Raw genomic sequence first — 144,179 nt, forward strand, 5'->3', positions numbered from 1 at the left:
GGAAACAGCATTTCTCCAGCCAGTCTTAGCCCTGGGACTAGTCAGGGGAGTGACCTTGGCCAACCACACTGCCTTTGTTGAAGGGGAGGAAAAAGTTTAAATTGCAGCCTTCCATTACACAGGCCCATTTTGCATGGGTGTTGTTTGTGTGATGTGCACATGCTGTGCTCACTGCTCCTTGCATCTTGGGATGCCTTGCTTGGATTATGTTAAACCTGGGATAGTTGGATCCTGTCTGGTGTTTGTCAACAGACTGGTGTGATTTGATTAATAGCTAGCTTTTCTTCCACCCTTTTCCACAGGCAGAATGCCTAGTAAGGGGAAACATTTGATCTCGGGGGTGGGGGGAGGCAGTTTTGGATAGATATTGTTTTTATTGTTGTTTTGTGCAGTTTAATATTTGGTTCGTTTTGATCCTCTGCCTTTCTTTTGCTTCTGAGGTGTTAACTTGCTTGTTTTTCATTGAATTTTTTTTGGGTGGAGGGGTAGTTGGCCTTTCTTGTTACTTCTGATTAGGGGGTTTATCTGTTTTCAACCTTTTTGTAGATGAACAGGTGATTTTGGGATAATGTTGCTTTTCTTAGGCTACTCTGCAAAGAGAGACTGCATGCTTTACCTACTACTCCCAACAAATACCTTGCAAGGAAATATAGTTTGCCTGCATTTTAAAAAATTCCTATTTCTCCACAATGTGACTGGCATAGCAGATGGGCACCTCATTAGATAGACATTCTGGAGGGACTGCTTTTGCTTGCAGTTGCTCAATTTGGCAACAGAAACAAACAGACAAACACTGCTCCACAAAATCAGTTGCACATTTTCATGTCTTGTTCTGGAATACAGAAAGGATGTTTTGGGATACCACACCCAGGGAAGTGTAAACTTTGCTCTATTCACTTGAAAATTGGGGGGAATCTTTAGGAGAGAGGGTGGACCAGATTCCCTCATATTTTGATGCCAGTTGGTGAAAAAAAATCCCCTCAGGAAAATCTGCCCTTTTTCACACATGGAAAACAATTTGTGCAGACATCGTTGTTGTTGTTGTTGTTATTGATATTGTTGTTATTCTTCTTCTTGTTATAATAATAATAATAATAATAATAATAATAATAATAATAATAATAATAATAATAATAATAATAATAATAATAATAATAATAATTCAATTTAGTATACTGCCCCATCCCTGGAGGGATTTGGGTGGTGTACAACATAATCGGCATAAAATATAAATAACAAGAGGAGCGAGTAGGTAACAACAATCCAATCTTAGTAAAAACAGAAAAGGAACCTGACAAGCCTTCATGGTGCAACATCTCTAAGCACATCTATACACCTTCTTTTCTTAAATTTTGATACAGAATTAAAACAATTTTTTTGGTTGCTCAACTCTTTCATAATGTGGACTCTTTGTTTACTGACCACCAGCAGAGGGTGCTAGAACTTTAGCCAAGGATGAAGTTTCATTCAGCTGGATTTATTTTCCACAGTCAAAATAATTCCTAAAACAGCTTGTTTGCGCCTGTTTATGTGCTACTCTTGATACAGATTATAATCTCATGTACCAGAAAGTAAATATGCATGGTATCATGCAGCTTGCAGGCCTGTGCATACATACTTGGGAATAAGTCCATTAATTTTGTAGTATGTAATTCTGAGTGAACAGACATCTCAGTTGCTGCTATGATCCAAACTGATATCTTATGTCAAATGTCAGCAACACCCCCAATGTATATACCTTGGGGCCTTAACTGTATGTCTTTGTTTAGGACTAATTTGTAAAATCCCAAACCAGTTTTCAAATTCCACAATAGATGAATTTCAAATAATAGGGTACTGGACTAGTTATTGCCAAAAGACCATTGGCATATTCAGCATTTCCTGTGGCTGCCAGGATATATGTGACTAGCATATATGAAATTGTTGCTGCATAAAGTTGAAATTAACTTCAAAGCACCTTTAAAGGCTTTTCTACTCCACCCTTCCTCCTAGGAATTTCAGGTAGCATGTTAGTTTTCCTCTGTCTTGTTCTCACAGCTGTCCTGTGAGGTAGGTTATGCTGAGAGAGACTGATTGGCCCAAAGTTACCAAGTGAGATTAATGGCTGGAGAATGAACCCCAGCCACATCACTAACCACTACAGTATGCTAGATCTCATGGTGGCCTATAGATATGTGACCTACAGTGCTGAGAGCCACAATGGGGAATGATAGAAATGGTTACTGCTCAAAGGATTCCAGTGGGTATCACCATGGGCTACTGACTGCCAGGCAGATGCGTAGCTCCAGAGGGGGGGGGACACACTGGGCACGCACCCCTGTGGGGATGTGGCGAGGGTGTGGCAGAGGCATTCCAGGGGCGTGGCATGGGCGGAGTATACACCAGTGCACTAGGCACTTCCCCCCCTTGCTACGCCTCTGCTGCCAGGAATGGCATTTGGGCCTGTACTGTGGTAATAACTAACTGGTGATAACTAAAGGATACTGTGGTGATGAATAAAGGATAAGTAACAGTTATCCTTTGTGAAGCTAGGCCTGCATCATTAGACAGTGAAGTTGCAGGGCCACATGGGTTATGGAGTCGGTTGAAAGGCTAAAAGGTACACCAAACCAAGCACCCGTTCCAGTATGAGAAAAATTGTTGCCCACTGGATAGGGTGGAGAATGGGAGAGTCCTGTCCTTTTAACAGAGGCTGAATGTATAGATAGGGTTGCCAACTCAACGCTGGGAAATTTCTGGAGATTTGGGGGAACAGCCAGGAAAGGGTGGAGTTTGGGGGGGGAGGGCCCTCAGCCATGTTCTCCAAGGGAACTGATCTCTTTGTAGTCTGGAGATTGGCTGTAATTCTATGAGATCTCTAGGCCCCCCCTGGGGGGTGGCAACCCTAGGACATGGGCAGTCAGAACATGAATAACATTAAATTACATGATCTGATCACTGCTTGCAGATCAAACTGCTATCAAGGGGGACAGCTAGAAGGACCAGTTTACAAGTTAGCATGCAAGCACCAGCCCTGATTTGCTATCTTGCTCTCCAGGTAAGGTAGATGGATTAATGAGAGTACGTGCAAACTGCAGTCTTGCCCTTGCAAATTTGCAGCTGATGTGGTTTGGGCCCCTACACAGAGTTTTGAGCTGGCTCATCCAGCCGTCCTGGATCCCCTGTCCTCGAGCTGCAATATTCCAAGCTAGGACTTTTACTGCCAGACTTTGGCAGTTCAGTAGTCATAAATTTTACAAAAGTGCAGGTTAGAACCCAAAGATTAATACCTTCAATGCGACAGAATAAAATGCACCCTCCTGCAAAGACAGCAAAACAAAACAGCTGCCCCAAACTCTGGAAAAGGCAGTACTGCTTTCTCTCCGAGTACTGAGCTGCTGTGTTGTCAGCTTCAGAAACAGAATTATATAATGCGGTTATAAAACCTCTAATTGCTGATCCAAGAGCCTTACGTGATCTGCACTGAAGTTCACATTTCCAAATCCAGTGAGATGCCGCTGCTTATTTTGTGACTGTCTTAAGGGATACGTTTGAGAAATGTGCTTTGTGCTGGAGAAAAACACAATATTGCTGTATGCAAACAACAATCAAGAGGGAATACTGTTGCTAGGTCTTGCTTTTTTTAACATGGCATTTAGCTCTTCTTGAAACCCGTGTAGAAAAACATGAAGTCTAGAGAAACATGAAGACTAACGCCAGACATCCATTAACCCTTCTGTGACCTGGATCAGGTAGTGGTCATCAGGAGCAAGTTTACAGGACGATTTTTTTATATCCCACCTTTCTTGCTGAGTGTGGCACATGTTTTTTAATAATCCGAACAACCCTGTGAAGTATGAGTGACAGCTGGGAAGCTTCATATTTACGAAGAGTTTGAATATAAGCCTCTGTATTCTGAGGGCAGTAGTCTAACTTCTCTGGCATTTTTTTCACCTCTGTTTCTTTCCTTATCAGTTTAACACTTTCATACCTGGTTTTAACAACAAACACATTTGTAACATTCGGTCACGTTTTCATTCCATCCTTCCTCCTCACTGTGTGACCCTGGGTCACCCACACACTTTCAGCTTAACTTTGCAGGGTTGTGGTGGGGATAAAATGTAGCAGGGAACCATGTACCCTGTCCCAGGCTCCTTGGAGTGAGGGAGAGATACACAGTAATTAAATCCATAGGAGGCTCAGATTAATCCCAGCTGAGCTTAGTGTCAGAATTTGAACTCAGAACTTGCAAGTTATGGTTCAAAATGCTAATGGCTGCATCTTACCGGCTTACATCCTCTCCTCTTCTTAGGTCAGTTCTAAAGTGGGATCTATGTCACTTCCCTTCTTTCTCAGCTTCCAGTTTTCATTTCGTGTTGCTGAATGGGAGAAAGTTAAATTCATGAACTTTAGAACTGTTTGTAAGCCAAGGCTTGGTGCCTGAGGGTTTTCGAGGCGAGCCCACACGCATGAAACAACAAGGTTTGACCTAGAAAATAAAAATAAAATTGACTAATAAGTGTCAGCCGTAAGACAGGCATGGTGAGGGGGAGGGAAAATCTTGAACTATATAAGGAACGCATGAATGAAAGTAGGTTAGATATGATCCTGCACTGTAACCTAGTGACCAAACAACCCAGAAGGCAGGCAGGGAAGAGGAATTATTAATGAAAATCAATACTGTGGCTGAAATTAGAACAGGGCTTAGACTTAGAAATCCCCCCAGTGTATTTTTCTGGAAAGGGAACAATTATAGAGATGTATTGAATAACCTGCCTTGCCCTAAATAGCCCAGGCTGAGGTTGCCCTAAATAGCCCAGGCCTCTTTATTAGAGGCATAATGGGTGGAAATGCGCAAATGGAGATTTTCATGGCATGGAGATAAATAGCATTATGTCAGGCAAATAACATCCCATTATGCATTTGTTAAAGGGACTGGACACTTTTTCTCCAGGCTGTTGGCAGCTCTAGGCCAGGTCAGCCTGATTTCGTTAAATTTCAGAATCAAGCAAGGTTGGCCTTCATTCATGCTTGGATGAGAGAACACTAAGGAAGTCCAGATCTCCATTTGATGATGTTTCCCACCACTGCTGAATAATCAGCACACATACTAATAGCCAAGTTGGCCAAATCTGTTGCCCTCAGAATACTTAAATAGGATAGGATACTTGGCCAAGTTGCCCTTAGGATACTTAAATCTGGTGACTGGAACTGTGAATGAACAAGGCAGATCTTTCTACAAACCTGAAAAACAGCCCAAGTTTGAAGAACTATCTGAAACCTTTTTTAAAAAATGTGGTGGGTGGTGGGGTTTAAAATCCTCAAAATGATAAAAGGAATCCCTGTGGCTTTAAGAAGCAATCCCTCAGTGGCTGTTGCTAGGCAGCCACAAAATTCTTGGCTTGGTTTCTCTGAGTAAAAGGCAGAGGGAAAGGAAAGTGTCCTCTTCAGGGCTGTTTTGGTCTTTGAGGGAGGACTCATTTGGGCCAGGCCCACTTGGCAGCAACCACTGGATGACTTGATACTATCTGACTTGTATGATTTACCCAGACATGACTGCTTGCTCCTGTTTAGTAACAGCCACCCTATGCTACCCAGTGTGGGTAGCAATTACAGCTTCAGAATAGGGCCTGGGAGACCCAGGTTCGAATCCCCACCTTGCTGTGGAAACTCACTGAGTGATTTGTGGCCAGTGACATACTTTCAGTCTTATCTATCTCACAGGGTTGTTGTGAAAAGAAGAAAGGACAATTGAATGATGTAAGCCACTTAGAGCTCCCAGTGGGGGAAAAAGGTGGGTTTTAAATTAAGTAAACAATAATAAATAAGAGGTTTGGGAATTGCTGCGAAAGAGGCCCAGTTAGTGTTGGTGCAGGGATGGAGAGCGTTCAGGATTTGTGAAGTCTAGGTTATGGAGGCCCTACAGAGTGAAAAGATCTAAATGAGTAGGAAGGTGGGGAAAGTTCATTTGAAAAGCTAAGAGGGAGAACATTCTGTGGCCCAGTAAACTTTAGATGTTCTAGTTATCAAAATCATTATTATTAGCAATCACAAATCTTATTAATCAAGAGAGAGAGAGAGAACAAAAGTTCTGGGGTCAGTCCACCAAGACCCAAGGCATGAGCTTTCCCCTCTTTTACTCTGCTACTTCCAGCTAAATGGAGTCTTGCATGTTTAAATGATCTGGGACAAAGCATGTCTGGAACAAAGTCAGTGGAGATCTTTGAGAATGGTTAAGAGTGGCAGGCTCTAATCTAGAGAATCAGGTTTGAGTCCGCACTACTCCTCCTGAAGCCTGCTGGGTGACATTGGGCTAGTCACAGTTCTTTCAGAACTCTCTCACCCCCACCTATCTCACAAGGTGTCTGTGGTGGGAGGGGAAGGGAAGGTGATTGTAAGCTGCTTTGAGTCTTCTTAAAGGCAGAGAAAGTGTGGCATAAAACCAACTCTTCTTCACCTGCCTACCTTACAAGGGTGTTGTAAAGATTTACAGAAGATATTGTATGAGAAATGTTTTGAACACTGAAAACATTGTATAATTTGTGGGTATTATTGCAGTTGTGATGTGTGCTTTCTTGCCTACCTGTTCTGTTCAGCACATGGGAAACAAAGCACTTCACAGAACTGTGTCAACCAGGACCCAGCTGCCCCAGAGGGAAATGGTTGCCCATTGTTCTTTGCAGTTGCACTCTTTGTTGCTGCACTGAATCATCAGTGTTATGCAATTCTAAATATTTTTCTTTCGTTTCTTGTTGGGAGCAAGAATAAAGGTGGGAGATCCTCATTTTAATTTCCATAAATGCCTAGATTGATAGACTTTGAATCCTGAAGTATCACTTCACAGCTCCCTGCTGAGCACATTTACCAGAACTCCAGGTGTTTCAGCACATACACAAATCTTGATGCCTGACACATTTATTGCGGTGCAAATAAGCTTAGCCAAGAGCCCCCTCGGTCAGATGCATTCCATTCTTCAGTCCTTTTCCATTCAACATATAGGAACTGTTACTATACATTTTTTTTAAAAAATATTAATTGTAGATTTTTAAGTCAGTGTCGTGATTTAGATAGGATGACTTGGTAAGGTTCCAATCCTGTCATTGTGAACCCTTTCGAAACAAAATCTTTCACTTGACTCTGTGGTAGATAACATTGCTTTTGTAATCTCTTTCTGTATTTTGAATTTCAGTGGCTCATAGCACTAATGTTTCATGGTCTCTTTGCTGTTGGTTTCTAACTATCCAAAAAGGCAGTCTTTGGCAAGTCTGGGTATTTCTCAAGCTGTATTATTTTGGAAGCGGTGGGGGGGGGGGGGGGTTTGTTTTCAGTTGGACTCTTTAACCTTTGGTTACCCATATTATGTAACTGGGCCACCTCTCCTCCCACTCTGTTGTCCTGTGACCCACTTTTGATTGTCTACTACGCAGTGATTTCATGCATTATGAAAGGTGTTATCTGTTCACTTACAAAGTAGCTTTCACTCTACTGACCCAGTTATTCTGAGTTGTGTTGACAACGTAAACTGAAGAGGGTGTTTAAAAACAAACAGCTGACAAGGAGTGAGTGTTGCAGCAGTGTTGACTGATGTTACTGATACTCCGAACATACATGTTGTTCCATAGATTCTGGAACTAGTTTGATCGAGCAGGCAAGAGTGCGGAGTTTACCTAGTTTCGAAGCCCTGTGAAACTTAGGGGAGGGTTTGGCTAGAGTCACTCCTTCTCAGTCATCATACATTACTGGGATGATCAAATGGCAAGAACCTGCATGTATACCACACCCCAAGTCCTCCGGTGAAAAAGAACTAGTCATAGACATGTGCTAGTGGTTACTGATAGCAGATGTTCCTACCTCACAGGGTGTTTGTTGTGAGAGGGGGAAGGGAAAGGAGATTGTCAGCCCCTTTGAGTTGCCTTACAGGAGAGAAAGGGGGCATACAAATCCTACTTTTCTTCTTCTTCTAGAATAGGGTTGCCAGGCCTATCTTCCTGTGGGTTCAATTTTGGGAGAAAGGCAGGATGAAGCTTAAGTCAACAGTATCTTGCAACATCACACCTCTCTGTATAGTCCAAATTATGTCACCTCATGGTGGAATACATTAGGTAAACATAATAGAGTTTCATGTGAATCCTAGAGCACCCCATGACATGGTGATGTTACTTCTGGTTATGCAACCAGATGTGATATCACAGCATCCCTAGGATGCCATTTCTCTCTGTCTCTCTCTGACGTACACACAACTATTCCCTTGAGAGGTGGCAGGGGCAGCCGCCGCCAAATAGCAACCTTATCCTAGAACAAAGAGTACAGTTCAAACCAACCAGACCAGACGAGTTGGGGTTGAACAACACCAGTGAGCAAGGAAGAGGTCACTACCAAACAAGGCCAGTGCTGAGTGTTTTCAATCAGTGCCAAGAACAAACTGGGCTTTTGATGGCTCAGGTCTTGTTAGCTTTGATCTGATTTGTGCACAGCAGAAAGATTGGAAGATAGGGGAACTGCATTAGCAATAAAGCTCAAATGAGGCTTGCTGCTTCAAGAAATACATACTAGAATAGGGAAGGAAGAGGAAGCATTCTAGCTGTCTTCTATCTAGGTGAGGATGGAGACAGCTTGCAGAGAACACATCTCACCCTCACGGCAGTTAGTCAAAGGAGGGTGGTGGTGGAAGAGAAGGATCCTTAAAAATACATTTGGAAAGTCAATTAGGGATCTAATTGCATCCCAACTGCCACATTGGCCAAGGGCTAGAAGAAAAGAGTTTTGCAAACCCGATAATGCCCAGTACTGACCTATCAAAGACTGATGAGTATTTGCTGATGTCAACAAATACAGCCCTCAGTTTGTAAAGCAAAAATACCACCACCACCATGGATTACATCTAGTTTCGAGAGTCAAAGTAAAACCATTTTATTAGCAAACCACCAGTTACACAAACTGTCAACCCAATAATGTTATTAGTATTACATACAAGTTTTACAAGACCATGAAATACATATACACTCCAATGAGACAAATGAAAAAAAAACTTCGGAAAATAAGTCAATTTCACAGAAAAGAGGTAGTGAACAATGATAAACGTTTTACTCAATTTCACTTCAAGTTCATTGTAGTGCAGAAGATTTTTTGGAAAAGGGATTTATACAACAAAGGGAATACGCAAACCTACAAAAAAGTTGGTTGTTTTGAGATGTCTTGGGGGTATATTGTATTTTTGACACTAGAAAAATCACATAAATAGAAGGAGCATCATACAACACATTCTTCAACAAATGGCCTTTTGATGTTCTGGCATTGCTGAAATTGGGTAACGCTGTTACCTAATTTTTGCTACAGCTCTGCTTTGTAAACCTTTTTCATTTCTCAAAAATAAAGCATTTTCTTTTTCATCTTCCAATAAAGATCTATGGCTAGGATTATAGGAAGTTTAAGAATGATAATCAGGTTCAGTATACAGGCACTTTGATCTGACAGTGTGTTCAGTGTTCACATACTATGAAAGCCTGTAAGTTAAACACAACACCAAACTCCACTTTAGTCCACAGGCCATATTTCCAATGAAATGAACTGGATTGTAGCCTAGGTTTCAAAGGTGTTGGAAAGACCTCCCCATTCACTGGAATAACTACATATTATGTCCGACTGACACCCAGTTCAAATTCATATGAATTAACTAAGTTCTGTTAGTCAATTAAATTTGCATAATGTTTGCATATCAATAAGATCAGTCACAATACAGAAAAAAGATCCTCTTTAGATGCACATATGTATCTTAAAACAAGTATTCAGATATATGGATTTGTACACTTCTGTGGGTGAGAAAGATGGAGAAGAGGAATGCCTCTTCTAAAATGTCATCTACAACAAGTAGTTTTGGAAATCCTTCCATTACCAGCATTTAAATATATTTAAAATCTCTTGTCAACTTTAGAAAAACCTTTTTAGTCTTATCCACTGAACCATTTGGGATGTAATATTTCATAAACTTTGTCTGATGTGTGTTTAATATTAAATATGCTTAAAATTCTTTCCTGGATTTGGAAAAAGTAGCTAAGTACTTCCTGCAGCTTGGAAAGTCAGAAGAGGTTTAACATAACTGAGATATCAGCTTTAAGGAGAAAGCACGGAACATGGACAGTTCACAGAAGAGAGACCCTTGTGTTTTTTACTTCCTTACTTCCACAGGAATTAAAAAGTGGAAAATTGTAGTGTTCACTTGGAACAGTTTAACTGAGGAAAAACCACAACTCTTCACACTTTTTTCCTCCTCAGCTATTTTGAAAGTCATGCCTAGCAGGGGGCAGGGAGGGCTGGTTGTTACTCTCCTCACAAAGGAATGACTGTATTTTTCAAATATTCACTTGTGCCAAGTTTTGCCATTATAGAAGTGGAAGTACTGCTGTTAGGAACACAAACCTCAGACCAAGTAAAACCTTTTGCAATGGTGACCTTGCTACTATAGAATTCCCTTTCCAACGAGGTCTACCATGTAGAAAGTCTTCAAGACAGCCCAGTAGCACCTTTCATCTGTTCTGAGCATCTTCAATGGTTAAAGGCAACTTTTAAATGTGCTCTTAATAATGATGTATTTTATTATATGGCTACTGTACAGTGTTGTATTATCATGAGAATTTTATTTGCCATTTTATCTCTAGGTAAACTTTCTCAGGCACTCTCTGTGGAAAAGCGGAACGGAGTGCTTACGAATAAACAGTGATAGATCTAACATAGAAAAGGGGTCTCTTCCCTTTTAAATTTCAACTCAGGGGAAAAGCGGGGAAGCTTCAGTTATTTTATTTGTGCCCTGCATTTCTGCACTCTTCTGAAAAAACACACTCCTGCCTTCATCCACTTTGGTTTTTCTAAACAGATATTAGATGGTGTTTATCTTGCACACAGTGCAGCTTCTGTATACATTTTCTTAAAATAATTCAAATTGCATAAACTTCAATACATTTCAGATTGTAATCTGGACTCTTCAGGGCAAATTTCAGGAAATGTGAAGACAGCACATCTATAAATAGTGTATGCATGTATGTGGACAGGTTTTGTAAAGCTGCATAACACAATCCTTTATTTGAAAGGGTTAAAAAGGCCAGATAAAAACATAATGAATCAATATACTTGATCACTATCTACTGCTTTTTTTAGCAGTAAAATGTTGTCTGCTTATGAGACAAATGTGACCAACAAGAGGTTCTCTTAAAATTTTCCACATTTCTACAGCAAATGTTTTGTTAACTCTTAGCATTGCAAATGAAAGAACAGAATTTTTATAGGGAAAGGGAGAACCCAAGACCTTATTAAATTCCTTCTGAATTTTCATTAAAGTCCAGAAATAATTTACAGCATTTCCTGGATCACAAAATAAACCAATGAAAAACCCCAACTTTTCACACAAAAACCCTTAGTCACATTATTCACACTTAAATAAAACAACATAATCTTGCAACAATTAGAACTCAAGACAAACAGGTTTAATGTAATCAACAAAAAATGCTTAAAACACATCAAATCCTCTTTTCGTTTGAAACTTCTCCATTGAAACATTGCATAAAACCCTGGGATTCTTGAGACTTTAACAGCGAGCCCCATCAGATCTAGCCAGTATTCCACATGAACTAAACATGTACGGTATGACACACACACCCATCCCAGCATCCTCTGCAATACACAGGAGTCTACATCAAAAACATGCATGTTCCTTGGCAGACAGGTTGTTGTGGAAAGGTGTCTCTGAAGTTAAAAAATCACCAGGTTGTTTTTTTTAAATTAAACTACCCAGGAATTCAGACTCCACTGGAGGTACAGAAGAAAAATACCAAGCTTTGGGGATAGGAATTTGTACCCTAAAGGTGGAAAAAAGTTAAAACTGGAGTGTGTAAGGAACAAAAATGCTTCATATACTAAACTTGGATGGGTGGAGGGATAAATAATACATTCCTACTAAGGCAATTAGAGCACTTTTTCAATGGCTTTAATTAAACTGCTTTAACAAGCATTTTCAATCTAATCGCTTTAATGTAAAGCTCTTAAAGCACAAACCCTGAAACCATTTTTGAATGGATACCTCCCACCCCGGAACACACACCCCAGGAATGACCAATGGTCCCCTGGCAGTGAATTAAGAATCATCTTTGGAACTTCCATAAAGCCAGATGCTGCTCCTTCTCTGCAAGGTTTCCTCTGTGACCCTAGTCAGGAAAACAAAATGCCCTCCCCCCCTTTCCCACACCCCATAATGAGTGAGCTTTAAAAGACTTTCAACTGACACTGCTTAAGGCTATTTAAAAATAATACACAATCCCATTGGGAATGAGCCCCTGGAGTTCTATGGAGGCAAAACCATCATGATAAATCATAGATTTTCACAGCAACTTCTTCCAAAATAAATACACACACTCTGAAACCTACCTAATCTTCACAGACACAGATGATCCAGTGGTGCACACACTTTGTACTACCTAAAGGTTTCCAACAGCCCTCTCCCAGAAACTAAGCTTCAGCTCCATCCCATCATCAGCCGAAACACAAAGAGGGGGGTGATCATATTACGCATGTAGAAAATTGCTCGGCAGTCCATAAAACACACTGGGTCTTCAATCAATCAAAACATAAACCAATTCACACAATTAGCAAAAGGGCAGTAATCAAGCCCCTTACTTGATGTCAACTTCAAAGCATCTATGGGGAAAAGAAACTCGCAATAGGTTTTTCCCATAACCAAACCATTACTTCCTAGCTGTGTTTTCTCCAGTGATAAATATGCTTGTGAACTAAAAACAATGAGCAAAACACCTTGTTAGGAAGCAGCAGAAAGGATTTTTCACCTTGAGCTGCAAAGGATCAGTTGTTTTTGTTTTATTTTTCTCAGTGGATGCAGAGTTTTTGGACTCTGGATTAAACACCATCCCTTTGTTTCCTGTTCATATCTGAAAGTGGTGATTTATGTGCTAGAACCGTGTTAGAAAGATGTAGGCATAGCAAGTATTCCCAATGAGGGTAACCTCTGTTTGGGTGGAACCAGTGCCACCCAAATGGCTGTATCCAACTGGAAGCAAAACTTAATCTGCATTGCGGCTAGAACTTCTTGGCTGCATCACTCATCACCTGCATGTAAACAGACAGAAACCAGCAGCAGTTCTAGAAATTTGCAAAGAAAAAGAGTGGATTCCACAGTATTCACAATCAGACACTTGGGTCAAGGCTTCCCAATCTGTGGCATGCATGGCACAATTTAGATAGGGAACATGGATCTGTTCCATGATGCAATTTAAAGTTGCATGCAGTCAGAATTCTGCAAGGAAGATATATTGTAAGATATGTATCAATTATGTCAAATTAGGGCATTTGACTATTTAGCTTGCATATTGCACTGTTTACTATACTCTGCTTTACATAAAGATGTTAGGGCAGTCAGTTGAGGAGCAGCGGTTGAGAACATTGTATGCTTCTGCATTAGAATACAGTCCCAAACAAACATGAAAATTATCATTAATTTTTAGGCATTATTTTGCACATTATTGAACGTGGTACTTTGATACAAGAGCATTTACGCCAAAAGATTTTACTTTCAAATGCCAGGAAGGGGGAGTGGGTGTCAGGTAGAAACTAGAACCCAAGTGGAGCACTCTACAGCAAAGAAGGTCTGGTGTACTTTGTTCTGTGCTGGAGGAATATACAATCTACTAACATCTTAATGTGAAACAGAGTATAGCTTGCATAATTTAGGTTTTGCTAAGCAACTATGCAAGGCTTTGAAGCCTCATCATCAATCACTCAAAATGTCAGTCGGTCTACCTTCTTGTCTTTCAGGATGACAGTCTGAAAAAATATTTTAGACCAAGAAGCTAGAAACTTGGTGTGTTTAACACAGATGCCAAAACACACACTTCAAAACCAGGTTTCTCAGGAGACTACATTTTGTTCCCATGAACCCATGGTTTTATATATGCCCCTAAGGGTTAGCTTTAGATTTCTGTTCATCAAAAAAAGGCTTGATATGAGAGTATCTGGCTCCAGACTACAACAATGTATATTGTTTTAATATTCATAATCTATCTGAAAGAAAAAGTTAGACTTCATGGCAGGTTGCCAGGAAATATCTGTGAACATTTAACACTGGAGATGTGTAGAAAAATGTTAGACTAGCTTAAGCAATAAAGAACAAAAATGATCAAAGTCAGTATTCCCAATTTCCCTATTTTACTTCCCTCCTCAAATTCAGTATAAAAAACACCACAAATTAGTATGCAGAATATATACACTTGATTACAATTTACACAAAAACACAAAAATCCTTAGTGCAAAAAATAAAGTTAATGAAACTCATGAATATTGTTATATATACACATATAAAAACTGAACCCTTTTGGAATAAGACATTTGCAATTATGCAGCAATATCATTAGTCTTTCTGCTTCATATTAAACCGGACTGATTACAAATGCAGCTATTCCCAAAACAAAATGGAAAATTAAGAAAACCTTGCAAGAGGTTTATGGCAAACAAGTTCCCTTCTGTCCACTTTCTCCCCTCCCACGCACACACAAAGACACATATGAACATTTAAGGAATTAGCTTAACAGTGCAGCAATTGAAGACCAAACTCACAAACATTATGGATTGCACATGGTAATTTGCTAAAGGCTCAGTATCAGTTTTTGCTGCGTTGACAAACTTGGAATAGAATTATTTCCTTCACCCAAACTCAGCCCTGTTTCAAATATTATTGCAGCGAAATACAGGGCTCTTTCCCAAACAGGGCGTAAAAATAGCACTTGCTTCAAATCTGAAGTAAGCCTCTAGTAGCTGAATCATCTTTGTCGTTACAAAAACAAAAGGTCTCTTTTCTGCATCTTCCCTTTCATGTGAAACAGTACTGAAGGTTAACAGCCAAGGCAGAGGCGAGGAGTAGCATTAGGGGCAGACTTTACCCCACAGCTATGAAGGCCCTGTGCTCTTTGGAGGGTCTCCTCCTGTGTTGTAGAAGTGATGCTCTCCGACCCTATCACTCAAGCTGGTGGAAGTGCTGGACAGCATCTTGGAGAAAGGTCCCTCTGGACTTGGCCCTGACCTAGGCTCAAGAGCCAATCGAATCCTCAGCGTGTGAAAATCGCTACAGTCCAGTATTGCAAGAGGATTCACAGCGCTCCTTGTGGCCTCAGCGGGATCTTGTGCGGGACATGAAGGTCAGGATTCGCCGGATACTGTCCAAGCGTTCTTTCAGGGACGTCATGGCAAGGAAGGGGAGCTGAGCTCTGCTCTCCAGGGGCAAGACAGCAAGGACCCACCAGCACCAGGCAGGACCATTGGGGTTGGCCTGAAAGAGAAGGAAGAGCCAGGGGTTATTCCAATATTTCAAACCCTGTCTTCTGCAAGGGGAAACTGGTTAGCTGAGCACGACATCAAAGATGATTGAAGAGCTATGCTATTTGTGCTAGGAGACCCTCAGTCTGTTCTCATGAGTCAGAATTTATTCTAAGTTTTCCGACCACTGCACAAGTAGTGTCCCTCCCACAATCTGTGAGCAATGCACGACAGGCAGGAAGAAAGGTAGGAAACAAGCCACAGAGAAAGAAACAGTATATTTTTCTCTGTCTGCAATGGCTTTTTTAATAAACAGCCTGGCTTCTTATTAAGCCCTGCACATTCCGTTGAACAAAATACGTCCACCAGAATGAACTTCCATTTACTCAAGGGATGTACAGAAATGCTGGTCTGTATTGGCCCGGGATAAAGAGTCAAAGAGATTAGATTTCACTTACACTGGACAAAAGAGGCTGAATTTCAAGAGCCCTGGAAGTCTGCAGTTAACACTGCCTGTGTGCCAACTGCTGCTCTCCCCAGTTAACAGGTGCTCAATCTCTACATTTCAGAATCAACATTACTTTTTTTCTACAGCTGTCAAATCACAGTTGACTTAGGGTGACCCCGTGGGATATTCAAGGCAAGAGATATTCAGAAGTGTTTTGACACTGCCTGCCTCTGCACATTGCCTGGACTTCTTTGGTGGTCTCCCATCCAAATGATAACCAGGGCCCAAGATTTGCTTCCAAGATCTGATGAGATTGTGCTAGCCATGTCGGCACTAAATGCCTTCTGCACTCTCTCTTCCCAAAGAGAAGTTTGCTCTATTCTAGGACTTCTAAGTACCATCACGGTGCACAAAACCACTATGAACTTGTTTACACAAGGTTTGCCAATGGGATCAAAGCAGATGTTACTTGCAGATGAGTGCAATTTTATGCCAGCTGCCCTTTTAGAGAAGGTGAACAGCTACTTCTAGATAAGTGACTCAGATCAGGAAGCACCATCTATGCAGTTCCCTGTTTCAGAGCTCCTCCCTGCTCTATCCAAGTAATGATTCCTCGTGGGTTTCCAATGCAACATTCCCCCTCATCTCAAACTGCTTTTATTTAATCTGGCATCAAAAATGGATCGAAGTGAGCTGAAATCCTGTTTCTGCACAAGAGTGATAATCCATACCTGGAGCTCCAAATCCTTAACAGGCATCGGACCAAAATGATTGAGGATACGACTCTTGAGTGCCAGCTTGAGAGAGTTAAACCACGTGTAGGCCTGGCTGTATACAGAATCATGGAGAACAATCAGCTCGGCATATTCTTCCCCCTGTACCTGGAGACAGCATAAAGTGGAAAAGCAGTTTTAGGTTGGGAATCTAAGGGAGAACCAATCACAATCACCCGAATCCAGAAGGCTGGATTCAGGGTATATGCCCTTCTAAACAAACCTACCACACAGGGTCATCATGAAGATAAAACAAGACAATGTATAGTATTCTGAAATCTTTGGAAAATGCTTATCTAGCTTCATGACAGGGCGGGGATTTGAACCTTGATCTTACTGATCCTAGTCCAACACTCTACCTATTTGCATTGCTCGAACAGGAAAAACTGTGGAATGGATTAATTTGGTGAACTGTAAAGCCATAACAGGGTACAAAAGTTTCCTCAGAATAGTTTGCTGAAGAGGAAGTCATACTGATTTTAATTTTAGGGACTTCACAGATGCATAATATATTGCACTCTTAACAGATAAGGTGATTTCACTGTTCATGGTATGATTGTTTCAATGACCATAATGGTTGCAATTGTACCAATGATTCATTTGTACTCTTAATATCAATGCAGTCCACCTACTTCATCTCAGTAAAATTAGGCCAGCATCCTGCACACTGCGATGGGGTGGGGTGGAGATGAAGGCCAAGCCCACAGACAGCTTGTGACTGATGCCAGATTCAAACCAGGAATCTCCCTGATCTCTGTCAGCGCTACACTGCACCAGCACGACTATCATTTAATTTTGGTCCAGAGTTTTAGCTCTGAATTCTAAGCTTTGGCTGACCAAATTGGCCCCCTTCCCACGGGCAATATCAAATAAACACTTACAGTTTGATCTTCGACGTACTCAATATCAGCTGTGTTGTACCCATCACGTTGGCTGTGCTGTATCACTTTGAACCTCCTCTTCCCGATACTGTCAACCACAGAGCGCCCGTCGGCAAAAAACTCCACGTTTCTTATCTCCAGCATACAGCCATAATCTGCAAATCTAGAACCAAGGGGAAAGCAACAGGTCTTGTTTCTAGCAGAAGTTCTTAAGCCAAAAGACAGAGTTATTCTGTCAAAGAAACACCTCACAGGGTCACTTATGGCTATCTATAAATCTGGATTACTTTTCTATGGCGGTCTGCTGGCTGCAAAGCCATGGCTTCTAAAAATACAACTTCAAGATCACCACGATAAATTAGTGAAGTTGAAACTCTAGTTCACCAAATGCTCCATATTTTCTTACAATTCTGCCCTAGAACTGCTACCCTGGGTGGGAATAAAGTGATTTTTTGAAGATTTTTAAAGATTCTTGACCTTTGCCTTAGCTACCTCTGGGGTCCCCCCCCCCCCATTCCCCAGCAGCAGGATTTCAGGGAGCATTTTGGATTGCTGAGGGAGAAGTCATGCTTTTTGTTCATGAAAATTGTAGGCAGGATCCAGTTCCATATTAAAAAAAAAGAAAGAAAACAGCATCCAAAACAGAGTGCTTAACCAAGAAATGACTGGGCAACACTTTAGCTCCAGTAGAAATTAGGTCCTAGATCTCACTGGAATCTTGGTTTATATACTCTGTATGTTGTACAGTCAATGCAAACTGCAAGATTCTTATCTAATTGTACTTAAATGAAAGCTTTTGTATGTAAAAAGTGGTTGTATGACTCAGTCTTCAAACTGTGTGCTTCATCTGTTACGCTCCCTTTTCTAAAGAAATGGTCTGAATGTATTTGTTTTCAACAACACCTACAACCTCCAGTGGGTGGGAAGCACGGCATACAGGGATTCGTAACTGGGAGGAAAAAAAATTAAGAGTACCAGCTTTTGTTGTGGGAAACAAGCATATTCAGGATGTTATCCTGATAATTACACTGAAGACTGTGAAATCGTGCTCAGCATTTAAAATCTACATCTTAAAAAGTCTCTGAGTGGATGGCATTGGACAAACTAAGCGTTGGCACATTTGAGGTATCTCGTACATAGCATCTGTCACAACACAATTTTAGCATCTGAAGTCTAGGTGACAACACTGTATGCATTTAAAGCCAAATCATTAAAAAATAATTCCTGAATGATGCACATAGTATTTTGCAACAAGGTATACTGACTGTGCAGCTCGAGCCCATAGTGTTAAAATCCCAGATGTAATGGGGCTATGCAAACAGATTTCATCAACCAAAAATGTAAGGCTCGTAGAGACCCAGGGAAGATTTAGAACCTCTTGGGATTCTGGCTGTCAAAGCGATGGAAGCTGATCTGAGGGGGAGACCTGAGGCAACAGCCAGCCAGCCACACTACTCCCAGGTCCTAGCGCTCTACTTGTTGTTGCACTCACCCTTTCACAGGGTCTCCAATACACATTCCAAATTGCTTGGTGCCAGTCTCCATGCATCTCCGGATCATCAGTCGATAACATGGCTCAAAGATGTGCAGCGGGCACGGGACAGTGGGATAGGCCATTGTACAAACGAATATGGGGACATTCTGATTCAAACTGGGGAACAAAATCACCATGTTATGCTCTGAATTCCACACAATTGCTTTTGCACATGCAGATAAAGGGAGGCGAGTGGCACCTCATGGCCTTTTGCCTCCAGAATTTACTACTTTCACAATGCCCATGTCTGCTCCTTAAAGGCACTTCATACATCTGTAGCCTACAAATGGTTATGCCACAGTAAATCCATTCATTTCTGAGGTGCTAGAAGACTCCGATTTTGGCTGCTGCTGCAGGTTGACATCTCTACTCTTCCAGAAATTCTTTTTGCTATCCTCATTAATAAAAGTCATTAACATAAGCAGCAGATGCAAAGCTCCCTTATCTTTCCAACACAGCATGCAATGCAAGAACAGCTCCTCTGCCTCCCTTTCTTCTGAGAGCAGGAGGTCTTTGCTGGCTTCAGGCACTTGAAACACAACTGAGGCTGAAAACTGAAAAGAGAACATCACTCGCCATGGCCCTATCCTAGCCACTTCCAATGCTGAATCTGTGGGCAAGCCAGTCCTGCAAACCTCTGCCTTTCCTGAACTATTAAAGGTTGATTATGTAATGACATACTCTTTCCTTATCTCTTGAAAAGGTCAATGAATTAAATAGCAGTGGAGTGTGTGTGTATGCATAGGAAGGAGTGGGGTGAAGGAAATACTCTCAAGGTAAGAACATACTTGGAAAGTTCAGCAATTTCCTCTTCATGAAGCTTTCTCCGTTCGGTCAATTCGTCAGGGAAGTATTTTGCAATTAACTCTTCCATCAGCACATTTTTACAGTGTTTCCTCATCGCCAAGCACTGAAGGACAAATGGGATTTCTCTCAGGCACAGTTTTGGCTATGGAAAGTGCTGCCCCAATTAAGAACAACTTCTGCTTTGTGCCCTGCTCTCCTAACTACTGGATCACAGAAAGGCCTTTGACTGAGTTTTGGTCCTTAGCCCCCACAGCCCAAGGCTGAGATGTGATGAGTCACTTGGGAGTCAACTGTTTGGGGGGAAGACAGGCCTGCCATTGCTGAATTCCTCCCTCACATTGCCAACCCCGACTTTGGCCACTGGATCAAACACAACAACTATAACAAACGGTGGGTCGTTCCTTGCTTTCTGAAAATACTGAAGGAGGAGAAAAACATCGTTTAGGCAACTTGCCAGTAACCTGTATGTTCTTCACAAAGGCCAAATAACTGACTCCATTTGAAGTTGGGAAAACCCTCGGGATCGATTACACTCAATGGCTGTTCCTTACCAAGCAGGAGTTTCCACCATTTGTCTTAGGAAAACCAAGTTTCTGGTTCTCACAGTAGTAAAAGATAACAAGCCTGTGTATAACTACTAGTGCAAAGGAGACAGCATGCCACTGCACTGGCACAAACAACACCTCTGTACACTGATGCAGGGTCACTTATGTTGGCGCCGGGGTGCAATATAGTCACGCTGCCTCAGTACTCCTCCAGGACAGGGGCCTGAGCCAAGGGGACGTTCCCAACTTCAGTTGGCTTCCTGATACCTTTTGGCCTGGGAATGCCCCTTTTGCTGGCAATACTATAAAGTGTGGCTGCATGGAATTGTTCCAGAGGCTATTGGGGATATCAGTCTCTTTTTTTGGCTTGCTATGCCACCACAAACCTCTTGGAAGTGGGCCAGGCTCTGCCATGCCTGGCTGCTGCTCAACCACTGCATCCCATAATGGATTTGGCTGACCACTATGCTGGCTTTTTTTCATGAAGAACAAAACTGGATTTGGAATGCTCACCAGTGTGAAGCCCCCCCAGCTCTTGTACGGGTAAGACAGGAAGCCAACTCTATTGCACCAATATTGCATTTATTTTCACATACCTCCCCCCTCAACCCAAGGCACATGTGGATGTCTGAAAAACAAACCAGCCCAAGCTTTACCTCTGAGAGCTCCTCCTTGCACAAGGGGCATTTGGGGTTGTGATCGAGGCATCTTTCAAGGCATTTCAGGCAGAAGGTGTGTCCACAGGGGGTGGTGATGGGTTCGTAGAAGAGCCTAGAACAGAGAAATTGGGGGGGGGGGGGGGTGACGCTATGTTGCAGCAAGAGTAATGGATAAAGTGGGAATTTCATTACCACTTTTATTTGGCAATAACCAACTGTCTCCTTTATGCGAATGGAGACATTTGAAACATTCCTCCAATGGGACAAAATATTAGCATTATAATTTGCATAGGATGGCCTTGGCATGCATTGTCAATTTAATTAGTCATCCAGTTATCTGCGCAGAAGCTGGTTCTAGACATACATGCTCATGTATGACCAAGAAGCAGAACCCTGGGCAGACCTGCCTTGATTAGTCCTCTTCAAAAGCCTGAATATCAGCATCTCAGTTTGGTACTGGTAGCAGGTTAGACTCCCTCCCCATTACACCCATGTACCTTTTCCCACATAAGTGATTGGCAATCATTCAGTTATTGAAGGAAAATAAGAGTTTGGTGCTGCAGTGAGAGAGGCCCCATGCTGATAGCTAACCCTTCATTGACGTACGAGTACAATGTGGTCCCCCCCCCCCCCCATATGCAGTTTGTTAATCTTGGAAAGCAGAAACAATGCAGTTGTGTGCATTCTAAACAGAGGCAATTACAGGCCACTGATTCATCCTGAGGGCACTTTCCTCCTCAGGTCACTCCCCAGTCTTTTTCATGTGTAAAGGCAGTCATGAAAGGGGTGATGCAATTCTACCATCATTCCATCTAGGGTTAACCTGAGCATTAGAAGGCCTGTCAGGAGGGGTAGGTGCTCCTGGCTTGGGAGTCCCGGGGCATTCCCTCCCTCAAGGTTGAGAACTGGATGTTAATTAGGAGTCATTTTTGAAAACCAGGCACGGTTGTGGTAAAAGGGTGGGAGGGGCGGGAGTCAAGAAGATTTATCTTCTTGAGGGTTAAAATTTGTAAAAAAAGAAAAGAAAAGATCTGTATAAGACAAGGGTGAAGAGCTAGCTGAAAATAATCTAGTTAATTTTCTCAGTAAAGCTGAAACACCTGGCAGGGAGAAGGAGGTTGGTTGAAGTGGGGAGTGAGTGGGGATGCTGCAGTTGGAGGAGTCTGCGTAGCAGTCGCAAAACCTGGAGAAGACTGCAGCTGTGGAGTTGTCAGTTGCAAAGGCAGCCAGGTGGCCATCTGTGCTCAGATACAACATGTAACCCTGTCTCTCAGCCACTGTCTTTGATAGGGCTTGATGTACACTGGGTGTGCATGCATACTGTGAAACTTAGTCTCTTCAGCTGTGCCACCCAAACCAAGATGCACAAGGTTGCAGGTTCTCCTGGCAGGCCAGAGGACAAGACTGCATATGTTCACAGAGAAAATTCAGGAGATGAAACTGATATATCTATTGCTAAGGAGATGGAACTGATACCTATTGCTAAAAAGAATTTGAAAGAAACACTCCTTGGTCGCCACAGGTATTCTGCAGGCGTTAGAGTTCACCATTCATTCACCAACTGGATGTAGGTCAGCTATATTTGTTACTTGGGCAGGCGAAAATAGGTTAATAGCAGCTTCTGCTAATTAGCTGGTAGGTCACTGGGTTATTGGTTCAAGGTTACCCGTCTGCAGGCATCTCTGCATTACATAACAGGCAACAACAGTAGCACAGGATTCTTTATATAGAATCAGATACCTGGTTTATTAAGGCCAGCATTGTTTACTTTGAATAGCAGCAGTTCTCCAGAACCTAGGGTAGATATGTTTCACATCACCTGTCACATGATCTTTTCATCTGAACAGGCAGTGAGTAAAACTTGGTACCTTCTGCTTGCGAAACAGAAGTTCTACCGCTGAACCACAGCTCCTTTCTCAATTAATATCAATAAGAACAGATGCCAGAAGTTAAGAGGTTTACGCACATGGCAAATCCATGCACAGATGTTTAGAGACACAGTCTTCTGCTTAATAAATCATCACAGCATTTGCATCTAGGCAAGCAGCAGATCTCAGATCCGCCCTCTTTCAGTTCTGTCCCTCCAAATTCCTCTTCCAGCCTTAACGGTAGCAACGGCACCTCTGTTAACCATTGCTAAAGATTACCATGGCTGCATTTTATACCAGGAACACATCATAGGTTTTCAGGCTGGGGAGTACTACATTTTTATTTGCCCACCTACAAAAAATAATGAATACCTCATGCACAGTGAACACTCCAGGTCAGAAGGGTCGACAAATCCAAACAGACCACAGTTCCCAGCTCTGGTTCCATTTTCATCATTTGGGTCTGTTGAAAAAGACAACACCACAGACAAGGTAAGTCACAGAACCAGAAAGAGTGAACATTGTTCCAAACACTGTCCACTGTTCTCAGGTATCTGAACTAACAACCACAGCCAATGGCTCCAGTTTCTCAACAAAAACGCCTATTTCATAATTTGGAAAAGTCAGATGCTTAATGCTAATATTTTAATGTCTTAGTTTATCTGCCAATGTCATATCCCAGCAGGCATTTAAGAGTAAATTTTCATGCTACAGGGGGGATGAGTAGCATTCTGCACTGTTCTATTTAAAACTTCAGGGGAAGGTTCATTGTTTTGTCCCCTCTTTTTTTAAAAAAGTTTCTTGCATGTAGTAAAATCTCCCTGTGATGAATTAATTGCATCATTAAATAATTGGATTAACAAATGAATTGGAATTATTTGATGGTTCTAATCTTTTTTTTCCTGTTCCGCAAGACAGTATGAACACTGAAACGCCAGACTTCCCCCTCCACCTGCAATCTGAAGTGGTACGGTCTACCACCTTGTTTTACACTTTGAAAACTAGCCCTTTTCTATTTTATTATGCTTTCTGTAAACAGTTCCACGTTTTCCTGAGCAAACTCAAGGCCGCAGAAGGGAACACTCAGCAACAGTAACCATGAGGGGCTACCTGAAGGCCCACAGAAAAATGTATTTTTGCAAAAACATTCTTGAAAGTGAGAGTTCCCCATTGCATTTTTAAATTCAGATATTCAGAGAGAAGAATTGGACTTATGCCTGAAAAAGAATTAAGTATCTTACCCCTTTTCATAATTTTGCTAGGCATATTGGCATCTGGTGGCTCCTCAGAGCAACGCTTCCTCTTTAAAAGTTGGCATTTCTCAGAAATAAGAAGGGCAGGCTCTGGCACTGTTGGAGGGCTGTCCTTGTCACCCGCAGTGTCTTTTTCGCTCTCTGACAATGGGGCGGATTTTCCCAAACTGCCACAGTCTACCTCTTTCGGATCCTCAGCAAGACGCTTGTTCTGTTCTACGCTGACCTGCATGAAAAAGACAGATATTCTTTCAAACCTGCAGGTCTTCAAAAAGGACATTCTTCACAACACTTTGTAAAAGTTGGAACAACTAATGTTCAGCTTGGTCTTAATAAGAGGCATCGCATAGCCACTGTTTTTTTTGTGCCATCATCGCTACATAATTTACACACTCACCCCCACACTCAGAATACAGTCTGACATTACAAGACCAAGAAGGAAAAGCCAGATGGAGCTGTGCACCCAGCAGGTTTCATGTGTAGGAGAAGGAAAATAAATCCAGTTCACCAGATAAAAGTCTGCTGTTGAAACGAAGGAGTGGGGAATCAAACCTGGTTCTCTAATGTATTGTCAAAGGCTTTCATGGCCGGATTCAACTGGTTGCTGTGGGTTTTCCAGGGTGTGTGGCTATGGTCTGGTAGATCTTGTTCCTAATGTTTCGCCTGCATCTGTGGCTGGCATCTTCAGAGGTGTATCACAGAGAGAAGTCTGTTACACATGAAAGCCCAGAAAACCCACAACAACCAACTGGTTCTCTAAATTAGAGTCCACTGCTCCCAACCACTACACCCCACTGGTGAAGGGATTCCCTGGAAATTCTGTCTCATTCATGACCCCCAATTAATGATTAGTGACTTGTTGCTCACAACACTGAATGCAGCCTGACTACCACACTATCTCCAGCTCTAACCATTATCATGACATATCCATAACCAAGCCAAAACAGGAACTTTATCATTACTGTTAATTACTAGTGCTGCTAGCTTCCAGGGCAGTCACTGCTAGCTTTGCGGATGGGTTGCCTTGATGTGGGCTTCCCTCCTGCACTTCTGAGTCAGATCTCAGGAATGAAGCAAAAGTCTGCTCCCGGTCACCCTAAGCACGTTGTGCAGGAAGAAATCCTTCATAGAACACCCAGCAATTCAGAAAAGTTTCACAAACAAGGTGAGGTGCTGAAGATATACCTGGTTTATACCTATTCAGGCTGCTGGTTGAAGCTTACACAGTTGAATGCTCCTCCATAAAAAGCAACTCCCCCCCCCAATCCCTCAAACAAACAAAACACCCTGCACACAGAAAGCTAGCATTCCAGGTTTATATACGTTCAGGCTGCTGGTTGGAGCTCACATTGTTAAATGATCCGCCATAAAAAGCAAGAACACCCCCACCATGAACACAGAAAGCTAGAATTCTAGGGAGAAAATAGGACTTGACCCCCTTCCCCCTGACATACTAGCTTTAGGTGTTCAGGAAACTGGAAGGAGGTTTTGAAGATCACTCAGTCATGCGAAACCCACCCCCCCCCTTTAAGGTGTCAGGCAGAAAACAGGCTTGACAGTTCTTTGCTGCTTGGGAGAACTTGGTTGTCGTTTCTGTATCACATTCAAACATATCGGACATTAAATTTTGAAAGATAGGTTACCAGAGAGAAGGAGTCACCCCATCAGATCCCAAGGGTAGGGATCTGTTCCCTTCTCATGCAGGGATGGAAAAATTTATAAGCAGAGTTGGGATCCAACCAGTTCTCACCACTTCTCTAGAAGTGGCTACTAATTTCTTCTGAGTGCCGAGAAGGGGTTACTAAAGCAACCTCCCTGCCCAATAGGGACTGGAGGCGTGTGTGTGCAGCGACGCCACTGTTCAAATCCCACTACCATCGGAACCTGTTATTAAAATTTTTGGATCCCACCACTGCCTATAAGCGCTATGGCACCAAAAAATGGACGACTTAACCTTTTGCCTCAAACTTTCTTGCTGACCAGGAATGCCCCCAAGAGGGCTTGGGGGGAGGGGTGGGGCGCAAGGAGAGAGAAAGATCTGACAGGTCCAACACAGGCCACCCAAGACAGACACTGGGGGACAGGCAAAGAATAACAAGGCTGTCTGTGGAAGAGCCATTGTTCAGTAGAAACACTAATGCTTCACACATCAGGACTCAGATTTGATCCCCAGCAGCTTCAGTTTGGAACGGGCTCTGCCTCTGAAGCTTTTGACAGCCACTGCACGTCACAATAGACAATGCTACCCACCCCACCCCAGGGATAATGGTTGGTCTTGGTACAAAGATTCCGCAAACTGAGTAGCAACAAATTTAATTTGTTCCAACACCAGCTTAGATTGTAAAGACACTGTTATGAATGGGCAGTTTAGAGGAAGAAGGGGAGAGGATATTTTCACAACACAGAATGGGGTATTTTTTAAAGACATCTCTCTTGTCCAGGATTTTAATAATGGACTTCGCATTAACACCCCTCACACCAAAGAGAACACGCTTCCCTAAGCAGGGCTCATAAAGCCATTCTCACAGTTCAAGAGATTCAAACAAAGCCTGCTCTGGAAACTCAAGTAACCACCCTTGATGAGACCAGAATCAAAATCTGTTCTGTAATTACTTGCAATATTCAAAGTCCTTCACAAACATTATCACAATAATCTTTACAATAATTCTTGCTGTATCCATTTGCATAATCCTCATATTGCAGATGGAAAGACTGAGGCTACCAAGTAAGTCTGTGGAAGATCAGGTTGAAAGCACCTTTCCAGATCCCAGCTCGTTCTCTTAACCACCATGACACACCCACCCCTTGTCCCCTCTTCAATCCCAAACCCTCTGCCAAGGTCTTCAGATCATACACTGTAATTGCCAGGAGACCTCACAGTCCTCTAAAGAACATCACAATTACTTTCACATGGAAAAAATTGTGATATGCACACATATAACAGGCTGCTCTTTCTCCACCCCACCCCCAACAAAAAGGAACAATGTGTCTGCCCCTCAAAAAAACCCCTGCACTTGAAATAAATTTGCTATTACGAACCACAGGTCAAAATATGAGCTTTACCTTGAGCAACCTCTGCAGACTGTGGCTGCTGCCTCCAGATCCTTTTGAATTTAAAAGGTTCGCGCCTGCCAGAATGGCCAATTGGCAGGGGCTGATGGGAATTGTAGTCCATAACATCTGGAGTGCCAAAGGTTCGCCACCACGGATCTAGAGTAACAGGACAACAACTGAGGGTATTGGGCAAACGTTCCTGAGCATCCCCCGGGATACACGAAAATAAACTAAGGAGAAGCTGCGTTATAAAACAAATAGGAATACTTCATTATTCAATTCTTCCCTTGCAATCTTGGGGGGAGGGGCTAGGGGTTCACAGATCAGTGATGGAGCACTTGCCAGGCACACACAGGATCCCCTGTCTTCAGCAGATCAAAAAAAAAACAACGTGAAAATCACTGGGCAGATGCTACCATCTGAAAACTATTAACTTCATGAATGCAATGTTGGTCTCAACCGCTTGGCAGGTCCCCAGGGTCACAGGCAAAGATCCTTTAAATGGAGATGGTGGAATGGAACCAAGGACCTTCTATGTGAAAATTGGATTCTCTTCCATTGAACTGTGGCCTCTCTCTTCATCTCCCAGCCTTGAAGTTGGCTGAAAAAGTCAAGATTCGTAACAAGGGAGCAGAGCTTGGGATCAGGGGACCAAACTGGAAGTCCACAGAGGCAGGACTGAACCACTGGCCCTTCCAAGGCCAACCCCTACTCTGCACCATCTCCCAAGTGACAACTTAGTGCTTTTCTTTCCCTCTGACCACTTTCACAAACTTTTCATGCTGGATTCATCTGCAGAATTGGTACCTCCTAGGTCAACTGGCATTAGTACTAGGCACTGGGCCATGATGAGTGCACCTGAAAGTTTGCATTTGGAAGGCCTCACAAAAGCACAGGTTCTGTCACCGGTGAACAGTTTTGTCAGTTCACTGTATTTTACACACAAAGTTGTGAAGTCCAGATGCTCATACAGTAATTCCGCTTACAAGAAGCTCATTTTTTATCCTAACAACCTCCTCCAAGCAATGCAGTTTTATATTTCTAGGGTTTTTGCAGGTTCTTGCTCAGGCACAACAGAAGAACCAACACAACATGATGAATGACATACCGATGGTACAAGAATCCATGTGACAACAAAGAGGGAAGAGGGAATACAGAACATGCCGGCAAATAAGAAAAGCATGTGTTTGTTAAGACACATTTATTTATTTTATTGGATTTATATCCCGTCCTATCCCCGTGGGGCTCATGTGCTCCAATCGCAGTGGCGGTGAACCTTTGGCACTCCAGATGTTATGGACTACAATTCCCATCAGCCTCTGACATCATGGCCAATTGGCCATGCTGGCAGGGGCTGATGGGAATTGTAGTCCATACCATCTGGAGTGCCAAAGGTTCGCCACCACGGTCCTATCGAATACATCACAAGGAATAGCCATTCCCCCCAAAAAACTTATATAAAAATTGAGCAACTTTTAAAAGTTGGTATAGGAGTTGGCAAAAGGAAGGTGGGAGAGGCCTGTTAGTGATGTCACAAGCACTAGTCAATAGGCATCCCCAACAGCCAGTTCTCCCTTGATATACTCTGACTCCTAGCAAAAACCTGCTGAGCCAGTTACTCAATGCTCACCCAGGACATATTTAAACGCAGTGATGATTATATCAAGTTATGTCTACCGTTTAAGATCTTTAATTGTGCTTGTGACCAGATCCAATCTCTAGAACATTTAAAAAAATATTTTCTTTGAAAAATAAAGAGGATGAAAATATAAAATGAAGACAACATTCACAAAACATGTGAAAACACAAAAAAGATAAACAGCTGGGGAACAAAAGACTTACAGAGCTGAACCTTTGAATACAGGAGTCTGACATGCAAACTGAACAGCTAAGAAGAAATTTACATCTATTTTTAAATTTGTGATACCCATTTTGCCTAAAAATTAGGATGCTGGATGCCATTCAGAGTGATGGCTGAAAAAGCGCAGCAACGCTAGGTAGACGATGTTACATTTACAGATCGGTCACAAGAGACAAAGAACTTACCCGCTGAGCCTCTGATTGGGCTGTTCTATTCCCGACATCCACATCAAGGCAAAACAAAAATTCGTATAAAGCTTCTTCGGTCTTCCCAAGGTTAGCTAGGGCTTGCCCTTTCCGTAAGTGACCCTACAAGAGGGAAGAAAGGGTTTATTTGCTATGCACTCCTACCAAATGTCAACACTTTGGGCTGAAGTAGAATTATTGGTAATAACGACACAGCAAGTGGCACATTCACATCTGAACATGGGAGACTGGGACTAAACTGTTACCCAGCTGGCTTTCAGTGGGCGGTCTTCGGAAAACAGCACTGTTCTCAGCCTAGGCTACCTTGCAGGATTATTACAAGCACCAAGTAGACAAAGTATATCAACTGGGTCATCCCAAGCAATGACCTTAGCAAAAAAATCTCTGCTTCTCTTAAAGAGGGAGTGGGTGCAAACTCTTTATAAACAAAAACATATCCAAAAATAAAACTCAATTCAACTGAATGAAACACCATGACAATGAGTCATTGGATATTAAGCTAAATACTATCATACTTCAAGTACGATGCTTTTAATTTTTCATTTGTTTTTTAAAGGTGGGATACTTTTATGCATATGGGTTACAGACAGTCCTGGATTTACCTATAGGCTTAACACCCTGAAGCCTTGGGTCTCAAAATCTAGGGGGCCTCCAGTGAAAGTGTATAATATTTTTGACAGTCACAGGCCTTTCTTTCACATGCTGTCATAATGCACTGTAGTCTCTAAACACCCCTTCAATAATTTTATTTGCACTCCATTTCAGAGTAATACTGTCTTAAGAGGATAACTCGACTCTAGAATTTTATTCCTATATTGATTTTGTCCTGTGAGGGGTCTCACAAAGTGGAATAGCCTAGGCCCTGTCTTTAGCTAAATCCAGCACTGGTTACAAGTGTGAGTTTAAAAGCCAACCTACATTTTAAGTACTTAAGGTCTGGGCTATTTGTTAGCCCAGTGGTGGCGAACCTTTGGCACTCCAGATGTTATGGGCTACAATTCCCATCAGCCCCTGCCAGCATGGCCAATTGACCATGCTGGCAGGGGCTGATGGGAATTGTAGTCCATAATATCTGGAGTGCCAAAGGTTCGCCACCACGGTGTTAGCCCCAGAACCCACAATGAGAGCTAGAGTGCTGTAGTAGTTAGTGTTGGACTAAGATCTGGGAGACCACTGAAGTTCAGTCTAACTATCCCACAGATGTGTCACTGGAAATGTAGCCTGGTCAAAATCTGAGTTTTCTGCACTCCCCACCCCCCATATGGGCAGCCACCCTGCCCCACCACAACCAAACTACTTTTTTTGCACCAGGGCTTGAAGTCAGTGTATGGACCTGGGGAGAAGGAGGAGGGGAGTGGGGGGGGGGGCGATATTCCATCCCCCACATGACTAAATGGCTGCAGCCTGGGGATATTTGACCCCATCTGCGGGGGTAGAAAGGCAGGGTATAAATAAAGTAAATACATTTCAAATGCCATTGCTTAGTCCTGAAATACAGACGACCATAGCCATAAACTCTGAAGCATGCTTTTGTATTTTATCGGAGAAACTCTTGTTGCTGCTGAATCATAACCACACCTCTGAGAACTCACCTTCAACCAGGATGGCTGGAGTCTGCAGGCCATTTCTGCATCATGCAAGGCTTCTTCGCAACATTTCAAAGCAGTATTAATCTGGGACCGGTTGCTATATAACAAATGATCATTGGGGGCTGTAAGTAATGGAAACAGTGACTCAGTACAACTATTAATTAAAACTATTGATGTATGCTTGTATCCTTCAGAGTCACCTCCTTACTCAAATGTCTTGGGAACATCCATTATTTAAGTTTAAAATTAGCTACTGCGCTCTCTCTGGGGAGCTGCCACTGAGAACCATTAGTCTTACACAAGCACTTCCAAGTTGTTGCATAAAACGCAGAGGGCAGTAACTCACTGAATGAGCTGCCAGATCACAGGAGCATCCTGTTCCTGGAAACCAGCAAAAAATATTCCAGGTTTTTCATAACTGCTCTGGGGTGGGGTGGGGGGTATAAATACGGGAACTTGACATTTAAAATTGGCTTCTGGTTTACACAAGCACAAAACCCAACCCACTCGAAAAATAGTTTTATGTGTAAGCATTACACAATACGAACTTTTCAGGGCTGTTTTCCTATGGCCAATTTAAAAACAGGTATATTCAAAAAGTTTATGAAACAAATCACCTCTAGCTAACCATGTCTGGGTGTACAATTCTCCCCTGGGTGATCACAAGTTTGTAGGAAACTAGCACCCTTGTTTTAGAATTGCTTTTTGCTTCTCTGGTTTTTAAAAATAGAAATCTAAGCAACTGGTAACTTCACAGGCAAGTTACATGGCAGAAACCAGGCAATCCATAATCCCACATTGCAAATGATGAATCAGTACAGGGTTATGAAACTAAATAATGAGATTTTAGAGAGTTCTATGCTTCTGTGCTGCCCCTTTCAGGTGAGTGGTATCAACACCTGTCTACAGTTAAAAGAAGAAAAATGCACAGACATTGTGAAAAGAACATTTCACAGATGCTTAAGAGAAACCAGGAATGTGGAACCATCAGTTTGTCAAATCAGGTAAAAGGCATTTCCCTTCTATACCCCCCCCCCCTCTTTGCAATCATCTCATAAATGCCCCAGGCTACTCTAAGTTACAGGATTTTCCCTTCCTCATTAAGAGAGAGGGACAACATCTCTCTTCACAGGCAAAATTCATCTCCAGAAATAAAAGCTATGCCCCCATCAAGCAAGTGACCAACAGTGAGTCACTGGCAGTCAGGCTACGCAAGATCAAGCCCTCTAGTAGGAATACTTTCAGAAACACAACCCTGTTTCTCTGTCACTTCCCTGGTTACACAACCGTCGGAGGGGGGAAGGGAGCTGAGTCCAGGCTATCACGCTTATGCAACAATACTGGTCTTCCTGAACTACTTCCACTTCGGACTAAACAGATAGATTTTTGTGAAAGTTAAAGAAAACGGGCACATGTTTCATAGGTGGGGAGGGGGTGGTATTTGATAGATTAGCCCCTTCGCTAGTTTGTTCACCTACTAAAAAACAAAAGGCAGGTGTGGCAGATACAATGGCTGGCTATCCATCTAAATCTGCTGGAAAGCAACAAAATGAACCTGGGGCTGGAAATCCATCAGGTTCATTCATCCGGTTAGCCTCCCCGCAACATGAATGTTTCTTTTGTCCCTACTAACCAAAGAAACAGCAATCTCACACTTCCAACAAGATTTCTGGGAGGGTAAGAGCTTTCCAGAGTCACAGCTCTCTTCTTCAGGTACAGCTACAACATATCTGAAGAAGTGATCTGTGACTTACAAAAACTCATACCCTGCCAGCAATTTTGTTAAGTCTTCAAGGTACTACCGGACTTTTGCTCTTTTCTGCTTCTACAGAAACACACAGCTACCCATCGTGATCTATTTTCAACATGCTTAGCTGACCAATGTGGTATAGACCAGGGGTAGGGAACCTGCGGCTCTCCAGATGTTCAGGAACTACAATTCCCATCAGCCTCTGTCAGCATGGCCAATTGAGCTGCAGGTTCCCTACCCCTGGTATAGACCATTAGGTACTACTACTCAGAAGGCATCTTTCCCCAGCTGTTCAGTATTATGTTGGGTGTTTAGATGCTGCCTTTCCAGAGCCTTGCTTGGGGTAGCTCAGAAGCAAAATCCATATAATAAAATCATAAGCTCTAGTTCTTATCTGCTGCAAAAAGATGCAGTACAGTTACTGACCAAGGTCAGAATTTGCTACACTTGGGACAAACTTTGCAGGAATACCTTGGGGCTCCTGAAAGATTAACGCTTTCATTCCTGCATGAACGTGAATTCACCCAACAAGATGCCACCAGGCTCTCGTTTGTTTGTGCTAGCGCCCTTTTAATTCAGTTGCCCAGCTGGCAAGCCCTAGCCCTCTCCTTTTTCTAAGCACAGAGAGGCAAAGTCTAATCTGCCAAGTTTCCGCATCTTAAAAAAGAAGTAGTACCGGTAGTTAACAAAAACAGCAACGCTATCTCTATGGGGCTGGGAAAGGCGTAAAAAGTTGCCAGTCTTCAAAAGTGCCGGTTCCTTTCTTTACCGAATGATTTCTATATAAGAGCAACGACTATACATCACGGAGACGAAGGTTCGCTGCAAGGAGTCGGGAAAGGAACCGAGTGCACGTGTGAACCGGCGAACCCGAAAGCCACGGGCTGCCCAAAGGTGGTCGCAGTTACCTAAGCTGACGGCCTCGTTGTACTTCTGCAGGGCGGCTTGCAGCTTCTTCTCCTTGTATAAGCGGGTCCCCTCGTGGCGGAGCTGCGCCGCCCGGGCTCGGCGAGGGAACCACTTGGCCAGCAAGTTGCTCAGGATGACGTTGACCCGCAGCCGCTGCTGCCCCCCGACGCCGCCCGGCCAGCACCAGCCGCACGCCGCCGCCCGCTCCAGGCACGGCTTGCAGAAGGTGTGCCCACACAGCAGTGACACCGGCTCGTGCAGGAAGCCCTGGCACTTGGCACAGCCGAACAGCTCCCAGCCCCGGCCGGGCGCCGGAGACCCGCCGCCCGCGCCGCGCACATTGCGCGCCAGGCAGGCCACCAGCGCGCCCAACTGCTCGGCCTGCAGCTGCCGGTGGCGGGAGGCCAGCCGGTAGAGCCGCAGCGCCTCGGGCAACTCCCCGCCGTGGGCCAGCGCGTCGGCCCGTCGGAGCAGTCCCTGCCACTCGGGCGGCCGCATCCTGAACGATGCAACAGCGATGCAGCGGGGCAAGACCGGCGCGCCTGGCAGAGGTAAAGGTAGAGGGGTATCTGGCTGCTGCTCCTGCTGTCTCCGCCGGCTCAGGGTCCCTGGAGAGCGCGGACGCCGTCCCAGCAGCCCGGACGCCTCCCGACCCCGCCGCCGCACCACGCCCTCTGCCCCATCCTCGTCCCGCCGGCCACGCGCCTCTCCTGGAACTACCGCGGCGCAGGGAAGCGTTATATAACAGCGGGCCACGTGGTCTCCCCCGCCGCCGCCGCTCATTGGACGGCGCCCGGCTGCTGCTTACAAAACCCAGAGAGTTTTGTAACGGGCTGTTGCAACTCCGCGGGGAGAAGGAAGGGGGCGCTCTTGGCGGGCCCCTCCCTGGCACCGAGGTTCGCGGGGTTGGGGCGGAAGACCCACCCGGTTAGTTGTGTGGCCAGTCTGTCTATTGGTTGGTGGTCTCTTCCTCCCATGCCATGTCCTCCTCATGGGGCGAGCGGGTGGCCACTGCGTGTCCAAAGCGCGAGTAGGGTGGGCGCTGGTCGTGGGTGAGCCCTGGGATAGGCGGAAGGTCGCCCTGGCTGCCTCCTGTACACCCAGCCCTGTTTTCAACTTCTTCCAGTGCATTCCCCATCCCCACTCCTGGGGGAACTTCTGTCTTTGGGGCTCCCCAGAACTAGCGAACTCTTGCACACCACTCGAACCCCTTTTGCATAACGGAGTTCACGGGGAGACCCCATTTGGGGGGAAACGAAGGCTGACCCCCGACTTTTGGAAATCGGGACTCGATCTCATTTGTACAGAGCCGCCTTGCCGTTTGCACAGCTGCGACTCGGCTTCTGCTTCTTGGTCACGCTGCAGGAGTGACTCCGTGTTTGGGCGACGCGGAATCTGGGGGCCTGGCCTGCAACCTCTGCACCTGGGCAGGTGCGGGGGAAGGTCACTTTTGGGATTTATTTGCGGGAAAGCGAGTTATCAATCTGTAGTCGACTTCCACCCTACCTGTAGAGCCTCAGAGTTACGCCGCCTGAAAGGGTGGCGTAATTCCATGCAGCTCAATAGGGGGTTTTCAGGCGGCTGGGTGTCTTTTTTCTTTTTGTCTATATCCCTGTTCTGCAGGAAAGCCCTCTGGAGGCGACACAGCTGTCCCCAGCTGCAGAGCCCTTCAGATTGGGCTGCCAGTGAATCATTTGGTACAGTGCAAGTCTATTGCCTTCATTGAACCCTCATGTATAGTTCAGTTTTGCATAGCTTGTGGAAAGCCAGGAGAGTTTCCTGACCACCTCATGCAGGCCTCCTGTAAGTAAATAAAACAATACATAATTATGTTAAACAATGAAACTGTTGTAATTGAAAAACCTAACAGCCGCTACCAGAAGCAGCCTAAAAAACTCTCATAGAAGCAGAGATGAGAGAACAAAAACTATGAGAACAGGAAAACCAGCCATACAGATTCAAGCAGCATTCAGCTACTAGCAGGCATATTCCACATGGTCGGATTTCAGCACCCCGCAGTCAAATTCTGAGCAGCGAATTCTGTGTGCGATCACTGATTGCTGTAACTGCAGAGAATGTTGTACCAAAGAGCGAGGAGCCCCGCTAACTTTCAAGATGATCTGCTCATATGAATGCCGTCTCTAGTTTTGCAGATCTGCTAATGAGGTTTTTGCCCTCAAACATTGTGCCTTATTGAATGCCCAGGAATGACCCATTTCATCAGGGTGCATTGTGGGGAAATTTCAGCTCGATTTGAGACTTGAAACTCAATTTCTCTCTGCTTTGTTTCCCTAACTTACCTGATACTTTGAAATAAAATATGGTAAATAAATATTGACACGGCTTCATATTCTACATTCCTATTTACTTACAGTGCAATCTTAGGATTGCATTATTAGTTACTCGGTTCATTTCTGGATTACTTTTTGACCAACATGCATTACGAAACAAATTACAATAAAATAAATCACAAATTATGAACATAGATTTTTAAAAATTAGCACAGTAATACAGATAAGATTTGATGGTCAAATGACTCTAAATAAACTAAACTGAACAAAAATAAGAAGTAAGAGAAAGGAACATATATCAAAGCCACCATTAAAAAAACAGATGAATAAAAAACAATATCTACAGCACCATCAATCATTCTGGTCCCAAGACTTTGCTCCAGAAAAGGCAAGTATTCAAACCAGAGGGGAAGATTTTCAAGGAAGGGGTCCACTTTCACCTCCTGGGGGAGAAAGTTTTACAAATGTGGGGGGGGGGGGAGGGGTGTCTGAAAGACTGCAGCTGGTCAAAACCTCACGCCATAGGAAAACAAATTCATTTATAATAATTGCTTTATGCCTAATAAAAGTTTTTGGATTGGATTGAATTGGAATAATAATTGCAACTCGTTATAAATATGCTGTATAGAATCCACTGTTGAGGATTTTATTTCAGTGGCTACTTTGAAAAAATAGCAATTTTTTTCAATAATGTATACATTCTCCCCAGCAAGGAAAAAAGGTAAACAGCTATTCTGATTAATGGTCTTATACCATAGTCAAAATAAAGCAATTATATAATATCTAACCCCACCACCCCGATAATAACTGCAAGACAGCAACACATGTGATACAGTCTCTATAAGCCTTGTACCAAGGGTATATAATTGTTGAAAGGGATGTACTTATAGCAACCCTCAAGAATTGTTGGTGGCAAAATATTTTATAACCAGTAATAGTTATTCTGTGGCAAGGTTTTATGTATAATGTTCCCTGTAAGTCTAGCATCTTTATCAAGGATTCCTGAAGGACTCCAGTCCTTTTGGAAACAAAAAGCCAAAGAACTGGCATGTTCCTTCAGAGCAAGATGTGAAATTCAGCACCCGCACCCTTCTGTTTCTTGGCCCTTTTTGCTGTTCTGAATTTTTCTTTTAGCTTCAGTACATCCTACCCTTGAGCTTCTCTGTTTCCTGGAACCAATTCTGAGTCCTTATCCTGCCCCTTCCAATATAAACACCATCCCTCCTTTGGCACAGGATATATGTGAAGTTTAAGTCCCAGCCAAACTAGCAACTTTCATTTTCCTTCCCACAGCTGTTTCAGAAACATTATGACTGGTTTATCAACTGAGAAGTTTGACTATTTGTTAACATTCCATGCCATAACATCACCTCCTCTAAAGACTTGATCATGACACTTGCAATATATTATAGTTAACTGCCCGATGTATGTATGCCTCATGTGTGTATACACAATGGCTTGCATCAAAATTGGCCTGTTTCTTTGAATGTAGGGTTATAGTTTGGTGAATCATGACTGAAATAACTAGGAGAGGCACTTTTTAAAGACTAATGGCCCCATCCAAAGATAGAGGGCTGAATCTGCTGTTGAGAGCAGCACTTCCCTGGCGAAGAGGCGAATCCGCTTGCCCACCGCCACTGTTGTCTTCCCTGGCAGTGAGATGTGATCTTGAACACTGTGCCTGCACCCGTGCCCCTGCTGTCACTAGCGTAGCAGGAGCCATCTGGGGTCATGGCCGGGGGTGGAGCCAACACTAGTTGGCTTCCTTATGGCCATTGTCCTTGTGTTGGCAGCTGGCGGCTGGCAGCTGGCGGCTGGGGCTTCAGACTTGCCACACCACTGAAAAGCCCCCTTGGGAGTGGAAGGTCGGTGGTGTAGTTGCTGTACTACATTATGTGCCCTGCCAATTGGATGGAGTTGCCCAGTTTACCTTTCAAAGCAAACTGCAGAAACATCACAGATTAAATACCTTATTGCTTGTCACGGTGGGAAACACCATTATGATGGAGAAATATTGAACGTAGCAACAGGTGTCCATGGATTGGAAGGAGTTGCTGGGAGGGAGACTGTTTATTTCTACCAAGATGAAAAAGGACGAAGCATTCTCAGTTGGTCAGTACAGTTCTTATATTGTGTGTGTGTGTGTGTGGGGGGGATATACTACTTCACACATAATTATAAATAAACATGTAAACATTCAAGGTTCAATGTAGGTCAGAACTCCACGAGGACCAAGAACATAAAAGAATTAGCTTGTGAATTCCTGGCAGTTATGGCAGGCTGAAACTCCAACTAAATAAGTCAGTTGTGGTTACTTGCTGGACCCTGTGTGGTTTAGGGGTGGAGTGTTGGGCTATGATCTGGGAGACCTGTGTTTGAATCTCCACTTTGCCATGGAAACTCACTCGATGACTTCTAGCCAGCTATGCACTCTTAGTCTAACATACCTCACATTGTTGTCATGTGGATAAAATGGAAGAGAGGAGAGTGAACGATGCAACCTGTTTGGCTCCAGTGGGAAGGACGGTGGGGTATCAGTGAAGTTAATAGCAAGATTGAGGCCTTTTGAAGGATGCTTTCTCTCTGTTTGTGGCTTACTGTCCATTACTGCACTTAACTAATGGCTTCTTGGGTAATCCTGTTTTTGTGGACAGAGTTAGAAGGATTCTACGGGCTGTGCAGATGCTTTGTATATGGATGAATCCTTCTTCAGTTTAATGAAAAGATCTCATCGAGCCATTAGTTGATGAGAAAACCTATTTGCTGCCTATCTGAACCAGCCAGCAGAGACAAGACAAATGGTCTGTGTTAGGCCTTTTGGAATGCTGAGGACAGGTGCCACAACAAAATGGCTGCCATGCGTAAAAGCCAATCACAAAATGGCTGCCATTAGGTCTTAATTCAATTACAACATATTGGGAGGTTCCACAAAAGGTTAAAAGATTTTAAACCAAGCATCCTCCTATGATGATGACAGCTCTTTCCAAATGGATGCTTCCTACAGGCACAAAGATGATGCCTTCTGGGCTCTTCTGAAGCACACCTTGCTCCATTGAAGTTGAGGAAAGCTGTCATTTTGTCCCCTTGTACTGGAAAAATTGGGGGTGCCAGAAGACACATTAATTGGGGTCACTGGTCTGTGTTCATGAAAGTAAGCCTTCTTATTTTCTAACTATATTGCTACCAGTTTTCTCTAACCCCTTTCTCCCAATGGACAGGAAGAGTCTTGTCACTTGGTGGTAGAGGTACTTATGGTGACTGCACAACTGCACAGAAACAAATTCAAGCTGAAAACATTAGCTGGGTGAATCATTACTACCACTGAGGCAAAGATACCATCAGAAAGGAAATATCCTTCAGAAACTAATTTTTTGCTGGCAGCTGACCCAGGAAGGAGTCTGTGAGGCCTCATTGGTGGTGGCCATTGGCTACTGTTCACACACATCATTCTGTTTCATCGTAGAAGTTCTCCATGGCTACCGACAGATTTTCAAATGATTAAGAACAGGTATTTTTATGCCACTGTCTTATTCACAGAAAATGGACACATGATTGCAGAAATAAAGCAGAGGTAATTAAATACATGTTTCCAGATTAGTTATTATATGTTCAGATATGGTAGAACAGAGAATCTGGAAGCCGGCTCTGAAACCCAGCTGCATTTATAAGGTCAGGCAGAACGGGAAGAGATGGTTTATGAACAAATGCTTTATGAACAAAAGAGGGCTATTATTCTCCATCTGGGCCAGTTTGAAGGCAATGGTGGCATTCACCTGTCTCAAATTAGTTGTGATAATTTTATCTCTGTTCTGCAGCAGGACAAGAGAAGGGGAAGCTGAGCGCTTTCCCCACTTTTAGTGGCAGAGTCAGCGAGGGTGGGGTGGGAAAGCAAAGGCGTGCCCCTGGTTGTGGAGGAGCACAGTCTGACTAGTAATGGTATTCAGCTGTCTGTCTTACTAGACTTCCCTGTGGAACCTCTTTTGGACCAATTATATTTTTTTCTGCTGCTTTTTGGAAAAACCTCCGTGTTGCTCATATGCAGACAGCAACAGTGCCAATCCATCCTGCTTTGCTGTGTACACACACTAAGAGAAGCAGCCGGGCCATGAGGGAAGGTCACTCAGAAGTGGAGATTTCTCCTTGGCTCTGATCCTCATTTAGTTCCTGACACTTGAATTCTTATCATGTGCTTGTAGCTCAGTAGCCTCCATGTGGCTGCCTGGGGGCTAAGATTTGAGCAACCAGAGAGATAGTATACAAGTATTGCAAAAGAAGGAAGGAAAAGAGGAAGAGTCCCAGAGCTGGAAAAGACCAAAGACCTGCTTAACAGAAAGGACTTCAAATGAATAATCCAGTCTTTGCTCAAAAGTTTCATGTATTGTGCTTAAAATACAAAGTGAGGTATTAAATGCATGGCATATTTTCCTGTAGATTTAAACGTTCCATAAGGTGTTATTTTCTTTGTTGAACATACATATTCCATTGGACAGTTCCTTTTCTGGAATTAATGCCACCAGAATTAAATGATGACCAGCCCTAAGTGACTACATTACTCCCCTGATATGGGGAATTTTACATCAACAGTTGGAGATTATCTTGCAAACATAAGGAAGAAGTGATTGTGGCAAATGTACACTCTGGCAGGGACAACACATCTGCGACTGGTATGTAGGGGGTGTGGGAGGGTAGAGTGCCAGACCAATAGGCCTCTACAGTGTTGGCATTCCTAAGGAGCAGTTAGGAGTAGTGATGCAATAGACTTTGCATGCAGACTTCTCTTGCAGGCCAGTATGAGCTCTGAAATATGCTACAGCTAATAAAAATGGCTGTAATCAAGCACTTTTCATGTGTTGACTATATGTAGGAGGATCCCAGTGGTGATTCACAATTCGTAAACTGTGTTGCAGTCAGAGGTGACTGCATCAGTACCACAACCAGGCATCACAGCTTAGCCTCTAAGGCTTGTGCTAAAGATTTACAATTCAGCCCCCACCTGCTTGCTACCAAGAATACCACCTGCATCTCTGTGATGAAGAAAGGCAGCAACTGTTAAAAGATTTTCACCTCTGATGTACAAGAGCCGAGAAGACTCACAGATGAACTTCGGCAGCGACACCAAGAGAGACTGAAGAGACGGGTGAAAGACTGGAGTGCTCTGAACCAGGACAAACATTTTATTTCACATTTTCAATTGCCTAGAGATTAGGAGGCAGATACAATTTTCAGCCTGCTCATGAAGCAGGCTTTGAATTGACAATGCTTGTCAACTAGCACCCAGCAATTAAGAAGGGAAACAGTCTGATCAAATGGGGACTGGCTCCTCCAGGTGCTATCAAAGACAAGATCTCAGATTTCAAAAACTCCAGCAAGCTAATTTGAAGTGCACAGACAACTAAGCGCCTAAGGGCAGGCCTACATTTATTATTTAACAGAATGCATCTCTGGGAGCCATAATTTAAAAGGAAGACTAAACACAGGGAGAGGGGCTATTTTACTCTTTGCCTTGTACCAGTTTCTGCAGAAAACATCCTCTCTTTTTTAACACAAATGTTCTGGAGGAAACCCATACTATACAGGTCTGTAACTTATGTGTGCCTTGCCAGCTCGCTCTTTATCTTAATATAATGGCAGAAGTGGGGTGGTATCCTAGTTGGGTAAATAGGGAAGATCCCATGTTAGTACATATTTATTGTCCCTGGTATTTGATGGTTGGGATGCTTTTAGTATTCATTTTCCAGTTAACAGGCACGCTTTGTCTCTGTTATATTCAACTGTGGGTTTTTTAATTGCTGCCCTTTAATTTTGTTTTTGCAAGCCACAGTGAGGTCTCTTTCAGAGTAAAGTCTCTTTCAGAGGAAAGGCAGGTTACCAATTTTTAACTAGTTGGACACGTCAGTTCGTGTCGGCAAATTTTTGCTTAAAATTTGAATGATCTATATCTGTAGTCTTCACCCTAAGGACTGGGATTCTCAGGTGGCTTGCACAGGCCTACCTGTTGGATTGCAAGACACACCTCCCCCACCATTTGGAAGCACCCGCTGCTACCGTATGTTGTGGCTCTTACTTTTCTTTGGATGCATGTAAAGAATAGGAGCAGAAAGGAAGGGGAAGATCACTCAGCAATGAAGAGGAATTCTTCAGGGGTACCAACCATTGGCTTGTTTGTCAATAAGATAAAACTCTTGATGCTTGGTTTGGTTTCCTGTCCTTGGCTCTTTCGGTCCTCTGACTATGGTTACACAACTCTGAGTTCCCTGTATATATAATTTCTTGCAGCATGAAAATTTGCCCTTTTAATTCCACATGCCAGCAGAGTTTATATGGATCAACCTGTTCTCCATGCCTCTTGGTTTCTGGTGCTTCCCCCATTCCCTTTTTGTTTTTTTTGACCAGCAGCAAACCACTCCCCCCACCCCGTCTCTGCTTCTGTATGTTGACTGAGCAAATCATTTGCAAGCTCTCTAAAATAATTAGGGAGATGAATCATAGCTCATTTGGAAAGGGCTTCTTAGCCTCTATAGGGTTATTTTTAAAACCTTTTTGATGAATCATACAAGAGTGCTCATCAACACAGCTAATGCCATTTTCTTTTATACGTAGGCTTAGAAAAAACACAAAGAAAATGATCCAATAGCAGCTTACAACATAGGAAGTGAAAAATATTTACAGCAAGTTTCAGAAAGGTTATAGTACAATAAACATAATTACAAACAAGAACTCTTGATTTGATACTTTTGTGGGTCTCTTGGCCTTTTCAAGTACCGATGAACTGTCAAAAAATGTTCAGTCCTGAATCTTTAGAACACTCCTTTTCTCCAGATCATTCATCTCCTTCAAGATCAAAGCAACATTATATCTTAGTTCTTGAAACTTTGCAACAGGTACCTGGAATCCAGAAAACATTTAAATTATAGTTGGACAAGGATGATATCTGTACGTGCAAGTTAACTACCATGAATAGCTTCCCACTATTAACTATTTAGTTCCTTCTCCTCCTTTGAAACCTTCTCGTTAAAGGAAACAAAAACCCACTGGATTTATAGAGAATTTTTCAATCACAAAGGTTGTGGAAACCAAAACATGTTGTTTGAAGGGACATGATAAAATTTACAGGATTCTGCATAGGATGGAAAAAGCAGCGGTAATTTCCCCCCCCTCTCTCTTAGTCCCAAGACTTGTGGGCACCCCATGCAGTTCTAGGGGCTTTATATACCTTGTCTTATTGGCTGATTCCTAACTGTTGTTCGCTTTAATGATTTTAGAGTTAAAAAATAATAATTTTATTGTGTTTTATGAACAGCCTCAAACAAGACTCAGAAAAGATTTTAAAAAGTTTTAGATTGCACACTGTTTACGTGCCCTTATGGGAGCATCTAGTCAGCCACTGGACAAGCCAACCTGGACCAGGTGATAGGAATTTTCAGAACCAGAATCCTTTACACTTGATGCACAGAAAAGGAGAAACAAGTGGATGAATTCCAGAACTGCTCCAGCCTTATTCCAAAATATGATCTGGGTATCAAGTTTTGTCATTCTGCCAAGAACTCGAGGTCCTTCCTCCATTTCACCCTCAAAGCTATCCTATGAAGTCAGTAGACTTGGAAAGAGTAGCCAAGGCTAGCCAGTGAACTTATGGATTGGCAAGCTTTTGAACCCAGGTCTTCTCAACTATACTCTAACCCACCAAACTGCTACATCTTGCTGACTTTCGTCTGCACATCCAACAGGTCATAGAATTCCTGCCGTTAGCAGCTTATCCCCCTTGAAAATCTCCCTCCACCTTCATGGAATTACAAAATAATGATGTAGGATGGCAAACGGCTATTTGCTTAAATGTCTATAGTGAGCTACAACTGCATTCAGGCAACCAGACAGGAAAACATTTCTGAAAAAAATGCTGGTTCTCCTGTTAGGCTCCAAGTGACTGGCACAGGTATATCTGGAAAGACAGGCTAGTACTGTGGTGGCGAACCTTTGGCACTCCAGATGTTATGGACTACAATTCCCATCAGCCCCTGCCAATTGACCATGCTGGCAGGGGCTGATGGGAATTGTAGTCCATAACATCTGGAGTGCCAAAGGTTCGCCACCACTGGGCTAGTGGTATCTTTGCAAAGGATAGAAATGCCAAAGGTTAGGACATGGCTACCCGATACAATGGAAAACGTTGCAGTAGACTTAGAAGGAAGTTCTAATCAAAAAGGTCAATCAAAAAGGAAGGAACCAGACTGTTTTATATAATTATGGTAATGGCAGACAGAAAAGTTCCTATCTCAGTCTGCTTTACAGAGCTGATTCCTCTCACCCTCTTAAAAAGTGCAGGGGGTAGGGGGAAACTCTTAACTTGCTAACCTTGCAGTCAATGGATTAGATAACAGGAAGGTACTAGAGCTCAACAGCACAGCACATGCTTGGCATGCACAGAGAGGCTGGCAAATGACAGCGCCGAGGAAGATCCTGTTGCCTTGCTGCAGCATGCTCGCAGCTACTGAGGTCAATGTAACCTGACCTTTGCCTTCCTCTTCCTGCAAGTATTTAACCTGGGTAAGGCCTGAGACACAAACTCCTGGACAAGAGCCAGCCCCTGACCAGCCCAGGTTTCTTTGTTCACTGTAATCTGGAGTTGCCTTTGTTTTGGAAGCTGGTTTGTGTCCCACGGGGCTAAAAATTCTCAAATAAATTTTAAAATTTCATGTTTAACCCTGGCAACTACAATTTAAAAAATAAGCTGCAGAAAGAGAGTATTTCCCAATGTCTGATGAAAGTCTGGAAAGCTACCATTAGTCAAATAAGTAAAATTTATTATATATAACCATTGGCCATCACAAATTAGGTAAAACAAATAGGTAATGATACAAATACATATACTATACTAATACATATACTGTACATTGATAAATGAGATATTAACATTTAATAAAACAAGTTAACACAGTTCAACTTAGAAAACTAAATGACTATTCCCTTCAGCACCACCTTGCATCTTATTTGCTTTGCTGCATGAACGAACAAAGTAACTCTAGGTGAGAAATATGCATCAGAACCAGACAACAAAAATCTGATTTCCTCAAAATCCAGGTATAAATTTATACCAAATAACATCCCTGCCAAAAACTTAGCCCTAGGATAAGTACACAGTGGACACATCAGAATGTAGTGTGGTAAAACCTCCAAAATTAGAGAGCCACAAATACATACTCGTTGGTCCCTTGGCATTTGAGAATAACACCCAAGACAATATTGCTGTTGTGATGGTTTGAAAATATAAGGATTGCTCTGAGATTAATATTTGTGATGTTGACTAAATAGGAGGTTCTAAAGTGGACATTCTTAATTGATTTATACCATGGTGCTATTTTAGATTTCAAAATTAAAGGTCAATCAATCTATGGGTCACAATTGAATACCCAGTCTCTAAGCTGAGAGTGATATCTTCAGTGATATCTTCAGACTTTTGGGCTGGGTTTTCATTCAAGAGCAAATTTTCAAAGTATTGTAAAGAATCATGTGACCGGTAATGTGTTGTCATCATAATGATGACACAACCATTACAACAATATAGCCATTATATACACACATATATACAAACAAACAACCTGGATGTGTAACTTTTAAAACTTATAAAACTAGAGACAGAAAAATTGTTGAAAGTTACACTCTTCCTAATACTGTTTTTCCAGATAGCCAAGGCGAAATAAAGTTACATGATCCCAGCCACTTAACACACGAGTGTGCAGCCTTATAAAACGCGATCTCCAAGAATCAATTTCTCTTTTGGATGCCTGCCAAGTCTGGGGTTGTTTACCTCCCTGTATCAAATCCCTCCTTTAGATTCATGGACAGGATTAGAACTAAACTGTAGAAATGGATACTGATCTACTGTAAATTAACAACCTGCCTCCCACCCTTACGGCACGCTTGAAATGTAAGGTGTTTCTTGGGCACAGGTCCCCGTTGCAAAAGGCAGCCATGCTGGACTTCCGAACAACAATATATGAGCAACATGCAGTCTGCTGTTCAGAGGATCGCTTTGCATTTCTAGATTACATAACCTTGGACATTCTGTGCCAAATTAAAGCAGCATGACATTGTCGCCACCCAGGCTTGTGCTCATAACTGCTAATAATGGGCTTGCTCACATACAGTGAAAGCCTATAAGTAACTTCTCAAAATGGGTGGGAGTCACGGCTGGATTTATGGCTGAATCAAACTTGTGGGGAGGTATGAGCAGATGTGTACTTCCTTGGGATGCTGCTTAAATGGTGCCATGATCCCCAGAACTGCAGTTGCTCCAAAATGACCACAGAAGCAAACCACAGCAAGAGTGTCAGTCCTATGGTGCCATTTCACTAAGCCCTGCTCAGTACAGGAAGGGCAACTTATTTAGCATCACAGAAGTGTATCATGAGCTCAAAGGTCATAAATAATCTGCATGTTGGTGCTGTCAGTTTACATAAAACCTGCTCGACTAGGGCAAATGTCAGGCCAGGTTGCATAAACAGCAATCTCACTCCAAATGTAACTTTTTGGGAGCCTGTTTTTATAAACAACTCCTGGAACTTACACTGAAAAGTTCCTTCCTATTTGCTGACCAGCATCTCAGCTACTCAAGGAAATGACGAAGGTTCGCAACAAGCCATCTAAGTTTGAACATTTCAGACCTGTCCCGAGTATGTTCTTAGGCATCGTTCTGCAGCCAGGAGTTCTGGGGATAATTTGCTTTCTCAAAAATATTTTGAAAGAAAAGTGGTGCATCATCACTTTAAAAGGAAAACAGCAGCAAACAAAACAAAATCAAGGAAAAAAATGGCTGAAGAGAAATATGTAAATTAATAATTTGTTTAGGTTTTAGTTAATCAAATTGTGTTAAAAAGGAGAAAAGTGAACAATTATAATTTAGTAGTAGAATTTTACAAATTATTCATATTTTATTCATAATTTAGTAGTAGAATTTTACAAATTATCCCCTAGGAGGATGAGGAGGCCTATAAATTTAACAAATAAAATAAAATAAAAATAAATATATTATTGCTGTATCTACTACCAGATTTTCTCCTCTTTTGAATTCATGTATGTTAAAAAGTTATACAATCTGTGGTGTATTTGTAAAACTAAGTTGGCTCTCTCAGTGCCCAGCACGGTAATACAGACAAGATCTGTTTTTTTCTTTCTGTAACTAATGAAAATAAAAACCTTAACAACAATACCAGCAAAATTGAAGATGTAACTTAAGCTATACATAGCATTAGGAATTTTTAGAAATTGCAACATTTAATATTTATATAACACTTTCAGAGACTGGTGAGCTTCATCTTAAATTACCGTATAAACTCGTGTATAAGCCGACTCGTGTATAAGCCGAAGCACCTAATTTTACTACCAAAACCTGGGGAAACATATTGACTCCCGTATAAGCAGAAGGTGGGAAGCCAGGAGGCAGAGGGAGCTCCTTATTTGGGCAGTGACTCCCCCTGATGTCATTGCCCAAATAAGGAGCTCCCTCCACCTCCCGGATGAGTTTGAGGAAGCCCAGGCAACCAGCCAGGGCTCCCCAGCCAGGGCTCCCTTCACCCTCCGAGGAGGGCAGAAACAAGCGGCTTCTGCAGCCGCAGGGAGGTCGTCCTGGCCATGCCCCCAGCCTTGGCAGAGGCCTGAAGAGTCAGCTGGTAAGCAGGACTCGTGTATAAGCCAAGGGGGTATTTTTCAGCCTTAAAACAGGGCTGAAAAACTCGGCTTATACGCGAGTATATACGGTACTGCAATAATCTTACATCCACCCAGCAAGGCAGGCCAGTATTATTCCTAAATTGTATATGAGACACTGAGGATGAAAGAATATTGTTTGAATGCTACCTAGAGAGTTTGGGGTGAAATCCTGAGATTTGTTCTAGAAACCTCCCAGCTCTCCGCTCTTTTCCATTTATGTGACACCAGTCGCCACTATCTGTAAAAGCATCCCCCATGCAGTGCACTAGTGTATGTTTGCTACCTGATATGTTTGCGCTGAATAGGTCCTTGCAGACTGACATTACAAACAGAATTTTTGTACTGCTTCACACAAAACTCTTGTTCATGGCGTCAGTTCACACACATACACAAACACCTATCATCAAAGGTACAGAAGAACTAGGGGGACTCCAAAGCCTGCAGGACCCAGCCCCAAATCGTTAAAGGAAAAAATGGTGATTCATGGGGAGAGATGAGCAACAAGAGTCCGAACCCAAATGACTTGTTTAAGCAAGAAAACAAGCAGAGTAACTGTGGGCAGGAAATTATTTCTGAAGGCCATGAGGTTTTGAGTAGTCATGATTCCCAGAAACGGGCCTAATCCCTTGTATCTGTTCAGAAGAACGACAACTTACTTCAAAGCGATGTGCCGTCCCGTCCGAAAGCTCCATCTGCATCAGGATGGATGGCTGCAATGCACGAGCTAAGGAGCTGAAAAGATTTACAGTCCTGCTGTCAGAGCCAAACTAGACATTTAAACTCCTCACACAGACCCAGCAGAATTTCATTTATATTTTCAGGCGCCTGCATTTGTGCCTCGGGCTTGGCATGCAATTGGCTGCTAATAGCTTGGAATAAACTATCCCCTTTCCCTCCTGTGAACTTAAGATCTAAAAGGCAGTACACATCCTGAACTCATCCCATAACACCATCGTAACCATATTAGGATGACCAACTCCTTTCTCCCCTGAGGTCCATTCCTATTTTATGCAGTGCTGTTTCCTCTGCTGAAGGCAACTGCTCTTTTCTTGCTTCATTTCTGCATATGTTATAAGTATCCACATTGCTTTTTAGGGTAGCAGACTGGTGCATCAGAAGACACCATTTGTCTCTCTGCAAAGATCTATTGCCCTCTTGGCTAGGCAAAAAGCCCATCTAACTGGCAGCATTATTTCATTTCTGCAGCTCTTCAGTCAGCAAGCAATGAAGTGGCAAATGATTCACTGAAGTAGGTGCAGATTCTGCATGCCGGACCTAGGCAGGAACTGGCAGACAGGAAGCTGAAGATGGCACTCTAAATAGAGGTGGCTGCCAGATGGTAAACAGGAAGTCCCAGGGGGAAGCCTGTGGAGAATGGAAAACAGGAGAGGAGAAGATCCAAAAATGCAGTCCAGGCTGCCCCAGGTTCCATGTCACAAGGGTGTAATTGTATGTCCTAAAGCAACTGGGGTGAAGAATATTTAGCTGCAGCTTTTTCCATCGTACTGAGGATCAGTGTGGACTCCAGGTCAGCAGGAACTGCTGGTTTTCTTCACACTCCTGATGGAAAGGGATTGCTCAATGGGGTCAGGCCAGCAAGCTGAGCTGCCCCTCCTCTCAGCAGATTGGCTTCCTGCCTCTGCAGTCCAAAGCTACTGCCAGGCAAACTACCAGCAGGCATTTTTTTTAAGGGCTGGAAGTTGGGAGGATGGAAACAGAGGCTGGGTCTAAAGAACAGTTAGTGATTTCAAGTGCAGCCTATGGGCAAGGACTGAAGCCAGATGCCTCAAAGGTATACAAGATGTGCAAAGGTCTCTTGCTTCTTCAGCAGGCCCTGCTGTTACCATACTGACTTGGCATAGTGCTTATTCACAGGCTGACCACGTGCCAACCTAAAGGGTGATGCTGGCGTTGCAGAGATGGGGAGCCCATTCTCTGGCAGTAGCCTGATCGACCTACAAGGAACTTCAAGGATTTTTTTCTTTCTGTTCTCATGCTCTCAGTCTGCTTGCCATAGAGGCACATTTTCAGCACCACAGCCAGGGAAGAATGTGTCCTCAACACGATACAGTAGCCCTGCTGAATGGATACTCATTTCCAGCCACTAGAGGACCCCTGATGACATTGCCTCCTCTGATTATTTTAACCCACATATTCCTTCCTGCAACTAACTCCTCCTGAACACCCTACTGTGCACTCTATTGTTTCTCAAGATCCATCCAGACATCTCCCAGAGGTTATCCTAGCGCCTCCCAAAGGTTGTTCTGACACCCCCCAAAGGTGGTTCTTCACTCTATAAATATCCTACCCTCCAAGGGGCCAATCACCCAGTGCCACTGACACTTTTCCATCTTTGTCACTGTGCCAAACGCATTGCCCCCTGGAACCAGACGCTGGATGTTTGGTTCTGAACCCTGGATCTTCTTCACGTCACAATCAGGTCATATTACCTATGAATCTATCCCATACCCCTTTCTATTCCAAACATATTTTCCAACCTATTTATATTGTAGGAACTCTGTGTGTGTGGTTATCACATTGACTCAAGTCCTTGTGAACCTCTTATCCCTACAATAAAAATTGTCAAACTTGCATTATATTCCTCTCTGTGGAATTTCTTCCAAGAGCTGATCTTCATATACACTAGTATTAAAGATTCCCTACCCAGCCTCTTGCAATATTAATAAACAGTCTGCTCTGAGCTAATTTTCCCCAAAACAAAACGTGAGAAACAGCAAAAACGTCAGGCAAGTCCCAGTGGCAACAAACTGGAAAGACAGGATAGCTTACACAAATAACCAAAAAGTAGGGTGCTACTAAGAGAACAAGCTGTAGTCTGGGGAGATCCCCAGTTTGAAAAGCCTTGAACTCTACAGAGGGTTATCTAGCTCACTCCATCCTGCATAACACTGCTGCTTCTTCCCAACTCCTCCCAGGTACCTGGAGCTGCCTCCCCAAACACCTGCATGATGCTGTTTTTTCCTTCCTCCATAACTCATCTTTTCTATCAAGCTTCTAGCACAACCCTTTAGTCCCTCTTCCCACCCAAATAAAGTCTTAAATTTGATTCAGTGACAGGAGCCACCATTCCTTACCTGCTTATTCATGACTCCACCTCCTTTCTCTCCCTTTGGTATCTCCCCTTTGACATATTTTGGATTGATTTCTTCTGCAGGACTAGCTTACCTTTGCCTCCTTCCAGTCAGACTCTGATGCTCTGATCAGACTCTGATCATTGCAGGAAAGTAATTCTACACTGGGTGTATGTATGGATCATTCAATCTCTCTAGTTACTTGCCCTCAGGGGAATCTGCCCATGCATTCTCTGCATGAATCACTGCTCTGGGTTAGTATCCCTCCTATTAGCAGGGATGCCCACAACACAGGGACTTCTCCCAGGGTGGGTAATTTTTAATGCTATTCAGAAGCCTGGAAATGCCAACCCAACTTACACAGGAGGATCTAGTTCACTTCTTACTTCCTAACTCCAGTTTATCATCCAATGTTGTATACAAAATCACATCCATTTAACAGAAAAAAAGGGGCAGCCCCAGGACTCAACCATCCCTGTGAATATCGATGGACATCCTGCCCTCCTTTACCTGGTAGAAATAGCCACGTCCACTCTCCACTTGAAATCTCTGACTCTAGGCAGCTTGCTGACTTGATTCTGAATTGTGGCTTCGAGAATGGGTCGCCTGATAGTGAAAACAAAACATGAGAAACAGCAAAAACGTCAGGCAAGTCCCAGTGGCAACAAACTGGAAAGACAGGATGGCTTACACAAATAACCAAAAAGTAGGGTGCTGCTAAGAGAACAAGCTGTAGTCTGGGGAGATCCCCAGTTTGAAAAGCCATGAATTCCATAGAGGGTTATCTAGCTCACTCATTACAAGCTTATCTTGTCATCTGTAATATAGAGAATGGTAATTGTGGCCTACCTTTCAGGGCTGTAAGGACTGATCATGCATATGGAACACACTGTCATTTTGAAGCACCTTTCTTGCACTTCTGGGGTCTTACCAGTCTTCATGTACTTTGTAACGGGTTTTATTCAGATTAATGCAGCTACTGTGGTTGCACACGTTATAATATCGGTTTTGATGATCTTATTGTTCATACTCATTGAAATGCTAGTTTTAGCATTTAACTGCTACAGATTTTTTTTAAAAAAACACCACTTCTTGGTCAGTTTGCTGGAAGCTGTCTGGTAAGAGTGAAGCAGGATTTTGAACAAAGCAGCAAGCAAAATAAAAGTGAGGTGTTATTGGCATGAATCCAGCCACACAGTTCTTTTGATAGAATGACATTTCCATTTGCGGAAGAGATGGTGGAGATTTCTATTAATTCTCCTCCCTGGCATGCAAGCACCTACCACCCCCAGTAACAAAATTTCAGGGGGCTGAGCACGGATGGTAAAATGCATGCCAATATCTTTGTCATTTCTTAACCTGCCCAGTCTAAAATTCTCTAAGCTGGGAACAGCAAAAAACATGAAAATGACCCCTTGAAATCACAGGGTCAGATCTGTTAACAATTATATAAGCATCCTTACCAGTGGGTGGTGCTGTTACTATATCTGAGGGTTTGAGTTGGTTCTATATTTGTTCACATAGATGTTCTGTGTTCTGGCCTGCGTTGACTATTCAACTGTTGTAACCAGGGCTTTTTTACGGTTTGGTACTCACCAGAATGGAGTACTAGAACCATTTTTTGGAGGGGGGGTTCTCCCAAGTTTGATGTGGCAATTGATCACAATCAGCACAATGTTTTACATGAGTACTGACACCTACTTACCTTTTTTATTTAAAAAAAATGGTTGCAACAGTTTTAAATCTGTGTTTGAGACTATTGGGAAACCTTTCACTAAAAGTGGGTTCTTAAACAACTGTGTTAGAGAGCCAACCAATTTTTCCTCTTGTGGAAAAGACGCTTGGACATGAAAAAGATTATGCTGGGGACCATGGGACTTGCATAAATAAAAGCCACATCAGAAAGGGGATAAAGAAAGGAGATGGCTTGAGTGAAACTGAACAAAAAACTGACTGGATTCAACCCACATTTTCCAAGGATGAATGAAAAATTAACAAAAGCCACTCCAGTTTTTAAAAATGTTTTTGAATGCATCTCTTTGCCAAGAGAAAGGAAAAATTACCCATCATGTCAGAATCAACCTCTAAATTGTCAGCATACAGTTCATTTCCAAACAACATCAGCATCACAGTCCCTGGCACACAGCCAAATGTCATCTTGTTACAAGTACAGAGAGAAGATTTAAGTTCCTTATGTAATGCGTGAGCTCTCTTTTCTAGCATTTGCCTAATTTAACACATGAAAGCTTCAGAGCCTTCTTATGCATTTTGCTTAGCAGCAGGAATGAAACAGACTGCATTCAAGAAAGACGTTTATAAGAAAAAAGCACATCATTTGCACCAAGGTACGTACAAACACAAGTAAATAAATAAGAAGTTATGTGCAGTCTAGAAGGACGTTCATTATGTTCTTGTCAAATGCACCTCATTGTCTCCGGAGCTGAGCTCAGGGAAAATGGTTCTGCAAAACAAACCCTCAGCGGTGCATAGCGCTGACGGGCCAGTGTCTGAGGTATCACAAATTCCTTTCCCGGGAATTGTTCTCAGGGTTCATCAAAAATAAATAAGAAAATGAACAATCTGCTGATTGTTTATACAAAGCACCCATTTGCAAATGGCTGAAAAAAATCAGGCAACCTTTCTGAAGTCCTGGGCAAGAGGTAAGTCTGACAGCTGAATTATCCACCAAGCAGTTTTATCTCACTCTTCCCCTGATGAGGTAAAGGGTGGCAGATACATGGTTTCTCCCTTCTCTATTTTCTCCTCCCAAAAGTCTACTGATGTAATTCAGGTTAAGAGCAAACAAAACAGTGAAGGTCATGACTGGATATGAGTTTGCAGGTAAACCCTACAGTCCCTCACTCTAACCCAGTGGTTCTCAACCTGGGGGTCGGGACCCCTTTGGGGGTCGAACAACCCTTTCACAGAGGTTGCCTAAGACTCTCGGCACCAGTGTTCTCCATCTGTAAAATGGATAAATGTTAGGGTTGGGGGTCACCACAACATGAAGAACTGTATTAAAGGGTCGCGGCATTAGGAAGGTTGAGAACCACTGCTCAAACCATTACAACAAACTGGTCATGTAGGAGAGTCCCCTAAAGAGCTAATTTAGACTTGCTGCCCCATCCAGGGGGAGGCGAAAGGACTTGGGGAAGTAGTGTGGCCTTGCGCTGGTGCATTTGCCCACCCCAGGGCACTAACCCTGGGGGAGGAAGCAGATGTACCGGAAGCCACCCACCCCTCAGCTCTGTCTCAGCAAAACCCGGTAGTCCGGGCCATGATGGGGCTGCCACTGGCAGCACCCTGGCCAGCAGACTTAAGTCGTCCTTTGGGTGGTGTAAGTCCTGGAAGTTGTATGGAGGGCTTTCTGGCAGCAGGGGGCAGGTTTCATTTGACTTTTTTTGCTCCCTGTGCCACTGGAAAGCCTCTTGGAGGTAGCCGGGCAGTGCCACAGTGGCACCGTGTCCTGCTGCCAAGAGCTTTGGATGCAGCTGTAGATCTCTCGCTTGCTGTCAACAAATGCCTGAAATGGATACACAGAATATTTCAAAGCCACTTTCATGTGTTCCAAGTGGAATGTAGACAGGCCAAACAGGGTGGAACTGAACAGTCCAACGTACGAACTCCCACTAATTCACTGTTTAACCAAGATAATACATTTTTAAGGAGCTTTCTGGTCTGCTTCAAGTTTGAGGAGTGTTTGACCAATATTGTATCAGACTGCATTGCTTTTTTGCTCCTGCCTTTATGCCCTAGTATGTTTTTAGGGACCTGTTTTTAGTGGTTTGACTTGTTCTGTTTTTTATTTATTTGCCGGTAACCTTTTTGGTTGTGGTTATCCCAGAGTAGGTTCTGGAGCATTTATTTTTAAATAAAGAAATAATCTGTGGACAGGAGAAATAAGCAAGACGATTTCATAGCTTAGGACCAGCCTCTTTTAAGAAGATACTGTCTACCTCTACATTTCACCACAACCTGGCATACTTGCTAGTAAGCCATCTGTGCACAGAGAAGGCATGCAGAAAGGCACTGCTGTATGTAAGTGGCTGTTATACCTTAGAATTCTCTTTCTTGGAGAACTGGCTTGAGCTTCTTCCAGAATTTTAAAAAATTTGATCTATGTTCTCATAGCCAGGAGAATGGAAAGATGACTAGTATGTTACCAGCCCACAATCTCTTGGGATGGGAAGTTCTACCCAGCCAATTAAAATATTCAACTGCCCTTGTCGAGTGGCGCCCTCTTCCAAAGAATTGTTTGTTTAAAAAGGAATTAAATTCTGGACTCGTTTCTCTTTTAAGGTACGGCTTTCCTTTGACTGTGCAGACACACCTAGAGTACAGAACAGACATTCACCAGCTGTCTCCCTCAGCCTAAAAAGTAGGTCAATTAGGTTGGGTGTAACCCTGAGAAATGACAGGCTTGAGAAGATCATTAGTCATCCACTGAATGACGATCAAAGCTATGCCTTCTCCGCGTTAGCTACTTGCCTCAAAAGGCCCTCATGCGACCTGGCTTGAGAGAAGCTGACTTAATATTGTGTTAATTTTGGAGAAAGGGCTTATTCAGCTGGTTCTAGAGGATTCTGTCTCAGTGTTGGCCGCTGAACTAGGGAGGAAAAAAGAACTCTTGCAGAGCCATCTAAAGCAGAGTTACATCCTTGTAAGCCACCTTTAAAGTTTTCCCCTTGCCCACGGCTAATAACTTTTCTTTCTGAGAAAACTGCTTGAACAAAATCATAAGAACATAAGAAAGAGCCTGCTGGATCAGACCAGAGTCCATCTAGTCCAGCACTCTGCTACTCGCAGTGGCCCACCAGATACCTTTGGGGGCTCACATGCTGGATGTGAAAGCAATGGCCTTCTACTGCTGCTGCTGCTCCCGAGAAACCTGGTCTGCTAAATCCTTCTCCTGCCCAGTCTATGCTGAAACATCAAGGAATATATGATGGAAGAGTTATGAAGGTGGGATATTTATGCATACATATAAGATGCCCATGAGAGCCAACGGGATGTAGTGGTTAAGGTGATGAATTAGGATCGGGGAAACCCAGGTTCCAATCCTCACTCTGCAATGGAAACTTACTGGATGACTTTGGACAAGTTGCACACTCTGACTGTCTCTTGTCTTGAAAATCTTCTGACGGCACCATGAATCAGCTGTGTCTTGTTGGCAAAATTTTTTAATGTGTACAGTTTTTTCCCGATGGGTTGGAACGTTTTCTCATCTAACTTCAAAGCCATAGTAAAGCAATGCTGATTGAAATACGGCTCAGAAAATTATACCACGCTAGAGAAAGATAATGCAATTGACTTATAAAGTTTACCAACCTATTTCCAAAGACTACGGTGGTAAAGTCCACAACGAATTCTTCTGGGATCCTTAAACAGAGAAGAGTAAAGACTGAGACTCACAGTACAGGTTTACAAATAGATAACATTCTATTTGACAATTGATTTAAAAAACTGAACACAGACTGCAACACACACAATATAATACGGGCTACCCACAAGGAGCACCGTTTGGAGGTGCAAATTTTTACCAGCAAATTAAGAAACAAAGGAGCCAGTTCTTTGCCTGAAGGCCTCTAGCCCTCGCTCATTTTGCTGTGTCATGATATTGCACAAAGCTATAATACGAGGCTTTAAACAGAGGCTTACAGCGCCTCCAATTTTATCCCAAGCTTCCACTTGGAGCCACCCAGTGGATATTTCAACTGAGTCCATCTAACAAATGTTGTGTTTTGCTAGCTAATTAGAACAAGTGATCACACCCAGACAATACAGGTGGATTGCTCGAGCGTTACATCACTGACTGTTGCAAAATAGAGGAAATGCTTTGAAGTGGAAGGACGTCTGTTTTTCTGAACCACCGACTGTCTTACCATCCAAAAGGGATCAATGAGTACTTGGGCACATGTGGGAAAGAAAGATACTGCAATGGATGATGCCGTCATCCAATTAAAGGCAGGCTGGGATTCGGCATTGAGTCAAATGGTCCGTTATACAACTGGCTTCCTGTGACCTCATTAGCAAAGTACTGCTTGAGGATTACATCCAAATGGGACCATAACTGTGCTCATATTATAAATGACAAGGGGGGGGGGGGAAGAGTGACCGCCCATCATCTTTTTGTGGCAGGTTTCTATCAAGCCTTTACTATTTTTGCAGACTCTCAGCAGATCCCCAGAACATTTATTTATGTTACAAAATTTATAGCCTGCCTTTCTGCCCTACAAGGTTTGCCAAGGCAGCTAACAATTTAATATACACCACTTAAAATTACATGATAAAACCATTAAAATTAAAAACCCCTTCCAATAATACATCACTAAAACAACTTTTAAGAAGAGTTTAAATAAGATAAAACATATACAAAACAGTTAAAAATAAACAAAATCTAAAAACATTGATCAGGAATCGTTGAGGGAATGCCAAACAAACCTTACTTTCTTTCTTAAATGATACTATTCATTTAACCCATGGGCTTTGAACAGTGCCACATTAAAATTCATAACTTATGTATAATTAAATCACCAGCAAGTCCCTGATATCAGAGGAAAACCTCCATTGATGTCTGCTATGAACTCATCCAGCATCTATTACAAAATAATAAATAGTCTCCATTGCCCCTGCTCTCTCCTCTTCATCCACACTTCCTACTGGCTGTAGGAGAGGAATATTGTTTAAGAGCAGAAGCTACTGCTGATATATAGATTACCAGTGACTGTTCATGTCACCGTCTTTTCACTAATCACCCACAGAAGTGCTCTGAGCACTTCTGAGGAGAGTTGTCAGTCATCCCAGTGGCACCTGGCTCAACCGTTCTTTAGCAGCTAAGCCAGGTGGGTCTGTGGAAATCCTGAATGGGTGCCTGGAGAAAGTAATGGGATGGATGAGAATCAGTTAACTGAAGTTCAGCTCAGAAAAGACCGAAGTGATGTTGGTCAATGTGGGTCTATGGAGAAACTGCTTGGGGACTGTGAAGTCAACCTGTCTTAGACTGAGCTGTGCCCCCTCCTAAAGGATTGTAGCATTGGGATGCTACTTGATCTCAGCCCATGCTTGAAGGCTCAGGTCTCCTCCATGGCATGTAGTGCCTTTTATTAGTTCTGGCCAATTTACCAGCTACAGCTGCTTCTTCAAAAACATAATCTGGCCATGATAATTCACGCTATGATCACATTCCAGTTAGATTACTACAACATGCTATGTGTGAGCCTGCTGAAAATAGTCCGGAAAGGACCACGAATCCAAAATTAGGCAACCAGGCTGTTGACAGGGGTTGGTTCCAAGGAATCATATCATCACTAAAAGATCTGCCCCTGTTACCCATCTGTTTCCAGGCACCATTCGAAGTGTAGGTTCTTACCATCAAGGCCCTGAACAGTTTGGGATCAGGGTACCTGAAGGACCATCCCCTCCTATACTATCCAACCCAACAGTTAAGATCTGCCTCTCAAGCCCTGTTCTCTGTGCCCCTACCTTCAGAAATGAGGCAGGTGACGAACAGAGACAGGGTATTTTCTGTGGTGGCACCTCATCTTTGGAACACCCTCCCCAACAACGTTAACCCGGAGGCTACTTTCCTTTCCTTTAAGACCCAAGCTAAAACACATCTTTTTACCCAGACTTTTAATTAAGGTTTTTACCTTGTTAACTTTTAAAATGCCCTGAAGTCTGTTTTATGGATAGCTTTAATGCTGGCTGTTGTGGGTTTCCGGAGCTACCGTGGCTGTGGTCTGGCATCATGACATGCCTCTGAAGATGCCAGCCACAGATGTGGGTGAAGTGTTTGGAGCAAAAACTACCAGACCATGGCCACACAGTCCTGAAAACCCAAAGCAACTAGTTGATTCCAGCTGAGAACAAATACTTGAGGATTTGGGCGTCTTAGTTGATAGTTCCATGGGAATGTCAACTCAATGCATGGCAGCTGTGAAAAAGGCAAACTCTATGCTGGGGATAATTAGGAAAGGAATTGAGAATAAAACTGCAAAGATTGTCATGCCCTTATATAAAGCAGTGGTGCGACCGCACTTGGAGTACTGTGTTCATTTCTGGTCGCCGCATCTCAAAAAGGATATTGAGGAGATAGAAAAAGTGCAGAGAAGGGCAACAAGGACGATTGAGGGACTGGAGCACCTTCCCTATGAGGAGAGGCTGCAGCGTTTGGGACTCTTTAGTTTGGAGAGGAGACGGCTGAGGGGGGATATGATTGAAGTCTATAAAATTATGCATGGGGTAGAAAATGTTGACAGAGAGAAATTTTTCTCTCTTTCTCACAATACTAGAACCAGGGGGCATTCATTGAAAATGTTGGGGGGAAGAATTAGGACTAATAAAAGGAAACACTTCTTCACGCAACGTGTGATTGGTGTTTGGAATATGCTGCCACAGGAGGTGGTAATGGCCACTAACCTGGATAGCTTTAAAAGGGGCTTGGACAGATTTATGGAGAAGTCGATCTATGGCTACCAATCTTGATCCTCTTTGATCTGAGATTGCAAATGCCTTAACAGACCAGGTGATCGGGAGCAACAGTCGCAGAAGGCCATTGCTTTCACCTCCTGCATGTGAGCTCCCAAAGGCACCTGGTGGGCCACTGCGAGTAGCAGAGAGCTGGACTAGATGGACTCTGGTCTGATCCAGCTGGCTTGTTCTTATGTTCTTATGAGTCTGACTCATCTATCAAGCTCAGTACTGTCTATTCTAACCAGCAGTGGCTCCCCAAGGGCCTAGGCATCCATCAAAGGGGCATCTTATTCAAGGATTAAATTGACTAAAATCACAACAACCACAACAATAATGAAAAGACATACCTAAGCTCCTTCAGATCTTCTTTAAAAACCTAAAAACAAAACCGAGATTGTTCTGCAGGTCTGGCAATATTTAACATATTCTTCAGACTGCCTTTCCACTCAAACATCACCAGGGCAGTCTGCAACTAGTCAAACATACCCAACCAGAACTTGAATCCAGACTAATATTTTGCAGTCAGGATGTCAACCAAAGCAGCAGGACTTCCGCCCTTTTCAAGAAAGGACCTGCAAAATCGAGGACTCTGGAGACGTTTTAGGCTGCTTGGGAGGTGGTCGCTGTGGTGCAGGCACTCACCAAAACATTTCTCTGGACAATCAGCCAATCAAGAAGTAAGTGTCTAGACACAGTGTGGAACACACTTCTCTTTGTGATACATCTCTGAAGATGCCAGTCACAGATGCAGCCGGAACGTTAGGAACAAGTTGTACCAGACCACGGCCACACAACCCAGAAAGCCCACAACAACCAGTTGAGTCCGGTTGTGAAAGCCTTTGACAATACAAAGGTATAGTTTGCCTCTCATTTCTACTTACATCTTCTTTCAACGAGGAAACTGGAAGCCTCAAGGCCTCTCTGAGGAGGGTATACATGCCAGAGATGAGGATGGCAAGCTGCTCGTCTGAGAGACTGGCTCTCTCGGCGATCATTTTCACAGACTCCCTGCAGTCTTTTCCTTCTAATGCATTAACGGTAACTGTTTTTCAAAAAAGCACATCAACACAGATGATTGAGCCTTGTTGAGCCTTGAGCCCCGACACCCCTCTGGGAGCTCCTCCCCTCCCCTATTGCTCTTTACCATTCCCTCTACTTTCCCCACCCTCTGACATACATCCTACAGTGTCTCATCATCTCTTTCCATACCACCTCCTCATATGACTTTGCCATATCTTTTTCTTTTCTTCAAAACAATAAATAAATAACATGATGAGTGCACCCCTTGCAGTGACTCGCCAGTTGAGGATCACAGTTCTGTCTGCTTCTCCTGCTGAGGAAATCAATTTGCTAATACAGAAGTTGCAACTGTGAGCTGTCGGATTCTCACGGCCATTGCAATACAATTCACATACCCCTAGCAATCCCAATGTGGATGGAGTCATCAATCTTGTTATATGCAATAACTGATCACAGAGTGCAAGAGGTACATGGAATAAGGGTGTAGGGTCCATCCTGGAGGACCATCTTCCTGGAACTGGAAGCAACTGTAAAAGCTTCAGTTCAAACATCAGGAGGGGCGTGCAATATGAGTGAGGGTGGAATAGGGGAAGCCACTAAGGAAGGGTCACCACAAACAAGTCCCTGAATGCCAGTGCTACCGTGTTTCCCCGAATATAAGACTGTCTTATATTAATTTTTGCTCCCAAAGATGCACTATGTCTTATTTTCAGGGGATGTCTTATATTTCTGTATTCTGTTCGTCAGGCATGCTTCCAAACAAAAACTTTGCTACATCTTACTTTTGGGGATGCCTTATATTTCGCACTTCAGCAAAACCTCTAGTACGTCTTATTTTCCGGGGATGTCTTATATTCGGGGAAACAGGGTAGAAGGCAGCTTCAGTCGAAGGCCTTGGCTTCTATGCACCAGTTGCTGACCCTCCCGGGCACCTGGTTGGGGGCATTGTGTGAAACCAGATGTTACTGCGTCCACTAGTCTGGATCCTTTGTGGGTTTCATGGGACCTTTAGCAAGACCCTTGAAGCCCCACGAGAAGGAAACTGAAGGCTGGGGGGAAAGACTTCCGCGACCCCTGGGCATATTTCGGCAGAAGCCCCATTGCTTTCAGCAGAACTAGTCCCGAGCAAGCATGCAGAGGATTGCAGACCGTCCTCTGAAAGTCCCCTCTTGCAGACTACCTTTACCTTTCAGCAGTTTCCGGAAGGTTTCTTTCCCCAGCTCCCGGACACTCTTGGCCATGGCTTCCACCTCCGGAGGCAACCGAGCCCCGAGAAAGCTGACTCTGCTCAAGCTGCCCTCCCCAAGGAGCCCCGAGTGTGGGTAGGGAGGGGACACGGCCTTTCCCGCGGCGGCGGCCATCGTTCGCATAGGAACCCTCCCCCCGTACAGTCTCGTGACTCTACCATTCCCGGAAAACGTTCGCTTTCCCCGCGCGCCCCCTAGTGTCCAAAAAGCAGAAATACCAGGAATAGTTCGTCGCAGCAGCCGGGAAAGGAAGTCTGCTTATGCTCCCCAGCACCCTTTCTCTGTAAGGAAAGAATTAGTTCAAAATAATGCACTTTCAATCCACTTTCAATGCACTTTGCAGCTGTGCAGAATAACAAAATCCACTTGCAAACAATTGTGAGGGTGAATTGAAAGTGCATTATTCTGCATGTGTGGAAGGGGCCAGAATGCCTTGTCCCTTGTTTATAGTTTAGGAAGGACAGCTGAGGACATGAGGAAAACATACAAGAAGCTGTGCATGGTGTGGAGAAAGGAGAGTGGGAGCCCGCCTGGCTTCCCCAGGTTTTTTCCTCATAAACTTGGATTTTGGAAATTGCTGGGTGGTAGATTCGTGACAAACAAAGGGAAATAATTCTTCAGTACATAATATTGAATTCATTGCTGGAAGATGGGCTAGCCACTGGTTGAGACAGTTTTTAAAAGCAGGTTATGTCAAGTTGTGGAGGAAAGGTCTATTTGTCCTTGCTATTAGTCGTGATGGACAACCGCCATGCTCAGAGGAAGTCTACCTCTGGGGAGCCACAGCAAGAGGTATGTCTGTCTCCTGATAACTACACCATTAGAACCTAAATACAGCTTTACTGGATCAGACTAGTGATCCATCTGGTTCAGCATCCTGTGTCACGCAGCGGCCAACACAAATGGATGGCTCCCATCGTGCCACATGTGAGTGGGCCATTGCAAACTTAATACCACAACCAAAACTTTCACCACTTGCAAGACAAACCTTTCTTGCAAAGATTGTCATGCCCTTATATAAAGCAGTGGTGCGACCGCACTTGGAGTACTGTGTTCAGTTCCGGTTGCCACATCTCAAAAAGAATATCAAAGAGAAATAGAAAAAAGGTAGAGAAGGGCAACGAGGATGATTGAGGGACTGAAGCACCTTCCTTATGAGGAAAGGCTGCAGCGTTTGGGACTCTAGTTTGGCGAGGAGACGTCTGAGGGGGGATATGATTGAAGTCTATAAAATTATGCATGGGGTAGAAAATGTTGACAGAGAAATGTTTCTCTCTTTCTCACAATACTAGAACCGGGGGGCATACATTGAAAATGCTGGGGGGAAGAATTAGGACTAATAAAAGGAAACATTTATTCACTCAAAGTGTGATTGGTGTTTGGAATATGTTGCCACAGAAGGTGGTGATGGCCACTAACCTGGATAGCTTTAAAAGGTGCTTGGATAGATTTATGGAGAAGTCAATCTATGGTTACCAATCTTGATCCTCCTTGATCTGAACTGGCAAATGCCCTAGCAGACCAGGTGCTCGGGAGCAGCAGCAGCAGCAGCAGCAGGCCATTGCTTTCACATCCTGCATGTGAGCTCCCAAAGGCACCTGGTGGGCCTCTGCAAGCAGAGTGCTGGACTAGATGGACTCTGGTCTGATCCAGCAGGCTCTTCTTATGTTCTTATCTTGGAATCACTTCCTGCACTCACCTTTCTTGCTATCAAGTACCTCGAGGAACTACACACGTGTGCATCTGCCTTTTCTAAAAGTAGTTACCCCTTCCATAACACGACTTTTTGATATATTGCAGGTCGACATAAGAAATTAAATGGGGATTTTTTGCGAGTTTTGCAGAAGCCACAGACGACACACAAAGCAATATCAACATATTTTATCTTTGGATACCATAAATATACAAACTTTTTTTTTAAAAAAAAAGTTGAAATAAAAGGAAAAGAAAGAATTTGGACTTCTTCTCTGGTACGAAGGGTCAGAAAAATTTAGGTGGACCCTAACCCCAGCGATGTGTAAGGGATAACTGTATAACTGCTTATTGGAACAGATTCTGGCTCGAATTAAACGCTTTCTCCCTTTTACCTGAGGCTAAGAAGGGCGCACGCACCTATGGCCCCTTCTGCCATGCAGACATGCAGAATAATGCACTTTCAATCCACTTTCAATGCACTTTGCAGCTGTGCGGAATAGCAAAATCCACTTGCAAACAATTGTGAAAGTGGATTGAAAGCAGTGACAAAGGGAGGGGGAACTGTGCCTGGGACATGAATTGCCTGTGTGCCCCGCCCACCCCGACACGCCCCTGGCCCAACACCAATGGCGGTGCCTGGGGCGAGCCGCCCCAGATGTCCCCATTGCATGTGCACCATTTGAAAGTGCATTATTCTGTGCGTGCGGAAGGGGCCTATGAATTAAATACGGAGATAGGGCCTGCACATAATTATGACATTATAAAAGCATTATAAATACCCCACTTTCGGAGGACGCCTACCTGCTTTAGACAGCCCATTCATTTCTTGGCTTATGTACCAAGCGGAGAATCACTTCGCCGCCAGTCCCGCAGGGGGAGCAGGCACTTGGGGAAGGGAAGCTCCTCTCTTGCCCTTGTCAACGGCGAAACAGGAAGTGATATTTATACTTCCGGTTGCGTCGGAGGTGAATCCCGGCGGCCGCTGTCGGTGGATGCGTTTTCGGTAGCCGGGAGGAGGGGGACGGGCGCTGTTTCCTCTTCCTTTCCCATGGCGGGCGGTTGAGGTTTCTTGTCCCCACCCCGGTCGGCGCTTCGGGGCGGCGCAGGCCTCGGCCCGCTGCTTTCTTCCCTCCGCCGTCCCTGGCGCCATGGCAGACGAGCCCCACGAGAAGTTCTTGGCTCCCGACGAGCCCGGCGCCCTCCTCTCCGCGCCGTCCCGCGCTCCGGGCAGCCTGAGCTTGGGTGACGAAGGCCCCGCTTGCCTGGACGTCAGCGACTTCGGATGCCACCTCTCGTCCTGCCACCGCACTGACCCCCTGCGCCGCCTCCACGCCCACAGGCAAGCCGGGCAGAGGCTGAGGAGGGCGGGTGGTCCGCATGAGTGTTTCGCTAAGGCTCCGAAGGCCTGACTTACCTGTGCCAGAAATCATCGTAGTCCTTACAATGGAATTCCGGGGCCCGGAGCTCGGATCCTTGCTTGGCTAGAACCAGCGGGGTGACCTTGGCTCAGTCACTCAGCTTCCTCCCTCACAAGGTTGCTGTGAGGATAAGGTGTGGGAAGGGGGCAAGCACATATGGGGCTGAAGCGATAGCTGTTTTCATCTGACTGCATCCATACCTGCATTTCTGCTGAGTTTTTCTGCACCTGTTCTGCATTATGCAAGTGCAACAAGTGCAGTTTTTTTTAATGGTAGGGGGACATCTAATCCTGTTCAGTGGCTTCTGTCATAGTGCTATAATATGCCAGAGCTGTCATCAATGAAAATAGACAAGTGACAAGTCTTAGAATGCTGGCTATTGATAATAAACATTTGCTTTTAACATTGGTGTGAGAAGATGCAATACATATTTTACATTAGGTATTTGTAAGTACTAAACTTACATTTATTTGAAGTCTTATGGAGAGCAGCATAGCAAGAAGGAAGGCTTGTGTTTCAAAGATTTTATTAGTTTTGTGAAGGCTAGCAAGGATCCAGCACTGTGAATTTTCAAGTGAAGACTACTCTATAAATGAGATGCTACTGGTACTACTGAAAGGGGCCCTATATGAAGATATTACACAGATGCCCCCCACAGATCAGTTTCAAGTGAGGCTGTTATATAGTGTGCTACTGGATATAATCTAATCCGGCATCTCATAATAGCCAATCAGATACCCCAGAAGACTCACACACAGAGACTAAATTTTCCCACTGCACATAGTATGCAGAAGTATGTTATTTCTGAACATGGAGGTTCCATTTAATCATTGCAATTTAATATCCATTCATGAATCTGTTTTCTGAATTTATATAGTTACTTTTTAAAGCCATCATTGCTAGCACAATCTCCTGCAGCACTGAAATTCTAGAAGCTAACTATGCATGGAGTAAAGCATTCCCTTTGTTGGTTGTTGTGGGTTTTCCGGGCTGTGTGGCCATGGTCTGGTAGATCTTGTTCCTAACGTTTTGCCTGCATCTGTGGCTGGCATCTTCAGAGGTGTATCACAGAGGGAAATCTGTTACACACTGTGTTCCAGAAAACCCACAACAACCAGTTGAATCTGGCAGTGATAACTTTTGACAATACATTCTCTTTGTGTTTTGAATCTCCTGCAGTAATGAACAGGCCTCATCACACCCATGGATGCTTTTCTATTATCCCAGCAATAGTGCATATTTATAAAAACTTAGGTGAAGCTCAGTACTGTGACACGCACACAGCTTTAATACATATGGAGAGCCATTCTGCAAATTTTAAGTTGCTGTCTTTTGGTTGAAGAAGAGTTAGGTTTTTACCCCATTTTTCTTTGCCTTTTAAAGAGTCGCAAAGCATCTTACAATTGTCTTCCCCTCCCCATAACAGAAACCTTGTGATGTAGGTGAGGCTGATAGACTTCTATCTAGGAGGACTATGACTAGCCCAAGGTCACCCAGCAGACTTTATGTGGAGGACTGCAAAATCAAACCCAGTTCTGCAGATTAAAGACCTCCACTGTAAACCACACTGACTCTCTGTTAATTGGTGTATTCTTCAAACGTTTGTATGGGTCATCTCTTGAATACAAGTGACTTGGCTTAGAGCTTCAACCTTGGAAGTTTTCAAAAGACAGAGGTTAAAGTTGACAATTTTTCTGTTTCAGGTGGAACTTGACTTCTTGTGGAACAAGCGTAGCCAGCTCAGAGTGCAGTGAGGAATTGTTTTCTTCTGTGTCTGTTGGTGACCAGGATGACTGTTACTCTCTATTGGATGATCAAGAGTTGACATCATTTGATTTGTTCCCCGAGGGTAGTGTCTGCAGTGATGTCTCTTCTTCTATTAGCACATATTGGGACTGGTCAGACAGTGAATTTGAATGGCAGGTAAAAACATTTATGTGGCTTTTGAGCTATGTGAAAGAAGACTGGGATTCCCACATTACTGTTCTGTAAAGGAGCAGTTTTCTACAACAGAATTGAATAACAACTCTTAATTCTTGGAGAGGAGCTGTAACTCAGCAATATACCTTCTTTACATGTGGATTGTCCTCTGTTCAGTGCCTGGTATCTGTGTTGAAAAGGAAATAGAGTTAAAGTTGCAGGGAAAGATCTCTGTCTTAAACCCTTTGGGAGTTCTGTCACAGTATCCTTGGGACTTTCATTCTCTCTCATCCCATCCCATGTCAATGGTTTGCGAGTATAAGACATAATAAGAAAAAAACACCCTGACCTGGCTGGCTCAGCCCAGCCTGATCTTGTCATATCTTGGCCCTGATCAGTATTGGGATGGAAGACCTCCAAGGAATCCCAGGGCTGCTGTGCAGAGGAAGGTGATGGCAAACCATGTCTTTTAGTTAGTCTCTTGCCTTTAAAGCCTTATCTGGTCATTGTGGGTTAGCTGTGACTTGACAACACTTCTCCCTCTCCCACACATGTGGCGAAACCCATGTGTTGGTCACCTTGAGTTCTTCAGAGAAAACTGGAATAAATACATGGGAGAGACTGGATGACTTAATGAAAAGATGAATTCATGTATCCATACATCTTACTAGGGTAAAGAAACCTGCTGTGTGTATTAGGTCCCCTGTCCAATCCCTGACAACAGATCCATTTGAAGGATCTCAGATGCTTTTTACAAATGTTGGAAAAACCAGTTGCTAGCCAGAACAAGCAGTGGTGAGTTAGATGGGCCAGTTTTTGTGACCAATGAGGCCCTTTTATATGTTTTGTTTCCTATATTGAAAATGTGATGTTCTATAAGTTGGTATTGTTGTAGTTTTAGAGTGTATTGCTGTAGTTGGAAGCCTCAGTCTCATTTCTTTTTGTGTATTTTTGCAAGTTGCCTGGCAGTGACATTGCAAGTGGAAGTGATGTGCTCTCTGACATCATACCTAGCATCCCAAGCTCTCCTTGCCTGCTTCCAAAAAAGAAAAACAAGCACAGGAATCTTGATGAGCTGCCATGGAGTGCAATGACTAATGATGAACAGGTAGGACCTTTGGTATTTTGGGGACTTCAGGGTACCTCAGGGGTGGGGATATTTTGAATATAGTGTACCCTTTGTTGGTTGGAGTGCAATTCTGGGGATCTACATATTGAGTGGCTTGTTGCTCAGACCTGACGTAGTTGCTAACTACCTGCCATTCTGTTTTCCTTAGGTTGAATATATTGAATATCTAAGTCGCAAAGTTAGCACTGAGATGGGGCTTCGAGAGCAACTGGATATTATTAAAATTATTGACCCCACTGCTCAGATTTCACCTACAGATAATGAGTTCATAATAGAATTAAATTGCCTCACTGATGAAAAGCTAAAACAGGTATGTTAACATTGTCTGAAGTTTTCTTAACATTAGATGTCTGTCTTCTGGGAATGGCTAATGGACCAGAGATCAGCTTTTCCAAGCCATTGCCTTGGTTACTGTCCTGATTTCAGGGGCAGATGTAACCTCCTCATATGTAAACCTGTAAATATCTGTGCTTAGAAGGGAGAATATAATATGATTTGGTGGAACTTTGATTGGGCTAGCTTTTGTGAACCAAATTGAGCTTTCTGGTATTGTAGAACTCTGCTTTTGGCAAAATAATCATATCCAAGTTTTTGTCACTATGGTGTAATGAGCGACAGAGAAATTATTATTTTTTCATTCTGTGGAATTTATATGTCACAAGTCAAGTCAGGTCCATTATCGTTTACGGCCATAGGCCATTACAATTTAGAATACATTCCATAAGAGTCTCACGATATATTGTGCAATAAAGAGGAAATTGAAATCGGTATACAAAAAGTATATAACTAAGAACAGATTTGAAAATCAGAGTTTAAGTATTAATATGACTGTATCCTCTGCAAGATAAGGATTTGTCATAGTTTTACTTTTCCAGAAATGAGCTTTTGAGCTTTTTGCCTGGTGTAGAGCCCACTTTTTTAGGAGTTGGAGACTGGGAGATACACAAGAGGAAAGGCAGGATATAAATGTATTGTTGAAGGCTTTCACGGCTGGATTCAACTGGTTGTGGTGGGTTTTCTGGGCTGTGTGGCCGTGGTCTGGTGGATCTTGTTCCTAACGTTTTACCTGCATCTGTGACTGGCATCTTCAGAGGTGTATCACAGAGGGAAGTCTGTTACACACTGTGTCCAGTTTCTTCTATGATGCACCTCTGTGATACACAGACTTCCCTCTGTAATACACCTCTGAAGATGCCAGCCACAGATGCAGCCGAAAAACCCATCACAACCAAATAAAAGCAGACCAGTCTTCTAGTCATTCTGTATTTGCCCCCTTGTGCCCCTCTTGAATGTCACCTGTTTGTCTCATCCACTTTCCATTTTACAAGTAGTCTGGGTAACAGGTGTCATTTCTATCTTTCCTGCCCTCCGTCTCCTACATCTAGGTCAGAAACTATATCAAGGAACACGGGCCTCGGCAGCGGTCTGCCAGAGAAAACTGGAAGCGAAGTGGCTTCAGCTGTGGCAGTGCCAGTGGTGTGAGCGGGGCCAGTGCCAGCAGCAGCAGTGCCAGCATGGTCAGCTCAGCAAGCAGTAGCAGCTCCAGTGTTGGCAACTCTGGCTCCAACTCCAGCGCCAACATGAGTCGGGCACACAGCGATAGCAACTTATCCACAAGTGCTGCGGAGCGAATTCGGGACTCAAAAGTAACATTTCTGATTTTGTGATATCTATGCATAAAAGGCTTCTCTTGCTAGGGAGGATTTTGTTAGGGCTGCCAACTACTTCTTTGTTCAGTTAAATAACAGTTATAGTCTATATGTTGAAAACACTCAATGTCTTTTTCAAGGGTGGGGAACTACGTCTTGTCATAAATATAAAACAGCTTACAATTTAACACTCCTTGCCATTTGTCAATAGGAGGATCTCTTGTTTTTCATTTAATTTTAAAATAATTTCAAATAACGAGTTTGTCCCTGTAGGTTACTCACCTGAGTTCAAATGACTTTAGACAAACTCTGCAGCCATTGGTGTTGCAGAAGATTCAGGCTTAGTTGTTGTTTTGACAGTCTTAGCATAACTTTGTCAACTTCGGTGGTCTGTCACGGTTCTTCAGAAGAAAATCTTTCCTCCTTGCTTTTCTTTCACTCCTTTCCCCCAAATGTAGATTCTGAATAACATGGAAGGCTATTTTTTTCATTCAATGTTCTTTAGAGAGGCGGCTCTTTTGTTTGTGTCAGACCTCAAATTCTTCTTTGCTATGCAGAGAGGGGAGAATTTGTATTGTTAAAAAGTTACCTGGAAATAAATCAGAACTGCATATTCTTGTGACAAGATCTGACTGGCTATTTTTTTTTTAAATTTTGGCAGAAACGTTCTAAACAACGCAAGCTGCAGCAAAAGGCTTTGCGGAAGAGGCAACTGAAGGAGCAGAGGCAGGCTCGGAAGGAGAGGCTGAGTGGCTTGTTTCTTAACGAAGAGGTGCTTTCTCTAAAAGTGACGGAGGAGGACCATGAAGGAGATGTGGATGTCTTGATGTGACAGGGATAAACTTGTCAGTGTTCTTTCTAAGCCTTAACCATATCTTATTGTTTACATGCATACACTTCTACCAAAACTGTGGTTAGATGTGGGGCTCACTATCCTGAATTGTATGGCGCTCACCCATATATCTTAGAAATATTAATTTTGCAAGTGATAAGAGATCACAAAGGTATCCTTTAAAAAATAGGGTAGCATGTTTAACTTCCCGATACCTTTGCATGCAATTACATTTCTTCCTTAATTCTTCTCAAAGCAACTAGAGTGGGAGAAGTATTTTTCATCAGCGACAATCTATTTTCGATTATTTGATACTTGGTGAAATAGATAATGCCTAGAATTATTCTCCTTGTCCTGCTGCTGTAGTTATATCAAATCAATTCTGTGTGACGTAATTTAGATTTCCCCAAACTGTCATTGTAACTTCATTCCGTTCAAGGCTATCCTGTTTGAGTGGCCAACCCTCTGAAGCATAGGTGTCAAATTCTGGCCCTCCGGGTGTTTGTGGACTATGGTTCCCATCAGCCCATGCCAGCAGGGCCAATTGGCTATGCTAGCAGGGGCTGCTGGGAATTGTAGTCCATGAACTTCTGGAGGGCCTGAGTTTGACACCTATGCTCTGAGGCGGTGAAACTGGGGCAAGGGCTGTTATCAAGTGTCTGGTAAGCCATAATGCATGGCCAACAGTAGGCTGCTTTCAACTTGATGGATCACAAATGATGCAGGCCTGTGATGTGGACTTGATTCAGTGGGATGCTGGCTGAGGCAAACTCCCACAGCGTCTCGTTTGAATTGGTGTGCAACTTGTGCAAAGAAGCTGTGCTGCGCATATTGCTGTTTTGCATCCATAGCCGCCCAATTCAAGGGAGATGTGAGAATGCCATTTCCCCGTGTCAGTTTTTTTCCCTTTGTCTGGAGTCAGGTTTAAATCAAGCTTTATAAAGCAACGGGACAGTCTGCACGAAGTATTTTTTTCCCCCTGACCACTCATATGCCCATGTCTCTTTACATGTTCCAAACCTGTAGCATCATGTGCCTTAAATTAGAGACCTCCTGTTTAAAGTGTTAGGAGTGTGGGAGAAAATTGCAAAGCTGAAATAAATTTCATGTTCTGGCATACTTCCATTAGAGTTCACCCTCTGAGCCCATCCAGCTTTTACGAAGGTAAATTTTAGCCACCATCATTTGGTTAAATCTGAATTTCACAGTGAAAAGTGATATCTTGACCCTGTGTGTGAGTGCTTTGTGGATTTAAAAAAGCACACTTTTCTGCTAAGTTTAATGGCTGCATTGGTCGACTTAGGTAATAGGGATTGAGTTTCTAGCAATACCACGTAACACTGTAATGTGTAAACCACTGAAGCAGATTTATTTGAAATAACGCATTTTCAGTGGAGCTACCTCTATGTTGCTTAGCTTCCTTAATCTGTCTTTTAGGCGTGCATGGTACATTGAGAAACATAAATTAATTAGACAGTGAATTTTTATGTTTATCTTTTTGAACATTCTTACCTTTCTTTGCATTTAAAATCAGAGTTCAGTTCTTGGGGTAACTTGAGCTTTGACTGGAGTCTTTTCCACTCAGGCAGACACGCCCTGCTAATGACAGGAGATGTTGGATGGATGCAAAGCAAGAAATCAGGACTCTGCCTTTTGGATCCAATCCATTTGTTTTGAAGTATTTCATTGGTTACAGACAGAGTACTTTGGAGGAAGTGAGATGCATCTTTGCAAGCTAAAACTCAGTGTTAAAATAGGCCAGTGAGCATCCGATTTAGGAGAGGCAACCCTATCTTACAATTGAACTTGTCACAGCACTTGGCAATTGCTGTGTGTGTGTGTTTCTTCCTGAGTAGCCTTCGCTCTGAGCACATTGTATGTTTTTTAAAGCTGGGTTGTCTGAATTGAGCATCCTGATACCTTGAGCCTAGTTAGTTCTACCAGTTCTAAAATGAAACAAGCTGCTTTTGGGTGAACAGTTCTCTTAATGGCAATATATAGTTTTTAAACTCTATAGTGGATACTTTTTTATGCATAGGAAACCATGTTAGCCAGTAGAGAGGACCTGCTTGGTAGCTCTCCGTTTGTGTCATGTTTACCTTGAGCTCTGTACAAGCTACATAAATATTTAATTTAAACAATATAAGGAAACAGTTTGTTTGCATCCTTGGGAATGACTTTTCTGACAAGGCTTAGAAGGAGCACTGAAAACCTGCTTGGAAAGAGCCACTGTTCTCTTTAGTCTAATTACATAGGAAGAGATCACATGACTTGCTTGTTCATACTTGCATGTGTGTGTCTGCGTCCAGTTTCCTTTTTGGCTAGAAATCTTTTGAAACTGAAGTAGAAAATGTTTTTGTAAAACAGAGTAAAGGCTACATTCTGGGTATGTACAGAATGCTTGCTTAATAAGTTGGTAGTCCCAACATTGGATCTCTTGGTTCACAATAAATATTTTTATTTTTCTACATGTCGGTCAAGGAAAATGTGAAAGGCTTCTCTGGCCAGACACTGCATAAAAAATCTGTGTATATATGAGTTTTAAGCCCTTTTAAGGGTGATGTACAATACCTGTAGAAACACTTATAGTATGTTAGCCAAATTCCTTATTAGTGCTGACCTAAATGACATTACTGATCATACTCTTTTCCCCACCCCCCATCCAGTTGATTCAGCAATAGTTGGTGCATCAGCCTTTCAAGTATTCACATGTTCTGATTTCTTGATAATGATCCCAAAACTTTCATGTCCCATCTTTTATGGGATCAGTACTTCTATACTACTTTGGATGATAATTTGGCAAATGGGGCAGAATGTATGCTATAGAGGGCCACTAGCATAACTTCAGGTAAAGTGAAATCATGTAAGTTTATTGCAGTGCAGTAGGAGACTTGAGATATGCCGATGGCTTTTAAAACATGTTTTGTAATATGCTTAATAGTTGATTAATAATGGCCAGTGATACGGTATCCTGAGTAAACACGCTTCATTACCAAAACAAGAAGGATGTTGCCTAGCTTTGGAGAATGCGCTTGAGGGTCTTAAAATATATTTAAATCTGGACTATTTCCCAGGATTTCTGTGAAGATGTAATTTTGTGCTGAAATGCACTTGTGAATATATATGTATATATACACACAAAAACCTCCCTGTTCATTGTACATTCTGTATCTACTTGCTACAATGTTTATAGAAAATCTTTTCTGTTTCTTGATCGTTGTGAAGGATTTAACAGAGGTATAAAAAACACTGGGGACTGTCTTATATGTTTCCCTTAGACTCTTAACTGTATTTTAAAATAATTACATGAATATGGTAATTTGGGACAGTATTAAAAAAGAGACATGCTGATGAAAGCAAATGTGTGTATTATCATATTTCAGCAAGTCTTGCACCTTAGTGAACTGGATCTCAGATGAAGCCTCAAAGTCATAAGAACTGTGCTGATCAGACCGAACACTTAGGTTCATCTAGTCATGCTATTTCTAACAGTAGCCTAGCCATAGGCTTGAAACACAAGTATCTACACTTCACCACATTAAGAAGAACAAGACTTTCCTGGACAGAATGGAGCAGACAGTGCTGGGTGGAGAGCACACCGGAGACATCTCTGAGGAGGATGGCAGCTCTCATAGAGGAGGTGGGCAGTTGGAGAAATGTAGAAAGCAGAAGAATCAGGGAGCATTCTATGAATTTGAAACTATTTATTTATTTTATTTATTTATTATTTGAATTTATAAACCGCCCAATCCCCGGGGGGCTCTAGCGGTAAGGCTAAGCAACATTATATACAATAATAGTATAAATAAGGGGTCAAGCAATGGTGACCAAATACACTAAAAATCCATTAAAACCATTAAAACCATTTAAGCAGCGGACAAAAACAGTAACAACAATAATGATGATGGCGTCCCGTAACCCAATTCCTTAAACTGCCCCAGAAAGGAGGGAGCGGCCAGACTCTTCTTAAAATAACAATAAATATACAAATAAATTATAAAATAGAGAGCAAAAGCCCAAGGAGCAAAGCAAAGGAGGGGGGAGGAGGAGGGGGTGCACCTCAGCAACTGGACACTCCAAAGGCCCAGCGGAATTCACCAAGGTTCCGCAGGGCCCGGACAGCTGGAGGGAGAGTGTTCCACCAGGCCGGGGCCAGGGCCGTAAAGGTCAGAATCGTTTTGAGGTTCTCTCCCTTCTTGATGAGAATAAGGAATAGGCACAGTTCTCAAAGAATGCACAAGTGACAGAAGGTTCAACACATGAAATGTCACCTGCAAAACCCCAGAGAAGGCGTATGGTGGTAGTAGGGGACTCCCTGCTAAGGGGGACAGAAGCAGAAATTTGCAGGCCTGACAAGCTGTATCAAGAGGTGTGCTGTCTCCCTGGGGCAAAAATCTGTGATTTCACAGACTGAGAAGACTCGTCAAGGCCACTGACTGTTATCCCTTTCTTTTAATCCACATTGGGGGGGAAATGACACTGCTAGAGGTAGCTTTTGGGACATCAGAAAGGATTTTGAGGCTCTTGGAAGGAAGCTGAAGGAACTGGATGAACAGGTTGTCATTTCATCTCTACTTCCAGTTGAAGGACAAGGGCCCAGGTTGGAAAGAAAAATAGTGGAGGTGAATAACTGGTTTCGCAGGTGGTGCTGTCAGGAACGTTATGACTTCTTGGACCAAGAAGTCTGTGTTTTCATGAAGAGGGACTACTGGCAAGGGATGGGTTACATTCACAGCTGTAGGAAAAGGCATTTTTGCTAGGAGAGTGACAAACTTATCAGGAGCTCTTTAAACTTTAAACAGGAGCTCTGAGTGAAGTGGGGGAGGGAGACAATATTCAACTGGAAAGGAGTTCATCTAGTACTTGAGAGAGTTGGCTGAAGGTTATAGAGAGAACTGAGCGAATAGTTCAAAAACCCAGCAGTGAGGGGGATAAAACCTTAAATAAGCACCCACAGGGCATGAACCAAAGCCTAAGATGTTTCTACATTAATGCGCAAAGCATAGGTAATAAACAGGATGAACTGGAACTCTTAGCATGGCATAATAAATATGATATTATAGGCATCATTGAAACCTGGTGGTAATAATGGAAGGGTACATACAACCTGTTCCAGAGAATTGGATCATCTAGGAAAGGCGCAGGAGTAGCACTATATGTCAGGGATGATTACACCGGTGAGCAGGTCCATGACTTAAATCCTGGGAACCAGATTCAGAGCATCTGGGTAAAAATTAAGGGGGAGAAAAACAACAGAGATCTATTACAGACCCCCAAGTCAGACTGATGATGCTTTCCTGGAGCAGATGACCAAACTTTCACAAAGAAGAAAAATAGTAATGGGAGATTTCAATTATCCAGATATCTGGGGTGGAAGTGGTAGGGTCCTTAGGTAGAAGTAACCGTGTTCTCCTGGAGGTCGTTACACAATGGAAAAAGAATGCAAGTCTAGTCGGACACATGTTCTAGACTTTAAGAAAGCTGATTTCAGTAAACTTAAGAAATTACTGGATGTGATCCCATGGTCATAGCAAAATAAAGCCGCTCTCACGACACCTTAAAAGCATTTACTACAGTATGACATTTTGTGAGTCACAGCCAACTTTGTCAGATAGATATGTGAAAATCTAACTGGGAAATCACACCTAACCTTTCTATATTAACTCCTCCCCTTTCCCCTCATACTGAAATTTACAGATGAAGGAGTCATGGTGTAATTCACACCAAGTCTTGACTCTCATCCACATCTTTCCTCATAAGATTTCCCAGTACAATTTTCCTTGGCGTATCTGTCTGATGAAGTAGGCTATGACTCATGAAAGCTCATATTGAAAGGTTAATCTTTGAGGTGCCTGTGGACTTTTATTATGGGTTTTCCTGTCAATCATCATCCTATTTGGCTTCTATTGATTTGTTTTTTATATAAGCTTTTTATTTTCACACATGTAATACAAACAAAATATTCAGACAGAAAGAAGAGGAAAAAAAGAGAAAAAAGCCAAAACAAATACAACCCATTACACACCATATATTGACCTCCAGCTATCTCATCTTTGAAAATTAACTCTAGGTTCAGGCATATAGTTAATTTAGTTCAATTATTATTTTTTAAATATATTTTAGTGTTCACAGACTACTTTTTTTGGATTTCAAACTGTGCTACTACTTCTCTATTTGGAAAGGCTTTCAAGAGATACCCCTTAAAAGGTTTCCAGTTTTTTTTAAATGTCCAAACTATTGTCCCTTAGTAGTGTTGTCAGCTTTGCAATTTCTGATTATTCTGTAGCTTTCAGAATCCAGTACTCTTGTTGGCATCTTATTACCCCTCCATTTTTGTGCATATAAAGTTCTTGCTCCAGTAGTCATGTACATAAAGAGCATTCGATGTTGCTTAGAAAAGTCCTCTCCCAATGGCTTCTGTTGATTCTGATATATCGTTGAAACAAATGATCCTCAATAGGGTATCTGTGAGTGTTCTGATATTTCAATGTATTTTCTGTTGCCCTCTTGCTTTTTCCTGAAGCAAAGTGCCATTCCTGGCTTTCTTCCATATCACCGAAGGAGTTGCTGTGCATAGAGCAGAGGCTGTAGGTCAGCGGCAGAGCATTTGCTTGTCATTCAGACAGTCCTCAGTTTAACCCACAGCTTCTCCAGTTACAAAAATCTGTTAGTGGGTGACGTGCAAAATCTCTGCCTACAATCATGGAGAGTTGCTGCCAGACTTAGTAGGCAGCAGAGGCGTAGCTCCAAGGGAATTGGAGGGTGCACAACGCACCGGGCGCGTGCCCCTGTGAGGGTGTGGCGAGGGCGTTCCAGGGGTGGGACGGGGTGGGGGACACACCGGTGCACCGGGCGCTTTCCCCCCTTGCTATGCCTCTGGTAGGCAGTACTGACTGTGATAGACGAAGGGTCTGATTCATTATTAGGCAGTTTCATGTGGACATCAGAAGAGTCCAGGAGGCATCATCTTTGTATTTTGGGGGGAGGGACACCATTTGGAAGCAGCCACCTCCATCTTGCTTGGTTTGAAATTACCTAACATTTTGTAGAACTTCTCAATTGTTTGCTTTTTGATCTAGCTCCCATGGCAGCCATATGCTGATCGGTTCACCTCCACCTCCCCAACCATTATTGCTGTTCTGTTGTGACTACTATACTCTGTCTCAAATAAAGATGTTAGTTCAGCCAGTTGCGGTGCAACGATTGATAAAACTGTATGAAAACTGCATTTGAATATAATCCTGAGCAAGTATGAAAATTAGTATTTACTTTTACGAGCTGCCTTTGTCAAAACCATTATTTTTTGCATTATTGAACAAGGTACTTTGATACAAGAATATTTATAATTCATTGAACGACTCTCAAAGTTTCAAACAGAAGGTGAGAACAGAGCAGGGCTAGGTTGGCACTAGGATCTAGGGGGGAGCATTCTACAACAAAGAATGTTGAATTTTGTGGTGGAGGAATATACAATTTACTAGTGAGATTGTGAGACAGAGGATACCTATTGCAAAATCACCATTGCTTACTGGTTCAACAAGGACGGTGACTTCTGATTTAAATCTGTTTTGTTTATGTGACAATTGCCATGTTTTATCTAGACACCCTTTTAAGAGGCTTTTGCATTGCATTTGATCCCACAGTTTAATTGGCAATTGTTTCAGTTGGAAGCTGCCATTTTCTTCTGTCTTCCCAGAGGGTTACGGTGCAACTTACCACTTCTGCTAAACTGCATCTAATCAAGTCTGCAAGATGTTCTACACAGTAGGCAGAGAAGAAGCCTAAGATCAGGGTCTAGATCAGGGATGTCCAACTCTGGCCCTCCAGATGTTGATGAACTACTATTCCCAGCTGGCAGGGGTTGCTGGGAATTGTGGTCCATGAACATCTGGAGGGCCAGCATTGGACACCCCTGGTCAAAATCATCTTAGTCCCCACACCCCACTGTTTTTAAAAAACATCCTTTCTGAGGAACTCAGCTTTCCACTAGAGGGAGTACTATGGTTGTATCATATGTCTCTTGAAAAATACAAGTGTTTACTCTTCAGTAGGCAAGCTACTGGGAATTATGGTTTTGTGAAATCAGCTGGAAACAGACATTTAGAAGTTCAGCAGTCTTTCCTGGTTTGTTTATATCTTCGGGCATGTAAAGGATTTATTCAGGTTCATATGCTAAGCTAAAATTCACCTCAAGAGAAGGAGATAAAACCCTTGAGGGTTTATTCTAGCAATCGGGTAACTAAAAGCGTTAACCCATACATTTGTAACATTTAGTTTCATGGCAAGGGAAAGGTTATCTCTAAAGGAGCTTAGAAGCATTTTTAGTTAATGGCACACTGTCAACTCATAAACATGCCTGTGTAAACCAGCTCATAGGTGTTGCACAGGTAACTATGAACATGGCTCTTCGGTGATGTTGGCTGCTTTGGAAGGAGAGAATTAGAAAATTGGGAGGCAAATTTAACAAGGGCCCCTTGGATGGTTTTCCTTTGCTTTAGTAGCGTGTTCTAAGAGTTTCAGAGCCAAATGTGGCTTATATGTGTAACCAAACATGGCTCTTTAAAACAGAAAATGAAATCTTTAGGCTGAGGTATATTGGAGGAGTAGGTGGAATTCTGGGATAATTAGTATGTGAATGGAATGGCAGGTGAAGGCTTTTATGAGACTAAAGGGCTTCTTGGAGATCGGTTACAGAAAGGAAAATGACAGAGATGGACAGTTGCCAGTAATCCAGGTGTGAATCAGGCACAGATTTATACCAGGTCACTAAAGCAATGACACAAGGTGCTCCTTTGTATATTTATTGCTTACTGTGGGACCTTGCATGTGCCACCCCCTAATAAATGACTCCAAACAACTGGTGTATGGGATTCAGAAGCTTTATGGATTATTAATCAATGCTTCAAATATCAGTAACGTAGCGTTGCCCATTTTCTGCAGATGGCCTATCTCACACTCTTTTTTTGTTGATTTCTTGCTTTCAGTTCTGATATGGTTTGGCTCTTTCATTACAAAAGGTTGCTGACCCCTGTGATTGAAAGGCTTTTTAGAGGTTATTTGGATCATTCTAGCAGCTGAAGTGATTTTTTTGTGGGAGGGAGAGCGGGCTGTTTGTGATGGTTGACATGATGCTGGAATTCCTTTCGCTCAGCATCGTGTCTTATTTCCCAGAACTAACTGCTATAAAAACAGTTGATAATGTCCCAGGATGAGTACTGTATTCCTTTGTACAGTTTGGAAATCCAAGATCTCCTTCCTAAAGGCTGATGTCTTCAGATGCATTGGGACTTTTCTCTGTAAATTGCATGTGCTAAGACCTCACTTGGGGTCGGTGCAGGTGTTGTACAACTTGCGATTGATGTCTGGGTAGGGGCTAAACTATGCTTAAGTGGGTATGTCCTCACCACGTTTGTACTTTGCAAGAGTTCGCAGCAGTCCCTTTCCCCCAAATAATATTAACACTTAACAAAGTATAAAATAACGTTATATTTGCAATATTGCTTACTAAATGTTCCTAAAATAAATCTGTATTCTTCCTTCCCAAAGAGTAGATTGGCAAAACTGTTGCGAGAAATCAGCAGGGTGTTTAGTTCAACAAGTGCACAGTTTTAATGCCTTAGAATAAATCCATCAACTGACTGATACATCTATTTGCAGACTGATAAAATGAGTAATTTATGGGGCTAAGTACCTCGTTGGAGCATGTATTAAAATTCAGGAATATATCTGTCTGCCTGGAAATTATGGTTAATGCAATTCCATATAATGCTTCAATTCATTTATATATTTGCACAACAAGCCTTCAGATAAAAAGTGCTAAAATATGTATAAGGAGGTCATCACTTGAGCTAAATTGCACACAAATTTCCGGCACGCTCTGAGGCTGAAGACCAATAACAACAGACTTGGAGCTAGAATAAATGCATTAGCCCATAAATTTGGAGCTTCTATTCGCATGGCAAGGGGAGCATCATCTCTAAAGAAGCTTAGTAACATTGATTTGTGATTAATCATTTTACTTAATGACTCATCTGTGATCATAGTGCAGTGAAAATGTCATGTTTGCCTAGTGGCATTAAGCCCATTTATCTTATGTGCATTCAGAGAATTGCCTTGCCAATGTTGGATTGAATATGTTTCAGCTCCATAGCTGTGAAAACAGATTTTCTTTTCTTGAAACGTGCACAGGATAACAGTTTTCAAATCCAGATCTTCCAAATGTGCATTTTACTTCTTCAATTGCAATAATGCAGTTTAGACATAATGCTGCTAATCTGGAGTGGTTTGCAGTCTTTTGCATTATTTTCCTTGTTTGCCTGAACCATAGTTAACTGATATTCCTGCATCAGAATGAACCATGAATGAACCATATTGAGAGCCAGCATGCAGAGGCGTAGTTCCAAGGGGACCGGGTGTGTGTGTGCACAATGCACCAGGTGCATGCCCCTGTGGGGGTGTGGTGAGGGCGTTCCGGGGGCATGGCGGGGGTGGGACAGGGGCGTTCCAGGACAGGTGCAGAGGATACACCAGTGCACCAGGCGCTTTCCCCCCTTGCTGTACCTCTGCCAGCGTGGTGTAGTAGTTACCAGCAGCGGACTAATCTGGCAAACCAGGTTTGTTTCCCTACTCCTATACTCCTATACAGTCTCACCTACATTACAAAGTGTCTATTGTGGGGAGAGGAAGGAAAGCTGCTTTGGGACTCCATACAGTTGAGAAAAGCAGGGTATAAATCCAAATTCTTCTCTTCTGCCTACCAGAGCTTTTATAAACGAAAATTGTAAAGTAGGGTTTGAAGCAATTTTGCAAAATGTGATTAGTGTTAAACACACTTAAATAAATGTGGGAAGTGACCATGATTATCATGACCAGCATTGGCTAATGCGAATAAGGAAAATGATGGGAAAATTCGTAACTGAGAGAGTAAGAAGGAAATGAAATTTTAACCATGGTTTAGATACCAGGGTTGTGACACAAAGGCTGGCAATGTCAAACCATCTTCAAACATCTCTTGCCTTGAAAACCTTTGCCATAAGTCAGCTGTGACTTCGTAGCAAAAAATATGTCAACTTTATTAGTTGTGTATGGAGCCAAAGTAGTATACTGTAAGTTAACTGGTATCAAGATTGTGTTCCTCCATCTGTTTTTAACACACTGGATTTTTTTCTTAAGTCCTAAATACTGCATCCTACAGGCACAATTCAACTCAGTCTAGAACCCAAATATTGCTTTGCTTTCCAATTTTAGAGCTGGATTTATATAATATATAGTCATTTAAGCTTGAACACTGTTCATCGTCTGAAAATGTTTATAATAATTGGGAGGTGTACAAAACTGGAGATAGCAAAAGACTAGTTTATGTGACTGAGGAGCTGGTGCTGGGAGTTGGTTGCATTAATAGGATGAAATGATCTTGGGAAATGACCCAAGCTGGAAGGTGGCCAGGTAGCACATTCCTAAAAAGGCTAGTCAACGACCATCTTGTTGGCTATAGCAAGATGCGATTCAATCAGGTGGTAAAATTCAGAACACCATATCATCATGTGGCAGTGGCAGAAAAAAACTACTCTTGTATCTCCAGAAATGGCTGTGTAAATTAGCTGTAATTTGGGACCCAGGTGTACATATATGTATAAAATAATAGGGTTTTTAAACCAAATATCTTATAAAATAACTACAATCATCATGTTACAATGATAAAAGAAAATGATATAGTTGCACTACTACGTCCTTGTCTTTCTCATTACACCAATGTATAAATCTTGCCTTTCCTCCAATACGCTCCAGATGGATATCCATGTGCTTTCCCCCATTTTTATAGGAAGTCAATTTTGTAAGATAGTCCACATTCCAAACCTATACACTTGTTTTTAACATACATTTCTAATCCAATGCACTGCACGGGATTGGCATTTTTAACAATTTTAAGTAAAAATAACTTTATACATTAAAATTTGAAATTCTTTTTACAATTGTGGATATTTGAACAGTCTTAAAAAACGCAGTCACCACAGTAATCTTCCTTGAGGCAAAATGTGACACATTTTACAGGCAACAAAATTCCAAGTCTCTTCAGTATCATAAAATGGATGCTGATCCAAGGAATTTCATACTATTCAGACCAATAATGTACAAGTTTACAGTTGCTAAGAGCAACCTATGTAGCGAACATGATTGCAGCAATTTAGAAGACAATATAGTAATCTCAAATTCTCAAAGTAGTTAAATACTAATGCCTTTTTGTTATAGCATCCACATCCGTTCGGCTTCTAGCCAAGAGGTGAAGGGCAAAGAGACTTAACTGTTTTTATTTGCTTTCCCCCTAAATGGAAGTTTTTCCGAAAAATGACAATCTGTAATTTTAACTTGGTTTATTTAAGTTTGTAAAATCTCTTTAGTAAATACATCCCAGCTCCAAATGCACATCTTCAGGTTTTTCTGCTGAAGATTAAACATCCATTACTTTCTCCTTTCACCAGAGATCACAAATAGCACTTAAAACAGAGAATGGCTCTCCAGAAATAAGGGAGGTTGTGAGAGAGAATCCGGGAAGGTGGTGAGGATAAAATAGGATATCCATCTGGAGTTTCTTGGAGGAAAGGCAGGATATATAGGGTAGCTGAAGTAGACTTGGTCCAAATGCTAATTTGTAGGTTACTCATGCATTGACCTTTTGAGCAAACTTTCTTAGATTAACCTCAATGAGGTATTGTTCAGTGCAGAGCTGCTTTATAGAGATTGTGTTCTCTTTCAATAGATCACCTTAGCTGGACTTTGTATAATTGTAGGTGAGGATGGAGGTTTTTATGTGTGCGGAAGGAGTGATGCTAAAGATTCCTTCAATATAATAGGTGCATCATTTTGGAAATAAGATCCCCCAACTAGAAATCTCAGTGAGAAAAGCAGTGAATGTAATAATACCTTATCAAACCTTACCAATTTACCAAAAAGACGAGTCTAATAGCAACAACCGGTACTTGGCTTTGTAGTGTGTGAATCTGGTTTATTTATATAATCAACAACTGCTGCAACCAAACACCCATAAACTGTGCTTGATCATTAGTGATAAACTGGTCTATAACTAAGGATCAAACACGTTTTGTCAACAAATGTGTGGTCCTCCACTTTCATTTACTGGTAAAACAGATTTGGAAGATATTTACAGTGGAGAATTGGATGAAACAGATTTACAGTGCAGTCTTACACTGCAATCCAGATGTGGGGGGCATGGAGGCAGCCAGGGACAGCACCACTAAGGCAGTGCCACGCTGTCTCCACAGGGGCTTCGGGCAGCACAAAAAGGAGGAAAAGTTTGAATCCCTCCAGCTGCCTGAATTGCTCCATAGAACAAATAGGCTTATGGTGCACTTTTGTGCACCATAAGCTGCAGAGCCATGGACTGGCATTCCTGAGCTGGAACACCAGTGGAAGCTGGTGGACTTCTATGTTTGCCCACTGTGGAGCTGTGGGTCGGTGGAACCCCAGTGTTTTTGCTCCCTCCGCTGGCATGGGTGCCGCTTAAGCCAGTGTGAGTGCCCCTTATGCTGGCAGAGGGGTGCGTGGCCCTCTACTGCTCCCACAGCACAGTCGCCCCACCATCTGGACTGGGCTGTAAAGCAGAGTTATACTTTTTGAAGTACACAACTTAGAAAGGTATAACTCTGTTTAGAATTGTCCAGTTGACCTTTACTTTGTGTGCCAATATTTTAACTGTTCTCTTGTGGTTATTTACCTATTGAAAGAGTGAGGAGAAGGGAAACAAATCAATGGATAGGCCCACCAGCTTCATGGTGGGTCCTGGAGTTCTCACATCATTACCGTTTATCTCCAGACGACAGAGATTGGTTTGAGTGGAAGTCTTTGGAGGGTCTGCCTCTATGGTATATTCTATAGTATACCATAGAGTCTAGGTCTTAGATACAGAGAACTTAACTATCTCCTGTGGTATACTATACAGACTAGGAGAAACTGATTGTCACCTATAACTATCAAACACTAAAGGCTGGTTGGGGATTGAGAATTGGAAGGGACTGCTGGCACCCTCCCATGGGAGTGGATTTTTCCACTTAACACTTGAAGAGGATTTTTGTGAGTTTTTAAGGTTAAAGATAACATAACTGGATAGCAGCTAGCTATGCAAGCACAACACATGAGAACCAAAGGGTTACCATGACATACAGAAGCCTAAGTAATGTAAGGTGGGAGGGCAGGAGAAATGATTTGAGGTGAGAAATTTAAAATTCAAAATTGCCCGTCCTAGTGGGCACCCTGGCAGCTAGGGTTGCCAGCTCCCAGTTGGGAAGTACCTGAATATTTTGGGGGGTGAAGCCTGAGAAGAGCAGGGTTTTGGAAGTGCAGGGACTTCCGTGGGGTATAATGCCATAGAGGCCACCTTCCAAAGTGGCCATTTCCCCCAGGTGAACTGATCTCTGTTGCCTGGAGATCTCCAGCTATCTCCTGGAGTTAGGCAGTCCTAGTTTAGGGTAAAATAAACAGAGGTTTGGGGGTTCCCCGTTATCCTTATGTGGTCTAATTGAGGCCAAAGAAGAAATGAATTCTTCCATCAGCATCCCCTTGGAACAAGATTCTAGACCTTTCAAGAATCCACCATAGCTTGGATCAGTGTCATTTTTGTTTAACAGTGTAGACATATAGACACAATTCCTATATTTGGATTTATCCCAAGCATTGTGTAGTGGTTACATTGCTAGAGTAGGATCTGGAAAACTTAGGTTCCCCATTCTTCCACAGAAACTTACTGGATGACTTTTGGCGAGTAATTTTCTATGGCTGACTCTCAGACTCACAAAGCTGTTGGGAGGTTAAAATGGAAAAGAGGGCAACAGTGTAAGCCAAAAAGGATGATGCTTCCGTTAAGTCACTTTGGGTCTTCATTAGAGAGAAAGTGATGCCAATACATATATTTAATTACACATTTTATTTTATTTAATTACACATTTTGTTGTAATTTTGTATATTTTTGCATGTATGTTATTTTTGCAATAGGGATATTTACCTTATCACAATTTAGTTCTTGTCTGTTGGATAAGCATTTCTTCCACAATGGTTTAAAGCCATAGTCCAAAGGCAGAGTTGCTGCACCAATGGAATGGGAACTTCTATGTTAGTGTGCCGCATAAAAGCAAAGTCTTAGAAACTGGCCTTGAATTACAAATGTTTTATCCACATTAATTTGCTTTGGCTGAACAAAATGGAGCTGAAAGGACCGCAAGATTGTCTGACAAGAGCTGAAAGGCGGCACTTGCTGTAAGTAATTTAAATTGAACTCTTTTACCATTTACGGATTTATTCTGTTTAGGGTCAATACGAAGAGGGGTGGGGGAACCCAACGGCTTTAAAACTAATGCCAATCTTTTTGGTTCAGTAATTCCTTACGTCCACCCTCCTACTTCTCCCTTTCTAAATTTTAGTAATTTGTTTTCAGGGGAGAAAATACTTAAGTTCCATCAAACAGATTCTGCTGAAACAATCTCCATCCTTTCACCTAAAAACAAAAGCCTGGATAGAAAGAACCACACAACTAGTTCCGCCTGCCTAAGGGGGGCTTTGGCCTTGCATTTCTTGAACATCCGTTCTCCGCGCCACATGGAAAAATGAAGGAAATGTTCAAAAGCGATTGGAGGTATAGTGTGAGGAACTGTGGTTCACGCAATAAAACAAGCCCAAGATCCCATTGAGTATGCACAGGCCCTTGGATGTGCCTCAGGTAACTCTTTGGGACCTCTGAAAGTACTGATCAATTTGGTACAAAAGGAGTCCTGAACTGGTTAGGCAAAAATTATGTGGTAGACCAACAGCAACAAAGGGCAAGCTTTGATTTTCTTTTTAATGGAATTAAATAGAAAAGCAATAGGCTGGGGTTGCAAACTAAGCCAGCTGCACGTTATTACCATGTACTGGACATACATTCTTTTGTTTGGAGTCTGTTTTCACCCAGAGTGCTGGGGAGTAGACTTTGAGCTAGAATGTGGGTTGTGTCTTGTTTTTTTTTTACTTTTAGAAAGTGGTATAAAAATAATTTCAAATGTTTCCCATTAAAGATTTTCTCTGACTAGAGCTGCTTTCGTGAAATAAGTTCCAAGCAGCGTTACCCTAAGTAAGCAGTCTCCACTTTGGTTTGTGGAATTAGCTGGAGACAGAGAGTGAGAGGAAGTAACTGGGATTTATGACCTATGTATACGAGGATAATCCTGGGTGAAAACTCTCCAATGAGCAGGCAATTGGTTTTATTAATGAATAAAAATAGAAAAACAAATATATTTTAAACAATGCACACATGCTCACATAGCATACAAGAGCTGACTAGGAGAGAAGGGAGGAAGATGGATAGGTTTCCGGGATGGGTGATAGTTACCAGTCTTGAAGGGGTGTCCAGAGAAATCAGCACTGAAGAGGAAAATTACCAGTGTTTCTAGGAGCAAAAGGAAGAGCCCACAAGCAAGTGAGGGTGCATGCGTGTACCCAAGGCACACACACCTTATGAATGGCCAAAGGACCAATAGTTATACCCCCAACTGGGTCCTGAGGCAGTACGAGGTAAACTGGCAGGAAAGCTAGAGACAAATTGCTTTTCCAGGGTTCCTACAAAAAGATAGGAGAGGCTTGATGAGTCATCAGGACCCAATAGACCAGTGGTGGTAAACCTATGGCATGGGTGCCAGAGGTGGCACTCAGAGCCCTCTCTGTGGGCACGCACAAACAGAGTGCCCCCCCACATCTAGACTGGCCTGGGCTGCTGGGCTCGATTATTAGCATTAAACCTAAGACCTAGTTTTGGGGAAGCAGTGTAGGTAACCCTGTTAAGTGCTGTTAAACCCCACTGATTTTCATGCAAAGAACTAAAGCACGATCCTTTACCTGGGAGGAAGCTCGATTGCTGGCAGTGGGGCTTGCTTCTGAGTAAACCCTCCTAGGGTTGTGATTCACCCGTTGGAAGAGTTGCACGGTTGCTTCAAAGCAAAGCCACCGACTACCACCAAGCTTACTCCTGAGTAACACATGCCTCTGAGCCAACTGTTTTTTTTAAACTAAAACCTCAGTATTCAGGTTAAATTGCTATGTTGGCACTTTGCAATAAATAAGTGGGTTTTGGGTTGCAAGTTGGGCACTCGGTCTCGAAAAAGTTCGCCATCACTGCAATAGACTGCTGATTGATTGCTGGGATGGGGACAAATAAGTATAGTGGTACCTTGGTTTTCGTCATCCTCACTTTTCATTCGTTTTGGTTTTCATCGATTGCCTGGGTGCAAAAGTTGACTCGGATTTAATTGATCGCCTTGGTTTTCGTCGATTTCCGTCGCCTGTTGTCTGTCAAAACTGCGTCAATAGAGGGCGACCCAGGACTGCGAGGTAGGCGGCCCTATGGTGCCTCGGTTGTTGTCGGTTTCAGTTTTCACCGGCTCCTGCCAAACGGATTCCCAACGAAAACCGAGGTACCACTGTAATGGTCTTCTTGGAGCACTGATTAAATCACCTTAGGGTGACACAATAGAAATTAGCTAGCCCCATTACCTAGCCAGGCACATCTCAGGGCCAGGGAAAAAGTTCAGACCACTCAACTGCCTTCTTGCCCAAACCTGACACACAAGAGAGATCCCAACACTCTCTGAGAGGCATCCATTTTGTGGAGAGCAGTGTTTTGCCTTTATGCCAGTCTTTGGCCCCCATGTCTTTGTGGCAGGAAGGGATGGAACATGAGCAACAGAAGCCCTTTGGCTGTGACCTGATAAATTTAGTCACATGGTTGGTCATGGTCCCAGTGCAGTCCGAAGTAGCCATTCCATTGTGCTACTATGAACCAATTGAGATTCTGGCAATGCCAGACATAGATGGCTTTCACCATTGGGGTGAAAGGACAGAACAACATCCCTTTCTTCATCCACAGAATGAATTGCTTCCCTGCAGAGCTGTGGAGCCTGTTTAGGCACCACATTTTTTAATTTATAGAGATGGAAACCGTCTCTTCCCCTCTTGAATTCTGAAGCTCCAGGCAGCTGCTTCTACTGCCTGTTGGCTTGGGCCAGCTGTTGTTCCACTTACTATGCATAGATTTAGTTCTAGAACAGACAATAAAACTGATTTTACTATTTCAGAATTTGGATCCCACTTTTGAAGTGTTCACCTTCTTTCTGCCTAGATCCTAAGCTGATTAACACTGCAGTCCTAAATCCGTTTATTTCAGCGGACTGAAAGATGGCATAACTCTGTTTAGGACTGCCACGTCACTTTCCAAGAAAAACCTTTTAAACCTCAACAAACAATAAACAAAATGCAGGCACATTAAACTTTCTGTGTATTCAAGATGGGTTTCAAGATCCAATATGATGTTCTTTGTGCTGTGAACAGTTATGAAAAAAACATCAAAGGTTTGGATAACGGTTCGTTGTATATTTTGTAATGCATGCCTATTGAATTTCCATTTTGTGACTCTCTTTAAGAGCAGTATTATCACGCCCCATTTCCTGTCAGATACTTCTATTTGTCTGCTCGACGGGAGGCAGGACACTTTTAGGTCCAAAAGAAATTATCTCTCAGCAAATTACTCCTAACTCCATTACAGCATACTAAATGCTGCTCTCCCCCTGTTTGCTGTACCTGTGCAGCTCCAAGAGATAACATTGCAATTTATTTATTTGGTTTGTCATCCCTGCCTAGGTGACAACGTAGGTCCATTTGAGCCTGGAAGGTGATAAATTGACAGCTACATTAGATCGGCCACCGGAGAGTAAAGTTTACTTTGATTATGTAGTAAGTGTCAAGATGTACAGTAGCCTATGTCAGCTTGATGGATCTCCTAACGTATAATGGCTTGCCTTTTTCATGGTCGATTGGGTGCTAATTTTTGTCTAATAAGGGAGCTATCAGTCGAAAGTGACTTCTAGAGTAGCTGGGTTCTTTATCTTTCCCAAAGGGAAACCATTCGTGAAATTATTTTAAAATTTGTTTAGATTGCTTGGTGTATCTATTTTCCCCTCTCTTTTAAATGTGTTTAAACCACGTTCAAACCACGTTCTAAAGGCTTGATGTTTCCCAGTAGTTTGTGAATCTGTACCCACAGTAGAAAACTTTCCCCAATTAAAATACTGTCCTTAGAGTTATATATTTTGGTTGCTTTCATGTAAGGCCCTTTGGAGGTTGTTTTCTATAATCTCTTCCCTAAATGTAACGATACAATTACACTAGATTCCTGCAAACTGATTGATGGCAATATTTTTTTAAACCAGCTGAGAAAACAAATCTGTATTTGAGACTATGGTTGGCTCCACGTGACTGTGTTTCGGGAGCTACCATGTTTTTTCAGACAAACCAGCAGTCAAATGGTTCCATTCCAGTTTTTTGCATGTTGGCTCTACCTTTCTGCAAACTGGATTTTTGGTGACTCCCTCTCCTTCGTAAAATGCCATTGCAGTCCCAGCCAGTCACATATGGACAGGCAAATGCTACTGGGGCATTTCAGGAAGCCTCCATTATTGCTTCTGCTTTGTAATATGTGCAGTTCTGTGATGAGTTCTTTGCTGGCTTTGCTGACCCTACATCCTAGAATGGATTTTTCTTCCAGGGGTGAATGGGCAGTGGATGAAGTGGTGGCAAAACACAGGAGTCCTTTGTGACAAAAGAATACCTGAACATCTGAGGGCAAAAGTGTACACTAGAGTTATCTGCCCTGTGGCCCTATATGGAACAGAATGTTGGTCAACAAACTTGGAAAAATGAACAAACTCTCCATGTGATGGAAATGAAGATGCTCTGGTGGATGCTTGGCCTGACGCTTTTTGATCATGTTACAAAGACAGACAGACGAAAAAGACTTGGAATTACACCAATAACAAAGAAAATGAGGGAAGCATGGCTCTGGTGGTATGGGCACATTATGTAATGTGCAAGGGTGGGGAGGGGGTGGGATGATGCCATCTACTTTTATATGGTTCCTGTTTAATTTATTTTATGTTGTTTTTACCTGATGGTTGTTGTTTTATTATACAGTTGTTCACCGCCCTGAGCCTCCGGGGGAGGGTGGTCTATAAGACCAATGACTGACTGACTGACTGACTGACTGAATGAATGAATGAATGAATGACAGGAGGAGACTTCTGTTGCAAAAACGACCCTGGGGGCACCGCCCATGTGGAAGACCAAAGAAACGGTGAAAAAGTCAGTGCTAACTGCCTTAAAGGGAATATAGACCAAGAAGAAGAAGAATGGGCAGTGGGGAAAGGCTTTAACTACCCCTTTCCTTTTCTGCAAATGGGATTGTTCCTTAGGATCAGGAGAAAACATTAAAAATTAAATGCACAGTTACAATAATGAAAAATTTGAAAAAATTAGCAAGCATATTTTGCAGCTCCACCGCATCCATTTAGATCCTCCTCGCCTCCGCTTCCCAGGTCTCCTTGTGCTTAATTAATTACTTCCTGTTCACGCTGGTGCCCCAGCGTACATGAATGAATTTCCAATCAATTTCTTTTCCCCGGGGGAGGGGGGAGGAGGATTTAATTACTGCATTTCTGTTAGCTGCAAAGTGTGCTCATTAAAAAAAATAATTATTGTAATTTCATAATTGTGTGATTACGATAAAAAATGAACAATCACAATTGCTGCAAGGGGGAAGAAAAGAGTAATTAAGGTCCTCCCCCGGAAAAAGGAAAACTGATTACTTCCTGCTCACAGCAATGGGTTCGTAATTAAGTACAGAGCAATAGAAACAGGTGGGGAGTAAGTTTTTAAAGGAGCAAATGTATGAGAAGTAGAACTTTTGCTGAACATGGCTTACTTCCAAGTAAACATAATAGTAGGAACTTGCTGGGCGGTGACTTACCAGATTTTTAACATGCATAGAACTTTTATGTTAAATGCCATGTGAAACCCCTTGCAGCTAAATTCAGAAAAAGAAACTTTCTGCTGTGCAAAATGTGAATATTGGGGAACTGACCTACGGCGTTTTCCCCATGGACATAATATCCTGAGGGGAAACTGGGATCAAACATAGTGGGTTGTTTGTATTTCGGTTTCTCCCTTTGCACGGCTGCCCTGTCAGCATGTTCAGGCCGGGAGGAAGAACAATGTATTATACACGAGCTCTCAGTTTGTTTTCATTTTCCACATTTACGTTTACGTCGATTTCTGCGCATGCGCAAACATTCCCTTTTTTTGATGTTCTGATTGGCTGTAGCTGTGGGGCAGGGAGAGCAGGTGACAAGGTGGGAAAAATAAACTGGTCCATCTCCTGCAGTGTTTGCATGGGAGCGGGATAGGCCCGGGCTTTTAAAAAAGAACCTCCAATTTTATCGTTTTTTGAAAGCCGCAGGGTAAGGGAAATATTGCAGGATGGGCCCAGTTTAGGCCCGGAAGCCATGCGGAAGTCATGGCCAAACCGGGATGTTTCACCTCCTTATCCCAGGCTATATGGTCCGCATATTCCTATATCATGTCTGCAATCACAGGTCAGGACCAAATTATAGTCTGTGCTGAGAATGAGCCAGGAAGTTTTCAGTTTTTCCATCGGCCTTTTTCTTTACTCCATTTCTTGTGTGTTGAGAATAATGGAGAACTTCCTGCAGGGCCAGATTTATCCATAGGCTAGGCAGGCTGAAGACTAGGGTTGTGGTCTACTGTTACTGAAAAAGAATAATAGTTTGGATTTATATCCTGCTTTTCTCAACTGTAAGGAGTCTTAAAGTGGCTTTCAAACTGCTTCTCTTCTTCTCCTCACAACAGACACCTTGTGAGGTAGGTGGGGCTGAGAGAGTTCTGAGAGAACTGTGACTGGCCCAAGGTTACCCAGCAGGCTTCATGAGGATGAGTGGGGAAACAAAACTGGCTCGCCAGATTAGTGTCCTCCACTCTTAACCACTATACCATGCTGACTGTTCTCACTCGGGGAGACTCTTATTGTGTTCTTACTGGGGAACACTTCTTGTGGGATTGTTCCTGGAACACAGTACAAAAACTATTGAGATATGTTATCCCAGGGTTACTCAGAAGTTCTCAGGTCTCTGAATAACTGCTGTAAGAAGCACCCACCCACCTTGTCATTCATTGTGCAAACTGCTCTGAATTTTTTCTTACACTTTTGCAGTCGTTTGTCTGCCAAGGTGACTGAGCTTTGTTCAATTGCAGCAACGTCCTTGTTTCTTTAAGTTCTTATCAGGAGCCGCAAAGGTAAGGGAAGTTTTGTCTGACCACTTGACGAGTTTGAAGCAATTTCACACGTCATCATGGCGCTCTGCCTTGGTAGCAGGTTCCCATTTCCCATTCTTCATTTCTTGAAAAATAAGCTGGAATAATTCCGTCCTTTCTTGTCTTCCTCCACAAACATTAATCCTGTGATTTCTGATCAGTGCAAAATAACCCTGCCGATAAGGCACCATCTGGATCAGCTTCAATGAAACTAGAAAACTGAAATTATTTTGTTTAATTGTGTGTGAAAGTCAACTTTTGTCAAAAATCTCTTGCTGTGACTGGGTGCTTACAAAATGCAATATATTTCTTTTCTTTAACAGATCACCTAAATACATTTTTACCAGAAACCCTTTTTTTGGACAAGATGAAACTATAATTTAAGCTGTCTTGCTGTCTTCTGCTTTAGTTCACAATAATATTCAGTCCAAAGACTGTTAAGTTCTCTCTCACCTTTCCTCCCAAGTCTGTATCAGCTTCGGCAAGTGTTTTGGCTTAGTTTTCTAAGGGCCATTTACTGTTAAGACGGCTTCTGAGGTATTTATTTTCTTGGCTTACATTCAGTATAATCTTTTCTGATGCCCAAGTTTTGGTGATTGGTCAATGTCACTTTACAGGACAGGGGTGTCGTTTGATTCCTGTCACGTTGATGTCTTGCTCACTAACAACTCAAGAGGGTCAGTATGGTACATTTCCATCCCTGAGTTTTGTGCATCACACCTGACAAAAAACTGATACCAAAAAGGGTTCAAGAAGTTCTCAAAGCCAGGTTTGCTATTTCATGGAAGTCTGTCTTGGCTCACCATTTTAGAACTGAAGAGTTCGGAGTGGCAGCTGTGGTTCTCCCTCTCTGTTTTGTTCTCAACAACAACCCAATGAGCTTGTTTACACTGAGGGAGTGATTGGCCCAAGCTCAATAAGAGATTAGAAGCTGGGTCTCCTGGAACTTAATCTAGCCTCTGTGGCACACTGAGACTCTCTGGCAGTTCTGTCATGCCATAAACCAATGGCCTGGCAAGTCAAGAGCTTTTCAGCCCCATCTCAAACTTTCTCTCTCATTAAAATCAGTGAAATTTGAGCAATCCAAAGTTAAGCCCTCTTAGATTGAATTTTGCTGTCCAAAGATCCCTGCTAATTATGGAATCATGGTGGCAGACTCCACCCATTGCCCTTGAACATTAATGACATAGAGGCTAAAGGTCTGCAAGTGTGTACTATTCATTGGGCTGGGGAACTCTGAAAAAAAAAATTATGCTTTCTGATTTGCATGGAAAAAGCTGTACACATATTGGCTTTATGCACGTGTTTCAATACATGTGTGTAGATTGGTGCAAAGTTTGGTTCTGGTATGGCGGAGTGGTTCAAATGGCAGACAAGGACCTGCGATAACCAGGTTTGAATCCCTATTCTGGCATGGAAGCTCGCCATAGAGTTGCCAGCTCTGGGTTGGCGAAATTCCTGGGGATTTCGAGGGTGGCAGCTTGGTGGTGGGGTTTGGGGAGGGGTGGGGCTTCGGCAGGCTGTAATGCCATAAGGGGCAACTTCCAAAGCAGCCATTTGCCCCATGGGAAGTGCTTGTCATCTGAAAATCAGTTGTAACTCTGGGAGACCTCTAGCCACCACCTGTGGATTGACTGCATGGCTGTGGTGAGGGTAAAGTATAGATGGGGAGAGTGGAAGGAGAAGCTCCATTAGGCCTCTGTGAAGGAGAAAGGGGAGTTGTATATTTATTTATTTATTTATTTATTCATTCATTCATTCATTCATTCAATCAATCAATCAATCAATCAATCAATCAATCAATCAATCAATCAATCAATTAATTAATTTCATTTCTATACCGCAATCCCCAAAAGGCTCAGGGCGGTGTACATCACAAGTCGATAGAATACCATAAAATACATAAAACAATAATTTAAATTCTACTATGGATAGCTTTAAAAAGGGCTTGGACAGATTTATGGAGGAGAAGTCGAGCTATGGCTACCAATCTTGATCCTCCTTGATCTGAGATTGCAAATGCCTTAGCAGACCAGGTGCTCGGGAGCAGCAGCAGCAGCAGAAGGCCATTGCTTTCACATCCTGCATGTGAGGTCCCAAAGGCACCTGGTAGGCCACTGCAAGTAGCAGAGTGCTGGACTAGATGGACTCTGGTCTGTTCCAGCAGGCTCTTTCTTATGTTCTTATGTTCTTAAAACCAGTATGGCAATATTTACCCTCCCAGCCCCAACCTCGTTCACGGGAGGCCTTGATGACATGAGGGTCTGATGACTATCACAGCTGGCTAAAAGCCTGTCGGAACAGGTCCGTTTTGCAGGCCCTGTGTAAACTTTGATGGTCCACAAGGCCCTGGTCTCCTTAGGGAGCCTGTTCCACCAGGGGCCAGGGCTGTAAAAGCCCTGGTCCTAGTAGAGGCCAGCCAGATCTTTTTTGGGCAAGGGATTTCCAGTAGGCGCTCCTCCAAAGAACGGAGGGCCCTAGTGGGGCAATATGGGGAAATGTGGTCCCTCAGATATGTAGCATAATAAATAAGCCATGATTCTGCTAGGTGTTGTGATTCACTGCATACACTTAGAAGTTAGAATGGCCCAGTTAAGGTTAGTTTAGGTGGAAAAGATTTATTATCCTTTATGTTCACTTGGGAGAAGACCTTAACAAATTTCAAACAGTATGATGACCAGGAGAACTCTGGTTAACTGAAGAGATAGCAGCCAAATTTCTGCAACTTCCAATGATCTATGCATAGTTCTGTGATGTCAGGAAGTTACTAGCAGCCAAAGAAGGTGAATACAGAGGACCATTTTATGACCTCTTCAGGCTGCAAGATGTGTGTGCATGTTTGAAGGTTTTCCCGAAGCAAAATAACTTCCTATACATAGAGCAATCATATCAGGGGGAATGCTAGGTTGAGTCCTGCTCTGTGACATGCTAGTTTTCTACTTTTCTTCTTTTTCTCTGTGTGTATGCGTGTGGCATTCAAATTCCATTTCTCCCCATTGACCCCCAGGAGTGGTAACTTCCAGGACAAGCTTTACTACTTGATTCTGTGATCTTGTGAGGGCTTTGGGTGCAGCTACTGTGTGAGGCAAGACTAGCTGCTACTAGAAACATTTTTTCTTTTCCGTGGTGAACCCCTTCTGTGGAACTCCCACCTGAAGGGAAGTGTGCCAAGCCCTTTGCAAATCACCAGAGGTTTCAGCAAGTTTCTGCTCTTTTCCACAAAAGTTAGGAGCTAATTCAAATTATTATCTGTGTCTTAAGTTTCTGTGCAGTAGTTTTTTTTGTTAAACTAACATTATGGATTTTATTGTATGATGCTTCAACTGTTCCTATTTAACAGGACTAGTTATTATTTTCAGGTATCTGGACCTAGTAAACTATTGTCTCAATTGTTACCTTAAGGGAATGCCGTATTAAAATATTACTTAAAGAAGTTGCTAGGGTGGCTCTTCTTCAGGCATCAGTTCTCTTCCCCAAGTCTCTAAAAGTTGAATCTTTGAGTACTGGTGATGGGGGTGGATACATTTGGTCTGCACATGAGCACCTGGGTGGCATGCAATGCAGCCTGGCATTGAGCTGGAACGGTACATTTTGAACTGTCATTAGATAATGCATGGTGGAATAATGACATATTTCTAAAAATAACTTTAACTGAAAGAACAAATACATTTTTTTGCTTTTAAATTAGTGCAAGGTGGCTATGGCAGAGCAGTTAATATAGCGGGCAAGCAGATAAACCTCATCGGAAAGGTGGAACTGATGTGACAAAGGGAGTGTTACGCAAGTATCTGGATTGTCATCTGTCAAGTATTGCTTTGATATGGAAACCAAATTTCAGGCCTCTACAAGGGGTATGTCCGTGCATATGTGTGTATATAAAAATAGAGGACTAACTCACCACCCAAATCCGGCCTGTGAATCTATCACTTGGCCATCTTTGTGCTAGATCTCACTAAGATATATATTAACTGAAGGAGCTGAGAATCTAAAACTTTATTAACTAAGAGCACAGACAATTCTTTTTCTACAGATAATGCAATCTGGACCGAGCATTCTGCAAGGTGGTCGCTTTATACGTAATAGCCACATGCACTAAAAGGATTGCTCACGCATTCCTGATCAATACAATTACGGCTGCTTTACATGAATTAAGTAATTTGTCTGGTATTACTCTTGGGTGCGTTTGTGTCCCTATTCAGTGTCCTCCTCGAGCGCTTCAGCCCCACGGATTGTAAAGGCAGGTGCGTCTCTGCAGCCCACAAAAAACGAGAGAAAGCTCTGGGGAGAACTCTTTTATCTCCATCTGTATCTGAATCTTAGAGTCCCTTTTCCAATTACTGCACTAATTGTTTAAGAGACTGCCAGAATAAAAAAAGTTTGAATCACTAATCTGTTTTTTAAAAGGACTTAACGGGCTCAGAACTTGAGCTACATACTTCTTAAATTAATTTTCTTCATGAATACTTCTTTCTCAATACAGATTTGTGAGTCAGAACACCCTACTGTGCTGCTGCTTTTGTCTTTTCTTCAAACACCTGGCTCATTATTCAAACACACACACACACACACACACACACACACACACACACACACACACACACACACACACACACACACACACACACACACACACACACACACACACACACACACACACACACACACACACACACTCTTACTTCTGCCCTCCCTGTCCAATTTCTCTTTCTGTTTATGTCTTGTTTGCACAGTATAACTTTTAGAAATGAAATTGTGCTGAAAGGTGGAGACTCTCCAGATTGAATTTGTGGCAGAAAATAAACTTGAAAATAAGATGAGCAAATTTCCATTCAGTCTCAAGAGTTGCTACATGAAACATCATTCTGAGCTGCACAAAACCTTGTTGCAAACATTTATGCTTGGTGCACCAGTTGATCCAGGTAATCTTTTAACATGTGAAGTTGCCTTATACAGTCAGGCTGTTCTTCTCTGGTTAACAACAGGGTTTCAGACAGAGAAAGGACTTCCCCCCCAATCAGCTAACCAAGATCCTGGAACTTTCTAAGAATCCTGCAGAATCAGTCCTGTGGTTCATCTAGCATCTTTCTTCACACAGTGGCTGACAGGTTGCCCTGGACGGCCAACAGATGGGGCACAAAAGTCAGGCTTTTAATCTTGCTGTTTCTGATGTTGCTTCCTAGCATTGGTGATGAGAGATCTCTTCGTCTGCTCTGATTGGCTGCTCTCCAAGGTCCCAGGCAAATATTTATCACATCCTCTCCTGGTTTTACTTCAGATGCTGGGGGTTGAACATGAGATCTTCTCCATGCCAAGCACATGTTCTGCCACTGAGCTGCGGCCCCATTCCTACAATCAATAAGTGGATAACGTGCGTCCATCCACTGGGGGATTATTCTTAATTGTATTGCTAGCTCAGGCGCATCAGGTTCCAACCCACTTCTCCTGTCCCCTTTGGGAAAATGGTATATTATCTCTGTCCTGAGCACAGAAGTGTCTAGTCAGCATGTCAGACTGGAATCTAGACTCTACTGTGGAAGTTTACCAGTTAATTTCTCTCAGAATAACCTACCTCATATGGTGGTTGTTTTAAAGATAAATCAGACAAAGTAAGAACAATGTATGAAGCCATTTTGGGGTCCCCATTGGGAAGAAAATTGACATATCAATACCTAAATAAATGTATGATTCTGTGGTGTTCCATTGGCTATTTTCTGTCAGCATGTGTTGACAGGAGGAAATTGCAATCCTGAGGTGGTGTGTAAGTGTATCCATGCATATGGACACACATGTATGGAGAGGAGATATGAATCCCTCCACCCCAGTTATGTTTCCTGAGTTTGCCTTTTGGAAAGACTTCCCGGCAGCCCCATCCAAAAGGCCAGGTGCCCAGATGTGGCACCACAGCTGCTCCATCCCACAGTTCCCAAAGAGGCTTCCCAGTGGTGTGAGGAGGCTCAAAACAAAAAGCCTCCTCGCTGTCAGAAAGTCCCCACTGAGCTTAATGAAGCTCCAAGCCCCGGCTGCCGGGGCAATGGCTGGGATGGAAGCCAACCAGCATTAGCTCCTTCCCTGGCTACGACACCACTTCACTGGCAGTGGGGGCACAGGGATGCTAGCATGGCATTCAGCGCTGTGTTCCGCTGCTGTGGAGGGCTGTGGCAGCCACCTGCCAGAACATCTACTCCTCTGCTGGAGCAAGGTCCCCTGGGAGGGCAAATCTGCTGGCACTACCCCATGCCGCTCCCAACAGCAGATTAATTCCCCCCTTTGGATGGGGCTCTACAGCTCTCACTTGTTACTTTTTCAGTGGTGTTCCCAATCTGCTACTTAGCATGAGTGTAGAATTACTTTACAGGGATGTTTGAGAGGCTGAAAATGTTAGTCGTAGACCCAGGCTAGCATCTTTGTGATGGGCTGAGAACCTTCTACTGTTTTGTTCCTCTGAATAAAAACATCCATAATGATTCACTGACCAAATGTTGGAATAAGTATGTGTGTGTGCCGAGTTACAGCCGGGATATACAGGCTGGTTTCTAAACTGGGTCGTGCTTTTTGCACACCGAGGATCACCACAACTTGTCTATTCACATGCACTGAAAAAGATATGAGGAATATTGCCCAGGGAGAGGCTGCCAGCAGTATAAGCAGAACAATCTTGTGTTGGTGCGGTGTCTTATTCCTTTCTTTGGACAAGCTTATTTATGAGCATTTTGTTTTGTGGGCAAAATTCAATCTGATGGTTCTTACCTATAATGCTCTGAACTGTTTCTAGTTGGAGTTCTTGAGGGAATCTCTCTTTCCCCACTGTCTAGTGTACCGATTGAGGTCCTCTGCTTAGGCCCTGTGTTCTGTGCTCTCACCTGCAGAGATGAGGTAAGTGGCAACCTGAGATGATTTTTCTCTGATGCTTTTCAATAATAGCGCCTCACCTTTGGAAAGCATTTCTTCTTGAAGCTTGCTTGGCTCCCGGAAAGGGACTTACAATTGTTTTTGACTGCCTTGTGGTCTGCTTCTAGTTTGAGGACCATTTTATTAATATAATTCTAAGCTGCTTGTTTGTACGCTGTGGTTTTCAATGAGTTTTGTTATGGATTTCCCAATCTGCAGTACATGGGAGGACCTGTGGCAAGACTCACTGCCCAGTCATTTTAAAATTGTGGCCCCAACCAGGCAGAGCGTTATAGCAGTGAAGGCCACATAACAACAAAAAACACCCTTGAAATAGTATTCTATTTATTTCCATTTTAATTTTTTGCAGTTATGTATGCTAACAGGTGCCCTCATGAAGACCGCTGCCACATGGAATGATTTTGAAAGATTTCCATGTAGTAGGCATAATGTTTACACAGACAGTATACTTATTAGAATTGTTTGCGAACTAGTGTGGATGTAAAATGATACAGGGTATCTGTTGTTGTTGTTCTATTATTCCTGGGCAGTTCAGAGTAAAAACAGCTTTTAGAAGAAGAAGAGAAGAAGAGTTGGGTTTATATACCCCCTATCTCTCCTGTAAGGAGACTCAAAGGGGCTTACAAACTCCTTTCCCTTCCCCCTCCCCCCAGCAAACACCCTGTGAAGTAGGTGAGGCTGAGAGAGCTCAGAAGAACTGTGACTAGCTCAAAGTCACCCAGCTGGTGTGTGTTGGTGTGTGTTGCACAGGCTAATCTGAATTCCCCAGATAAGCCTCCACAGCTCAAGTGGCAGAAGCGGGGAATCAAACCCAGTTCCTCCAGGTTAGAGTACACCTGCTCTTAACCACCATGCCACTGCTGCTTTTAAAATAATATTTGGGTGCTTCCAAATAAGGTTGCCAATTCCATCTTGGGAAATTATTGGGAGACTAGCAGTAAAGCCCATTGTAAAACAAATACAGCAGGCTCTAGAAAACTGTCGGTGGGTTAACAGTGCTCACCAAGGGGCCAACCCCTTCTGCCTTTCCTCCCTATTCAGCCCCACAATTTACCAGATAGCGAAAACCTAGCCTAATTATTGAAAGGGAAAAAAGCTTACTTAAAGATTCCACCCCCCTTCGACACAGACAAGCTTCCCTAACTTTACCAAGCTCTCCTTTCTCAGATTCCCCATCCCCATCATAGACAGGCTCCCCTAACTTTGCAAACAGGCTCTTCTGGCTCAACTGTGGCTTGACAGAGTTTATGTTTCCAGGCAGAAAGTTCCTCAGAGTTCACCACAGGGACCTAGTCCTAGTAGGGAGAAACCAGCCACTGGGGGAGGGCGGGAGGAGGGCCGCCACCTGTATTCCCACCTCCTTTTCAAGGCTGCCTCCAAAGCAGAACTGGGCTTGGGTTAGGCGGCCGGGTGAGAGAGAGGAAAGAATGGACAATTGCTGTGCAAGCCATGCCCCCAAGCTGTGAGTGCACAGTGATCGACTGGAAGTGGAAAGTGCCTACAGCAGCATTTCCTGCAGTGGCCGCCTTTACTGGGAAGTATAGTCCTTGATGACCAAGGACTACACTTCCCAGCTGCTCTTGCTTTTTCTGGTTTGTTGTCAGTAGGGGCATACTGGTCTAGGGACATGGGGCCTAGGGACATGGCCTAGGGACATGGGGACACCCCATGCCTTTCAGTCATGTGTGAGGGCACTGGATGCCTCCCCCCACATAACAAAACGATGTGCACCCACGTAACAAAACAGTGTGCTCAATTATATAGTAAGATTTGGAGGTGGTGCCTGGAAATGAGGCAAGTGGGGATATGATGCCATAGAATCTGCCCTCCGAAGATGTCATGTTCTCCAGAAGAACTGATCTCTTGAGAGCCACTGTAATTCCAAGGAAACTCTAGGCATCATTTGGAGCTTTATAACACTACTTTCAAATATAGGGTGGGATGTAAATCATCCTGTGTGTGCCAGGAGATGAGCAGATCCCCTCTTTTCTCAAGCATAAAGCTTCAAAATGGTTCCTCTCTTTAAAAAGTATCCGACAATTGATGCCAAGCCAATAACCCAGTGTTGTGATCATGGTGTCTCCCTGCCAGGTAAGTATGTTGTCATATTGCCCTTTTTATATGACTGTAAGAACCAATTTGCTGAATCCATTATTGGCTAACAGACCTGGTTTAACTGATAATAAAAAAATCGTCTACTTGTTAGATTATGACAACGACCTCATCTCTGAAGCAGTTGCTAAGTTACTATTGCTTATCATCAAACTGTACCCTGATTGTATATGTTTTTTTCTTCATGCCAATAAAGGTTGTGATTGATTGAGCTGTCTTTGGTGTGTAGGAACTGTATTTACTGATCTAAATAACATTAAATAATAATAAACATTTTTACTATTTTACTGAAGTCTAGCATTGCCAGAATGTTTCAAACATGTAAGAAAGTGGCTAATGTTTATAAATTCATTAGCAACATCCTTTTGGGGAAAAAAGAGTCTAGCTAATCAAATAGAAGGGATCTTTTCCAGTATAGCTGTGGTGAATTTGACAATGTTGTAATGAACAGTGTGTCATAATTCATCTTACATCAAAAGGACTTGGAGTCTGTGATGAAGTGGCAGGTTGCAGTCCTATGGTCCATCCACAGTATCTCTTGGCTAAAGGATCTGATGCAGGACTGATATATGCCAAAAGCTTTAAGGAGCTGCTTCATGGCCAGTGAGCAAGTACTGGACACAACAGACCACTTGTCTAATTTGTTATAGTGCAGTGTTGTACATATTCCCTGTTTACCAGTATCCAAGGATATCTCACCCTCCAGTGAAGATGTGATTAATTGTGAGAATAAATGATCTATCTTCTACTTACAGCCTTGAACATTAATTCCCCCAGGCACATAAGCCCAGAGCCTTTTATCTGCTGAATTGGGCAAATAAATAAATAAAGCAAATGTACTGAATACATATCAAGTTTTTTAACTGAAGTGACTAATTTGCAAAGCAATTGATGGCTAAAGCCTTGAGTGTTTTTTTACTCCATTATTTCATGAAGTATAAAAGCCAACATTTATTTTGCATTTGAAAGAAGATACATTTTGCACAAAACCAGATCTTGAAGTGAAAAACCCCTAAGTTCAACGTTTATCACACTTCTGTTCCAGACTCCTCTGACAACTTGGCTAAACTTTCCTGGCATTCCAGTATGATCCTTCCTGACCATCAAAAAACCCACAACGTTTTGAATTGCTATAACAGCAACACTGATATAGCACTCTCTGTATTCAAAGTGGTTCTTTTCATGTTAGGAATCCCTGCAATGGATCTGTAAGGCTGGGATTATCTTGCTGATGAACACAAAATGCTGCCTTGTACTGACTCAGTCTGCTGGTCTATCAAGTTCACTACTGTTGGCTCAAATTAGCAGCGCTTCTGCAGAGTTGAGAACTTGCATTACCTGAACCTTCTATTGGAAATGCTGGGAATTGAACCTGGGATCTTCTGCATTCAAAACAGATGCTCTGCCCTCAGCCAGTCTCTACTGGAGCAGCAGTGGTGTAGCGGGTAAGAGCAGGTGTATTCTAATCTGGAGGAATTGGGTTTGATTCCCCGCTCTGCTGCCTGAGCTGTGGAGGCTTATCTGGGGAATTCAGATTAGCCTGTACATTCCAACACACGTCAGCTGGGTGACCTTGGGCTAGTCACAGCTTCTTGGAGCTCTCTCAGCCCCACCTACCTCACAGGGTGTTTGTTGTGAGGGGAGAAGGGAAAGGAGTTTGTCAGCCGCTTTGAGTCTCCTTGCAGGAGAGTATGGGGGGATATAAATCCAACTCTTCTTCTTCCTCTCCCCATCTTCTACTTACAGGGACAGGGTCTGAGGTTCAAAAAGGAGGGACTTGTCTAAGGCTGCCTGGTGAGTTGACAGCTGAAAAGGGATGAACTAGGGCTCTGAGATACAGCTCACAATCCATGATTACTCTCTGATGGACATGCTGCAAAGCTGACTGTCTTGAGCTAGACATAGTAATGTTCACTGAATTCAGCAGGGTTTCCTTTCTAGCAAGGGTGCCCTAGTCCCCTCTACCAAGTATGTGCAGTGTCAGGGCTGCTTATAAAAACTCTGAAACACCCTACAAAATCCCTCATGATTGCTATAGTATATTTACTTACCTGTTCACATACGTCAGTTTTTAAAATTACAGAACGTTTCGCATAGATCACACACACACAGAATATGGAAATAGATGAAGTGCGTTTGTACAAAACCTCAGCCCCCTCCCCCCCAAAGAGGACACTCTGTTTGGCAGTCTGGTTTTCCTCGGGAGGCTGTTTTCTTCGCATCATCTGCAGTTATGTCCATTTACGAGAGATGGTATTTTTCAGACAAAATTGCAGGCCTCTTCCTGCCCCATCCAGATAAATGGTTAAAGATCTTTGCTAGCACTTGTTAAAGTGGCTACATGATTCAGTTGAGGGATTTGTGCCGAATGTTCTTTTGCTTTAAGTCTCAGGTCTGCAATACTAGAAGTTTTCCTTTCAGCTGCTACTGGGTCAGCGAAGGCCATTGCAACAGGGTCTGCTGGGGGGCCAGGAGCTTTCATTAGGACGGAAGAGGTTGTTATGAGAGGGTTCAGAGCGCTGAGGAACCTACATTCATTGTGAGAGAAAAGAAAGGTCAAGATCAGTTACTTCAGGGACCAATATTTGCTCCCTTGTGAGACAAAGGAGATAAGAGTTGGCATTTGCTCCGTGTTTTCTCTTGTAAAAGATTTATATCACATCTCCTCAGAAGTAGCTTGCAAACAGATTTTTTTTAAAAAAACTAACATCTCAAAATATAACAAGTGAACCAAATGTAAGAAAGCAGCGCTGATCAGCAGTACATTAGGATCAGGTGTGTAGAGAGGGGAGATCTTGCCCTGGGCAGTAGGTATCAGACTACCCTGACTGCCAGCTCCCGCCCCTACAAAAAGCCTCTGTGGTTCCTTTAAAATCCAACTTACATTACTTTTAGCCATCCGAATGGATCTGAGGCTGGCAAGAGACTGGGGGCAGCGATGAGACCAGAGAAGAAGTGTGCCCTCCCTGGCCTTGTCTCCACCCTGGTCTCTTGCCAGCCTCAGTGCCGCTCAGCTAGAAGGAAAGTAAGCTGAATTTTAAAGGAACAGTTCCTTTAAAATTCAGCTTACTTTTCCTGCTGTCGGTGTGGTGCTGAAGCCAGCAAGAGACTGGAGGTGGGGACCATATGAGAAAATAGTGACTAACCTATGATAATCTAAATAGTGACTAACCTATGAAAATAGTGACTAACCTATGATAATCTAGAGCAGTGGTGGCGAACCTATGGCACACGTGCCAGAGGTGGCACTCAGAGCCCTCTCTGTGGGCATATGCACACAGAGTTCGTCATGTGGGGGGAGTGGAAAATCACCCCCCCCACACACACACACATCTAGGCTGGCTTTGCTTCTGAGTAAACCCTCCTAGGATTGTGACTCACCCTTTCGAAGCATTGCGAGGTTGCTTCACCAAGCTTACTCCCAAGTAATGCGTGCCTCAGAGTAAACCGTTTTTTCTAAACTAGAACCTCAGTATTCAGGTTAAATTGCCATGTTGGCACTTTGCGATAAATAAGTGGGATTTGGGTTGCCATTTGGGCACTTGGTCTCGAAAAGGTTCGCCATCACTGATCTAGAGAGTTCATGGCAGAGGTGCAATTTTAAACCGGGATCTCCGTCAATGACAATTCTCTTAGCCTCTAGGCTAAGCCATTTTACTGACAGAAGTAGCCAATCCCTTTGCCACCTCAGCCTTCAGAAACATGTTTAAAACTTAGTTAAGGCAGAGATGCTGTTCTCTCAGGGGCTAAAGCAAACAAGGCCTGGAATGACTTCCTAATGCCAACCACAGCTTGTTCGGTGACAGAACCGTTTTTGAGACTCTTCCTGCTGAACTTTAACAAGCAAGGAAAGATACTCTAAGACAGAGGGTCCTGAGCTGCTTTGGGGCTTGTTTGTTATTATTTTCCTCCTGGCTGAGTTCAGAGTATTGGTTGTTAATTTGTAAAGCCTTAAAGTAATTAAATATCTTGGGGCTACGATATCAAGAGGATCATCTTGTTCCATACATTCCTGCACAGCCACTGATGATTTTTTGAGGACCCGTTCTACCTCCCTCTTCTTTTGGAGGCGAGGTGGCTGAAAATAAGGAGTGCAGCCTTTTCAGTGGTTGGCACACCAGTGCTGGAGTTTCCTGCCCGGGATGCTTGCCTCACTCTAGGTTTGCTATCCTTCCTTGGTCAGGTGAAGACTTAGTCTTAAAGGTTTTTAGGCAAGCTTTCCTTTTTTTCCTGCACTTTTTCACACCCTCTTTTCCAAAAAAAAAAGCCCTTTGGAATGTTACTTTGTTCATTTCCCATCTTATTTCTGCTGTTTTAATGCTGCACCCTTGCTAGCTTTAATGACAGATAGTTTTGTGTGTTCTCTATGCTAAGAACTGTTTTTAATATTTCTAGCTGTACTGTTTTATTTGCTGAGCTTGCTTTGGGAATGGGATTTTAAATTTTGTTAATTGTTTTTTCCTGTAATGATTTTGTGAATTGCTCCAGGAACCAGTTTACAGTGGATGGACAAAATCAAGTTTCAGCTAAATAAGTGGAATATCAAACCAGGCCTGCATGCACATGTCACTGAAAAATGGCACTGCCATTACATTACAACAGTCATCTGTCACAGCATTGGCTTGCTGTTCTAGTTAAAAACAATTTCTATAGGGCAACGAACAGCACAATGTCCTATGATGTGCGGATGTATTAGATGATAAAAAATCCCAACCAAAACATGGTTGGAAAATGGGGTTTGCTTTGGATTCTCTCTGCTCATCACACACAAGTTATGTGTCTATGTGCTCTATGCCAGTTGATCACTTCTTCCTAATAATGGGTACTTTGATAGCAATCCCATATTGTAACAGTGAGAAGAAGGCTTTACTAAGGATTAAGTCCCATTTTATTCAGAGGGGCTTACTCCCAGGAAAGTTATTTTATGATGGCAGTCTATGCCAGTTTTTTCAGTCCAGACCTCTTAATGTTTTATTTTAATTTAAAATATTCATATGCTCACCTTTCTCCTGAGCATCTTGAAAAATAACTCCTCCCCAAACCCCAAACCCCAAAACACCCCATATTCAGGTGCAAATACAGTGCACCACTGCTTTATACTCACAGGACACCATGTCACCATCAGGAAGTGAAAGCTGTTTCACCCAAACAACCTTCATATTCAGCTCCACAAGTACAGTGAAAAGACCAGAAGCACAAATGCACCCCAGCTGCCTGCCCCCAGTAACACAAAGACAGCACAGATCAAGCAACACCCTAAACCCACCACAGGATGTGATATCACCAGTGTCCAGTTTCAAATGTATTATGTATTTGTTTGGCTTTTAATATTCGAATTGCATGGAACATTCAAACATGTTTTATCTGAATAATTATTTACAGCTATCTAAAAGATGTGCAGCTACTCTTGGGTCAAATCTTCCTTGACTTATAAGGGGAGGAGGGTCTTTTTCATCAAGCATCTTATTTATTTTTGCTTTTTCTTCCCCTGCAAGAGAAGAAGAAATGCCCCAAATTGGAATTCCATGCAGTGACTCCAATCTGAGCCCACCAAAACCCAAGGCTGTAGCAACTCTGCATGGGTGTGCCCTGTTAAAAGTTTCACTCGGAGAGATTTGACTCTTAGTGAAACTTCAAATCACTTATCTTTTGAATGTATCATGTCTAAAGCTTTCGTTAATTAACAAATTAGACACAATCCAAAGAAGGAGAGTTTAAGAGTAGTTCACAGTATCATACTGGAAGGGGAAATGTTCAAAGGAGAAAAAACTAAATTCCACTGAGTGAACACATGTTCTTTCCATGAGCATACAGTTGAGGTCTTATTCCTACATACTGAGGACAAGCAAACTGAACACTCTTTAGTGGTCAAGCATAGGATTGAACAGCAACTAGCTCTTTTGATCATAACTTATCTTCCCTTTAATGATGAACAGAAAACCAGAAGGGATGTTTTAATAATATACTTGTTTTCATAATATAGCTACTTTTCCATCAGTTGATGGAAAGGATTTCTGTCAGCAGAGCTCCTCTGCTGCTCCTTAAGTTCAGGGGACCGGCACAAATAGCACAAAGGGAAAATCAGCAGAAATTTTCTACTGGAGCCAACCAATTGATTCCCAACAACAGATCAATAAGAAAAGCCAACAAGTCCACAGTTGGGTGCCCATTAAAATCAGTGGAATTTATACATACTATTGGCATAGAATTAGATTGATAAACATGTGTCCTTGTGTTGTAACTGAATAAGCAGCCTTTGTATTTACCTTCCAAGTTGAGGGCTTAAAACTGGGTTTCGGAAGAGGGATGTCCACGTGAGGCTGCCGAGGCCAAATGGAGTCATCGTTGTTGGACTGAAAGCTGGTGCCATTGATGGAACAGCCATTGTGGAAACTGGCACAGATCGCCATGCGGGGTCCAAGAGAGGAGATGGACTCAGTGGGACATCCAAGAACAGACCCAAAGGATGTGCCAAGGAGATCCCAGGCATGCCCCCTAAAATTTCAGTTTTCTCTCGTTTCCTCCACTTGGCTCTTCGGTTTTGAAACCAAACCTTTATAGAAAAAGTTTGGGGAAAAGGAGGAAAGCTTAATGATAATAAACCACGCCAATTCTCTTCTTAAGTCTATGGAGTTGAAAGTAGAATGGTGAAAGCACGTCATTGTTGCACGGGCAATTAAGGTAGCAGTTGCCAACACAGCACTGTGAAATTCACAGACAAGTTCTTGTTCTTATCAAGGAAGTTTTACAATTGATTAAACCCCTTACATTATATTTTAAGACGAACTTCCTATCTGCAGCCCAATTTTATGACATTGAATTAATTAACATTGGATTTACACTATTTGTACTTATCTACTTGTCTAAATCTATTACTTTTCCTTTCTAATTTTTGGTCTTTGAAAGGCTGTCGTGGTACAAGTGATGAAACCCTTGTCAGTTCCTGTCGCAACCCACTAAAACCCCAGTGTGTTAATGAGCACACCACTCCTATGAAACCTGTTACCTAAGTAAGATGTGTATACTATTTTCTAGTATACACACACACCCACAATCCTGGCTACAGTCACTGAGTCTTTTATGCATCTATTTCTTAACTTCTCTTATCATTTCTATTTCCTCTTAAATGCAGATGACAGCTCAAATGCACTGGCACTAGCTTTTCAAACAAACTTTCTAAAACTTCTGCATTTTTATCAACCTGTGAAATGTTAGGATGCTTGTAAAAATCAAAGTTTAGCATTTCAAACTGCTTCCTGTAAAGTGCTTTCATACACATTATCACACTTTAATGGATTCAACAACCTTAAAAGGCAAGTCTGTATTCTGATCCCCATAATTACAGATGGACGGGAGTTGAGGCTAAGAAAGAGCACAGGTGTGCAATTTAAGGCCACCTAGCAAGCTCATAGCAAGTACGAGATCTAAACCAGGAGTCCTCCAAATCGCAGCTCTTTCTTTTTGCCACTATGATATCCTATAGATTGAGCATATTCCTCAATCTGCCTGCAACACATTCTGTCCCTTCTTAATGCTCTGATCAATGCTAGTGTGGCATCTTTGGGATTCAGATTGTTGCTCGAGTGCAACTAGTCCAAACAGAAAACTTGACATTTTCCTATAACAGAAATCTTTTACAATATATATATATATATATATATATATATATATAAGCTCACATACAGATAAATGTGCAAAGATCAGTACTGGAACAGTTGACAGACAAAACAGAATTAAACGGAACAACTCAATCAGCACTACGTGTTGCTTCACAGAATGACTTCACAAAACAACAACAAAGAAGGAGTTTACAATCTAATGTCTAGACAGTAGGGGAGACTAATAGGACAAATTCAGTTGTATTTAGATTTACGCTTCATTTTAATTGGAAAAAGAGAATGGGAGGGTTAAGCTGGAAAATTTGAAGAGGGGTTAAAAGAAAATGGGGGTGATGCCACAGAGCTATTCAGGAAAGAGATTTCAGGTATAAGGGAAAATGGGAACAGGCTATTAGAGAACAGAGACTTCCTGGCAGTGATGGGTGACAGAATTGGAAGAAGGAAAGTGTCATAGATGATTATATGATGGGAAATAAGGATGAACAGATTTAAAGGGATGGATGAATCTTTGCTGTACCTAGTTAAGCTGTTTTACAGCTCTAGTCACAATGCCATCTGAAGGTGCGTATGCTGGCATTGGGGAGATTTCTATTATGTTTAGTTTGGGATGTTTCATTTTTTTTTTAACATTCTGTTTTCTCCAGTGCAAAAGTGGGTACAGATGAACCTAGAGTAGAGTCCCTGTTAAAGAGTAATGAAGCCATCTCTTACCTGAACTCTGGCTTCCGTGAGGTCTAGCCGCATTGCAAGTTCCTCCCTGCAATTAGAAAGCCATTTTTTTTTCTTGTATTGGAAACTAAATAACAGTTGTTTTAAAAAATGGCACTGGCTTCACCATCATCTGACTAAAAAAAAAAGTCATCCCAGAAAACTGAATACTAATCTGCCTCATGCTGATATATCTGCAATTTCTATGCTTTCTTTCTATCCAGTGGGAGTTCTACATTCTGGAAGACGCAATGAGGCAAGATCCAGCTCTGGTCCTGGTGATTCTTTATAAAGCAAAAAAGCATAGAATGTATACAAAGGGGAACAGATCTCTCTAATTGCTTTTAGACCCTGTTTTTCAGGGTTTACTTCTGCACACATTCTGGCCACCAAGATGAACATGGTGAAAACAGGCTGCAGTTTCAAGAACACCTTCCTGGGACCAAGCTCGGCTGACTAATGTGCCTATAGCAGTGATGGCGAACCTTTTCGAGACCGAGTGCCCAAATTGCAACCCAAAACCCACTTATTTATTGCAAAGTGCCCAACCTGGCAATTTAACCTGAATACTGAGATTTTAGTTTAGAAAAAAACAGTTGGCTCCAAGGCGCGCATTACTTGGGAGTAAACTTGGTGAAGCAACCGTGCAACACTTCGAATGGGTGAATCACACTCTTAGGAGGGTTTACTCAGAAGCAAGCCCCATTGCCAGCAACTGAGTTTACTCCCAGGAAAAGGATCGTGCCCAAGCCAGCCTAGATTGTGTGTGTGTGTGTGTGTGGGTGATTTTCTACCTCCCCCACATGACGAACTCTGTGCACGTGTGCCCACAGAAAGGGCTCTGAGTGCCACCTCTGGCACCCGTGCCATAGGTTCGCCACCGCTGGCCTATAGTCACTCCCATATAATGGTTTTAAGAAAGGGATTGGGAGTAGGATATGGGTTGGGGATGGTACCTATCTAGTCCAAGGTGGATTTTACATTATTTCTCCTTTGTTGCTTTATGAGCAGATCCTTATATAGAACTGGGTCACTCCTACCTTTCCTCTGAGTGTCTCCAAGAAATGTATATTTATTTCTGAATCCAGAATGCAGAATATTAAGATTTTTGAGATGTGGATCTTTAGAAAAACTTGTTCCATTTACAGAGATCCAAATGTTCTCTTGTTTCCTTTAAAGCTCTGCTCATAAGATCAAATAGCAGAACTTGAAAGACCCAGGAGGGGTGTGTGAATCACCACTTGGTTTAATCCCGGCTGCATAGGACCTCTACCCATTTGTCCCAGCCCTGAAAGCTTATCCCTGAAGGCTGTCATGAGTGATGGTGAAATAGATATATATTTGGAGTAAGTTTTTTGGCATTCTGGGTCACTCTATTGCTTAGGGCACAAGCCGACTACATCAGATGTCTTCTGAACAGACTGAGCACCTGCAATAAGTGCTTAAAAATCAGAGTGAAAAAGAGCTTGTTCACCTTCATTCACACAAGGACTTGGACACTGTTTTCCACACCAGGAAAGAGCTTTGGCTCATGTAATATATTATCACAGGCTGTGGCAAACAAAAAGCTACCTGCACTTGCACTATCAGACAACCTCCACATCTGGGATTGGGGAGAGAGGGTGTGAGGAGTTCCAGCCAAAGTTTTGGCTCCAGCCTCAATTTGGAAGACCTTTAAACAGATTATGTAGACTCACCATATGCGAGGGAGAGCAGGGCCCTTCACACCCACTTATTGTGCACAAGTTGGAATGCTCGCTCTGTATTTAATATTCTCAAATGGAGAAACCCCATTGCCTGCCTTTCTAAAATCCCAGTAGCCTCTGCTGCATCCTGAAATCTGTTTGTGTCCAATACCAGGATATTTAACAGTGCAATCCTATGCAGAATTGCTCCAAGCCTTCTAAAACCAATGGGGCAAATAGACTGGAGTAGTTCAGTGTATTTCTGCTACCCTTCTTGTTCTCCATTTTAAAACTACAAACTGCAAACTTTCAGCTTCTTAACCACACACTGACAATCTTTTCTTGTAGCCACTCTTCAATCTTGCTTTTGTCCAGCTAGGGAATTCAAAAGATTGTGTTATTACACAATTGATAATGTGGATTTATCCTGGCATGGACCAGCATGGCTACCTAATTCTCTCTCTCTCTCCTCTCCCCCCCCTCATCAGAGATGGAATACCTCTGAATACCAGATGCAAGGGAGCCAATGGCAGAGCATGGCACTCAAGGCCAGATTTCTATCCAAGTGACTGGTGGCACTGCTGAGCACTAGCGGGGTGGGAGAAGGCAACAGGCATGGCTGGTGTTCATCACCCCTTTGCAGTGCCACGAGTGGATTCCATGGCAAATATGTGTGATGCTCTCTGGGGCTTGACAAGTGTGTCTGGTCAAGTACAGAAGAAGAGTAAGGATTTATGCCCCACGTTTCTCTCCTGTAATGAGACTCCTTTCTCTTCCTCTCCCCACAACAGACACCCTGTGAGGTAGGTGGGACTGAGAGATCCCTGAATGAACTGTGACTAACCCAAGGGCACCCAGCAGGAATGTAGGAGTGCGGAAGCAAATCTGGTTCACCAGATAAGAATCTGTCGCTCATGTGGAGGAGTGGGGAATCAAACCCAGTTCTCCAGATTAGACTCCACCTGCTCTTAACCACTACACCATGCTGGCTCTCACGCTTCGTTTTGTTTACCAGCAGGTCAACATGTGAAGATTTTTGTTGGCCTGTTTGGCAACACAAATTGGTCACTTTTTCCTGTCTCAGATATGCTGCTATGGGAAACAGAATTGAGGACTTTTGTATGGTTCTGCCGGGTTGTTCTTTACAAAAATTGTTTCTACCCAGAGGTTCCCCCCCCCACAGTCTTTGCTTCCAAAGTAAAAACAACAACAACAACAACAACAACAACAACACACCACAGCCATATGGTGTCATCTTCTAATTGTCATCTTTTCACGTTTGCCTCCTCCTTGGTACGCACCTTCCCAAACTTGCATTATTACAATCTTTTTGGAAAGAATGGCGTCCAAGTGCGTTGTTGCACCATTTTGAAGTGGAAGGGTGTGCATTTCCAAAGTCCCACACATACGGGTGCCACTATCCTCTACCATCCACCCCTGGTGCTGTCCATTTCCTGATGCCCTACTGAAGAAACCTCCCCTGAAGATGCAGAAGCTCCCTGGCCAGCGCACAAACACCTGAGACCTAAGTGAAACCTCCTAGCTATGGGGAAGCAACCAAAGAGGTTATTTTCTCTTCACCCCAGTTGGCCCAGAAGTGCCATTCCCTTCTAATCGCAATTTCATGCACTAGGGCAGGGGTGTCCAAATCTGGCGCCCCAGCTGTTCATGGACTTCGATTCCCATCAGTCCCAACTGGCCATGCTGGCAGGGACTGATGGGAATCGTAGTCCATGAACATCTGGGGCGCCAGAGTTGGACACCCCTGCACTAGGGAGTAAATCCAATTGTTCTGGAAAGGGCTCACTTCTGAACAAAGGTGCATATTGCACTCGCCAGGGCTGACTTCTAAGTAAGCGCTGAGACGAAACAAATCCATCAATTTCTTTGGAAGAAAAAAGTGGTCGCGCCCGTCCTCCCTCCCAGCCTGCAGGTGACCCAGCGTCACCCCGCGCCGTCGATGGCCCTTCTTCGCCCCCCCCCCTCCCCGCTACCTGGTGAAGACGTCGGGGTAGTGGGACTTGCGGAAGGCGCGCTCCAACTCCTCCAGCTGGAAGTTGCTGAACGTGGTGCGGTAGCGGCGCTGCTTCCTCTTCAGCTGCCCCGGCCCTGCGGCCTCGACGGCGGCTGCCGGGACCGCCGCGCTTGTGTCGGAGGCGCTTGTGTCGGAGGCGCGCCGTTCCTCCAGGCCGTCGCAGTCGCCCTCGCCCGCTGCCTCCTCCTCGTCGTCCGCCGGGAAAGCCAGCTTCTCCTCCGCCAGCAGCCGGCCCGGGGAGGGCTTCCCTGGTTCTGCGGGGTCTCCGCCTAGGGAGGTACCAAGGAGGGCATTGCAACGAAATTGCCTCCCCGCCGTCGAGCCGCGCGGGACAGGGGCGTTGGAAGTGCGGCCGGGAAAGGGACGGAAAAGTTGCTGGAGCGGAACTGCACTCCTCCCTTGAGAGCTGGGCCCCTGCAGAGCTTCTGTGCCCTGAAACCCGCTGCAAAACTTTTGCAGGGAAGACTCATTTGGGGCCACGTGGGGTGACGCGCGGGTAGGGTAGGTAGCCCCGTGGGAAAGCGTGAAGGAGCGGCCGGGTTGGAGCTCTGCATGGTTGCCGGGCAGCCCTTTGCCTGGCGCCGGGTTTTATGGCAGCAGGCAGTGGCCCCCGGCCGGTAGCAGAGATGGTTGCCGGGCCATCTCTGCGGCGGTTTAAGTAAGACACTCAAGGGTTTGGGACTCGACGGGTGTTCGCGGACTGGGAGACTGAGAGCCCCCCCCCCCCCAATTAGTATAACTGTGGGGAACAACTTGGAATACAGGTACTGCTTTCTCTCCACCACCGCCCCCCCCCCCATCGGGGCCGCCCGGGGTTGGAAACTTCACCCCAGTTCCCCGGTGGCAGGTAGGTCTCCCTATCGGATGGGGCGCGCTAGAGGGCCAGTCTCCCCTCCCGAGGGCGTCCCGCCACTGTCGCAACTCACCGTGCTGGGCGGCGGCGCTTCGGCTGCCCAGGATGCTGTCGATGAAGTAGGACGTGAGCAGGTGCAGGGCGGGAGCGGCCGGGTTGGAGCTCTGCATGGTTGCCGGGCAGCCCTTTGCCTGGCGCCGGGTTTTATGGCAGCAGGCAGTGGCCCCCGGCCGGTAGCATTTCGTGGGAGGGCAGGGCAGCCGTCTGGTGGGGAAGGCTGGGAGCCCCCTTCACCGGGCAGGGGGGATGGCTCCTCCCCGACGAGCGGGAGCGGGGCCTCTGTCTGTGGGTGTGAATTTGCGGGGAAGTCGGATTAAATCATTCAAGCGGCTGGCAGAGTTACCACCCCCCTGAAAGCGCCATCTCCCTCCTGGCAGATGAGTTTTAAACAGCCTTGCTTCTTAGTCCAGGATGAGTGCCAGATTCACGCTTCCTGTTGAGGAGATAACTGTAGAGGAGATCCAACACCCCCCCACCCATCCCTAAATACACACAATGGGCCAGATGTTACAGTTCCAAAAAGTTATTCCACCGCCAGAGGAAAATCTTTCCACCGCTTCCCATTATGACTCATCTGCTTTCTTCCCAGAAAGGCCAGGCAAACTGAGGCCTGTGGATTCCAGTGAATCTTTGCATGCATACAGGTACATGCATAGGAGCATGAGACTTTATTGGGAGGGCTGAGAGGCGCATGAGAGACAGTGTGATGTAGTGCTGAATTGTGCCAGCCTAGCATCTGGGAGAGCCAAGTTCAAGTCCTCACTCATGCCATGGAAGCAGGCTGGGTGATCTTCGACTAGTCACACTGTCTCAGCCTACAGGGTTGTTGTGAGGAGAAAATGAAGGAGCGGAGAGCGGTGTAAGCAGCTGCGGAGAAAGCCATTGGAAAGAAAGGTGGGGTGCAAATGTATTAAATAAAATAAATGTATAGAACATAGTGAAAGGGTTCCATGATCTGGCACTGAGACTTTAACATAACATAAGCTGTGCTAGGAGGGGAGGGGGAGGCTCTATACTAGGGGTGGCCAACCTATGGTACTCCAGATGTCCATGGACTACAATTCCCATCAGCCCCTGCCAGCACGGCCATACTGGTAGGGGCTGTTGGGAATTGTAGTCCATGAACATCTGGAGCACCATAGGTTGGCTACCTCTTCTCTATACAGAACAGAGCCTTAGCATAGTAATGAAGGTTTCGGAACTCTTCCCTCCCCACAAAGTGGGGGATGGAATGTGACCACAGGTCTCAAAGTCCAGGGCTGTGGGTTTGTACTTATATATACTTCATCCTGTGTTACTTCTCTCCCTCTCTTCTCCCAAAGCCCTGTCCACGGTTCAAATTTTGAATCTCCCAGAGGCAGGAATCCTTCTCACTCTCTGCTTCCTTTTCTCCCACTTACCGTAATTTTTCTCTTGGGAAAAAAGCAAACAAATACTCTTGTGGCTTCTGCTTTTTGAGGCAGAACACAGAAGATGCCTAGAGCATAGGTGTCAAACTTGCGGCCCTCCAGATGTTATGGACTACAGTTCCCATCACCCCCTGCCAGCATGATGCAGTTTGCAGACTGTATATCCATGGCCACAAGCAGATGTGGGGTTTCTGGTTGTTTATTACACAGTGAGATTAGAAGGTCCAGCAATTTAAGAGATAGGCATGTCATATGATTATGTACATCACAAATGGGAACTAGATTTAGCCAAAGGATTAAACAATTGGATCAGTATGGGTGTGTAAACCCTTCCCAACTGGTGGTGAATTGTGAAAGATAAGCAACCTGCCCTGGAATAATTGCTTTCTCTAGCTAGCCACTCCCAGCCTTTGTTGACCCCAAATCTGATAGTGTCAGATCTGCATGGCATTTGTCATGCTGGAGTCTTAAATAAAGGTAATCCCCTGAGTGAGCTCTGGGACATTAGTGACCTGTGAGGTGATGTCACATCATGATGTTCACTAGGCAGACTATGTTTATGGGGTGGTTTGCCATTGCCTTCCCCAGTCATCTACACTGTACCCCCAGCAATCTGGGTACTCATTTTACCAACCTTGGAAGGATGGAAGGCTGAGTCAACCTTGAGATGGCCACCTGAACCCGACTTCTGTTTGGATTGAACTCAGGTCGTGAGCAGAGCTTTGAGTGTATTACTGCAGTTTGTCACTGTGCGCCACTGGGCTCCATTTATTTATTTACTTACTGCTGCAACTTTCAAGTCTTTGGCTGAGAACAAAACTTCTGATGGGCTTTCCCCCCCTTATGCCCTAAGAGAGCAATTAATCATAAGAACATTGGAAGAGTCGTCAGTCCTGCTGGATCAAACCAGTGGTCTGTCTAGTCTGCACGCCATCTTACATAACAACCAAGCAGTTGCCCCTACAGGAGCAAGAACAGAGTGTAAAGAGCAAGAGTGCCCCTGGCACTAATTTTCACAAGTTTTATGTTTTAGAACATAGAGGTTCCCTTTCACCACCCACTGATGACCGTGAATGAAGGCTGATGACCATGTGTCATGCCATTCCCAGCTTAAAACAGCTACATGAGTTAGAACCAGCCTTGACTGGAACTAAGCAGGCCATATTGTGAAACTATGACATCGTCAGACTTTGTCCCAAAACTCCATCAGACCCTCCCACTACATTGTAGGGTGTGTGAATCTGGGGATTGTCCAATCTTTACTGCTCAAGCAGACAGAGCAGTGGCCACTCCTCCACATGAGCAGCAGACTCTGATCTGGTGAACTGAATTTGTTTCCCTGCTCCTCCACACCCTACTGGGTGGCCTTGGGCCAGTCACAATTCTCTCAACTCTCTCAGCCCCACCTGCCTCAAAAGTGTAGGGAGGGAAAGGGAAGGTGATTGTAAGCTGCTTTGAGATTCCTCAGAAAGTATAGAAAAGCTGGATATAAAAACAACTCTTCTTCAAGACAAAATCATGATCTTCTGTAGGTAACTGTCTGAAGAGATAAGGCAGGATGCCAATATTTTAGTAAAATTAAATATATCAAGTGTGAACTATGAAAATCCTGTTCCATTTGTAAGCACTGGATATTGTATTTGCTTTACTCTTCTGTGACTTCTGTAGGATTCCTAGACCAGTGAACCATTTTTCCACTGGGCTAGCTACGATCTGCTTTGCTTTCAGAATATGCTAGTGCCACACATATTCTGACCATTCTCTAGAACAGGAAAATCTGAGCAATGCCCAAGAGAAAGAGACCCCCAATTGTACTACGGATATTCTGGCAATTTTCATGAAGCAAGAAATCCCAACAGTAGGAACTCCACTTTGATTGTTTGGCCTTACATAGATATGAAAAAGACAGAATCATGGGCTACTAATAAAGTAGCAACAGGTGTTGTTTTTTAATTTCTGCATATTTTCAAGCACCCCCTTTCCTTTTTTTTCTCTGTTCTACAGAGTTCCCATGGGTTCCATGTTTGCAGTAGATGGAATGAGTCCTTCCGTCTCCTTATCTGTACATTACACTTGTTTTTTTAAAAACAAACTTTAGTGTGAATATTCTGGCCTGATTCTTGCAAAGTCTTCATTTGTTAACTTGTAAAGATTCCTACCCTTGCTTCAAAACGCTCCAGGCAGCATACAGAGTTTTTCTCTGCTCCGCTTTATCTGTGCAATAGCATTTTATCTGCACCTTGATGTGCTAGGTTGGGCTGACAAAATTTGACTGGCCCAAGGTCATTCAGTGACACTGAGTGGGGTTTTTTTCATGAAAATTGCCCTTAATTGTAGTCTAGGACTGTAACCATTGTACTTCACTAACTTTCAATTTCAATGTGAATCTTATCTGAAATACTCAGCCTATTGGCATCAATATAATACCATGAGAACCACATCTACTACACTTTCAAAAGCAAACTTAATTAAAATGTTTGTGTTGGCCATCTGCAGCCTTCCCAAGTTCAAATGGTTCTCACTGCTTGAGTGGAAGGGAGTTTGTACTGGAGGCAGTGAGAAACTTCCTTATTGGTTAATAACTTCTAGGCAGAAGCTGGCAAAACACAGATGGGAAGAAAATGCTAGTAGAAATAGAGAAGACCAGCGTCACGTAGAACCAGAACTTTTGATGTTCAGTTTCAAACAGCCATTGGCTAAGAATGCAGAGTGGTGGGTCTCTTGTTCCTTCTGAAATCCTTTGAATTGAAAATAGAGTGAAAATAGTTTTGTTTTAGACCTGAAATTACAATGATGAATGTATTAGGGCTGTACCTCCTTGGTTTTTCAGCCAGTTAAGACCTCCTAGGACGGAAGTGTTGGTTTGGAGCAACTATTTGGTGTGTTTTCTGGCTACGGTGAACTGGAAACTAAGAGCTTGCTGGTAGCCACAGATCTGGAAACTCCTGTCCTTGAAGAGTGTGCTAAACTAATTCTGCCACATTTCTTGAGCGTGAGGATCCATGCCTTGTAATCTGAGCCTTTCTCTAGACACTTCCAGGAGTTAGATGAGAGTGTAATAGCAACAGATCTTTTCTGGGTAGCACTCAGGTTCTGGAGATCTTTCCCAATGGATGTGTACCATCGTTATTGCCCATTTATCTAGAACGTTTGCACTTTATCCTTTTACTGGGGGCCTACAACACACTTACAATTAATAAGCACATTTAAAAACAATGAAAATTAAAAACACAAGGGTGTTGTCCAAAATTAGCAACATCTGAGGTATCAAATGGAGAGGGTCTGTAGCTCAGCAGCAGGTCAACTACTTTGCATGCCAAAGGTCCACGGTTCAACTCCTGACAGATCCAGTTGCAAGGGAGGCAATCGGTGATGTTAATAACCTGTATCCGAGACCCCAAGAAGCTGCTCCCATCGAACTAGATAGCATTGGCCTTGATGGACCAAGTATGTGATTCAGTATAAAACAGACTTGTGTTCAGATGAAGATTGTTCTGTTTTACCCAAATCTTGGTACCGGTAGTTAAATTGTTCACCTTCTCACGTTTAATTTTGCTGCAACAGACTGTCTGTCTCTGAGCTTTTCAGAAGACAAAACTGCAAGGAAAATGAATTCTGTGCTCCCTCTGGTGGGAATTACAGATACTGTTGTTTAAATCCGTCAGTTTAAACAATAATCTGGAAAAACTGGGAAATATGTCAGTGGTGGGAAGGAATAACAACATGAACCTGGAGACTTGCTTCTTTAGGAAAGGCGAAATATCTCTATACCTTCCCCCCTTCCTGCACCAATAGCCACTTTGGGATGAGGAAGGGAATTTTGATCAAGGAAATAGAATGCAGGGGAAAAGATTAATCTCCCCAGTACATGGCCAGTGGTCTAAATCCCATCCCTGTGGCTGCTTTTCATTGCTTTATTGTTTCAGAAATTCTTTCTGTACTCTGCTTAATTATCCCTTAAATCTAATCCCTTCATTCAGTTAGGAGAATTTCTAAAAACAAGGCCTAAATGAACTGTAATTCTGGGGACCAATTATCATATAACTGAGCTGCAAACAAGAGCAGTGGGTGGGTAGAATTAGGGATTGGATCCATTGTGCTGGGAAATTTTTCTCTGTGGTGTTTCCCAAATTGAAAATGCCTCTCTCTATCATGGATGCTTCAAGCTATGGGAAAGGAAATGGACAAGGTGCTTGTATCTTCATTTCACTTCCCTATTCAATGCGACTTGGCAGGGCTACATCTGAACTGGGAAATGGTGCAGGAGGGAGAGGATGTTCACCAGCGTGGTGTAGTGGTTAAGAGCAGGTAGATTCTAATCTGGAGAACCAGGTTTGATTCCCCACTCCTCCAATTGAGTGGCAGAGGCTTATCTGGTGAACCAGATGTTTCTGCACTCCTACATTCCTGCTGGGTGACCTTGGGCTAGTCACAGTTCTTCAGAACTCTCTCAGCTCCACCTACCTCACAAGGTGTCTGTTTTGGGGAGAGGAAGGGAAAGGGACTTGTAAGTCAGCTTGAGTCTCCTTACAGGAGAGAAAGGTGGGGTATAAATCCAAACTCCTCCTCCTCCTTCTTCCCCCATTCCCAGCCCTGTGACCTTGATTTAAATTGGGCTGTCCCATGCCTGCAGAACAAGTGAAATCTAACCACAGGTCTCTTAAGTTTCATCTGTTGCCCTGTTTTAAGAGGAGGATTGCTAAGTTTTCAGCCAGCTTCTCTAGCTGAGCTGTGAATAACACCTGTGGATAGGGCTGCCAAAATCCAGATGGGGTTGGAGATTTTCTGAAATTATAACGGGCCCCCAGGTTACAGAGATCTGTTCTCCTGCAGAAACAGCTGCCTTGGAGGGTGGATTAAATGGCATTATTCCCTGCTGAGGTCCCTCCCCTCCCTAAACCCCATCTCCCCAAAACTTCAGCCCCCAAATCTTCAGCTGTTTCCTAACCCAGAGCTGGCGTCCCCACCTAACTAGAGCCTAACTAGTTGTCACATTATCAAAGTACTATTTTTGTGCACAGAAGAGGGTTGCAGTTGGGCTGCAGGGACCGTCTTAGCCACGAGGCAACCTGGGCTGGGGAGCTGTCCAGCAGCTTTACTCAGCAGCGGGCAATGAGCTGTGAGGTGGGTGTGGGCTGACCATTTCTACAGACGCTGATGCCACCCCACCCACCTCATGCAGTGATTCGGTGTTGTCATCTTTGGCTTTTGCCCAGGGCTCCAGGATTATTAAGATGCATTGCAAAAACTGCGCTTCCTTGCATCTGCCCAAATGCGTCACCTCAGGGGTTCCGGCATAAGGCTTTCATGCCATATTCTGCAGGAACCCGTTAGTAAAACTTGCCCTGTCTTGGCAATAAATGTGTTTTTTTCCCTAATTGCTTTGGATCAAGCTGCAGTAAAAAAACAACAACACAGCTCCAGAAGCCATCTGAAAAGTTCCTAACTAAATAGGAGGTTTAGCAGGGTGGATTTCACCCTCATTGATTGACTGCAGTAGTGATCCAGTATGGTGAGGCATCTCTTCCCAAACTTAGTGGTCGTTGAAAGATTACAGTTATACTTGAAGGCCTGTCTTTTCCCTTGGGAACCTGCTTGATCTTTTAAGATCTGCACCAAAAGCCTTCTATGGGTGTCCTCTGGTTTCAGAAGTCAGAGAGGTTGAAACAGAAGACAGAGCTTTTCCGGTGGTGACATCCTGGGCTATGGAATGAGCTGTAGTGGTGAGTTTCTGAGCTGCTTAGGTTATTTTCATTTTGGTACTGCTTTAAGACCCGTGTTTAAGAGAGTTGGACTCTAATCTGGAGAACTGGATTTGGTTCCCCACTCCTTCACTAGACCTTAGGTTTGTCACAGTTCTCTCAGCTCCACCTGCCTCACAAAGGTGTCTGTTGTGGGGAGAGGAAGGGGAGGAATTTGTAAGTTGCTTTGAGATTCCGTACAGTTGAGAAAAGCTGAGTATAAATCCAAACTCTTCTTCATATTCTCATTCAGAAGGGATGGTGTTTCTGCTGTTCTGTTGGGTTTTAGTTGACCAATTCTGTTGCTCTGCTTATTTTATTTGAGTGTGTTTTTATCTATGCTTTAGCTGGAATGTATCCTATGTTGTTTTGGGAGGCCCAGGCTGCAGTGCAGACATAATGGAAAAGCAGCATATGTTCTTTATAGAAAGAGAGTACTTTGGTTTAGTTTAGAGCATTTTAACATTACTTTTATTACTGAGAGCTGAAGCTCCTTGAACTAGTTTATTTACCATTCTCATGCAAACAAAATATCTTTGCTGTATATCAGTACTCTGAAATGCTTGCTTGCCTTTAGAGAGGGTGCAATGTCTTTCCTTTCTGTTTGTGGGACTCTGATGATGATGTTGCCCTCAGCAAAGCTCCTCTATGAGCCCAGAAGTCGGTTTGTTCGCTAACTTGTGGCAAAAAAAAAAAACTTCCTTGGTATGCTATTGTGCTTTTAGTAGTAGCTTGGGTTTAGTAGCTTCATGTGTAGAAATATGAAGGTAAAGTCCCCCTCCCCAACACAGAATAAATATAATTACCAGAACATGGACACCCCCCCCCCACAACTGACACTTTGTGAGGTAGCTTGGACTGAGAGAGTTCTGAGAGAACTGTGACTAGCCCAAGGTCACCCAGCAGGCTGCATGTGGAGGAGAGGGGAACTGAACCCAATTCTCAGGGTTGCCAGCTCCAAGTTGGGAAATACCTGGAGATTTTGGAGGTGGATCCTCAGTAGAGCAGAGTTGGGGAGAGGAGAGACTTCAATGGCATATAATGCCATAGAATCTATCCTCCATTTTCTTCAGGTAAACTGATCTCTATTGTAATCCTAGGAGTTTTCCATCTACTGCCTGGAGGTTGGCAACTCCATGGGTTCCCCAAATGAGCATGACTGCATTTGGTTGCCTGTGCTGAGTTCTTTGTGTATGGCTAACTCATATTCTGCATCTGAAACAAATTATGGAAGCTTTGAACATAGCTACTTTGGAATAATTTATTCCAGTTCAAGGCTGTAACTTATGTTTTGCTGCCTTCTAGAGTTTGGGCAGCTCCAGTAACTGATGGGCCCTGATGTAAGGAGGGTCGACGGCAGCCCTGGCTTTTGATTTACTTTTTAAAAAATCATAAGTTTGCATGAATCCAAAGCAGCAGGATGTGATCATATAAAAACATCTTTCTTTTTTAAACACAGTTTTTAAAAATTGAACTTTAACTGTTATTACAAAAGTTACAAATATGACAAAAAAGCAAATTAAAATATTGCAATCGCAAAAGCTAAAATCGAACATTCCATGTAACATACCAGTTAGTGGTTTTAACAATAATATTGAGAAATTAAATTTTTCTATCATTGCTAAATGCATCAATAAATAACCATTTTTAAAACACAATTTTGCATGACTCTGAAGCAACAGCATGCGATCACGTAAAACATATTTGACACACTGCGCATATTGTTACAATCAGCTATAAAATGGTTGACTTCCCAGAGTAGCCTTCCCAAAAGAGAATATTATAGATCAGAGTTTCCTGTGAAAGAATTTTGATTTGTACGTTCAATTTGCATGTAAACATTGTAAATATCTCCCTGTTAGCAGCAACTTCCTTTTCTCTGGTTCCTCGGCGGCGTTGCTGACTTGTCACTTCATCATGTTGATGGAATTGTTAAATAAGAGACGAAGCAATTTAGCCAGTGGGCATTTGAAATGCATTGCTTATGCAGGTTTTCCCCCTCTTTTTTTTTTTGCCATGGACTCTCGTGTCAAATGTCCAAGCGCCACCAGATGATTAGCATCTATTATAGTTTGTATTGCCTCCAACTGTAATAAGCTGTCAAGTTAGGCAATTAAAGCAGCTTTGATTTACCCGCTGAAACAGGATCCTCCCTCCAAACGATGCACTGCATTAGCCTAATACGGATGGACAAATAAGCTGCTGGCCAAAGTGGTGTGCGGATCTTTGCGGCAGGGCTGGCTGAAGGACGTTTGGCAGATAGTGTGGGGAGAAAGTCTGTCATTCATTTGACCTCTGCTATTGGGAGAATGGAAGCAGGAGCTGATAGTTAATGAAAGCCAATATCTGTGCTCCTAGCATAGCTAGCTTAGCATAAATAATTTCAGTCACGTTTACTCAGTTGGGTAGTTGCCGTCTGCTTCAGCTTTAACCCATGGTAGATTCGTGCTCGTCTTAATGGTTTAGCTCGACCCACTGAGCACCATTCTGCTACATAATTAATCCAGATTGAAACTAATTTAATTGCTGTGATTTCCCCCCAAAGAACCAATAGAAAACCGCCTTTTGCTGTTTTCTGCCTGCAGAGATGAGTGGCAAGTAGTAACAGGGTTGTTTTACACTGTTTTTATTCCTGGGCTGGTTTTTATGCTGCTATCTTATGATTTTATTGTACTCTCTTACTTGTGAAGTGTTGCGCGAGATCTCTGGAGAGGCAGAATATAACTTTTCTGAATAAATAAGTAAATAAAGCCTGGAGGTGTTGGTTTTAAGGAGTTCTTGCATCATATTGTGTCTTTTAAAACAACGTATGTCCATAGCCTCTTCCTAAGATGTAAAACTGAGATAGGTGGAAGATAATTGATCTACATTGCTGTAGATCTAAAGGGAAGATAATAGATTCTGTGTGACAGAATCCAGGAGGCAAGCCCCCAAAGTACTCGTTTCTCGTAGGAATGGCGTGATGGAATATGGCTGCTAGAAAGAGCCAGCAATGCCTCTGTGACACCAGTGGCCTTTATACCATTCTTCATGCTCCTCTCAGGCTTATTTGCATGCCTGGCAACCAACTTCACTTGCATTAAAGAAAAGGGCAAAGGCTGCCTGTGCTTACAGACCCAGAAGCCAAAGGCCAAGAATTAAAGCATCCGAGGCAAGGCGAGCTGTGTTTTGTGTAGGAACTCTGCAAATGGTCGCAATATTTTGTTACTATAACTCATATCAAGCAGTGCAACATTTGCTGCCTATGAAAGCCCAGTGTCCATTTCTGGATGTGTTGCAAGCGAAGTTACCTCTTGCGTTCAGGCAGTGGCTGCTACAATTTATAAGTGTATGCAGGCTTTGCTTTATTTCTCTGAAAAAGCTGCTGTTCTGAATGCAGTGGAATGCCACTTAATGGCCGGTAGGCACTATAAATCCCTAACCACGCCTGCCTCCAGGGGCACGTCTACCAATTTGTTAGACTGTCGTGGCAGTTACTTTGCTTTGAATGGAAATTAGAGGAAAGATGTTCAATTTCAAATAGCCAGTCTGGCGTTGATTGATTGATTGAATGAATGGTGTGTGGGAGTGGTATGTGGGGTTGTTTTTTTTTTTTTACTGTTCAGGCCTCCACACCACCAGAAAGCCTCCAGTACCTAAATACTCCAGTACTCCAGAAAGATAGTCAGTACCTAAATGGGAGGAAATTATTTTGTATTGTTTGGAGAAGTTAAAACGCATAGGAATGTATATTTTATTGTTAGCTTAACAGACAGGTCAGGACATTGTATGGCTTTAGGGTTCTAATTTTATGCTTTTAAGAGCAGTTTAAAATGGTATGGAAATGATATATAGAGAGAAAATCTTTACCAGCTAAATTTCACTGTGTTAAAGGCAGGAGAGCTGCAAGGCCTGGAAAGGCAAATATGATTTATATGATTATGCACAGGTTAGAGAAAGTAGATAGAGAGAACTTTTTCCACCTTACCCTGTAACAATATAATTGGGGGCACCTAATTAAGTTGTTGAGAGATAGGCTCAATACAAACAAAAGGAAATACTTCTTTACACAGAGAGTGATTAAAATGTGGTATTGGCTGTTGAGGGATGTAGAGATAGTCATAAGCATAGATAGCTTTGAAAAGGGGTTAGACCCGTGGAGGACAGGCCCATCAGTTGCTGCTAACCATGGTGATTGAAGGGAGCCTCCATTTATAGGCAGCAAACTCTGAATACCAGTTCTGGGAAGCAGCAGCAGAGGAGTCTATACCCTATTAGTTTTGTCCTCCAGATGTCCTCGTTGGCTGCTGGGTGAAGCAGGTTGCTGGACTAGATGGACCTTGGTCTGATACAGCAGAGCTTGTGATCATCTTTACGGCCACCCCACCACTTCCTTGGAGGCTTTCTGGTGGTGTGTGGAGGCCTGAACAGTAAAAAAAATCCTCCCCACCACCATGCAGCCCTCATTGAGCTGAATGGACATGCCACCTTTTTGTCCGAGGCCTAGGCTATGGCACAGACATAATTCTGGCAAAGGCCAGGAGGGAACTGACTAACGTTGGCTTCTTCCCTGGCCATGCTTTGCCCCAATTCCACTATACCAGTGGCGGCGGCAGGTGCCCTGGGATGCTGGTGTGGCATCCAGCACTGCGTCCCAGAGCCAGGGAGGGCTGTGGCAGCCACATGCCGAGGAAATGAAGTTAAGCCTGTCTCTTAAGCCAGCCATTCACCCCTTTGCTGTCTGTTAACCTAGCCTGTGTGTTCAGCTAGCAATTCACCCCTTTGCTGTGCCCCAAGAGGGTGAATCCGCTGGTGCGGCTGTGTGCCACTCCCACAAGTGGATCCCCCCCCCCTTTGGATGAGGTCAGCACACACTTCCTGAATGTTTAACATGAGTTAGGTTTCTCTTGTTGGGGTTAGCCAGAGTTCTTGGTGACCCATTCCTAGGCTTTTTTCTCCTACCTTGATCTAAGTGTTTTTTGTTTTGGCATCCAGACACATATCATCATTCTTCTTTCTGCCTCTGGGATCCCCACAGCTCTTCTGTGGCTTCAAGGCTTCTTCTGCAAAAGAGGGTTTGCGGAAAGTGTGAATCCACATCTGTGCCATTTCCTTTTCCTCCTGCCACCCCCTCCCCTTTCAGTGGTTTTTACTGGGTTTAAAACTAGGTTAGCAGTAGTCACTGCTAATATTGCTGTAGTGTCACTGCTAATATTGCTGTAGTGTCACTATATAGCAAAATATCTACTGCCACTAATTTTTTTTAAAAAAATCCTTTACATTTGAGGGAAATGGGAATTTACCCTGTGTGGAAACTGCTGTAGATTTTAACTTGACCAAGAGTGTGGTAGGAGGGTGCATGATATAGTAACCTCCTGAAGTTGAGCAGTATTATATCTGTTCAGTTTCTGTATTTATTTTATTTTATTTACTTCATTTATATTCCACATTTCTTCTCAATGGGGACTCACAATGGCTTTCAGCATTCTCTTCTCTATTTTGTCCTTACAACAACCCTGAGATTTAGGTTAGGCTGAGACTGGCCGGAGGTTACCCAGCAAGCTTCCATGACAGAATGGGAATTTGAGCCAGGGTCTTCCAAATTCTAATTCAGCACTGTACATGTAACCACTATGCTCAGAATGGGTTGACCCAGAAAGGGGTGGAGACTCAAAGCAGCAGAAGGCTGCAAAAACTGGTGAAGTTGGAGGAAGCAAGGCTACCAGGCTGGGACATTGATTTAATTCTTTATAAGCTCTTAACACCTTGTTTAAGGTAACTGCAAAGTTGTTGGGAACTAGTGGGAAGGGAGTTGTTTATTTTTGTTATATTGTAAATGTTAGAATTTATTGTTTCAGGGCTTGCTATGTATGTGGTTGATGGGAGTTCTTTTGGGGACCTTCATCATCTTGGATCCCGTTCACCAAGCCTCTGAAGTCTTCATAAGCCAACCACCAGCAGGAAGAATTGGACTTGGCATTATCAGTAGACTGTAAATGTAAGGACTTGAAATGCAACCTAGAAGGACTGTAAATTGTTAATGTTAAATGTTAATGTTAAAAGCGTTATTTGTTAAGGAAGTAAACCATTTTGTTTTAAATTTAGTTCTTTGCAACTCCTTCCAAGTTCTGCCCCACAGAACCCACAGATAGAGGTAACATACACACTCTACCACGCTGGTTTTTAGAAGTCCACACTGGTTTTTAAAAGTCCTTGAAGTCCACCCTGGTTTTTAGAAGTCCTTGAATTCCATGACAGATGAAATATGGGATAAAATGTACTACCTCCTTAAAAACAACAACACTGAAATCTTCCGATATGGTGCGAAACAGAATTCTTCCCCTTTAAACATACAGTTCCTGACAGAATAACAATGAGCCTGTAGTCTGGAAATTTGGGGCAAATCTGTTTCTGTTTTTAGTTATTTATTTAGTGTGTTTCATTGTCATTTCCCCAGGGAACCTCTAGAGCTTATCTTTTTAGATGTCTCGTATATTCATCATAGGATACATCTGTCCATATGTTGCTGAAATGTGTTATACAGAGTAACTCATCAAAGTCTTGACAGCTTTCTAAAAATGAGAAACACTTTTTGATGTCTGCAGTTTTCAACAGAGAAGTGGTGGGGATGTGGATATGCGATTAACCCTTTCCCCATCACATATTTTTGCACGGATATTTTTTTAACATGCTGTTTCCTTCTCCACTGGAACATTGGTGTAAGTCCCATGGAAATCAGTGGGAACATGGCTGAGCATGTGTACATCTCTCATTTGTTTTAATGAAGTATGCGCAGGACAACTAACAGAAGGCTAAAGATGGTTCCTGGTTCCTTATTTGTGCTTTCTCTAATTTGCAAATCCACCCTCCCCCCAATATCTGCATGTGCATTTGTCCTGGAGGAAACAGTTAACACTAGAACCATGTTTTGCACCGGAAAACAACATTGATCCTCTGGGAGGGCAGAGCCCCTTCCATGTGGGGATATGTGACAAGTGATGGTCCAAAGTTTATTTTAAGGTGCAGAGGTCATGCAGCTGTTCCAGTGTCTTATTGAAACAAATCCAAACTTCATGGAAGAGACCCAAAAATAACTTTATGATATCAGAACCAGTGTTTGGATTGGCACCAAGCATGCCCTCTTGTAGTTTCTGGAGAATGGGGATGTATTATTTGCAGTGATCTAAAGAATTGGCTGTTGTAGTTTTCCAGGCTGTCTGACTGTGGTCTGGTTGTTTTTATGTTTCACCTGCATCTATGGCTGGCATCTTCAGAGGTATGTGATGGCGAGAATTGTTTGTCTCTGTGGCATCTTGTAGTGATGTACCTCTGAAAATGTCAGCCATAGATGCAGGTGAAATGTTAGGAGCAAAAACTACCAGACTGTTGTGAGTGTGGCCATGCAGCCTGGTAAACCTACAATAGCTAGTTGATTTTGGCCATGAAAGTCTTTGACAGATTTAAAGGGTATTTTAGGATATATCTGTCATCCAGTTTTTGCATGCGCATTTGTCCTGCTTTGCAGCAGGTTGCAAAAGAACTAGGTTTTGGACAGTTCCCTGAATATAGGGCATATAGTATGTGATGGAGTAGAGCTTATTTTAAGGGTCAAAGCATAAAGTATTCTCAATATGTGTGACTGGATCTGTAAATAAGGAAATAGGAAGTGCAAATAAGGATCTGAGAACCAAAATTCAGCTTCATCCATGAAATGGATTGTGCCTCCTGTTAATTAATTAATTCAAATTATGTATATGCTTGCTTTTCTTTTTTTGCAGCTCAGGACCCAAGGCAGTGATATGAAGTGTGATAAAACTGTACACAATCACAGAGGTAAAACAAACATTAAAACAATTAATATAAGCACATTTAGCTGACCAAATCTCAAAGCACTTTATACCAGGCTAGCAAGGTACTCCTCCTTTGCTGAAGCCTACTCAGACTGCTCCAAAATCTCTCTGGAGGAATTCTGTCTTGCACCCTTGCTGGAAAGCTGGGAGGACTTTTATTGGACGCTGTTCTACAAAGACTAGGCAGCCACTGAAAAAGCCCAAACCTGGACTGTTGCAGAACATGCAGAAGCAGACCGGGAAGGCAGTTTGATTATTCTGCAGGAGACAAAATGTCACATGTCACCAAGACTGAAGATGCAACAGTAATCCCCATGGAGACTTGAAGACAGTATGAGAGTGTGGTTGGTGTTTCTAGTGTGTTTCCTTTGCAATTGTTTTCATTTCCCCTGCACCTGAGAAGGCCAAAACTTAATGGACAGAATCTCAGCATTGTTTAAATAAACCTCTGACACATGATGGCGTTGGGGGGGAGGGGAATGAAGGTAGGAAATTGCATCATTTCAACTATCTGAACAAGCTGTTCTAAATTAGTATGTAGCTTCCATATCAGCACATGCCAAATGCCAGTATTCCACATTTTGGATCCCATTGACCTGACAGTAAGTGTAACAGAAGGTGGGACTAGTGAAGCACCCTTTTTGAACAGTGGCCTTCTTCAGTCTTCAGGGATCTGGAACAGTCCAGGAGCTGCCCTGTTGAACAAGCTCTACCCATTCCTGTTCTTATAAGTATGCCTTAACTTACCCCTTTAAAGTGATATGAAAAAGCTGGTTTGTGTTCTTAGTAATTATTTCCTTTTGCAAGTCCTGTCCCTTCCCCCTGCTTTGAAATTGTATTTTGACTGGGAAAAGTAGTGGGATGAAAGAACGAAATGTGTTGGGTGATGGCTCTGCCTGGTATTATTTCCCATAAATAAAATGTTTAATCTAATCAATATACTAAACCAAAATGTACTATTGGGCTCTTCTTAGAAAGTGTTATTGGTCCCAGCCTGTATGTGAGAGGATGGTAGACTTTGGGAGATGTGTTCCTCTGGGCCATGATAAAAACTGTGTTTACCAAGCAACTGGGAAAGAAAAGAACACATGCAGTGGAGAATATCTGCCATATTACATAGAAAACTGAGCCCATAAACAACGGTAAGAAGAGATCCTTTGAAGGGTCAGACTTTGAAGCTCTACATAAGTGGTCAGAAAACGGAACTGTTCAGCTTGTGAGGGGTTGTGAAACGCATAGCCATTCCAAGGGGAGAATTTAATAACTTGCATACAAAGAAAGACCGTGGAAGGGATATTGTCAGACTGAATAAGCATATTCTTGATTAATAGGGTCATTTGCAGGGCTGGCAGAGAATCAAGGAGGTAATAAATCAAAGACAATATTTTTTAACAGCTCTCTGCAATTTGAAGCTTTAATTGTATAACTCTCTTGTCAGAGCTAATCTGGGACTCTTTTTAGCCCCTTAACCAATGTGACACTCCGCAAAACCTTGAGTGGGTGACATTAAATGTGCAAAAACATTCACAATGTCTCAAAGTGTGTGTGTGTGTGTGTGTGTGAGAGAGAGAGAAAGCACTTCACAAACTTCTGGGCTGGATCCAAACTCCATTTTCTGTTAACAGAAAGCTCTTCCATCTGCAGCGAGAACTTTCCTGCTTCTCCCACTGCAGCCTGCTGTGCTCCTCAAAATGCTGCTCCTTGAGGACAGGGGACCCTAAAAAATTATATGAGGGTAAAATACAAGATCTGAAACAGGAAAAGAAATGGGTGGAAGGTTTCCCTTCTATTAGAGGAAAACACAGTCTGGATCCAACCTGTTGATTGTAATTGGTGCTTTTCCCCGCTCAGTTAAAATGAGAAGCATGCTTTGAAATTAAATCTTTTAGGATATGAACAACAATGAATCGGCCACTCTCAGAGGACCCCACCCTTATGCTTCTACATGAGTCACTGTTCTCGAAAGGTCTCTTAATGATGAGGCTGGCCGTGAGCAGTGACTCATGCAGAGATGCAGTGAGCAGCATTCTCTGCAAATGAATATTTTCACAATGTCTTTATATCAGAAACAACTGAATTTCAGCTAGAAATTCAACCAATTGAATTTCAGCAAAACTCTCAACAGGGGCAGAATGGAAGGAGATGGGACCAACGCATGCAATGAATCATGCAAAGAGATGCTGGATGGATTCCTCTATGTGTGTTGATACATTAGTCTCCATGACTTTTTACTATGTATTCTCATGGCATGCTTTAAGTTTTCCACAAGATACTTCTATATGTGTGCAAGGTTTAGATGCTGGGACGAGGCCGTGATTAATTTTCCTACCTGGAAGTTCTGGCCCCTGATGCCTGATGGAGGGAAGTGAGAAATGAACTTACTTACTTAGGGTTAGGGTTTTTATAATTTTTAATGGTGGTGTAATACATCAGTTTATTTATTTATTGAGAATATTTCTAGGCCACCTCTTCAGAGTACTGCTTTAGGAGACTCACAATTAAAACAACACAACAATATGGAAACAAGCCATCGGTCATCAACAGTACAGAAAACTATTAATAAAACAGAAGCAGACCAATCAAAAAGCTAGTGAGGTAAGCCTGGATAAACAGATGTGTTTGGGCCTGACACCTAAAAGAAAGTAAAGTAGACTCCAGGCAAGCCTCAAGGGCTTGGGTTGTTTTTTTCCTTCGTAAACTGGTAACACTTCGTGCAAATAGATGAATGTATAGGCTCAGTGTTGGTGAAAGCTTGCTGTTTCCCAAACTGAATGTATTGGGAATGGGAATGGAATTGTATAATTAACATGTTAACAGTTACCTGAGGCACAGTGAAGCTGAAGTTTTCACACATGAGGAAGTGTCATCAGCCTAAGGGCACTCTGAGGGATAAATGGGTAGGGCAGGTTGGCTATTTCTCTGGGTTTTCCATTTCTGAGTAAAAGACAGAAAGGGCAACCAGTCTAGCTCCCCATGGAACAAATGCCTGTTCTGGAGTACAGATCTCCTGGGGACAAAAAGCCACCTAAGAGTCAAGCACAGGAAGGAAGGAAGGAAGGAAGGAAGGAAGGAAGGAAGGAAGGAAGGAAGGAAGTAGGAGTGGCCTGGAGAAAGGGGATAATGAGGTGAGGGAAAACATACCTGGTTCATAGCAGGAAGCTTGGAAAGAAAATAGCTCCTCAGGATTGGGGTTTCTACAGTTTGTGGAGAGTCAGGCCTCCTGGCAGACTGGGAAGGCAGCATTTCTGGCTAAGATGGCAGCAATAGCACCCTTGCCCCCACCAGTCTTGGGCTGTTTAAAGTCTCCCTACAGGAAGAGAAGAAGAAGAGTTTGGATTTATACCCACCTTTCTCTCCTGTAAGGAGACGCAAGGTGGCTTACAAGCTCCTTTCCCTTCCTCTCCTCACAACAGACACCTTGTGAGGAAGATGGGGCTGAGAGAGTTCTGAAGAACTGTGACTAGCCCTAGGCCATCCAGCAGGAATATAGGAGTATGGAAACACATCTGGTTCACCAGGTAAGCCTCTGCACTCAGATGGAGGAGTGGGGAATCAAACCCGGTTCTCCAGATTAGAGTCCACCTGCTTTTAACCACTACACCACCCTGGCTCTCAAGTGTCCAGCAGCCAGGGCAGGAGCTGAAAGGACTCATGTGGAGAAAGCAGGCCTGGAGCTTGGGTGAAGGTGATGACCAGGAGCTGGTTTGACTGTAGAATGGAGCCGACTCTTGTAAGTGATCTAACCCCTTAAAGGGAAAACTGCTCCATTTCTTGGGTGTGGGTCAATGGGATGTTTTAGTGGTAATGTAACCCCTGTGACATTACAGGAAGCCAAGCTGTTTGTTCCTCCAAGCACAATCGTGCCTGGTGGCTTGCAAAATTGGTCCTCCCAATGAACAAATCCTTGCACGCTAGGCTAGGTGAATGCCAGTCAACCAGTACGCATGACGATAAATTGTAAGGATCCCGGAGTTTAACCTCCAAGTTTAAAGTTGGCATTACCATTGGTCTTCAAAATTGTATATCTTTTTTTATTAGCTGTTGTGTGTATTCTTTGCTTATGTCAGTAAAGGCCTGATTTGATTTGATTTGATTTGAACCAGCAAGCTATACGGCTGAGTGGAGATTTGTGTCCTGATGCAACACTCTCTGTCTGCTGGCTTTCCTTACTCCTTGGCAGATCTGGGTGCGTGGACAAATGGTCCTCAGTGTGATGTCGATTCTAATCTTAATTGTGTGCCCATTAATTAAATGCTGACAAGCGCACACTCCCGTTGTTCCTCTGAACCGAAACAAGGACACAGAACAGCCCTGCCAGCTTTGAGAAATAATGCTGAGCTTCTCCACAAGATGTCACTGGTTTTCTGTATTTGTTCGGTGGATACGCATGAGAGCGTGTGCTAATATTTAAGGACTGATTTGCTGCGAAATTGTACACTTCCAAATCTTTCCCTGTTAGTTTGAAGCCGGTTTCATGAGATGTAAATTTATAGAAGGCAAATCTCTGCCAAGGGGAATGATCAACATAATATGCCGGAGGTGTCAGGTATTTGACCGAATGCCAAGCCCAATACAGACAGGAGGAAGGAAGGAAGGGTGGGTGCACCTGGCAAACATTTGGTAAAATGCTTTTTTTGGGTGACTTCTGAAAAAGCCCTTTTGTAAATGGATGCCAACCTGATTTCAGTGGAGTGCTGAAGAGGACGGAAGGTTACCAGGCTGGCATTTGCCCGGTGCCAATTAGGGCATAATGTGAATGTAGTAAACGTGTAGGTGGATATCCAAATGTGAATCCCATTCAAAGCAATTCAGTGGTCATAGACATAGTGTCCTCATCTGCCAGTGTCCTCATCTGGATGCCCCTCCAAATGCAGATGTTTCCACCCACTCAGGGTGGGTGTTGGGATTCATATGTATCATATGTAGCTAAAGAAGCTTTTCCAAAAAATCTTCATGAGAATCTTTATATAAACAGGACTACTTTCAGCAGAGTGGTAGTATGCGCTGAGTAACACCAATAGCTTCTATGTAAATACATATTTGAACATAATTTTGTTGGATCTACTGCCCAAGGATTTGAAATGCCCCTTGGAATGCCTCTTCTGGGGAAGAGGGAACACACAGGAGTAGCAATATTTGTAGGTTGTATGGGTGGGTGGCATTTTAGGCTAAGATGGAAGGGGGAGGGCAGCAATCCTTCCACCCATGGACATGTTATGTTGGATCCAAACCCCTGTATATAGCTGCATTCCAGATTAAGTTTTCTGCTAATGGACAGCACTTCCATTAGTGAACCAGAACTTTTCTCCTCTTCCCTTCTTGCTGTTGGAAACGAAGGAGTTTGCACTGCCTCTTCACCTCAGACTTCAGAGTGGGACTTGACTAGAGAGTCAGCGAAATAGAGGGGTCAGGACACTGGGCATCCTTTACTGCTCTGACACTATCCCTTTGATGTATAGATTGCTATCCCCAGGGAAACTTCCTTTCCACTTCTTCTCACTCCTCCACTCACACACATGCTCCCTTCCCCGTCTCACAACCATGGGGGGGGGGGTCCTATATCTCCCTCCATCCTTGTTAGTTAGACTAGATTAGGAAACTATATATATTCTATGTTATCCAGAAATGGAGTTCCTACAATAAATGAAGTATATTAGTTTGAATGGATAAAGAGGCTCTGAGTAATTTTGTTCCTGGAGCACACTGAGATTAGATGGGCTTTGCTGCACACACTATTGACTGGTGCACTCTGTTAAATTACCAGATCTAGAATCTAACCGATTAAGCGACCAAGATTCTGAATCCAACATCTGCCACCCATTGATCTCCCTGGCATTTTGCTCCTCGGGTACAGGGAACCCTAGCGGAGGGAGGGGGAGGGGTGCCATGCAAAGGAAAGGAAAGGGAGTGAGTGAGGGGAAGGAGTGAGGGATGGAATGAAAGGGAGGGGAGGGAATGCTTCCCCTCACTCACTCCCCTTCCCTTGCATGGCACCCCTCCCCCTCCGCTAGGGTGGGTGGGTCATGTCCAGATGCTGGGCCCCTTCCCCTCCCTCCCTCCCTCCCCTCCTTGCCACCTCCAACTGTAAAGGAGACTGGCATCCCTAATTAGAGGTCAGCACTGTTGTAGGGTAAAGCCTGGGGACCTTTACCCTACAACTTGAGCAGCAGCAGGGGATCTGTAGCAGAAAGGAAGAATTGACACAAACCACACCTCATGGATAATGGATCCAACCTGCTGAGGCAGACCATTATGCTAGAATCTCACATTGCAAACTAACAGTGTAGCGCTAAGCAGAGTTGCACCCTGTGCTTAGGATTTCACTGTGAATCATCATCCTGTTGCTCTTGAGCAAAATGAAAAATCATTAAAACAATAATAAGACCCTCAAATACTATTTTTGTTTTTGTTTTATTTTCTGCCAGCTCAAGGGAATCTTAAATCAGCTGTTGGTATTAAGACAACTCTTGTTTTTAGGAATTGGTGAATTGGCTGTCTAGCTTTGGAAACTCCATGATGCTGATCTTGAATTAACTTTGCTTAAAGAATCTCTTATTCAGTTTTGGAGCACGTGCTGAGCTGTTTTCTTCTGTCTCCTGGGATTTGGGTTCTCTGGTCCAAAGAGCTATATTTGGCAAACATTCTGCATAAGAGCTGCTTTGGGGAGGCATTTCCTTCCAGGGCCATCAAACTGTGACTCTATTCTGCTGGTTTCTGGCCGACTGCACTTTGCTGTCTACAAGGTCCTTGTGGAATCCATTCCAATGACAAATATGTCTTACTGGATAAGGAAAATGCTAGTGAATCCTTAACTAATACATGCAATGTTTTGCCATCATAGTGACTGACAGGACCCACTCTGCCTTGACGTTGTAAGTAGCATTACTGAAGCTCTGAGCACCTCCTTCATATTTTACCCATCAGTTGTGTTTGCTGGAGATGTGCCACTTTTTCCTGCAGTGAACACTGGAAGTGACAGAGGTGTGTCATCAAATACTTAGCCCCCCGCTAGTCGAAAGAATGAGTGGAGGAAAAATCCAAGGAATAAGGGACTTGTATGCAATATGTATCATTAAGGTATTGTTGAAAGTGTGGCCAAGTTGGGCTGTTAGTGATTTTTGCAATGCCATTCCGCGCAGTTGCAGGGACTTGCAAAAAAAGTGTAATGTTCTTGTTGAAGACTTTCCCAGCTGGAAGCAACTGGCTGTTGTGGGGTGTTGGGGCTGTGTGGTCTTGGTCTGCTAGATTTAGCTCTGAACATTTTGCCTGCATCTGGGGCTCCCAGCCACAGCAGCCAAATATGATGTAGTTTGGCTGCAGGTGCTTTTCAGACTGTGTTCTGAAAACCCCCAATGATCCTTTGAATGGTATCAATGAGCAGAACGGTCATGCCAGATACATGGTCCTTAGAAAATAGCTTGCTCACCACCATGGTCCTTTACATGCATTGTGTAGCAGCAGGAAAGTGGATGAGAATCCCCTCTGTCTCACAAGGACAATAGTAAGACCCAACAATCCGAGACATCCAATGATGGTTGTATCATTAGGAATACTGCAGCATTCTCCCTCAGTGGGTCAGGTCTCAGAGAAGACAGCAAATTTATTATCTTCTGACCATCTCAGGGTGCCGAGGGAAATTTATGTCTGCTGTATGTGCCCAGAGCTCCACAAGACCTATGGATGAATCTGCAGCTTGCCCCAGAGTCCTCAGCAATGCCCTGGATTCCATGGTAGATGAGGAAAGATTCCTCGGCTGTTGAGTCAATACTGAAAGGGATTACCTGAGGCTTCCCCTCCTGAAAATTATGGATTTAGTCTGATGTCTTCCACAGTGAGTACACAGCGCACCATGAACCAATTTTGATGAATGCCTGGGCAACTTATTTCCTTTTTTGAAATAAAAAGGACACGCTGCAGATCTTAGCTGCCCAACACCCCCTCCCCCAGTTTTGCTCCAAACGTCACGCAAATTGCTCAAGCCTTCCCAAACAGAGGCAGCGGCTGTTGACTGCCTTGGAGTCCCCAGCAAAATTTCCCTCCTTGATTGCCATTTGGACCAGTCACGTGGCAAGTCTTCTGAAAGGGGCCTGCATCCTGCATCTCTGTCAGAGTCACTCATTCGTAGCATGCTGGGAAGGCTGCGATATGTCATTTTCTGTCAGCTTCCCTTTTCTCCCTTTGGGAGCGTCAAGGCGAGTAATTCATTTAGCTTGTTTTAGAAAATGTCATTTTGCTATGCCGATAAATTAGCTCGGCTGCAGTATCTCCCTGAGCCTCGCAGCTTGCTTTTCCTGCTGGTCTCCTGCATCTTCGGGACCTGAATTTTTTTATTATTATTTGTCTGAACATCTTGAGTTATGTGTTACGTGATTTTTTTTGGTGTGTGTGTGTGCGCCTTTCTCTTCCTGTTTGTCTGCAGCCAGCGGCTTTTCTTGGTGATCCTTCATCTCCCCCCCCCCCCCGCCCCCACAGCATTGTGGCATGCCTCTTTTTAAGCCTGGGAATGATTTTCTTGCACAGTTTTGTCTGTTCTGTGTGCTTCATTGCTCCACGATGAACATCAGTAAAATCATGGGATATAGTAGTTTGAACTATAGCCTGGTCCCCAGTTTGCACCAACACAAACTCCATATTTAGTCTATTTGGGGTTTTTTAAAGAGCCTTTTCATCTCGCTTTGCTGCGAGATTGGGCTCGTGATACTTCTTTCACTAAATGTGTCATGGGCTTATGGCAGTGGTTCTCAAAGTTTTTGAAGTGGGACTTACTTCCAAATGACCTTTGGGTTTCTGCTGCTGCAGAACCACAGCTGCAGTGATAAAATGGGAGGCCTTGGACGTAGATTGTGCTCATATTGCTGGGAGCAAGCTGAGCTTCAGAAGCTGGTTGGGGCCATAAGGCAGAGGGAAGGGCGGAGAACAGAATTTAGCTCTTCTCCTTTTCCCAAACCCTCCTCTTACGGCTCCAGAATTCATGCTTCATGATGCACTGCAGAAAGGTGTGTTGTCATCAAGTTGCATCACTCATGGTGTCCCTATTGAACTGCAAGAAGGCAGCAACCTACTTTTAGAAGTCACAGTCTAAGAACCACTGATTTATGGGATTTGCTGTCCCAAAGATTAGAAACGTAGGTCTGCCAGTGGCTATCAGTAGTGATGATAACAACTTCTATGGACAAAGACAGTATATCCATGAATACTGTGGGGAAAATGGCAAAGGTGGCTTCCAGCTTGTGGTCTTCCAGAGACATTTTCCTGGCCCACATAGAAAACCGGATGCTTCATTAGATTTAGATTTGACAAGATGAGATACTCACACAAAGTCAGGGCTGAACAATGTGCGATGCTGAGGTTTTGTGAGCAAAACCTCTGATGTGTTCTTGGCCCTCAGTAACCACATGAGGTAGATGTGTGTGGTCTGAATTCAGACTGAGAGGAGGCTAACTGTTCCCCTAACTGTACTGTCCATTCAAGGGAAATTAAGCTTACCCCAGACAAAGACCTATGTTGTGCCATGAACCAGCTGGGACATAGGCAGTGGTTGGATCCAAAAATTTTAGTAACAGGTTCCCATGGTGGTGGGATTCAAACTGTGGCATATTGCCAATGGGACTGGGCAGGGCATGACAGGGGTGTGGCTGGGCATTCCTGGGCGGGGCTGTGGCAAGGACACAGCCACTGTGCCGGTCCTTGAGCGGGAAACGAATGCACGCAGGCGCAGGCTGCCACGCACGCCAGTGCACCTCCTGCTAGACTGCTTCAAGTTCTGTGCGCTACTGCTGAGAGGAGGGGAAACTAAGGCAAAAAACCCATGGCAAAATCAATTAGTAACCCCCTCTCGGCACACACAAATAATTAGTAACCTACTCTCAGGAACCTGTGAGAACCTGCTGGATCCCACCTCTGGACATAGGTAACACCCTCCCCACCTCCTGATTTACTGCACATAACTAACTTGTATATTAATGTGAGATGACACCCTCTTTTTGTGGTTTATCTAAAAAAAACCCCTAGTCTTGCATTGGAATAATGGCTATAAATAGAATTTCTGTGGCCAAAGGCAGTATATCTCTGAATATCAAATGCTTGGGGAAAACAATGAATGAGTGGAATTACCTTCCACAAATGTGTTTGTTCCCATTTTAACACCCTTACCATGCTTCATAGCTATGGATTCCTAAAGTCAGTGGTTCTAAAACTGGGTCCCAAAAGTGGGCTGATATCTCAGAGGATCTGCAAGCAGTCGGAGGATCCCCAAGGAGTCTGACGATGCAGAGCTTGATGAGGCTCGTTCATTTTGCCCTTAATATAGCGAAATATGTGTTCTTGTTCTAGAGAAATTAACAAAACTGCAGCTGAGCCAAGAGACAATAAGTGGGTGGGACAGACATGGCAAATACAATCAAAGAACAAGACAGTGTGGGTCCGTTTGATGCACCACCTGCTCAGTCGTATGTCAAAAACAAACCCTCCAGAAGATGAGCTGAAGGCTCTGAAACATTATGAGCATCTCGCTGAGTGATAATGGAAAGCAGCACCCACTGAATAGTGTGAAGAAGAAAGCCTGTCTTAAGCAACTTTGGAAAGAGTCCCTGCAGTTTCTGCGATTTGGTGGTCCCCAGCCTGCAGCTATCTGGAGCATATGGCATCTTCTATTGTAGCAAAATTAATGCAGATCCTGGTGTGAAGTATGACACTGTCCTTTGGCCCTTTGGTAGTGCTGGGATTCAACGTAGTATGGACTTGTGAACCTTTTTGTTTTTGGCTTGTAGTTGTCTAAAGAGGACACAGCTGCTCTTTGAGCAACATCTGAGATTCCATGCATGCCAAGACTGAAAATTAACAGGTCAACAGGTTCAGAAGTAGAAACACTGTCATATGCATAACTTGCATGAACAGGGTGGTTTGGGATGTTACTCTGAGGACTGGATATGCAAGAAAATCTTTAATTCCAAGTCCTTTACAGATGGCACATACTGGGAACCTACCAATTGTATGTATCTGGAGTACATGCTGTCTGCAGCCCTCCCAATATGCATAGTCATCCAGTTGTGTGAACAGATACAGCATGCACATTTATCGTGTCTTGATAAATATGAATGCAAATCCTGAAAAATCCAGTGGTCAGTTTATTTGCTTCAAAGGTATAAGTATCTTGTAGACGTAAGTGTCACCCCTGTTCAGACAACATGAGTGATTAGAGATCAGGGGGTTCTACGTGGAGCTGAGAGGCTCCTTGCATGTGCAACTGTACTGCCAGAAAAGGATTACAATTTCACCTTTCTTGGTGCATCTGGCCTACACAGATGTGAGGACATGTCATGCATCTCCTTAGAGGAACATCTCCCTGTGGACCCAACAGTAGCAATATAAGTGTGCGTGAGTTCGTGTTTTGCCAATTTCAGCATACTGTCTGAAGACACCTTCGTAGTGGGCATTCAAAATTGTTATTCATCAAGAGTGTTAGGCTAGGGAACATGTAGGTGGTCTGCTATTGTAGATGGAGGAATTGGGTGTGAATTGTTTATTGTTTCATGGAACCAGCCTGGCCTCCAATAGTTAGCTGTTACTCTTTTTGAGTGATAGGTTGACCTAGGTTGCCCAGGGTGACTCATTACCATACTAGAACTTCTACCTCTTTTAGTTCATGTGACCTGTGTTTTTGTGTGATAGAGAACTGTGACTAGCCCTAGCTCACTCAGCAGGCTTCATGTTTAGGAGCAGAGAACCGAATCCAGTTCACCAGATAAGACTCCGACGCTTATGTGGAGGAGTGGAGAATCAAACCTGTTTTGCCAGATCACAGTCCACCTCTCCTAACCACTATACCACACAGGCAACTTCATGAGTGTGGATACTCACAAGTGACTTCCTTTGGCCATTTCTTTGGAATTTTTATAATGCAATGTGGCAGAGGTGGTTCTGTTAAAAACAATCTGGTGGTTACTCTTGTTCTGACAATGGACACTAAATCAGTTCAGACCAGTGGTGGGATCCAAAAATTTTAGTAACAGGTTCCCAGGGTGGTGGAATTCAAACTGTGGCGTAGCATCAGTGGGGCTGGGCGGGACAGGATGGGGGCATAGCTGGGCATTCTGGGGGCGGGGCATTCCTGGGCGGGGCTGTGGCAAGGACGCAGCCACTGCGCCAGTCCTTGGGCGGGAAACGAATGCACACAGGCGCAGGTTGCCACGCATGCCGGTGCACCTCCTGCTAGACTTCTTCAAATTCTGCGCGCTACTGCTGAGAGGAGGGCATAACTAAGGCAAAAATCATGTGGCAAAATCAACAATTAGTAACCCCCTCTCGGCACACACAAATAATTAGTAACCTACTCTCGGGAACCTGTGAGAACCTGCTGGATCCCACCTCTGGTTCAGACTGTTTGTTCCATGCAGTGGTACTAACTTCATGGCTCACAGAGAGCCACAAGTGCGGGCTTCTGTGTTTCATGAAGTTAGAACCACTTCATGAAACAAATGGTCTGAATTGATTTAGTGTCCATCAGCCAACCAAAAGATCCATATTTACATCTATCTTTGGCATGTGGCCTACACTTGAGAGAGGCTTGCAGCTTGTTTATTCCTCTGATAGCAGTTGTTTCAAGCTGGAAACCACCTGCCAGCTCCAGGCTGCCCCAGGCTCGGGTCTTTCCCATTTTCCTGAAACATGGGGGCAGATCCCATGTTGGGGAATGGTGCTCCAAAGAGTCACTGTTGCATGTCAAAGAGCCATATGGCCTCCTAAGCCATTGCGGGAGAATTGCTGCTCTAAAGTAACAGCAGCGACAACACTGTGACCAGTTACTGAGTGAACTACAAACGAGCTTTAGGAATGGTTTCGCTGCTGAATGCAAGAGTATTCATCACTGAGTAACATTTTTGACTTGCCTCTGTAATTAGATTTCCATAATTTTCTTTCTCTCTCTTTTTTTTTAAAAAAATATAGACTTCAAAATGTGCAGGGTTTCGCTAACATATCATATTTGCCTGGATGGTTTTTAGGCCCAGAGGCAGAGCAAATAAGCTTGTGGTGGTGATTTGGAAATAAGCAGAAAGTAATGAAGGCTCTGCGTGTGATCAGAATTCCCCCCCCCCCACACACACACCATTTTTAAAAAATTACAGCTAGAGATGAGCTGGTAGGAAAGTCAGTTCATATATGCAGTGGATCATAGATTCCCTGCAGGGTGGTTCTCAAGGGCTGGATGTGCATCCTGTCTATTGGCTCGTGCTAAGCTTGTATTGCAGCCACCTGTGCAGTGAGCACCTGAACTTGGTCCAGGGTGGGATGGGGAGCAGGAAGAGGAGGCTCTTTGCCAAAGCGATGAGCCTTCCAGTTGGTCACTGTAGGAAAGAAGATGCTAATGGGCCACTGGTTTAATTCAGCAGGGTTCTTCTTAAATTGTGTTGATCCAGATACCATGTCTCAATGGCTGAGCTGGCTTGCTTGCTGTGCACTTCTAGGATCGTGAATTCATAGCCCTTAGTTATCAGGGCCAGTGGAGAGGTTCTTAGAAAAAGGCATTGTGGTGAACTTGGAATGTGATTCTTACACTGCATGCAAGTAATCTCATGTTCAAATCCCTTATGAATCCAATACAAGTGGGCAAATGCAGCGTAGTTCAGAGACGGTGCCTATGCTTTGCGTGCACAAGATCCCCTGGGGTGCCCTGGGATTTCTGGTTAAAGGATGCCTTGGAGAGCTGCTGTCAGAATATACAATACTCAGCGAGATTCAGTGCCTTGACCGAGTGTAAGGTAGCTCAATATTTTTACATATGGTTAACACAGACCAAAATGGCCACACTGCATAACCTGGGTGGCAGAGGCTAGAAACAGCAATGTTGGTATGGAATTGTGCCACCTAATTTCTGATTTTTCAGTGACTGTTTCTTGCTTAAAGTTGAAATGGCTGATTAGAACCTCATGAGCAGATGATGCCTTAGGAGTTAAGAATGCTGGAGGGAAAACAGTAGGAACAGAGAATTTGTCCTGCTGTTTGCTGCACGTTAGTAGGATGTAATTTGCAGTTTGTTGACCACATCATTCTTGATAACAGAGCAAGCAAGTCACGAAATGGAAATCAGCTCAGGTGATTAGGGTGGCATGTCTTAGAAGAGAAGCAGGGTCTTACACCTGGCTTTTAAAAATGGGTTCTATCTAACTCCGTTGATCGGGGCAATGATAGAGGGGCAGCTCAAGACAGTTTCCTAGCCCAACCTCCATTCTCCCATGCTGCCCCACTCAATGCAAGATGGGCTGCAATCAGCATGGTGTAGTGTTCAAAATGTCGATGTAGGATCCCAGATATCCAGGTTCGAATCCCCACTCTGTCATGGGAGCTCACTTTCTCTTAGCCTAAGCTGCCTCAGAAGGGGAGAATGATGTTGTAATCTGCTTTGGGTGCCCACTGGGGAATAAAGCGGGGCATAAATATCTAATAAACAGAAAGAGCCATCTGAGTAACAGAAGTATAGGGATATGTGTGTGTGTGTGTGTGTGTGTGGGGGGGATATTTCACACACCTCTGAAGAAGCCTACCTTGAGATGGTGAGAGAAGAGGGGCCCCATTTGTCCACACCTCTGCTGCCTGCACCTGGCGGGATGGCCGAGGCATGACTGCAGGGGTGCACTCTTCCTCTTCTGCAGCTTGAGGCTCTGCAGTGACATGGCCTCAGAATGTTCACAATCTATATACATTTTTAAACTAGCAGAAGGTGTCAAAAATTAATGCCAGGCCTTTTTCCCAGTCACTTAAGGTGCTTTGGTGGTAGTTGCCAAGGGCAATCTTATCCATGGGGCTTCCAGGGCAGCTACCTGAGGCCTTGCTTGGGGGGTGGGGCTGCACCGGGAGCTGCCAGCCTCACCCAGAATTGCAGCTCTTCTGCAGACTACAGAGCCCCTTTCCACACAAATCCCCTAAAATGGTTCTAAAATATTTCAGCACCCTCCTTTACAATGATGTATGTCTGCATTCATTCCCTTGAAACGGTTCCCAGCTGCCTTCATGTGATTTTTCCTTTTTTAAAGTTCTGTGTTCAATTGCTACTTCAGCCCCTTGAAAACATGAGTTACTGCTAAGCTTGTACCATTGAGACTTAACTTGAAGTGAATTGGGATGGGCCCC

The 144,179-nt window shown here is 43.4% G+C and overlaps 4 protein-coding genes across 4 annotated transcripts; 1 reads left to right on the plus strand and 3 right to left on the minus strand.

Moving 5' to 3' along the window:
- Positions 1-8,868: 8,868 nt before the first annotated feature.
- Positions 8,869-34,123, minus strand: LONRF3 (LON peptidase N-terminal domain and ring finger 3). The gene is made up of 11 exons (XM_048514452.1): positions 33,425-34,123; positions 30,770-30,888; positions 29,157-29,279; positions 24,045-24,282; positions 23,176-23,266; positions 20,933-21,047; positions 19,713-19,834; positions 18,883-19,041; positions 17,391-17,553; positions 16,468-16,617; positions 8,869-15,301 (listed from the first exon to the last, which is right to left on the minus strand). Exons 1-11 carry the CDS (start codon positions 33,921-33,923, stop codon positions 15,143-15,145), a joined length of 1,938 nt encoding a protein of 645 aa, XP_048370409.1. The 5' UTR covers positions 33,924-34,123; the 3' UTR covers positions 8,869-15,142.
- A 6,744-nt stretch (positions 34,124-40,867) lies between these two features.
- On the minus strand, positions 40,868-61,398 carry COMMD5 (COMM domain containing 5). The gene is made up of 7 exons (XM_048514314.1): positions 61,193-61,398; positions 59,868-60,028; positions 59,334-59,362; positions 55,843-55,893; positions 51,025-51,120; positions 48,079-48,154; positions 40,868-42,601 (listed from the first exon to the last, which is right to left on the minus strand). The coding sequence occupies exons 1-7, from the start codon at positions 61,374-61,376 to the stop codon at positions 42,500-42,502; spliced, it is 699 nt and encodes a 232-aa protein (XP_048370271.1). The 5' UTR covers positions 61,377-61,398; the 3' UTR covers positions 40,868-42,499.
- Positions 61,399-63,910: 2,512 nt separating this feature from the next.
- Positions 63,911-73,252, plus strand: FAM199X (family with sequence similarity 199, X-linked). The gene is made up of 6 exons (XM_048514664.1): positions 63,911-64,287; positions 66,070-66,289; positions 67,245-67,394; positions 67,564-67,725; positions 68,801-69,061; positions 69,726-73,252. Exons 1-6 carry the CDS (start codon positions 64,097-64,099, stop codon positions 69,894-69,896), a joined length of 1,155 nt encoding a protein of 384 aa, XP_048370621.1. The 5' UTR covers positions 63,911-64,096; the 3' UTR covers positions 69,897-73,252.
- Positions 73,253-103,137: 29,885 nt separating this feature from the next.
- ESX1 (ESX homeobox 1) lies at positions 103,138-114,291 on the minus strand. The gene is made up of 5 exons (XM_048514754.1): positions 114,088-114,291; positions 113,121-113,430; positions 109,445-109,490; positions 107,381-107,667; positions 103,138-103,642 (listed from the first exon to the last, which is right to left on the minus strand). Exons 1-5 carry the CDS (start codon positions 114,182-114,184, stop codon positions 103,420-103,422), a joined length of 963 nt encoding a protein of 320 aa, XP_048370711.1. The 5' UTR covers positions 114,185-114,291; the 3' UTR covers positions 103,138-103,419.
- Between the last annotated feature and the right edge of the window lie 29,888 nt (positions 114,292-144,179).

Source organism: Sphaerodactylus townsendi, linkage group LG13 (assembly GCF_021028975.2).
Source record: "Sphaerodactylus townsendi isolate TG3544 linkage group LG13, MPM_Stown_v2.3, whole genome shotgun sequence".
NCBI classification, from domain to species: domain Eukaryota; kingdom Metazoa; phylum Chordata; class Lepidosauria; order Squamata; family Sphaerodactylidae; genus Sphaerodactylus; species Sphaerodactylus townsendi.

Excerpts from the sequence above, each read along its gene's own strand:
- LONRF3 (XM_048514452.1), bottom strand. The coding sequence starts at position 33,923 with ATGCGGCCGCCCGAGTGGCAGGGACTGCTCCGACGGGCCGACGCGCTG. Across the intron at positions 30,889-33,424 it reads CAACGAGGCCGTCAGCTTAG|CCCCCAATGATCATTTGTTA; the intron begins GTAACTGCGACC and ends CATTACTTACAG. Across the intron at positions 19,835-20,932 it reads GCAAGGAGGAGCTCTCAGAG|TGCTTGGCGATGAGGAAACA; the intron begins GTAAAGCTTGGG and ends TTTGTCCTTCAG.
- COMMD5 (XM_048514314.1), bottom strand. The coding sequence starts at position 61,376 with ATGCGAACGATGGCCGCCGCCGCGGGAAAGGCCGTGTCCCCTCCCTAC. Across the intron at positions 55,894-59,333 it reads GAAGATCTGAAGGAGCTTAG|GATCCCAGAAGAATTCGTTG; the intron begins GTATGTCTTTTC and ends TCTCTGTTTAAG. Across the intron at positions 51,121-55,842 it reads ACCGTAGTCTTTGGAAATAG|GCGACCCATTCTCGAAGCCA; the intron begins GTTGGTAAACTT and ends TTTCACTATCAG.
- FAM199X (XM_048514664.1), top strand. The coding sequence starts at position 64,097 with ATGGCAGACGAGCCCCACGAGAAGTTCTTGGCTCCCGACGAGCCCGGC. Across the intron at positions 66,290-67,244 it reads ACAGTGAATTTGAATGGCAG|TTGCCTGGCAGTGACATTGC; the intron begins GTAAAAACATTT and ends TATTTTTGCAAG. Across the intron at positions 69,062-69,725 it reads AGCGAATTCGGGACTCAAAA|AAACGTTCTAAACAACGCAA; the intron begins GTAACATTTCTG and ends AAATTTTGGCAG.
- ESX1 (XM_048514754.1), bottom strand. The coding sequence starts at position 114,184 with ATGCAGAGCTCCAACCCGGCCGCTCCCGCCCTGCACCTGCTCACGTCC. Across the intron at positions 107,668-109,444 it reads TCACGGAAGCCAGAGTTCAG|GTTTGGTTTCAAAACCGAAG; the intron begins GTAAGAGATGGC and ends TTTTCTATAAAG. Across the intron at positions 103,643-107,380 it reads TTAAGCCCTCAACTTGGAAG|GTTCCTCAGCGCTCTGAACC; the intron begins GTAAATACAAAG and ends CAATGAATGTAG.